Source organism: Bos javanicus, chromosome 19 (assembly GCF_032452875.1).
Source record: "Bos javanicus breed banteng chromosome 19, ARS-OSU_banteng_1.0, whole genome shotgun sequence".
In the NCBI taxonomy this organism is placed as follows: domain Eukaryota; kingdom Metazoa; phylum Chordata; class Mammalia; order Artiodactyla; family Bovidae; genus Bos; species Bos javanicus.
Window position 1 is genome coordinate 42,371,725 of NC_083886.1, and position 143,424 is coordinate 42,515,148.

At 40.5% G+C, this 143,424-nt stretch overlaps 5 protein-coding genes, 1 long non-coding RNA gene and 1 other non-coding gene across 10 annotated transcripts; 1 reads left to right on the forward strand and 6 right to left on the reverse strand.

The window, feature by feature from the left end:
* Positions 1 to 5,181: 5,181 nt before the first annotated feature.
* On the reverse strand, positions 5,182 to 10,793 carry KRT27 (keratin 27). Its single transcript, XM_061389961.1, has 8 exons — positions 10,292 to 10,793; positions 9,715 to 9,797; positions 8,777 to 8,933; positions 8,364 to 8,525; positions 8,155 to 8,280; positions 6,253 to 6,470; positions 6,016 to 6,065; positions 5,182 to 5,470 (listed from the first exon to the last, which is right to left on the reverse strand). The coding sequence occupies exons 1-8, from the start codon at positions 10,733 to 10,735 to the stop codon at positions 5,328 to 5,330; spliced, it is 1,383 nt and encodes a 460-aa protein (XP_061245945.1). The 5' UTR covers positions 10,736 to 10,793; the 3' UTR covers positions 5,182 to 5,327.
* An 8,532-nt stretch (positions 10,794 to 19,325) lies between these two features.
* On the reverse strand, positions 19,326 to 27,336 carry LOC133232386 (keratin, type I cytoskeletal 28). The gene is made up of 8 exons (XM_061391744.1): positions 26,662 to 27,336; positions 26,076 to 26,158; positions 25,108 to 25,264; positions 23,758 to 23,919; positions 23,449 to 23,574; positions 20,422 to 20,639; positions 19,761 to 19,816; positions 19,326 to 19,484 (listed from the first exon to the last, which is right to left on the reverse strand). The coding sequence occupies exons 1-8, from the start codon at positions 27,208 to 27,210 to the stop codon at positions 19,342 to 19,344; spliced, it is 1,494 nt and encodes a 497-aa protein (XP_061247728.1). The 5' UTR covers positions 27,211 to 27,336; the 3' UTR covers positions 19,326 to 19,341.
* Positions 27,337 to 37,668: 10,332 nt separating this feature from the next.
* Positions 37,669 to 42,064, reverse strand: KRT10 (keratin 10). Of its 3 annotated transcripts, none has more exons than XM_061391747.1 (8): positions 41,480 to 42,064; positions 40,599 to 40,681; positions 40,088 to 40,244; positions 39,843 to 40,004; positions 39,628 to 39,753; positions 39,102 to 39,319; positions 38,445 to 38,704; positions 37,669 to 38,041 (listed from the first exon to the last, which is right to left on the reverse strand). In XM_061391747.1, exons 1-8 carry the CDS (start codon positions 42,062 to 42,064, stop codon positions 37,935 to 37,937), a joined length of 1,698 nt encoding a protein of 565 aa, XP_061247731.1. In that variant the 3' UTR covers positions 37,669 to 37,934. The 3 variants fall into 3 exon arrangements, with proteins under 3 accessions (XP_061247731.1, XP_061247733.1, XP_061247730.1); XM_061391749.1 differs by having other exon boundaries at positions 38,465 to 38,749; XM_061391746.1 differs by having other exon boundaries at positions 38,445 to 38,749.
* Positions 38,724 to 76,270, forward strand: LOC133232391 (uncharacterized). 2 transcript variants are annotated; one of them, XR_009731382.1, is made up of 3 exons: positions 38,724 to 38,795; positions 59,563 to 59,670; positions 75,566 to 76,270. It is a non-coding gene; the product is annotated as an uncharacterized LOC133232391 (long non-coding RNA). The 2 variants fall into 2 exon arrangements; XR_009731383.1 differs by lacking the exon at positions 75,566 to 76,270 and adding an exon at positions 60,640 to 64,346.
* A 5,727-nt stretch (positions 76,271 to 81,997) lies between these two features.
* KRT12 (keratin 12) lies at positions 81,998 to 87,832 on the reverse strand. Its single transcript, XM_061391750.1, has 8 exons — positions 87,192 to 87,832; positions 86,392 to 86,474; positions 85,308 to 85,464; positions 84,291 to 84,452; positions 84,073 to 84,198; positions 83,741 to 83,961; positions 82,820 to 82,890; positions 81,998 to 82,381 (listed from the first exon to the last, which is right to left on the reverse strand). The coding sequence occupies exons 1-8, from the start codon at positions 87,774 to 87,776 to the stop codon at positions 82,284 to 82,286; spliced, it is 1,503 nt and encodes a 500-aa protein (XP_061247734.1). The 5' UTR covers positions 87,777 to 87,832; the 3' UTR covers positions 81,998 to 82,283.
* Positions 87,833 to 94,249: 6,417 nt separating this feature from the next.
* On the reverse strand, positions 94,250 to 104,309 carry KRT20 (keratin 20). Its single transcript, XM_061391751.1, has 8 exons — positions 103,760 to 104,309; positions 101,090 to 101,172; positions 99,330 to 99,486; positions 98,831 to 98,992; positions 98,526 to 98,651; positions 96,497 to 96,717; positions 95,532 to 95,563; positions 94,250 to 95,025 (listed from the first exon to the last, which is right to left on the reverse strand). The coding sequence occupies exons 1-8, from the start codon at positions 104,147 to 104,149 to the stop codon at positions 94,928 to 94,930; spliced, it is 1,269 nt and encodes a 422-aa protein (XP_061247735.1). The 5' UTR covers positions 104,150 to 104,309; the 3' UTR covers positions 94,250 to 94,927.
* A 35,718-nt stretch (positions 104,310 to 140,027) lies between these two features.
* Positions 140,028 to 140,153, reverse strand: LOC133233166 (U6atac minor spliceosomal RNA). Its single transcript, XR_009731641.1, has one exon. It is a non-coding gene; the product is annotated as a U6atac minor spliceosomal RNA (small nuclear RNA).
* Between the last annotated feature and the right edge of the window lie 3,271 nt (positions 140,154 to 143,424).

The window sequence follows — 143,424 nt, forward strand, 5'->3', positions numbered from 1 at the left end:
TATTAATGATAAGAAACGTGTATTCAGCTGCATATCGTTATCATTTCTTGAGAATCTATTGGGTATTAGGACATTCATTATATAATACACATAGTGTAGGTAGAATCCAATGAACAGTGTGAGATGGTTGGATAGCATCACCGATTCAATGGACATGAACTTGGTCAAACTTCGGGAGAGAGTGAAGGATTGGAAGGCTCGGCGTGCTGCAGTCCTTTGGGTCATGAAGAGTTGAACACGACTTAGCAACTGAAGAACAACAGTGTAGGTACTCAAAAATAATTGAACACACAAACTTTGTTAGGCAGTTTTAATGTCTGCTTATTTCAGGATAAAGTTATTCCTTACATTATCTTATTCTAATGATTGGATGCTAATTTTTTCCTTGATAAATTTAGCATTTAATTTCAAATATGCTTTGGCATCTTTTGCTGTTGTTTAAAATTAACATTCTACATTTTTCCTAGCCAAGTTTAGAAAAGTGTGTTTCTTGAACACAGATAAAGTTTGTTTTGTCACCAGATTCTTAGTTTTTTTCTGAGAATCAGACTCTGGTGTGCTAATTCCTCTCATAAAATGGCTTCCCTGATTTGTTTGGGAAGGAGACTCTGATGACTGCTTAATCTCAGACTGATTGGAGTTAGGATGATTTAGTAGGTTTTTTTTTTTTTTTTTTAATTCCTTTCCTTGCTGGGAGGTGGAAGCATGACGTTCTCACTAGCATGGTGTTATGTTGTAATTAAGCAAACAGACTCTGAGCCAGACTGCCTGGATTAGCATTCCAGCGACTCCAGTTATTAGCTGTGTGACCTTGGGCAAATTATCTAACCACTCTCTGCTTCAGTGTTCTTATCTGTAAAAAGAGGGTGTTAATATAATCTACGTCATAGTGTTGTTGTGAGAATTAAATGCTTAGAGCAGACTGTGGACTTCCCGGGTGGTGCCAGTGATGAAGAACCCACCTGCCAATGCAGGAGACATAGGAGACTTGGGTTTGATCCTTGGGTTGGGAAGATTCCCTGGAGAAGGGCACAGCAACCCACTCCAGTATTCTTGCCTGGAGAATCCCATGGACATAGGAGCCTCGTGGGCTATGGTCCATAGTGTCACAAAGAGCCAGACACGACTGAAGCAACTGAGCTTCATGCATGTGCAGAATAGACCCTAGCACATAGCAAGTGTTCATTATCATTATTTTGATCTTTTTTCCCCTGGAAGTTGTGTTAAAAAGTCCTGGATATATGTTTGGTTTCATTGCCTGTTGCTTTTGGTATCAAATCTGAGAAACCATTGCCAAGACCACGTCAAGAAGCGTTTCCTTATGTTTTCTTTGAAGAGTTTTATAGTTTCAGGTCTTGATATTTATGTCTTTAATCTGTGTTGAGTTGATTTTGTGAATAGTGTCTGATCAGTTCAGTTCATTCGCTCAGTCATGTCTGACTCTGTGATCCTATGGACTGCAACATGCCAGGCTTCCCTGTCCATCACCAACTCCCGGAGCTTGCTCAAACTCATGTCCATCGAGTTGGTGATGCCATCCAACCATCTCATCCTCTATGAACAGTATGAAAAGTGTACAGTAGGGGTCCAATTTTATTCCTTTTACATGTAGATATTCAGTTTTCCCAATACCATTTGTTGAAAAAACTGTCCTTTCCTGATTATGTATCCTTGGCTCTCTTGTCAAAAATCAGTTGACTGTATACATGTGAGTTTAGTTCTGAGCTCTCTATTCTGTTTCAATGGTTTAAGTCTGTCTTCTCCCCTCCCACCATACTGTTTTTTTCCCCCCAATTGCAGTACAATACACAAAACATAAAATTACCACTTAACCATTTTATGGATATAGTTCAGTGATATTAAATACATTCATTCACAATGTTTGCAACCAACATCCATCTCCAAAACTGTTTTCATATTATAAAACTGAAACTCATACCAATTAAACAATAACTCCCATTCCCTCCTCTTCCCAGCACCTGGCAACCACATCCCTACTAACACTTGTTATTTTCTTTTTTTTTTGACAGTAGTCATTCGCTTGCGTATGAGGTGGTACCTCCTTTCAGTTTTGATTTGCATTCCCTAATGTTTAACTTATATGCAGAGTACATCATGAGAAACGCTGGACTGGAAGAAACACAAGCTGGAATCAAGATTGCTGGGAGAAATATCAATAACCTCAGATATGCAGATGACACCACCCTTATGGAAGAAAGTGAAGAGAAACTAAAAAGCCTCTTGATGAAAGTGAAAGTGGAGAGTGAAAAAGTTGGCTTAAAGCTCAACATTCAGAAAACGAAGATCATGGCATCCGGTCCCATCACTTCATGGGAAATAGATGGGGAAACAGTGGAAACAGTGTCAGACTTTATTTTTTTGGGCTTCAAAATCACTGCAGATGGTGATTGCAGCCATGAAATTAAAAGACGCTTACTCCTTGGAAGGAAAGTTATGACCAACCTAGATAGCATATTGAAAAGCAGAGACATTACTTTGCCAACAAAGGTCCATCTAGTCAAGGCTGTGGTTTTTCCTGTGGTCATGTATGGATGCGAGAGTTGGACTGTGAAGAAGGCTGAGTGCCAAAGAATTGATGCTTTTGAACTGTGGTGTTGGAGAAGACTCTTGAGAGTCCCTTGGACTGCAAGGAGATCCAACCAGTCCATTCTGAAGGAGATCAGTTCTGGGATTTCTCTGGAAGGAATGATGCTAAAGCTGAAACTCCAGTACTTTGGCCACCTCATGCGAAGAGTTGACTCATTGGAAAAGACTCTGATGCTGGGAGGGGTTGGAGGCAGGAGGAGAAGGGGACGCCAGAGGATGAGATGGCTGGATGGCATCACTGACTCAATGGGCGTGAGTCTGAGTGAACTCAGGGAGTTGGTGATGGACAGGGAGGCCTGGCATGCTGAGATTCATGGGGTTGCAAAGAGTGGGACACGACTGAGCGACTGAACTGAACCTAACTGAATGATTAGTAAAGTTGAGTCTCCTTTCATGTGTTTATTGGCTACTTATATATCTACCCTAGTGTTTTAATTATAGTAACTTTGTAATATATTTTGAAATCAGGAAGTGTGATACCTTCAGCTTTGTTCTTTCCCAAAATTGTTTTGGTTATCAAGAGTCTTTTGTGTTTCTCTATGAATTTTAGCATTTTTTTTCTATTTCTGTAAAAAAATACAGTTGGGATTTTGATAGGGATTGTTTGAATTTGTAGAGCATGTTGGTAGTAGAAACATTTTAATAATATTAATTCTTCCAGCCTGTGAACTTGAATGTCTCTTCATTTATTTGCCTCTGCTATAATTACTTTCATCAATATTTTATGGTTTTCAGTGTACAAATATTTTAGCTCTTTGATTAAATTTATTGCTAGATATTTTATTCTTTTTTATGCTATTGTAAATAAGATTGTTTGTTTTTTTTGGATAATTTGTTTGTACATAAAACTATAGCTGATTTTTTAAAAACGTTGAGTTGTATCCTGCAACTTTGCTGAATTCATTAGTTCTAATAGTTTTTTGAGGAAGTTTTTAGGGTTTTCTATATTTAAGATTATGTCATCTGCAAGCTGAGACAATTTTGCTTCTTCCTTTTGGATTTGGATGCCTTTTATTTCTTTTTCATACCTAATTGCTCTGGCTAGGACTTCCAGTATTGTATTGAATAGAAGTGGCAAGAGTAGACATGATCTTAGAAGAAAAGATTTTTGTTCCTGATCTTAGAGGAAAAGCTTTAAGCTCTTTACCATTGAGTTTGATGTTAGCTGTGGGACTGTCATGTATAGCCTTTGCTGTGAAGGAATACATCCTTCTATACCAAATTTTTTGAGTATTTTTAACCTGAAAGTGTTTGAGTTTTGTCATATGCTTTTTCGGCCTCTATTGAGATGATCATATGATTTTTATCCTTCTTTCTGTTAATGTGATGTGTCATATTTATTGATTTGCATGTATTGAACCATCTTGCATCCCAGGGATAAATCTCACTTGATCTTGGTATATGACCTTCTTAATACACTCTTGAATTTGTTTGCTAATATTTTGTTGAAGACTTTTGCACCTATGTTCATCAGAGATATTGATCTATAATTTTATTATCTTGTAGTGTTTTTGTCTTTGGTATCAGGGTAATGCTGGCTTTGTAAAATGAGTTTATAAAATTTCTCTCTTATTTAATTTTTTGGAAGAGTTTAAGAAAGATAGGCATTGATTCTTCTTTAAGTGGTAGAATTCACCAGGAAACCACCTGGTCATGGGCTTTTCTTTGCTGAGAAGTTATGATTACCAATTCAATCTCTTTATTCACTATTGGTCTGTTCAAATTTTATATTTCTTCTTGATTCGGTCTAGGTAAATTATATGTTTCGTGCTGCGATTCATGGGGTCACAAAGAGTCAGACACGACTGAGCGACTGAACTGAACTGAACTGAACAATTTGTTTCTTGTAAATGATCCATTTTGTTGGTATATAAATATTCTAGTATTTTCTTTTTTTATATTTATTTTATTTGTCTGCACTGGGTCTTAGTTGCAGCATGGAAACTCTTAGTTGAAGCATGTGGGATCCTTGAGCAGGGATAGAACCTAGGCCTTCTGCATTGGAAGCACGAAGTATTAGCCACTGGACCACCAGGGAAGTCCCTCTAGTGTTTTCTTATGAGCCTTTGTATTTCAGGCATCTGTTGTAATGTCTCCTTTTTCACTGATACTTTTATTTATTTGAGTCCTCTCTTTTTTTCTTGGTTAGTCTAGTTAAAGATTTGTCAATTTTATCTTTTCAGAAAAACCAACTCAGTTTTGTTGACCTTTTCTAATGTCATTCTAGTCTTTACGTCATTTATTTCTGATTGTCCAATTCCTTATATTTCTACTTCTATGAGCGTGTTGCACTCAGTGATTGGATTTTATTAACTGTTTTACTCTTACTGTTGGTATATGCTCAACAAGTATTTACTGAAGGAAGGAAGGTTTAAAATTTGACAAAGATGTGAAAAAGACACCAACTAGTTTTTTGCTTATTAAACTTAACACCTAACTTGTGAAGACCATTGCCTTAAAGAGAAGAAATTGAAAACAAATTCAGTTTCTGTTGGGGGGGGGTATATTTAAAATGCAAAGACTGACCAGAACCAGTGAAGATGACTTGCAACAGGAAGAACTTTTATTGAAACACCACCACAGAGAAAGTCAAAGAAATGTTACTACTCTAAAAATAAATGTTTTTAAAAGTTCATTGGAAGAAAAGCAGAGAAGTGAGGGCTCTTATTTAGGAACCTAGCTTTGATTTGATATTTTGATTTAGGGGCATCCTTTTGGGCTCAGGAAGGCACCCTCTGTTCACTCTTCACGTTGTTGACTTTGGTGGACTTCTCTTCCACACTGTGAACTCTAGAGGACAGAACTTTGCCACGAGGATCTATTTCTTCAACAATTGTTTTCACCACGGTGGCTTTAGATGGATCTAAAATGACATATATACTGCAGTAATATGGATACAACCAGAGATTATCATACTAAGAAGTAAGTCAAAATAACAAGGACAATGCATATGATATCACTTATGTGTGGAATCTAAAAGATGATACAAATGAACCTCTCTGTGAAATAGAAACAGAATCAGGGATACAGAGAACAGACTGGTGGTCACCTAGGGGGAGGGGTTTGGATGGGTGGATTGGGAGGCTGGGCTTGGCATATGTAAACTTTTAAATGCAGAATGGATAAACAAGTTCCTACTGTATAGCATGGAGAATTATATTCAATAATCTATGATAAACTATAGTGGAAAAGAATATTAAAAAAGAATATGTATATATATATAATTGAATCACTTTGCTGTACAGCAGAACTTAATACAACATTGGAAGTCAACTATACTTCACTTTTAAAAAGGAAAAAAGTAAAATGAGATATGAATTGTTAGAATTTATCAAATTCATAAAGGGGAAATAACTCATTCCTTGAAACATATACAAATGTTGAATGTTCAACCCAGCTTTTGTTTACCTTTTATCTGATGTCCTGGCCCACCATAGCCTTTTGATTTAGCGCAAGAGCTGTAAAAATATAAAGTATGTATTAAATATTTGACACTGTTTTGCAAGAAACTGATTTAAGATGGGAGATAACTGAACTCTTAACACTAAGAGTTTATGTACACATGACCTAGATCATAGATACTTTGGATTTCAAAGAAGTCTTTAATAACCTTAAAATAGTTTTTTCAGTGTAAATAGTACTTACCCATCCTCTCCATCTATCAGGTGGCAGTAGGTCTCGATTTCTTTTTCTAGGTGGACCTTGATGTCCAGGAGCTGTTCGTATTCCAGTTTCTGGCCCTCGGTCTCGGTCCTGACCTGGTGCAGCTGCTCCTCCAGGGCTCCGATCTGAGCCTGGATCTGGGCCAGCTGTGCACAGTAGTTGCCCTCCGTCTCCGTCAAGGAGCACTCCAGGGAGTGTTTCTGAGGATCAGTGAGACATAATTTAGTAGCTGATGTCACTGTTTTAGGATATGGCAAAGCACTTAAGAGATATTGAGAGAGTTATCCTTATATAATAACCGTATTCCTCTTGTTTAATACTAATTGTTGCCCTTATTAGATGTCAAACTATTTTTAATCTATTGGAGAATAGTACAGTTGGTGGTAAATGCTATTCATATCCGCAAGAGTGTTAGAAAAATTGTTTTCTCCTAGGACACAGTCTAAAGATCTGTCCCCTCTCACTTACCCTGTGCTTTGGTACAGTTTGCCACTGTTTCCAGGAATTAAAGTCCCCCTACACTTTGCGAACTCATTTCTAATCATGTGGCAGCTTTGTGTCATGAGGATTATAGCTCTTACATTAAATAAGTAATCCTGGGATTTCCCTGGTGGTGCAGTGGTTAAGAATCTGCCTGACAGTGCAGAGGATGTGCCACAACTACAGAGCCTGCACTCTGGAGCCCATGCTCTGCAACAAGAGAAACCGCTGTAATGAGGAGCCTACACACTGCAGCCAGAAAGTGGTCCCTGCTCGCCATGAATAGAGAAAGCCCATGTGTAGCAATGCAGACTGAAGGCAGCTAAAAATATATTTTTAAAAAACTTTAAAAAAGTAATCTCTGCATAAATTTTCTGGAAGTAAATGATCTCAAGAAAAGAGTGGTCTTCCTAGGCTTTAAATAGTTTGATTCATTGGCTTTATGGGTGCTTGCTGTAATTTTACATGGGATGACAATGAGCGTGTCTTGTTCTTGTACCTGCAAGAATTTTACATATGTTTATAGCCTCTTCTGGAAGTTTACTAGCCATAGTAGAAAAACTATAGACTTGGGAGTTAGAAAATTTGGAGAGAAGTTCTGGTACCTTTGTATCTGACTGTGGGACTCTTGGAAAATTGCTTAACTTCTTTGAACCTGATTCTTCTCTTGGAAATAATAACATGAAATATAAAGTCTGGTCTGCCCAAGCCCCAGGGTTATTGTGGACTCATGTAGGTGAAAGTGCTGGGCAACACTTAATGAAAACGGTTATTATTAATATTATTGTCATGCATGTTGAGCTTTATGGGCAGCCTTCATGCCTCTACTTTGCTTGTTTATGTCACTTAAAAGGGAACCTGTGAGTATTCCAATTAAAATTAAGTGGCCCAAAGGAATGCTAGATAAAGAAACTAGGATGGGTGCAAGTGTGTTTTTGCATTCCCTGAACAGTGATTTTTGATCTTTTGACGTGGGAGAGAAGACTCAGGGTAAAAACTGTTTTCTTCTTTTTTTGTTATTTATTTTTATTTATATATTTGGCTATGCCAAGTCTTAGTTGTAACATGTGGGATCTTTAGGTGCAGCATGTGGGATCTAGTCCCTTGACCAGGGATGGAACCTGGGCTCCCTGCATTGGGAGTGCAGAGTCTTACTTAGCCCCTGTTTCTTTTTGAGTACCTAAAAAATCATTGTATTTTTTAATTCTAACATTTCACAATTATTAGCATCTTGGTATAATTTTCAGGCCAAAGATATTCCACTGTGAAAAATGCAAATGTATCTTACTTCAGGCAGAGTAATGACTGGATAAAAATGAAAATTAACAATAACAGGTGGCGGAAAAACTCTGATTTTTTCCCCCTCAACTTCTAAAGCAACTCTTTGGTGTCATTTTTACTTACTGTTGCTAAAAGAGACTGAAGTTCAATCTCCAGGGTTTGAAGATTACGTTTCATCTCAGTCAGTTCATTCCGAGCTGAAGTGGTGGCGCCAGCATCATCAGAAATCTGCTGCTGCAGCGAAGCGCTCTGAAACGTTATGAGCCTTGTTATGAGCGATGCTTGGATCAGCACCGGGTGCCAAGTCAGCGCATCCCTAGCTTGCTTTTTACCTTTTCGTTGAACCAGGCCTCCGCGTCCCTGCGGTTCTGCTCCGCCAGGGCTTCGTACTCAGCCCGCATGTTGTTCAGCAGAACCGTGAGGTCCACGCCGGGCGCCGCATTCATTTCCACGTTCACATTGCCTCCGGCCGCGCACTGCAGAGCCTTCATCTCCTAAAAGAAACCATGTTGGGATCGGAATATTTCTGAAGGAGCCAGACAGACACGATCCATATATATAGTTAGAAACTTCTGTTAGGTTTCTTTGGAGGGAGATGAACAGAAACATTTCAGACCATCTAAGCCATATGGAGAAATCAACAAATTCTTTCTTGAATTCAAGATATTATATTTGTCATCTGAAATGTATTTTTAAACATTGGGAGGAAGGCAGGCTGTAAAATCAGGGGGGAGAGACCACCTACCTCCTCGTGGTTCTTCTTGAGGTAAGCCAGCTCCTCAGTGAGTGTCTCCAGCTGAATCTCTAAGTCCGTTCTGCACAGAGTCAGTTCGTCCAGGACCCTGCGCAAACTACTGACATCCGCGTCCACGCTCTGATGGAGGGCCTGTTCATTTTCAAACCTTAGAAAAATATTTGAAAGTGTCATCACATCAGTCATCACCTTTTGTGTTAAGTCGCTCAGTTGTGTCCCACTATTTGCCACCCTGTGGACTGTAACCCTCCAGGCTCCTCTGTCCGTGGAATTCTCCAGGCAAGAATACTAGAGTAGGTAGCCATTCCCTTCTTCAGGGGATCTTCCCAATCCAGGGATTGAACCTGGGGTCTCCTGCACTGCAGGCAGATTCTTTACCCTCTGAGCCACCAGGGAAGCCCCATCATCACCTTTTAGGTCATCATAAAACTCAAGCTAAGGGACTTCCCTGCTGGTCTCCTGGTTAAGACTCCGCACTTGCACTGCAGAGGGTCCCATCTCTGGTGGAGGAACTAATTATCTTACATGCCACAAGCCATGGCAAATAAAATAGAATAAACTCAAAGTAGAAAGGATATTTAAAAAGGTTAAGGCAGAAACTGTATAAAACAAAACAAAACACCCTTCAAACTAAGCTTTTGAGTCCAACTGTTAAAATATACTCCAAACTTCAGGTAGATTATTCATAATCATAAAAATAAATAAATTTCTTTGACACAAGAGAATGAGAAAACTCAAAATTCCCTTTTGTATGACTTTGACATTCATTTGTGTCAGTCCCCCAATAAAATATATAATTCAGTGAGTCATTCGAACACGCATTTGGTTTAAAACAAATAAACTCAAAGAATGGAGGTGACCTCAAATAGCCTAAATAAAAGAGGGAAAGGCTTAGGCAACTGTTTTGGTTTCTTTTCAGCCCCACTTACTTTAGTCTGAAATCATCAGCTGTGAGCCTTGCATTGTCATTTTGCAGGACAATATTGGCATTGCTTGTTGTTGCAGAAATTATCTGATCAATGGAGAATTAGTTAAGAATGAGGAAATATTTTTAAAAATTCAGATTTCCTTGAAATAAAGTCAACTATAAAATTATAGCAATATTTTTGGCATCCTGTCTCTAATAAGAAGATGATTCTTGAAAATGGAAAATTTAAGTATAGCCTCTTTTACTCTCTATCTTACCCATTAAAAAAGAAAAAAACTTTCTATGGAAAACTTTCTATGTAAATATATAACTGGAGACATTGGGCAGTTTTTGATATTTTAGTATTTCTGAAAGCATAAACATGTATACCACATACCAGATGATGAGTAAGCCAAGTTTGAAGACCAGAATTTTAATATAATAATTTTAATATTAATATTAAATATTAGTTTTAATATTAATAAACTACCAAAAATTAGCAGCTGAGAGCAAAGCCTTGCTGTGATCACTTAGGCATCTGTGCCTGTGTGGCTAATTACCCTTACAGGTACTAAACCTCATGGCACTGTGTTTCTTACCTGGTTCCTAAGGTCGTCAATCACCGTGAAGTATCTGCTATAATCGTGATCAAGACCACGGCAGGAACCAGGCCCAAATTTCTCATACCAGCCCTTGATCTTCAGCTCCAAGTCGGCGTTGGCCTCCTCCAGGGCACGCACGTTGTCCAGGTAGGAGGCCAGGCGGTCGTTGAGGTTCTGCATGGTCACCTTCTCATTGCCAGAGAGGAGGCCATGTTCATTTCCAGTGAAGGCCGTGCAGGAAGCACTTCCTCCGCCCAGCCCCCCGCTGTAGCTTCCTGCAGAGGAGCTGCCTCCAAAGGCGCAGGTGAAGCTGCTTCCAAAGCCTGGCACACTGCCTGTGCTGCCGACCCCAAAGCCGGCTCCCCCACCGGAGAGCCGCACAGAGCCAGCTCCTCCGCAGGAGCCAAGGCGTCTGGATGCAGAAGAAAAGCGCACGCTCATGGTGTCTAGACTGCCCTGCTTGTTCCTGGAGGTAAGCTCTGATGGCAAATGTCCTACTGAAACAGTTTCGTGTACCTTTATATACACATTATCAGGGTGTTTCTTGGTGAACTCTGCTACCCATAGCAAAAAGTTGTTTGTCAGCTCATCTGAAGTATTCATAATTAGGTATTTTTTTCTTAAATGAATGCCTTTACCCTAATGTGTCCATTTCTGTAGGTGGATAGTTGCCTTGGGGTTATTTGTTATCTCCAAAATGAGAAAGGGAGGAGTATTATCAAGATTATTATAGGGATGCATTTCAAATTTAGCATGAGTAATCCTTCCTGTCTTCCAGGCCTTAGGACTATAAAGTTCCTATAAGAATAAAATAGTGTGACACACAAGTTTCTTTTTCCCTTGCTCAAAGCAATAACTTTGCTTTTTCTCTAGTAAGTGAGCCATCATAGTCATGGTTTTCTATAGATAATCATGATCCTTTTGGATAGATCAAAAATAATTTCAAGAACCAGTGGGTTCATGGTACCAGAGGAAGAAGGCCAGGTACAAATGAAAATTAAGGAATTAAATGGGCTTTTCTTTGAAGACAGATAGTCTTCTCTTGATTCTTATCCCTCCTGAGTTACATCTTTATTGGTTTTCTGTCTAAGCTCTTTTCTAACCAGGTTAAATAACAGTATTGGCATTTTTAGGGCAGTGAAACTGTTCTATATGGTATTATGTTGGTGGATACATGTCATTATACGTGCGTCAAAACCCATAGAATGTACAACACAAAGAACGAACCTTAATGAAATGGACTTCAGTTCAGTTCAGTCGCTCAGTCGTGTCCCACTCTTTGCGACCCCATGAATCGCTGCACGCCAGGCCTCCCTGCCCATCACCAACTCCCGGAGTTCACTGAGACTCACGTCCATCGAGTCAGTGATGCCATCCAGCCATCTCATCCTCTGGCGTCCCCTTTTCCTCCTGCCCCCAACCCCTCCCAGCATCAGAGTCTTTTCCAATGAGTCAACTCTTCACATGAGGTGGCCAAAGTACTGGAGTTTCAGCTTTAGCATCATTCCTTCCAAAGAAATCCCAGGGCTGATCTCCTTCAGAATGGACTGGTTGGATCTCCTTGCAGTCCGAGGGACTCTCAAGAGTCTTCTCCAACACCACAGTTCAAAAGCATCAATTCTTCAGCACTCAGTCTTCTTCACAGTCCAACTCTCACATCCATACATGACCACAGGAAAAACCATAGCATTGACTAGACAGACCTTTGTTGGCAAAGTAATGTCTTTGCTTTTGAATATGCTATCTAGGTTCGTCATAAATTTCCTTCCAAGGAGTGTCTTAATTTCATGGCTGCAGTCACCATCTGTAGTGATTTTGGAGCCCCCAAAAATAAAGTCTGACACTGTTTCCACTGTTTCCCCATCTATTTGCCATGAAGTGATGGGAACAGATGCCATGATCTTCATTTTCTGAGTGTTGAGCTTTAAGCCAACTTTTTCACTCTCCTCTTTCACTTTCATCAAGAGGCTTTATAGCTCCTCTTCACTTTCTGCCATAAGGGTGGTGTCATCTGCATATCTGAGTTTATTGATATTTCTCCCGGCAATCTTGATTCCAGCTTGTGTTTCTTCCAGTCCAGCGTTTCTCATGATGTACCCTGCATATAAGTTAAATAAGCAGGGTGACAATAGACAGCCTTGACGTACTCCTTTTCCTATTTGGAACCAGTCTGTTGTTCCATGTCCAGTTCTAACTGTTGCTTCTTGACCTGCATACAGATTTCTCAAGAGGCAGATCAGGTGGTCTGGTATTCCCATCTCTTTCAGAATTTTCCACAGTTTATTGTGATCCACACAGTCAAAGGCTTTAGCATAGTTAATAATAATGGACTTAGTTAATAATAATATGTCAGTATTGGTCCATCAGTTGTTACCAGTGCTCCTCACTTAATGCAAGATGTTAATAATAGGGGAAGCTGTGGGGGAATGTGGGGGGAGAGATTGGGAGGAGTGGGTATGTGGAGACTAACAGTACTGGTTAACCTCTATGGGCCTCAGTTCCTTCATCTGTAAAATGAAGGGACTAGACTATGACCTGATATTCCTGTTCTATTTCAGGATTTCTTGTATTTTTACGTTTCTTCCTTTCATTATTTCTAGAAAAATTTTCTGCATTCGTTTCTTCCACTTTTCACTTTCTACTCACCCCTAAATTTTAATCTCGTCATTTTACTGAAACTTATCCCACAAAAATTACTAATTACCCTACATCTCAAATCCAGTCATCATTTTTCATATTTCTTCTCCTATACCCTCTTGGACACATTTGATGCTGACCACCTGAGTCTTAACTGAGTCCTAAACGATTGCTTTCAAGAATGTAGCTACATCTCTGCTCCTTTTCTTTCTTCCACTCATAGATTCTGAAAGAATGGTCTAAAATGTGTCATTCTTTACAGTTTTATACTCGCACTTTTTTTTCCCTACCCTCTCTCCCTCAGTGATCTCATCCCTTCTTGCAGCTTTGGCTCTATGTGAATGGTTTCATATTCTCTAATGGCTTCTTCACCATTCTGGACACATTCCTTACTATGCCCATCAGACATTCCTACTTGGACGTTCTATCATGACTTTCAACTCAGTCACCTTGTCATCACACTTTGTTCTTTGGCATCCTTCTCTGTTATTTGTTGGTAGAATTACCCTGAGTCATCTCATGATTATTAAGAAAAATTATAATTGCTCTCATTTTATACCAGCTGTCTCCAGTAATTCACTAGGTACTATTGAATCTACTTCTGCAGTTTCTCTTGAAGAATTTTTCTCTTTTCCTTGTCTTTGTCACTATCATTTTCTTTCAGATCAGTTATTAGAACCTTAATTGGAATTTTGGTTTCAAGTCTTTTTTCTTTCCATCATGGTCAGGAGGCCAAGGTACCAGTCCTGAAGTACCACACCATTCATGTAATTGAAAGAACTTGGGCTGTTGAGTCAGATATGTCAGCATTCACATATCAGTTCTGCCATTTTTTCTAACTGTGGTACTAATGCAAAGTTCATTCTTCTTGAGCCTTCGTTTTTCATTACTAAGATGGAGCCATTACTTGTATTATTCAGAGACTACTGAATGGTAGCTAAATATGTTATGCAACTATGCTTGTCAATGATAGGTAGTCAATGAGTATTTCTTTCCTTCCTCTACTCTCTTTCAGTTTAAATCCATCAACCATAGGCTAGCTGAAGCTTCTTCTCTTGACATTTCAGACTCTTCTTCTACCTGCCTGACTTGTCCATTCTTTTATTTTACTCCTCCTTTCCCTCTCCTCCATTTTATTCTTTGCTCCATGCTGTTTTCTCCATTTGAGATTATTTAAGATCTTGAGAGATCTTGCATTTGCCAAGAACTACTGACATTTCTTTCAATTATATAGATTGAAAATGAAGTTGATAAAAATATAAATTTTCATGAGCTAATAAGTGAATTTTCAGAAAAGCAAGCCACAAAAACATGCTGATCAATCAAGAAATCACTTTAATAAAGCATTAATTTATTGTATTACATAAAATTAGGACATCAAAAATGTTTTTTTGACTTGTAAGTTTCTGCTATTAAACATGTATCATTATTACCTCTACTATATAAGTAATGAAATGTTTTTAAAGAAAACTATTGATGCTTTAGTACTTCTAGCTGAACTTCTTCCTGAATTTGAGCAAGGAATACGACATTTTCATTTTGCATTAGGCCCTGCAAATTATGTAGCCAACTCTGGTTACTGGGGCCTTCTCTAGGGAAGCTGAAAAATCCTAGAGAAAAGAACTCAAGATACAGGTATTTGAGTGTTTCCCATAAAAGAAACTCACCTGACAACCGCCCTGGAATGAAATACACACACGTACACACAGAACTTTCAAATACTTAAGGCTTTCCTCTTGAAAATGAACAGAATTTCAAAGATCACTTTACACTGAAAAACACCACAATGTGAAAGACAAAGATTCAAAGAAAGAAGCAAAAAATAGCACTCTTGAAACAGATAATCAAAGAAGCTGAAGAAAAAATTTAAAAAGAAAATAATTACAATTAATATCCTTAGAAGTAACAAAATACTGCATATTTGAAATATGAATAGAATATCATCAAAGTTGAACTAGAGAGCAAAAGAAAGAGATCTTGGGATTAAAAGCTAACTCCCACAACCAAATGTCAACAGATTGGTTGGAAAATAAACTTTTAAAAATCTCCCCAACAGTAGAACAAAAAGATAAACGAAAAGATTAGAAAATGAAATGCTTGGTCTAAGAAGAACAGTCTTAAGGAGGCCTTCCTGAAACAGAGAAGGGAGAAAGAATGAAGAAACTATTTTATAAAGAACCAAGTTTCTAAATGGAAAGAGACCACCAAGAACTATGAATAATAAATGAAAAAGAATTACGGTCAGGCACGTGCACAGACTATTTCAGAGAACCATGGAAGAAAAACAACATGTATCCAAAGATGAGGAAATCAGAATGGTTCGGGACTTCTAAACAGTCCTGGAAGCCATGATTCCAATGAAGAAAGCCTTCAAAATTCTAACTGAAAATGATATTAAACCTAAAATTCTCTACTTTGACAATTAATCATGAGTGAGGATGGAATAAAAATATTTTCAGACATAATAAGTCAAAAAATTTATCTCTCTTGAACTTTGTCAGGAAGTCATTAGAGGGAAAAATGAACAAAAAACAGGAAAGCTTAGGATCCAGAGAATGGGGTTCCAATACAAGAATGCATTGAACAAATTTCCCTGGTGGTGTGTACAAGGTAAGTATGATATGTCTATAAGCAAGTAATCAGAGTCTCTAACAACCCCAAGAGGCCAGGTTTCCCACTTAAATGGAACTTGCCTTAAATGTAGACAGAGGCAGTGGTGTTCTAAGATACATGGATGATCAAGGAACCCTATCATGTACTTCTATTACATTCCTGTATTAGCCAACTACTTCCTGAAAACAGTGAAATAGAAAGATAAGGTGACCCTGTGTCCTTTTCTGTCGTGTCTTACTTATCAGAAAGCCAGTGGTGAAGAGTGTTGGTAGAATGTGAGCCTATAAAGTGAAATTTAAAAAATAGTTGAGTTTGTTTGATGCAGTGTTCCCACTGTTTTGATAAGAATAAAATGCATATGCATGTATGAGCTACAATATATGAGTTGTGGACTTCCCTGGTGGTCTTGAGGCTGAGACTTATGCTTCCACTGCAGTGGCCATGGGTTCCATCCCTGGTTAGGGAACTGAGATTCCCCCATGTCCTGTGGGGGGGATCAGCAAAAAAAAAAAAAAGAAAGAATTGTGTAATTTCATTGACTGAATGTTCTTGTATTTGGATTTAAAACTGGCATTGCACAATATGAAACTGTAAAATTCATGCCAGTAGCTTAAATTTTTAATTTTTATGTACTTATGATGCCAACAAAGGTTCGTCTAGTCAAGGCTATGGTTTTTCCTGTGCTAATGTATGGATGTGAGAGTTGGACTGTGAAGAAGTCTGAGCGCCAAAGAATTGATGCTTTTGAACTGTGGTGTTGGAGAAGACTCTTGAGAGTCCCTTGGACTGCAAGGAGATCCAGCCTGTCCATTCTGAAGGAGATCAGCCCTGGGACTTCTTTGGAATGAATGATGCTAAAGCTGAAACTCCAGTACTTTGGCCACCTGATGCGAAGAGTTGACTCATTGGAAAAGACTCTGATGCTGGGAGGGGTTGGGGGCAGGAGGAAAAGGGGACGCCAGAGGATGAGATGGCTGGATGGAATCGCTGACTCGATGGACGTGAGTCTGAGTGAACTCCAGGAGTTGGTGATGGACAGGGAGGCCTGGTATGCTGCGATTCATGGGGTCGCAAAGAGTGGGACACGACTGAGCGACTGATCTGATCTGATCTGATGCTGACATTGCTTCTCAGGTTGTGCTAGTGGTAAAGAACCTGCCTGCTAATGCAGGACACTTAAGAGATGCAGGTTCAATCCCTGGGTTGGGAAGATCCCCTGGAGGAGGGCATGCAATCCACTCCAGTATTCTTGCCTGGAAAATCCCATGGACAAGGGAGCCTGGCGGGCTACAGTCCATAGGATCACAAAGAGCCGGACATGACTGAGTGACTTACCACACCTAATGACATTAAATGGCCAAAAAATCCTACTCCAAAACTATGACGTCAAGCGTATGAATGCAGAAGGAAAAAACACTTATTTTAGTGCCTTTAGTGACACTTTTTCTGCTGATTTTTGAACATAGGACCCTACATTTTCATTTTGCACTGAGCCCTGCAAGTTATGCAGCTGGCCCTATACATTGTGCTGTGCATGCTCAGTTGCTTAGTCATGTCTGACTCTTTGTGACCCCATGAACTGTTGCCCGCCAGTCTCCTTTGTCCATGGAATTTTCCAGACAAGAATACTGGAGCGAGTTGCCATTTCCTCCTCCAGAGGAGCTCCCCATCCAGGGATTGAACCTGTGTCTTCTGCATCTCCTGCATTGGCAGGCAGAGTCTTTACCCCTGAGCCATCTGGGAAGCCCATACATTGTAGCACTGGGAAATTATTTCCCCATCAATTTCTACTATTTGCTTCATTTAGTGACCTTTGGCTCAAGGTTTTATAAATATCCTTTTTGCCCCTTCTTTGAACTCCCATATAACTGTTGGGTTGTTTGGTAGAATTGCTGCCCTCATTAAAGCTTCTCATTAGAATCAATCACAAATTTGAGAAATATGAGAGCTGTTCTTCCTTTGCAGAGTTTAAAATTTGTTGGGAATCTCTATCATACACTTTGATCGAGAAAGATAGAAAAATGTATTCATCAACCTCATGAAATTTTAAGTTCTAGAAGAGCTGCACGTGGGTTAAATCTGGCCCACCATATGTTTCTGTACAGTCCATGAGCTAAGAATGGTTTTTTATGTTTAAATGGTTGAAAAAAAGTCCAGAGAGGGACAAATACTTTTTGACATGTCAAAATTATTGGCCATTCAAATTTCAGTGTCTATAACTAAAGTTTTATTAGAAGGTAGTCATGCTTATTTTCTTATCTATTGTTCATGGCTGCTTTCTACTTCAGTGAATGAGTTGAGTAGTCATTGAAAAAGAGAATTTATGGCCTGCAAAGCTTAAAATATTTACTATTTGGGCCAAATATTTTAAAGAAGAAGCTTGCCAACTTCTACTCTAGAAAAGAGTCATTGGCATGAGATTCTTTGCCGTAGATCTTTCAAGATTATCCTGATTATGGGGAATGGTATCCTGATAAGTATCCAGATCTCCAAATGAGTTTAAGATAGGCTCAGAAGGCAATGGCACCCCACTCCAGTACTCTTGCCTGGAAAATCCCGTGGACCGAGGAGCCTGGTAGGCTGCAGTCCGTGGGGTCGCTAAGAGTCGGACACAACTGAGTGACTTCACTTTCACTTTTCACTTTCAGGCACTGGAGAAGGAAATGGCAACCCACTGCAGTGTTCTTGCCTGGAGAATCCCAGGGATGGCAGAGCCTGGTGGGCTGCCATCTATGGGGTCGCACAGAGTCGGACACGACTGAAGTGACTTAGCAGCAGCAGCAGCAGCAGCATAGGTGAAACACCAGGAATGCGCCATCTAGAGGTGGAAGTTTTCAATCACAGGAGAATTTCTAAAATTTTCCAGATTGCTTCAGTTCAGTTTCAGTTTAGTCGCTGGCTTAGTTGTGTTTGCCTCTTTGCGACCCCATGGACTGCAGCACACCAGGCCTCCCTGTCCATTACCAGCTCCTGGAATTTACTCAAACTCATGTCCATTGAGTCGGTGATGCCATCCCACCATCTCATCCTCTGATGTCCCCTTCTCCCGCCTTCAATCTTTCCCAGCCTCAGGGTCTTTTCCAATGAGTCATTTCTTTGCATCAGGTGGCCAAAGTATTGGAGTTTCAGCTTCATTATCAGTCCTTCCAATGCATATTCAGGACTGATTTCCTTCCAGATTGCCTGCTCATGTAAAAATGATTTAAAGACTATGCCTGCTTCCCTAGTACCTCAGCATTAAGAGTCGACCTGCAATGCAGGAGACATGAGTTCGATCCCTGGATCAGGAAGATGCCCTGGAGAAGGAGATGGCAACCCACTCTGGTATTCTTGCCTGGAAAATCCCATGGGCAGAGGAGCCTGGCAGGTTATAGTCCAGTCCATGGGGTCGTAAGAGTTGGACGTGACTTAGTGACTCAACAACAACAACAAAGATTATGCCTAGTGAATGTTTAATATTTAAATGCCATGTGGTATTGACTATTATATAAAGCTAGGGTAAAAGGAAGTTAAAATATATTCCATAAATGTTTCCCTGTGAATTAGACATGGAAAAAATAACTCAATTATTTACTTGTCATGAGTGAATGGACATAAGCGCACATCTACTTTTTTATTTATTTGAAAACAAACACCCAACTTTCTAAAAAAAGGTAACTAAGACAACGGGATTATTTTTTTCTTGGTAAGTAACTAATCTTTAAGGGTAGAAAGTGTTTTTATTATCTCCTTGATATTTAGAATAATGAAGTTTTGCAGGATCTTTCCCCAAATGATTCTTTTCTCAAAAGTGACAACTAGAAGGGAACTCTTTGTTCTGTCTTGCCATTGGTCATTTTAGATGTCTTTTCTTCAATGGACTGAACCCTCGATGAAAGAACTTTACCACGTTGATCTATCTCTTCAACCACGGTCTTTACCAGCGTGGTTCTGGATAAATCTAGAAATAAAACATATGCAATACACATATTCAACTTAAAATATTACATGACAAAGAATTCCACTGTCATAATATAATATGTCTGTTTTTGTTGAGGGAGTTAAGTATTGGTTTATAATAATTGTTTGGGATAGTTGTATCCACTCAACAGGATACTTTAAGCTCAGAGCACGTTAGTTAAAATTACTTAAATATAGACAGGCTGTTGCCATAGTGTATGATTGTCATTAATGTAAAAATATTTGCTGAAATAGAAGGAAAACTAGATTTTATTACCTTTAGATGAATTTCCTGGGCTTCCTGATCCAAAGCCCTTTGATTTAGAGCATGAGCTGTTAAAAAAAGATCCAGCTTATTCTGTAATATTTGTTCATCACTTCATAAATATTCATTGAGTCAAGGGATGAACATAAATGCAAGCAAACTTTGTAGGCCCAAAACAGATTTTCATTTTCTATAGAGGAAAATATTAAAATTTTTAGTTATCTAAATCTAACATTTAGATAACTAAATGTTATTTAAAGAGAGGATATAAAACAATCTTGTTTACATTTGATTTTTTTAAAACACAAGAATTAAAAACTTAAGGAAAAAGTATACATTTTACATATAGATCCTGGGGGGTTGTAAAGAGTACATTTATTTCAGGACAACAGTGATGTTAGGAATGAACTGAAAGGTGGATGCAGCTTGAAACCCACAAGGATTAAAAGGATAACAAATGGAGACTTCTGCAGGGATGACTGGGATCACCCAGGGCAGATGAAGATGCGGCTGTGATGTACAAAGTATGGAAGAGGGGACAGTTGAGGCAAGAGATGGCCTTGCTTTTCTGCAATGGGAAGGAAGTGGAGAGCCTTGGAGGCATGGAAGGGAGTGACTGTCTATGCTTGTGGCTTGAAATGGTAAAACTGAATTTTCTAATGGCATTACTTACTTTCTGTCTCCATCTATCAGGCGGCAGTAGGTCTCGATTTCTTTTTCCAGGTGGACCTTGATGTCCAGGAGCTGCTCATACTCCAGTTTCTGGCCCTCAGTCTCGGTCCTGACCTGGTGCAGCTGCTCCTCCAGGGCCCCGATCTGAGCCTGGATCTGGGCCAGCTGGGCACAGTAGTTGCCCTCCGTCTCCATCAAGGAGCACTCCAGGGAGTGTTTCTGAGGACGTAAAAGATGTCACAATAAGGGATGAAGGAGGACCACTTGGAGGACACGTGGACTAGTGTTTCTCAGCAAAGGGCAGTACTGCTCCCTAGATGAGCTTTGGAAATCTGAGGCACTTGTCACAGTTAAACAGGAGGTGGAGAGAAAGGGGAAGCGAGTGGCGTTTACTGGGTTGGGGGGCCAGGCCCGATGGATGTCCCTGGCACGAGATACCTGACCCATGGATTTCTGATTGTTCCAGCAGACATTCACATATTTGGATATGATTACATGTAACAATCAGTCTTTATATGAAAACACGTTTGGGGGGGTACCATACCTGTGGCGGATTCATTTTGATATTTGGCAAAACTAATACAATTTGTAAAGTTTAAAAATAAAATAAAATTAAAAAAAAAAAGAAATCAATCTTATTTTGAAATCTTTCAATTTTATTTTGAGATCGTATTGGGTTGCCTGTTGTTTTTCAATCTTATTCTGCTACTGTCTCCAAAGATCTACCCCACTGCTGTTCCAATGCTTTTTGTGCTGCTGTTTCTTTTTCTAATTCATCCTTGATTTTCTGTCATCAGTCAAAGGCCTTTTAATAAGCACTTGAGATTGTGTGAATGCCCTCACACGGGTGGGATTTCAAGACAAGAGATATATTTCCTAATCCAGGACAGGTCATTATTTCAATGCTACTCTTGTGAATATTATACCTCCTCATTTCCACTTGCATAGTCTGTAATTTGTCTTGTCATGTAATCTCTACTTTAATTAATATAATTTTCCTCTTTCTATTATCGTATCACATCCGGGTGGTTATTACATCTCTTGATATTAGTTATTACCTCCCTGTACACTCCTATTTCCACTCTTTCATTTTCTCTGTATTCTTGTGTGGACCAACTCCCAATCTTATGTTGTTTAAAATGAAACTTATCCATGAAAAGAAGGTGTCAGCCTCAGTCTGTTTCATTACAGGGTAGTTGGGCCCAAGTGTTTACATATTAAATATATATTATTTTAAAACTTCTATTTTTCCTCTTGATTGCTGTTACGGCATGACACTGGTTTTAAAAGTCTTTTGTGTGTTGTTAAATACATTATCTCTTGACTCCATTTTTAGGATTATAAAGAGGGAGTTGCAAAAGATTCATTATTAAACAGGAGTCTCAGGGAGCTAAGAAGCACTGCCTTTGATAAACAGGCTGACCAGTACATCACATGGGTGGGTCTGGGCTATCCAGGGAAAAGAAGTGGAAGGTGAACAGGTTGGTAATAGGACACTGAGGCGACAAGTGGCAGATATCAGGGAGGTGCGTGCTCAGGTGTTTAAAACTTGAATTTCCCTGATAAAGTGTTCTCATATGATACTCCTTGTCAGGATTGTTAATACTGTCCTAAATCAGACCAGACCATAGGCATCTCTATCTTACATCTTCCTACTGTAAAGGTTGGCTTGTAAATGAGGAGACAGGTAAGGATGAACTTAGAAGTTTGTACATCACAGGAAGCATGTGAAGCATTGAGATATCATATTTAGACAACTCCCAGCATGTTCACAGTTTGTGTTCCAAACTATAGAAATCATCTGACCACAAAGAATCTCAGGAATGGATTCTATTATTTGGTTATGTTGGAAGTTAAGATGGGCTTTTTTTAATGGATTATTTCATGAGGCCAAACTACAGGACTATTGGCTGCACGGAATCTAGCTACTTTCTAATATCATTACTTCTCTGTGAAAGTGCTTAAAATTCTGCTCTGGGAACTCAGGAATTTATTTCCTTCAGCGCAGCTCCAAAATGAGAGGGAGGATTTGTGTTCAGGAACACGGCAGCAGGATAGGTCCTCAGGTTCTAGTTGCAGGAAAGAAGGGAATGGGGAAGAGAGGAGGGTTCCAGGGGCCCAAAGTAGAAGGGAGGAGGGTCTTGGGGACCAGCCAGCAGTGGTGATGAAGGTGAAGGAGGAGAGGGGCACACTTGTTCAGATGGGGTTAGTTGAGTGGTAAAGTTTCTAATCTAAATATGATATGGTAAGAAGGCCCTGGCCTTTTTTAGGGTGTCTACATCAAATCAGTCTTCCTATTGTTTTGAGTATCTTTTCCTTCTCTGCTTACTGTTCTCATTTGTATAATAGTGGCTATTTGTGTCAACCTGGTGTCCTCAGGGGGCATGAAACCTCTGATGAGGACAGGAACCCCTAGACCACCACATGTGCCAAAATTCTCAAAACCAAGCCTTTTGAATGCTGCCAGCAGACACTGGAGAAGAGAAGCCGTTTTCCTCCTGGGCTATGTCCATGGAAATATTTGAAATAATTGGCAGTAAGTGCCAGAGAAGGCTGAATGCCAAGCCTTTTGGGGTGTGTTGGGTTGGGATGTCTCCCCTGGATGCCCTGAGGCTGAAGAGGCTAACAGTCCTCACATGGAATCAGATGTGTCCCCTTCTTTGCCTGGTGGGAAGCACAGTGTGGCCTTTAACAGGATTTCAGCAGTGTTAGGAGATGCTGGTGATACCAGCTCTGCTTTGCCTGACAGCCTGACATAAGCTTGCCACGTGTCAGGTGGACCAATGCTGCTGTTGTTTGCTTTGCATCCAGCTGAAGAAAGGACCGATTTCGGGAAGTGGGCACTGAGCAGGGGCGGGAAGGAAACTTCAGAGACCTCAGGGAGGAAGCAGTGCTGTCTGTCTCTGAGCGTCTCGGCGGGGTCTGTCCTCCTCTCTCCACCAAGTATTTGGAGGTGAAGTTGTAACCGGGGGACTGGGAAGAAGTTCAGTTAGACTTTTTAGCGTCACTGACCTGCGCTCTCACCTACCGTCGCCAGGAGGGACTGCAGCTCTATGTCCAGGGTCTGCACCGTGCGCTTCATTTCTGTAAGCTCGCCCCGGGCAGAGGAGGCCGCGCCCGCGTCGTCAGAGATCTGCTGCTGCAGGCTGGCGCTCTGCAAGGCCCGGCGCCCAGGAGTTAGCGGGTCTGAGCTTGCCAGGGGGTGGGTGGGTGCGTGGGGAGGGGGGCGGGTGGTCAGGGGGGTGAGGGGGTGGGGTGGAGGGATGCAGGGTGACCGGTGTTGGGGTAGGGTGTGGCGAGGGTGGCTACCGGCCGGGCTGGGCTGGGCATCCCTCACCTTTTCGTTGAACCAGGCCTCAGCGTCCCTGCGGTTCTGCTCGGCCAGGTCTTCGTACTCGGCCCGCATGTTGTTCAGCAGAAGCGTGAGGTCCACGCCGGGCGCCGCGTTCATCTCCACGTTCACGTTGCCTCCGGCCACGCACTGCAGAGCCTTCACCTCCTGCGGGGAGACGTTGACTGTGGCCTGAGGGCGGTGTGTGCTCACCTGCGCTCTTGTTCCTTTTTTAGATGGTCTCAGTTTGTGACTTAAATTCGAATTGTCTAAGTTAAGGCACGAATTATTATTTTTTTTAAGTTGACTTATTCGATCAGTAGTCATGCCAATCATCTATTTACTTCGTTATTTGTTAAGACAGCCACAACCAACACCACAACATCCATGTTTTATCCTTTTGAGTGAGAAGTGGGTACAAAAATCAGAGAGTTCTTAAATTCTTTTTTCCTTTATTTAAAAAAAATTTTTTTATTATACTTGATTTACAATGTTGTGTTAGTTTCACCTGTACAGCAAAATGATCCATATATATGTATATCTATTCATTTTCATATTCTTTTCCATTATAGATAATGTTATTACAAGATACTGAATGTAGGGAATTCCCTGGCAGTTCAGTGGTTAGGACCCAGCTTCCATTGCAGAAGGCATGAGTTGGATCCTCCTGGTTGGGAAACTAAGAGCCCACATACCATGGGGTGCAGCAAAAAAAAAAAAAAAAGATATTGAATATAGTTTCCCGTGCGGTGCAGTAGGATCTTGTTGTTTATGTTATGTATAGTAGTTTGCATCAAGCATATAATTCTCAGTTACATGTCAGTGAGAGTGCTTGTTGATGGGACTAGAGCAGTGGAAGAACAAATAAAAGTCCCTGCCCTCTTGGAACTCTCACCTTAAGGACAGTAGCTCTCACTTGAGCACTTGTTATATGCCAGACATTGTTCTAAAGCAGTTTAGGGATATGAATGTCTCTAACTGGTAGGTACTATTATCAGACTTAATTTACAGATTGGGAAATGGAGGCACAGAGAGGTTAAACTATCTGCCCAAGATACTTAATACCTGAAAGGACTGAGATTTGAACATTCCTGGATTTGGACATGGTAGAGAAAAGTAATGTATTAATTTCCTAAGGTTAGGCTGTGACAGCCAGAAAATTGAAGGATACAGATCAAAGTGTTAACCCTGTATTATCTTGGGGGATGAGATTAGAAGGGCAGAGCGAGAGACATGGAATTCTTTGTTTTATATGCCTTGGCACTGTTTGAATTATTATAAGGAACATGAGTTACTATTGTCATTTAGTCTTCACCCCCAAGTATTTAAAATAACTAGAGCTAAATCTTCCCCTACCTCTTCATGATTCTTCTTGAGATAGGTCATCTCCTCACTCAGGGATTCATACTGCAGTTCCTGGTCAGTCCTGCAGAGCGTCAGTTCATCCAGGACTCGCCGTAACCCATTGATGTCAGCCTCTGTGTTTTGGTGAAGGGCGAGCTCATTTTCATACCTTGGGAGACATTCAGTGAATCTCAGCACCAAGTAGACTAGCTCAAGAGACCAAAAAGTAAAACCTGCTTTACTCAACTGCTCAACTGCTTTTAAGTGAAAGTTAGAAATGAAATCAGGTCTCTAAATATTATAAATGTGTACAAAGAAAGTCCTTCTCCACTCCTCTCACACAATTCTGTGCAGAATAATCAGCATGAATATCTGGTCATGCAAATTCCAATAGCATATCCCAATTAAGTATAAATAGACCTTTTCAGAATTTTATTGAAGTTAAAAGTAAAAATTGTAAATTGGTCAATTAAAACAAATATTTACATTTACTTTGTACTTGACACTATTTTAGGCAGGCCTAGAAATACAGTGATATTTTGGCTCAAGAATGTCATAAATATGTAAAAATGTGAGTCTAGCTGATTGTAATCTTAAAACATGCTTTGTATTGCATTTTGTTGTAGCTTTGTCACATGTTACTTCCTTTAATCTCGTAGGTTATAGCTTGCTCTGTGTGTGCGTGCTAAGTCACTTCAGTTGTGTCCGACTCTACCCAACTCTATGGACTTTAGCCCACCAGGCTCCTCTGTCCAATGGGACTCTCCAGGCAAGAATTCCAGAGTGGGTTGTCATGCCCTTCTCCAGTCGGGATCAAACCTGTGTCTCTCATGTCTTCTGCACTGGCGGGCAGGTTCTTTACCACTAGCGCCACCTGGGAAGCCCATAGCTTGTTCTACTTGGGGTGAAATTGAAATTTTATATAACACCTTAAGTGGACTAGAACCATGTTCTAGGTGTGATTATTTTATATATCTTACTTTAGCCGGAAATCGTCAGCAGCCAGTCTGGCATTATCAATCTGCAGAATGACATTAGCATTTGCCGTAGTGGAAGAGATGATCTGGAAGAAATCAGGAGAACACAACCAGTAAGTTTGCTCTAACAACCTATTATTTCAGGAAACAAACAAGCACACAAACAAAAAACATTGCACAATCAACCTTGGTATAAAAAAATCTCACTTCCTTATGTAATAACCAAGAAGGTTTAAAATTTTATTTTTAAAAATTACAAATATGGTTTTACTTTTTTCCATATAACTTTTAGACTGTAGTACTTCTTTATTAATGAATATATCTCAAAATAAGCAATAATGGAACTAGTAACATTTACGTTGCATAGACATTCATGAATCAAAGTGCCTGTTTTTAGCTAATAGGAAGAATTATGTTTCAAAATAGATAATAAATATGATATAAATGATACATAACAGTTCTGAAGCATTTCCTGTTCTACTTCTATGTCATTTGCTAGATCATTCTTAGTTTTAAATTTCTTAAATTTCTTTAAATTAAACTAAAAATTCTTAGTTTATTTTTAATAAACTAATTAATAAATTCTCACCTTATTCTTAAGATCTTCGATTGTTAAGTGATATCTGCTGTAGTCATGATCAAGTCCATGGCAAGATCCAGGACCATGTTTTTCATACCAACTCTTGATTTTTCTCTCTAGTTCAGCATTTGCCTCCTCCAGAGCTCGCACGTTATCCAGGTAGGATGCCAAGCGGTCATTAAGATTCTGCATGGTCACCTTCTCATTCCCAGAGAAGAGTCCCCCTTCACTTCCAGCAAAGCCAACGCAGGTACCACTTCCTGGGATACCACCAGCATGGTCCCCACCAGGAAGACTGCCCAAGCCACCTCCCAAAGCATAGGAAAATCCACATCCAGCACCAGAGTTGCCATACACATTGCTACCTGCAAAGCCTGTGCCTCCACTGGATGGTCTGACAGATTCAGTTCCAGACCGTAGGCAAATATGCCTGGACCCGCTAGAGAATCGGAGAGACATGGCAGTATGAGAAATGGTCACCTTGTCTGTGGAGAGCCGTAACTTCAGAGGAGAACAGAATATTGTGTGCTGATGGCTTCTTTGGGCTTTTATACACATTGGGGGGTGTCTCTATTTGAGTTATACATGCCAAAAGGAAAAAAGGCATCATTCATATTAGCATGAAATTATGTATAATTGGGTGATTTTGGGGGCTAAATTAATGTCTACCATCCTGGGTTGTTGCTTCAGGATATTTGTTATCTTACATATAATAGGGTTCATTCTATATTAAGTTCATTATTTTAACTTATAATTTTGGGTGAGTAATCCTTTACTTTCATCTAGACCCTAAGACTATACCATTATTATTTGACACAGGTTATTATAAAGTTTTAAAAGTTAAGATTGTGATAGGGTACAATCAGCTACAGTAGGGTCTTAATTACCAGAGAGATATATTGATATAAAGAACCATTAGCTATAGAAACACATATTTTATCCCACCACAGCAAGAAACCTTGTGTTGTTTTTAAAAAATATATGATCCTACTAACTTCTCTTGTCTTACTGTGATGTTTACATCTATTTGTTACCTTAAACAATAACCTAAATATTGACTGATTCCTTTATTTAAAATGTATAACTACTACATTTGTTAGTCAATACTAAGTGTAAAAATAAAGACTTGATGCTAAATAAATGCAGAGATTGAAAAATGCATAGTTACAATCTTTGAGAAATGTATGGTCAGGATCAGATAGGGGCTGGATCATGTTTAGCTGTCTGTATTAAAGACTTTGAAATGAATCATAAGTAAAAAGCAGGGGGCAACACAATCAGGTTGAAATGAAAAATAAGGCCAGTTACAAGGCTAGGACAATGGTTCAGGTGGAAAGGATGAAGGTAGTAGGATGGAAAGAAGTTGAAAGGATATGGTCGTTGATTGAATTTGGAGAACAAGGAATAAGAATTAGGGATGGCTCTTAGGTAATTTGGAGAAGGCAATGGCAGCCCACTCCAGCACTCTTGCCTGGAAAATTCCATGGACGGAGGAGCCTGGTGGGCTGCAGTCCATGGGGTCGCTAGGAGTCAGACACAAAAACTGAGCGTCTTCACTTTTGCTTTTCACTTTCATGCATTGGAGAAGGAAATGGCAACCCACTCCAGTGTTCTTGCCTGGGGAATCCCAGGGACGGGGGAGCCTGGTGGGCTGCCGTTTATGGGGTTGCACAGAGTCGGACATGACTGAAGCAACTTAGCAGCATCAGTAGAAGCAGCAGCTTAGGTAATTGCTTTCAGATGCTGGGAATCCTATAATACTGACTGAGATAGGAAACATAGGAGGAGGAAGATACTAGGGTTAGCTTTGGTCCAGCTGAGTTTTAGGAGTTGGTGGAATGTCTCATATGAAGATAGGAAGTGTGAATGTTTAGAATAAGTACCTGGAATGGGGAAAAATGCCTGACTAGCAACAAGTGAAGGGATTGTCAGGAAGAAATGAAGGACCAGCTCTCATTTGTAATGACATTTAAATGCATATTTGGAAGTTATCTTCATGTAGGAGGAGAGAAGGTGATCGGCTGATGGGCATTTGGGGTTTGAAGACAGGCTCAGAAGAAAGAAAAAAATAGCAAAGAAGTTTCTGGTGTTCTTGAGAAAACAGTTGAGGTGATTGACCACAGTTTGTGCATGCTCAGTTGTGTCCCAACTCTTTTATGACCCCATGGACGTAGCCCACCAGGCTCCTCTGTCCTTGGGATTTTCCGGGCAAGAATATTGGAATGGGTTGCCATTTCTTCCTCCAGGGGAATCTTCCTGACCCAGGGATCAAACCCCCATCTCCTGCATCTCCTGCATTGGCAGGTAGATTCTTTACTACTCAGCCACCTGGGAAGCCTGTGATTGACCATATGTAAAGAAGGAAGTAAGACTAGAGGAAGAGATACACTGAACAAAGACAAAGATTGAGTCATTGGGCACTTTTTTGAGGATATAAAGCAGGTGGAGTGGGCAGGAGATTGACAGAGATGAAGGATGGTGGGTTAAAGTTGGACAGTGGAAGCCAGAGTTTAGAATTCTAATTGAGCTATAACCCCAGATCTTGATAAAGTTTAGTGAATAGCTATGGGGCCTGGACCCAACAATCGCTGGAATAAGAGGTTAGAAATGGACTGAAACTGAAGTCTTGGAGTAGGAATTCAACTGGAGTGTTAGATGAGCCATCTATATAGCCAGGAAGTCTCCTATGATGGCAGGAGATGAAGAAAAGTGGATCGTGAACCAGGTGCCGAAGTCCTTGGATGGTGGAAGGGTGTGGTGGTGGTGGTGGTGGGGGGGGGTGTAACTGGATAGCATCAGCCTCAAAAGAAGAATTTTAGCTTAAGAATGAAATGACAGGAAGCTGGATGTGGCATTGGGTATATAGAGAATATGGATTCTGCCTTGAAGTCTATATGTTAGATATGTGGAAGTGGAGTTGGGAGGGGATGAGGAGAGAGGTGGAAGGGAAATGGAGGAGAGGAGAGAGAAAGGAGAGGGTTGGGAGGTAGACGAAATGAATGATCAGTTTCCAATAGAAAAAGTTTCTGGGCGAATTCAGGAGAAAGACACATTAAGTGTAATATTATAAAAAATCTTTTCAGTTGAACCCTTCTGCAAGGAAACCTGCAGAAAAGGTTTAGAGAGTTGTCAAAATGTGGATAAAAAGACTTTCCATCTCTTTGTGTTGACATACTAAAGGAGACTTGGCTCAATACAATGCCCTGTAAATGAAAAGCTGTCAACGAAGGATAGCTTTATTGTTGTGGTTGTGTTATAAGCTGGTGTGGACAGTCTGGGGAGGTCAAGCTGAGATGGAAGCAGAGGTGGGCAAGAAATGACCTGAGAAGCCTCCTCTTGAGGCTTTGGTGGGAGAGTGGGGTGAAGGAAGAAGAGAGGACGGGAGAAGGAGGGACTTGGTTGGGATTGACTGGGTCCAGTTCTGTAGTAGAGAGAAGAATGAAGTTGCTTTGCCTCTAAGACAGTTAGGACGTCTCCTGGAACTCTGTTAGTGCAAGCAGTCTGAAACCTAGTTAGCTGGTACTGAGGCTGGCATCAACATGGCCTTTAAACGCATTTTCTGGGCAAAGTTGTAGGATCTTTTTAGAGCTGCAGAGGGCTTGAGACATCATCAATTTCAGCCTTTTTATTTGACAGATGAGGCAAGTAAGGTCCGGAAATGTTAAACAATTTGCTCAGTGTCACCAGCTACCTGCCAAGTGAGGATGTGGCATATTTTTAGGTGACCTTGAGAGTCTTGTATTGTGAGCATATTTCAGATATAAGTAATATCTCTACTGAATATCTGCTTTATATGTTGCCATCAATAATCTTAAAATGCTGTATGGGTTGTGAAATTAATCTTTTAATCAAGTTATTGAATGATTGAAATAACAAAGAATTAGAATATTAAAATATATAAAGCATTGTGACTCTCTTCAATGCTTGCGTGATCATTGAATTTGAATTCATGTCTCTCAGTCATGTCCAACTCTTTGCAACCTCATGAACTGTAGCCTACCAGGCTCCTCTGTCCATGGAATTCTCCAGAGTACTGGAGTGGGTAGCCATTCCCTTCTCCAGGGGATCTACCTGACCCAGGGATCAAACATGGGTTTCTCACATTGCAGGCAGATTCTTTACCATCTGAGCCACCAGAGAACTGTAAGTAATAATAATTAGACAAATAATTGGTGTAACAGGCTTCCCTGATAGCTCAGTTGGTAAAGAATCCACCCGCAATGCGGGAGACCTAGGTTCAATCCCTGGGTTGGGAAGATCCCCTGGAGAAGGGAAAGGCTACCCACTCCATTAGTCTGGCCTGGAGAATTCCATGGACTGTATAGTCCATGGGGTCGCAAAGAGTCAGACACAACTGAGCGAATTTCACTTTCACTTTGGCATAACAGGTCCACATTCTGTATATGTAGAGAAAATATTTCCAAAGGAACATGTGTGACCAAAAAAGGGAAGATTTTGTTGTTGTTGTTAATGCATAAATTTAAATAAGCAGCTTCTCGGCATCACCTCTGGCGCTCCCACGTCGTTAACTGCCCCTGCCCCTACCCTTCTATTTCCACCAGAGGGCAGTGCTCACCTGCAAATGTATGTTCTTGGGGCTGACTTCAACCTGGATCATACATGCCCTCCGCAGGAAATTATTAAACCCCTGAATCCGCCTGCTAATGCAGGAGACACAAGAGATGCAGGTTTGATCCCTGGGTTGGGAAGATACCCCTGGAGGAGGGCATAGCAACCCACTCCAGTATTCTTGCCTGGAAAATTCCATGGCCAGAGGATCCTGGTAACCTGTAGTCCATGGAGCTGCAAAGAGCTGGACACGACTGAGCACACACACAGCACAACAGCAAGAACCTACCTCAACACTTACGTTTTCAAAGTCTAGAGCATGATGAATATAAAGACAAAATCCCCTTATGTTTATATCAAGCTTTACAAGTTCTGAAGGAATTTCTTGTTAATTATCATATTTGAGCTTTACGATGAATTTGGGAATTAGGGAGAGAGGTGTCCTTCCTCTGATTTAAAGATGAGGAAACTGAATAAAAGGACTGTGTTCAAGGATACAAACTGAGTGAATCAAGCCAGGATGAGCCTTGTAAACAATGCTGCTTTGAACGTGGCACGCACAGATAGCTCTTCAAGACCCTGATTTCAATTCTTTTAGCTGCATACACAGAAGTGGAATTGCTGGTATTTTAAAAAAATATTTTGAGGAAGCATCCTACTGGTTTCTGCAGCAGCTAATCTATCTTACATTTCCACCAACAGGGCACACGTATTCCAATTTCTCCACATTCTTGCCAACATTTGCTACTTTTTTTTTTTTTTTGATAGTAGGTATCCTAATGCATGTGACCTGGTGTCTCACTATAGTTTTGGTTTGAGTTTCCCTAAATGATTTGGAGAAGGCAATGGCAACCCACTCCAGCACTCTTGCCTGGAAAATCCCATGGATGGAGGAACCTGGAAGGCTGCAGTCCCTGGGGTTGCTAGGAGTCAGACACAACTGAGCGACTTCACTTTCACTTTTCACTTTCATGCATTGGAGAGGGATATGGTAACCCACTCCAGTGTTCTTGCCTGGAGAATCCCAGGGACGGCAGAGCCTGGTGGGCTGCTGTCTATGGGGTCGCACAGAGTTGGCCACGACTGAAGCGACTTAGCATTAGCAGCAGCAAATGATTAGTGAGGTCAAACATCTTTTCATGTGTGTATTGGCCATATCCCACTTCTTTTTATCTTTACAACAAGTTATTAATCTGTCAAAATGCATTTTAGTTCCATTCTTCTACTAATCTTTTTTTTTTAATTAAAAAAATATTTTTTTGGCTGTGCCACACAGCATGTGTGGGATCAAAAACTTAGGTTGTGGGATCAAAGCCCACAACCCCTGCATTGAAAGCGTGGAGTCTTAACCACCAGGGAAGTCCTCTGCTTTTAGTCTTCCCTTCAAATTTCTTACTTCACGAAACCTTACTGAGGCTCTATAGATCCACACAAAAAATTTATAGAAACATAATTGGTTTACAGTTCAGTTCAGTTGCTTAGTTGTGTTCATCTCTTTGTGATCTCATGGACGCCAGGCTTCCCTGTCCATCACCAACTCCTGGAGCTTACTCAAACTCATGTCATTGAGTCAGTAATGCCATCCAACCACCTCATCTTCTGTTGTCCCCCTCTCCTCCTGCCTTCAGTCATTCCCAGCATCAGGGTCTTTTCAAATGAGTCAGTTCTTCACACCAGGTATTCTAAGTTGGTTTACAATGTTGTACAATTTCTGCTGTATAGCAAAGTGACTCACTTATACATATATATCCTTTTCATATTCTTTCCCACTGTGGTTTATCACAGGGTATTGGATATCCTGTGCTATGTAATAGGGCTTCCCTGGTAGCTTAGATGGTAAAGCGTCTGCCTACAATGCGGGAGACCTGGGTTTGATCCCTGGGTCGGGAAGATCCCCTGGAGAAGGAAATGGCAACCCACTCAAGTACTCTTGCCTGGAAAATCCCATGGATGGAGAAGTCTGGTAGGCTACGGTCCATGGGGTCCCAAAGAGTTGGACACGACAGAGCGACTTCACTTGTAGCTCAGTGGGAGTCTCGCTGTGCTATGTAATATGACCTTGTTGCTTGTCCATCCTATGTAAATTAGTTTGTGTCTGCTAATCCCAAACTGCCAGTTCTCCACCCCCACTGCCTCTCCCCCTTGGCAGCCACACATCTGTTCTCTATATCTGTAAGCTTGTTTTTGTTTTGTAGGTATGTTCATTTTGTGTCATATTTTATATTCCACATATAAGTGATATCATATGGTATTTGTCTTTCTCTTTCTGACTCTACTTAGTTTGATAATCTGTAGGTCCATCTTTGTTGTTGCAAATGGCATTATTTTATTATTTTTAATGATTGAGTATTATTCCATTGTGTGGAATAGTGCCATAGAGCCACTGTGAACACAGGAGTGCATGTATCTTTTTGAATTATAGTTTTGTCTAGGTATATGCCCAGGAGTGGGGTTGCTGGATCGTACGGCAACTCTATTTTTAGCTTTTTGAGGAAGCTCCATACTGTTTTCCATAGTGGCTGCACCAGTTTCCATTCCAATACATAGTAATAGATCAAAACTTTTAGTGAGAATTCCTCTTCTAAAGGGGTCTTTGGCTTGGTCGTGGTTCAACTAACCTTCGAACCCATTTCTTTATACTTTTCTAGCATTTCTTCTTAGATAACTTATTCCGTATAGGAAAGATTAATTGAAAGCTTAAGTATGTGATTTTTTTTCTTTGCTAAAATCTTGGACAACACTATTTTCAGAATACTACCCAAATTGTTCTCTGAGATAATATCCAATGTTTATACCAATTCACAACAATTTCTTCACACAAACTGATGTTAGGCTGGAAAGACCTTTTAACTCAATGTTAGCATGTGGATGGTGTTTCTGTTTTTTTTTTTTTTTTAATAATTAATTAGTTAGTTTTATTTTTGGCTGCACTAGGTGTTCATTGCTGTGCTTAGGCTTTCTCTAGTTGTGACAATTGGGGGCTATTCTTTGCTGTGGGCAAAGGATTCTTACTGCAGTGTCTTCTCTTGTTTCAGCACATGAACTCTAGGCACGAGGACTTCAGTAGTTGTGGCTCATAGGCTTTGTTGCTCTAAGACGTGTGGGATCTTCCCAGAACAGGGAATGAACCCAAGTCCTCTTCACTGGCAGGAGGATTCTTAACCACTGGACCACCAGAGAAGTCTCAGTGTTTGTATTTTTATCTAGAAACTAAGGAGCAAGATGACAACTCAAAGAATCCTTCTTCTTTTGGCATGTCTTTTTCTGTGGGACAACCTGGTTCAAAAAGTATCCTTCCAAAAAAAAAAAAAATCCTTTGTACCTAGTTTCCAGACAGGTTTTATTTCTTTTGTGATTTGTTTCCCTGTGTCATCCAAGGACACAGCTTGGATAGTTTGCATCATGATCAGGCTGACCACAGCTGTAGCTTTCAGGGCTGGTCAACTATCTCAGATCTTTGGGGTGATCATCTGGTCCTTCCCACTTACTTTCACAAACTTCTTGCTATATTTTATCAGACTTCACATTCCCAGAACTGGATTAATCATAACCCTTTGTGACACTGGAATTTAGTTTTGCAGCCCTAGGACAGCAACCTGACCTGGTCCTCTACCTCTTGGTAGACGATGTTAGTGATCACCTACTCTAATGACTTATTGTGATGCTCTTGTCCATCTTTGGAGAAACTCAGTTATTTAGCCAACAAGCCTATTTCTTTGAAAATGAACATAATACTCTTTCTTCAGTACAGGGGGCATTTTTTAAGGGCTTTATTAACTTCCTTGGTGACTCAGATGGTAAAGAATCAGCCTGCAATGCAGGAGACTTAGGTTCAATTCCCAGGTTGGGAAGATCCCCTAGAGGAGGACATGGCAACCCACTCCACTATTCTTGCCTGGAGAATCCCCATAGACAGAGGAACCTGGTGGGCTACAGTCCATGGTGTTGCAAAGAATCGGGCACGACTGAGCAACTAAGCACACATTTTTATTAACTCATATTATCCCCAAATGAGGAAACAATAATCTCATATGAGGTAATTATTATCCTTACTGTATAGATAAGAAAACTGAGACTTAGGATGGTTCAAATTACTTGTCCAAAATTTACATGATTTGTAAATGCCAGTGCGAGAATATGAAGTCCAGGAATCACTGACTTTGAAATGCATGCCTATAACTACAAATGAGCTCTTTCCCTAATTTCCACTCTTAAGATGCAGTCTAGATGGGAAATGCTAGATGAACCTTATTTAATTAAACTAACTCAAGCTGCTTCCCTATGCTGGCCATAACAAAGTTATTCTCCATGCCCCCCCAAAATATCAAGTCATCATGGACATCAATGTTAGTGTGCAAAGTTCCAAGGCTTTTAGCAGCATAAAGCAGAATCTTTGGAGATGCAAGCTTTTGCTGTTTAGTATGATTCCATGTGAGTCTCAAAATTGGCTCTGATAGTCTCAATGGACACGTCCCTGCTTAAATAGCAGGACTCTGTAACAACTTTATAATCTGTAAGAATGTGTACAGGATTTTTGATTAATAGCTACATGATAAATCTTTGTAGTAAAAATAGTGATCTGCACAGCTAACAATAACTTTTTAAACTATAAAAACGAATGTCCTTGTTAAAATAAAATTGCTTAGATACACTGTCTTTATGAAACTAGAGTTTCAGAGTCCAGTCAAGAGAGTAGTTTTTTTTGTTTGTTTGTTTTACTGGGATATCATATACAGTACTGTATAAGTTTAAGGTGTCCAGTGTAATGACTTGATGTATTAATACATGTGTCGAGAAATAATTACCACAATCAGATTAGTCAACACCCATCAAGAAAGTAGTTTTCCATCAGAGATAAGCTATTTTATAAAGAAAATTAAATATAAATGCTTTAAAGAGATATTAGAAGATGGAAAAAGTAAGAAGACAGGACCACCATGATTCAGACCTTTTAGGAATGAAGGTTTGGGTCACCACCCAGCCAGATAAATAACTTACCAGATGAGATCCTGGCTTGGAGCACATAACTATTTCATAATAATGTATTTGCATTTGTCTCAAATCCATGTTATTGAATATGAAAACCCTTATTCAGAATAATGAGAATGGCCAACTCAGATTAAGAACAATAATCTAGGTCCCAGGGACTTGGTTAATTTTGCTAGATAATAATAAGAAGAGTTATTTTGAATAATAGTACATACACAGTTGTTGTTCAGTTAAAAAGTCATGTCCAACTCTTTGCGACCCCATGGACTACAGCACACCAGGCTTCCCTGTCCTTCACTATCTCCTGGAGTTTGCTCAAATTCATGTCCATTGAGTCAATGATGCCATACAATTGTCTCATCCTCTGTTGCTCCCTTCTCCTCTCAAAGAACCCTTACCCATCCCTGTTTCAGGGCATTGCAAGGCAGCATCTTAGGACTTCAACAGACTGGCTCCCAAGAAGGGTGGCCAGTACACATAGAAAGTCATGTGCACTAAAGCAGAGTCTGTGGTAATGTTTGGTGCCAGGTAAGTCAAGGCGTGTTCACTATAACAAAGTCCATTCATAGTAAAACACAGCCTCAGTGATCAGTTTGGGATACAGAGTGTGGGGTTTACCCAGCAGAAGTCTCAATCAAGTGGCTGGTTTCAGGTCCTTGGGAGAACTGGAGCTCAAATCAGTAAGGATACTAAGAAAGGCTATTTGGTGGACAAGGATAACCTAGGAACCCACCAGGGAACACAAGGTAGTCTTAGGGTCAGAGAGTAAATCCAACCCTTACCTACCCCATATACTCACAGAATAATAATGTCAGTTGGGTTCTTACTGACTGAAGGATGTGATTGCATTGACCTTTTAAGAACCAGGTCTTCAGTACTGGTCACTGTACTAATTGGTCAAAGTAGAGACATACAGGTGTCTTTTGGCTAAATTGGTATCACCATGTCTTGACAGTGCTTCTCCTGTTTGTCTGATAGACACCAAATAATTTTGTCAGGGTGATATGATTTTACTGGCTAGTAAGTGTTGGAAGCTATCTCTTTGGCTGTGTAGCAATGGGGCAGAAGCAATATAGTAATGAGAAGAAAATGTTAATAAGAACAGCTAAATGTGAGAAGGCAAGTGATCAGAAAATGTGACATGTCCAATTAATTTAATCTTTGGGGTATTGAGACTTTTCATAGTTTCTAGGACTTAATTCAAAGCCAGAGAACTGGGAGCTGTCAACATACTTTGTGTCTTAAAGAAAGAGTAACTGGTGACTCATGGACTTTTTCCTCAGCGAGATTATTAACATTGGTCCAACATACCCATAAGATTAAAAAATGGATACAGAGAAATCCTAATCATAATTTGTCTTCAGAATTTCTGGATAAATCAATCTTCAAATGATACTTTACTAATCTTTAATGTTGAAAATTGTCTAATTCAAATAAAGACAATTCTGACCAAATGGATAGTGCATCAGTAAGAAAGTTTATTGAAATTCATTAGTAAATGAGAATAGAAAGTTTTTCTTTTTTTCCAAAAAGTAAAGAATACATTTTGGTAAAGTGAAAAGGAGAAATACAGAAACCACAAAACACCGTTTAGACACCTTATGATCAAGGAGTGGACCTATTTCCATAGGCCATTAAGACTGAAGTGTTTTCTTGGAGATTTTTTTTCATGCATCTATGCATAATGGCCTGTGTGAGGGGAGACTCTTTCCTCTTAATGCGGCTTAATAGTAGTGTTTCTTGGTTTCCGATTCAACCATAGATGAAAGGACTCTACCATCAGGTGCCAACTCCTCAATAATTGTCTTGATCACTCTGGTTTTGTTAGTATCTGTAAAATAATTACAATAAAAACAATAGAATTTAGACTACAGTTTGTTGGGTCCTTACTAAATAACGAGCAAAATAGCTAAATCAAAGATATTTACTACCCAAAATATCTATATCAAAATATCTAAATGCAAAAAAAAAAAAAAAAAAAATACACCAAAGTGAAAAAAGGAAAACTTCTTTACAGTTACTTTAAAAAACACCAAAGCTACAGCATTTTAGACAATATCGTTTTCCCCTCAAGACTGGAGTCAACAACTATAGTCGGTTAAAAAAAGCAAAGATTTTATAAGATTTTAATTTTTAAAATAATTCTAAAATAAAAAGTTACAGAACTTAAAAAAGCAAAACCAAAAAACAGCAACCAAAAAACCCATCAAAAAGTTAAAACTAATTCTGATTACCCCAGCTAGTTTCTGCTGACCTTGGTCCCTTAGACGAGGACTCTCCAACGGATCCTGTAGTGGTGGATTTGTGGCCTCCGCTGGAGCTTCCGCCGCCGTGGCCACCGCCACTGGAGCTTCCGCCGCCGTAGCTGCCGCCGGAACTACCGCCGTGGCCGCCACCGCTGGAGCTTCCGCCGCCGTAGCCGCCGCTGGAGCTTCCGCCGCCGTAGCCGCCGCTGGAGCTTCCGCCGCTGTAGCCGCCGCCGCCGCCGCCGGAACTTCCGCCGTAGCCGCGCCCGCCGCCGTAGGAGCCGCCGCCGGAACTTGGAGAGTAAACGTTACTTCCCGTTAGCTCTAACGTGTGAAGCTGTGAGTCTATTTCCAGGTTATTGTTACCTTATAACCTAGGCAAAACGTGTTTTGAGGAAAATCACCCCTGCCGATTATGAACCCGTTCTTTTAAAACCATTATATATGCACCCAAGCCTAAGAATCTTTCTTGGGTCAAATTCGTTGGGACATTGAGGCTGATTGCATACGCCTTCTTGTGTACTTGGTCTCCTCTCTTTCCACTTTCTCCCATCCTCTGACATCCTTGAGTTTTGGGAAAAGCCTTGCGGCTTGGAACACCAAATAAAAGCAACTGGGATGATTTAAACATTTTCTGTAATTTACCTTCCCTCTCCTTCTAGCAGGCTGCGGTAGGTTTGAATTTCATTCTCCAGTCGGATCTTAATATCCAGGAGTTGTTGGTACTCGGCATTCTGGCACTCAGTCTCAGCTCGAATCTGTTGCAGTTGTTCTTCCAGAGAGGAGATCTGGGACTGAATCTGAGAGAGCTGCACACAATAGCGACCTTCTGTCTCTGCCAAGGAGGCTTCCAGGGATTGTTTCTGAAGAGGAAAGAATATATTGTAACCTAACTACTTCATTGTTCACTTAAGTACAGTGAGGCTTGTTTAATAATTTCATGAGAAGAATAAAGAAAACGAACAGATTTGTGTTTTATGTTTAATAATATTTCAATTTCAGCATATTTCGATCAATGCCAATAATACTTTTCTCCCATTAACAAAAAGCTTCAATTTTATTTCTACTTCTTTACCCTCGACTCTGCATTTTCTTTTGTATTGCCTATTCTTATGTGAGGATGAAACGCATGATAAAGTGATGTTATTTCTCCAGAGAATTATTTACTTACTAGGGCTAGTTGGGACTGTAGCTCAATCTCCAGGCCTTGAATAGTGCGTCTCAACTCAGTAATCTCAGATTTATGGCTCGATACTTGTTCAAGGTTACTGTTGATTTCCGTAGTGAGTTCCTTGCTCTAGAATATTAAAAACAGGGATCTGATGAGAAAAATCTCAACTAATAACCAAACCACCATTGACTTAGCTGCAAAAGAAGATGAACTACCTTTTCATTGAACCAGGCTTCGGCGTCTCTGCGATTTTTCTCGGCAAGTTGTTCATATTGGCTTCTCATGTTATTCAGAAGTTCAGTGAGATCAACACCTGGGGCAGCATTCATTTCCACATTCACATCACCAGTGGATACATTTTGAAGGTCTCTCATTTCCTGTTTGAGGAACAGAAATATTTAATGACTGCTTCATGACCCCGAGTCCCTTTTTGGCTGGGGGAAGTATAACTTCATGTCACCTCTTCGTGGTTCTTCTTCAGGTAGGCCAGCTCCTCGGTCAAGCTCTCGATCTGCATCTCCAGGTCGGTCTTGGTCAAGGTCAGCTCGTCCAGCACCCTGCGCAGGCCATTGATGTCGGCCTCCACGCTCTGGCGCAGGGTTACCTCATTTTCATACCTGAAACAAGATACAAATACTGGGTATAACTTATATCAGGGAGGTATTCCTGGGTAGGGACTGTTTAGAAACCAAGTAAAGAGTTGACTTCATATCTTGGCAACATTTATCATACTCTGATTCACATAGGGATATTAGTGGTTTAATGCAAAGAAACTTAGCATTTACTTTAAAGTGCATCTTCTTATAATATTGCCTAAAACGTAATACTGAGGTTGAAAATTTCTCTTGACAGCTCCAGTATAGTTTAAATTTGAATGAATTCAGGAAAATGTAAATGCTCTTGTGGGCATACATTGTTAAAAACATCTCATATTTATTGTGACAGTATTGTACCACATTTGCTTAGCTTACTTCAGCCTGAAGTCATCGGCTGCCAGCCTGGCATTATCAACCTGAATCAGGATATTGGCATTGTCTGTTGTCAGGTTGAAGATCTGGAAGGAGAGACAAAGAAATAAGATACAGACACAGCTTTTATAGTGGTAAAGATGAACTGCATTTCTGTGGTGTTCTATTACTAAGTCTTGGGGAATTTTTATTTTAAATCTGACATTGCAGTCTTACCTATATACTTAAGATTGAGTCGTTTGTTCTCTTGAAGTTTCCATACTTTTCTATTTCTATATCCTCCCTTTCTGAAAACTAACTGGAGTTATGTAGCTGTGTTCCTGCATTCATGTCCTGCACTTACACCTGTGTAATTTCCGTGTATTTCAGCTAACTTTTGACTGCCTTGTACCTGTATTTGGTTTAACTTGTTTTAAATATATATTCTAAGTGAATATAAACTGTACACAGTGCAATTCAAAAATTCCCTCAAGGCAAGCAATACTCCATTTTCATATTGGAAAATTCATGTTTCTTACAATGTCATTAGTGAGTATTTGTTGTTATCAGTCTGAATAATATTTTCTGATTCATTGAATAATTCTTTCAGTTCCTGTGTTTGTACATTTTCTAATGTATTTTAACTGTGGACACTTACACTCATTAAAACATAAAAAATTCTCAGTAATCCCCCCATCCTGTAAGATACACAACACACATGTTGGATGAAGATTGCAATGACTGTACCCTCACAGCTGTTTACCTTTGAAGAGACTGGATTGCTCATGGAAGCAAGAAAGTAATGTAGTCAAACACAGTGAACATTGTAGTTGATTAAAATATTATCTATCAGAATTACATGCACAAAAAGAGGCTTAAAGTTGCATTTAAAAAATGCCCCTTACCTGATTTTTAAGATCATCAATGGTTTGGTAGTATTTGCTGTAATCACGAGGCTCTCGCTGTCTTGAATTGCCATACTTTTCATACCACTCCTTGATTTTGACTTCTAGCTCATAGTTTGATTCTTCCAGAGCCCGAACTTTGTCCAAGTAGGAAGCCAGGCGATCATTGAGATTCTGCATGGTTATTTTTTCATTTCCAGAGATAAGGCCACCGTCTCCAAATCCACCACCCAAACCACCTCCGAAGCTGCCCCCTCCGAAGCTGCCCCCTCCGAAGCTGCCCCCTCCGAAGCCACCTCCTCCATAGCCCCCTCCAAAGCTGCCTCCATAGCTCCCACCGAAGCTACTTCCATAGCCCCCACCAAAGCCACTGCCTAATCCTCCTCCATAGATACTTGATGAGCCCCCAAAGCAGCCTCCAGCAGAGCTCCCACGGCTAAAAGAGCCACCACTGAACCCCCCTGAGCTATATCCTCCACCAAGAGAGCCTTTGCTGCTCGAAATTCTGAGGGATGATCCTCCTCCTCCTCCACCTCCACTGCGGGAGGAAGAGTATTGCTTGCTTGAGCTGTATCGAACAGACATGGTGATGCTGTTTAGCTCAGGGAGTGCCTGGTACCAAGGACAGTGACAGGCCTTTATATACTGAGAGGGTGTATCCCACATATGTTAGAGTTTTGCTTACTTGCTTGGTTTTCTTTTTGCCAAATTTGCATCTTTGGCTTACGATTGCATAAATTATCTTAAGTAATCACCAGCCCCAATATGTTTGGTTTTGAATTAGCCTTAAGAACGAATAGGTTTGCTATGTTGAAATTGAAAATGGGTGTTGGTCATATGAGCGTTTGTTTCATTAAACTTTTTCACCTTTTTAGGAACCTTGAGCAACTTGAAATCCATTTTTCCTTTTTTCCTCAGCACTAATTTGGTTTGTACAGAATGTTCGCAAAGTTTAGAAAAAGAATTTTAAATCACAAAATCATAGTTAATACTTTTCAAATTCATGTTTTAAACAGTTTTAATTAATTAGAACAGCATAAATTCAGATAGAATCATGCCATGATAGGACTGTAAACTGCAAGCAACCAAAATGAAAATAAAAAACATGTTAAATGATTTGTGTTCAAAAGTTACCACATATAAATAAAGACATAAAAATACAACTTAAGAAATGCATGTGTGTGAATGTTTATAGAAAATCTTTGGAGAATGAAAGTACATTGATATTTTGTCTAGGAAATTGGAAATGTGTAATGGTTTAGGAATCTTCTAATTTAATGGTGCTATTCTTTTTAACATTTAAAGAAATCTAACATCAGGAAGTTATCCTGGATTTTTTTTTTAATTTTTAAATTCATTGTAATGAAGGCTTATATGAAGACCACATTGCAGTAATTCTTAGCACAAGATATGAACTAATCTCCAGTATTTTGTTTACTCTAAGTTTGGCCAATAGAAAAGGAAGTGATTATGAGTAAAAATTTTCTTACAAGAATATACCAGATTAGAAAATGATACTTGCTTCAAAATTATGAACTGGTCTGTGAACTTGTGTTTGAAAGCTAAATTCTCTTTCTCAAAAAAAATTTTTTCCTTGGATTTACTGTGTGTAGAATTTTATATAATTATTTAATAAAGTATTGAATTGGGACTTTTAACACATGATAGCTCATGGGCTTCCCTGATAGCTCAGTTGGTAAAAGAATCTGCCTGCAATGCAGGAGACCCCAGTTTGATTCCTGGGTCGGGAAGATTCCCCTGGAGAAGGGATAGGCTACCAATCCCAGTATTCTTGGGCTTCCCTTGTGACTCAGCTAGTAAAGAATCCGCCTGCAATGCAGGAGACCTGGGTTCGATCCCTGGGTTGGGAAGATGCCCTGTGGAAAGGAACAGCTACCCACTCCAGTATTCTGGCCTGGAGAATTTAATGGACTGTACAGTCCTTGGAGTCACGAAGAGTTGGACACGACTGAGTGACTTGCACTTTCACTTTTCACTTTAACACATGATATAAAATTATTTTTTTATCTATAGGATATGGCATTGCTATTCAAAAATATATTCACATATATATTTCTGTATATATTCACACACAGTTTACAGTTATACAGTGCTATTTGTGATGCTGTCATTTTATTACTCAAACTGCTGAGATAGGGAGGGTATTGTCTCTATTTTATAGAAGAGGAAGTTGAAGCTGAGAGCGGTTATGATTTTGCCTAAAGAGATAAAATAGGTGGATAAATGAAGTTAGAAAATTGGTCTGATGCCTGGCTTTTGGCTCTTCCTGCATTATCAATGTGTGTCTGTATTCTCTGTTCGGGTGGATTTGGTCAGAGAACTGAATGCCTCTTTTTCTTCCCATAAACTTCTCCACATGGGAAGCAACAAAACAAAAAGTACTTGGAAACACGAATATGTTGAAAGGGTAGGGTGTTTGGCACACACTTCCATTACTAATTGCTTTCTCAAATTACACTTAAAGTTGCACACTCCAGTTTATGAAAACTATAGAATTAGCTTCTGCAGGGAAAGGCAATATGGCTGGGAGTGTGAATGAGGTGTTGACTGTGAGAGTGGAGGTTACTACCCAACAATTGAGGCTTCTCCGACTTGTTACCACATGCAAGTGGGGCAGAGTTAAAAGAAAAAATGAAACTCAGCTGTGGGAATTGATTCTTGCTGAAGATAACATGTAGTAAAGGAAGGTTATGATAAGCCAGACTGGAAAAAAAACATTCCAACAAGTTCAGAGACGATGCTGAAGACCTGATATTAATGAAATTAATTTAGAAAGAATAAAGAGATTTTGCCAAATTTTACCTGTAATTATATTTTGGGAGTTGATCTTGCTAGTTTTGCTTTAGTGTTAACCTTTTTTTTTTTTTTTTTAAACTTTACATAATTGTATTAGTTTTGCCAAATATCAAAATGAATCTGCCACAGGTATACATGTGTTCCCCATCCTGAACCCTCCTCCCTCCTCCCTCCCCATACCATCCCTCTGGGTCGTCCCAGTGCACTAGCCCCAAGCATCTAGTATCGTGTATCGAACCTGGACTGGCAACTCGTTTCTTACATGATATTTTACATGTTTCAATGTCATTCTCCCAAATCTTCCCACCCTCTCCCTCTCTCACAGAGTCCATAAGACTGTTCTATACATCAGTGTTTCTTTTGCTGTCTCGTACACTGGGTTATTGTTACCATCTTTCTAAATTCCATATATATGTGTTAGTATACTGTATTTATGTTTTTCCTTCTGGCTTACTTCACTCTGTATAATAGGCTCCAGTTTCATCCACCTCATTAGAACTGATTCAAATGTATTCTTTAAAAAAAAAAAAAAACTCTGGTGGAAAAATATAAGCATCTCAATCTAATTTCAGTTAACAGGTAGTATGAAGAGCTCTGTTGCTATCACATTAAATCACAGAATTTGTAGAAGGCTTCCTAAAAGTAAATGGGAAAAAGTACAAATACAGACACTCTTCTAATACTGACTGCAGCATTTAAGCCAACTTTAATGTTATTATCAAAGACTCCTTATTGACTTGTGTACTCTAGAAATTGGTTTCAACAAATGTGTGGTCATTTGTTGAAACCAGCTTTTGGCATGTGCAAAAATTACAGAGGTGCCATGTGATAATGCTGCAGCTAAATTGGATGGAAAACGTACTATGGTCAGCTCTAGTGTTGGCCCTGTTTACACCTGATTGCCATCATCCACTGTAATTGTAATTTCATTATTCTCAATTTTTGTTGTATCTCTATGTAAGGCACGTTGAGAAATGTTTAAACGATAGGAATGTAAATGAGATTCATCTCCTACCCTTACAGATCTTACCAATTGTTACAATCTAGTCATAGAGACAAAAATGTGCACTATAAGTCCTATGTAAATGGTAAATGAAGTGGGAGGGAGGAGTTAATATTTCCTGAACATTTACTGTGTTCTAGGTAGTTTACTCAAGGCTATGGTTTTTCCTGTCATCATGTATGGATGGGAGAGTTGGACTGTGAAGAAAGCTGAGCGCCAAAGAATTGATGCTTTTGAACTGTGGTGTTGGAGAAGACTCTTGAGAGTTCCTTGGACTGCAAGGAGATCCAACCAGTCCATTCTGAAGGAGATCAGCCCTGGGATTTCTTTGGACGGAATGATGCTAAAGCTGAAACTCCAGTGCTTTGGCCACCTCACTCGAAGAATTGACTCATTGTAAAAGACTCTGTTGCTGGGAGAGATTGGGGGCAGGAGGAGAAGGGGACGACAGAGAATGAGATGGCTGGATGGCATCACTAACTCAATGGACGTGAGTCTGAGTGAACTCCAGGAGTTGGTGATGGACAGTGAGGCCTAGCATGCTGCGATTCATGGGTCACAAAGAGTTGGACACGACTGAGCGACTGAACTGAACTGAACTGAACTGAGGTAGTTTACTCTTCTTTAATCCTCCCCCACATTCTCCAGATGGATATTATTTGTCTCATTTTATAGCTGAAGAAATGAAGCTTTAGAAAGCTTCAGGGATCTGCCAAGAGTAACACAGCTGGTTTCTGCTACAACTTGCCTAAGTGGCTTCAAAGATGATACTGGGTTCATGACACTGAACTGCCTGCCACCTTAAGACTGATGAGCAAGGAGTCTGATTGAATGGGGTCACCTGACTAAGTGGAATTTAAGTTGAGTCTTCGGAAGGATGGGTAGGAGTTTTCCTTATATGCAGCAGCAGAGAGGACTGTTCTGGGCTGGGGAGTGGGGACTGTGAAGTGCCAAGCAGGTGGAGACCAGTTTGGCTGAAACAGATTTGTCCATAGTCATTCATTTCTCTTACAGATTTTATTCAGCATCTGCAGTATTATTCCCTGGGGCTACATAGGTGACTCAGACAGTTCCTGCCCCTCAGTGAGTGTACTTGGAGAGGCAAACAAACATACCCATGAATCAGAATTAGGGTAATCTGGGCTATAGTTGAGGCATGGACAGGGTGTTGAAGGAGTTCAGAGAAGGGAGTCTGACAGTGGCGTGTGTGTGTGTGTGTGTGTGTGTGTGTGTGTGTGTGTTATGTGTGAGGGCACAGTGAAAGAATAGTGAGATCAAGTTTTGAGGAGAAGACCAATTTAGATTAAAACTCGTGAATTTAAAATAATACTGTGAAAATGTCTTTTAACACTTAGAGTCATAGGACTACAGTTCAGGAGAGAGATTAGAGGAGCAGATTTCAGGATAGTGAGGACCCCAAGGGAAGGAATTTAGAGAAATGAGCAGAGGGTCCAAGTCTGAACTTTTTTGGAGACAACCACTTGAGGGGCTGGTGAAAAGCTAGAGAATAGTATTGAGAAGAGTGATGCCTAGGATCTGGGAAAGCAGGGAGAAGGATCATGGAAGTCAAGGGGGAAAAGAACCCAGGTAAAGTGGAGCGGTCTCTAAAGGAAGATCAAGGAGAAAGGGAATTGAAGAAAGATCATTGGTCATTTAGAAGCTGTTGGCACCCTTTCAGAGGGCAGATTGAGTAGAGTAGTGGTGGGACAGTCCACTGTGTATATTGGAGTTGATGGTTTTGCTTTTAGTATTTTATTTATCAGTTTCTTCTCAATTGCTTCTGAGTTTTGAGTCATGATTAGAATGGATGTAGCTCTTATTCTCATTGGGTTAATTTATCTGTGGCTCTTGAAATGTGTTGTTGATTTAGCTTTGTTATCAGCTTGACTCATCTCACTGTTGGGGTTTGGATCACTTTTCTATTTCTTTCTTATTTTGCCTCCAGTAAAGTTCTCTTTTGAATAATTTTTTCTAACTGAAAGTTCTATTTGCACATTTCTTCTCTGATTAATTGAGATGTAATAAATCATTTAGTGGCAGAAAGACAAAACTGATAATCCAAGTTATGTCTCAAGATGGCAAGGTTGATAAGCTAAATGTTTAGAATTTTTAATTTATCATGTAAAGTTTGAGAATAAGGCATTCTTTGCTCGAATGTTCTGTGACTGTGCAAACTGCTGAAATGCGCCTTTGTGATTATGACCTATGGAGTCAACACCAAGTGGAAAGCTGTACAAGTGTTTGATGGATTTGGTACTCTTCTCCCGGATAGCTGAATAATTAGGACAATCAAGATATTGGTAAAGCCCATGTCTTGTCATTGGAAAACCTCTAATACTCAGGGCTCTGAAATCTGGAGAGACTCCCGTATTACACAGTTTTTCTAAAACTTCCAAGGCTACAGTATGATGGAGACTGTCAAAACATGGAAGTAGCATGAGGGCTTTTCAGTGTAGTATAGCGGCGTGGTTAGATGGGTGGGCGCTGGCGTCAGACTGCTTGGGTAACAATGCATCCACTTACTGTGTGACTGTATTTCAGTTTTCTCAGTTCCAATGTGGCATCATACTTGTGATTATCCTATAGAGGTGTAAGTGGGAATTAAATGAATTAATATAAAGCATTTAGAACAGTGCCTGGCGTTTCCTTCTGGAGAAGGAAATGGCAACCCACTCCAGTATTCTTGCTTGGAGACTACCATGGACAGTGGGCGGGCTACAGTCCATAGGATCCCAAAGAGTCGGACAAGACTGAAGCGATTTAGCATGCGTGCATGCTGGCCTTTATAGAATAAGTGCTTTAAAAATGTTTTTCTGTTGCTGTTATTACTGTTACTATGATAAGAACCTAACCCACAGTTGGTCAGTAAAATATGAGTGGATGGAAGCTGGATTAAAGGTTGAAATACAGCTAGTGAGGAGGAGAAAATGGCTTGGGTTGGGGAATGGTCCAGCAGGGTAAAGGTGTTCTATTTGTTCTGTTTGATAACTTTGTGACGAACCATGCTGTTTTTCCCTGAATAACACATGCTCTCATTTTTAACTTTATTCTTTTCTTTATCTCCGACATCCACCAAGTTACCAATTTTGTCACTTTTTCTTTTGTCCCATCTGATATATTTGTTTCTTTTTGTCTAGTCCCACCACAGCTGTCCTAATCCAGAATTTCATCACTTCTGTCATCAATTACATCACCAACTTCTGAAGTGGTTTTCTTGGCTCGGTGCCATGTCACCTAAGATCTGTTCTAGTCATGGCTGCAAGATGACTGTTCTTGAAAAATACTGTCATCATTTCATCCACACGCATAATAAGTACCTAAGGATTTCTCTTATTAGTAGATTGTGTCTTTTTGGTAGCCTTGCCCTATTCTGTCTGTCCAACCTCATTCTTCCCGCAGTGAGTGAAGGTAGTAGAGTGGAAAAATTGTTGCATCTTCTTGTAAAGTAATTATTAAATATGTGGCCTTGGGCAAAACACTCAGCCTTTAAAAATGAGCCTGTGTGTCATTTTACTACCCTATAAAATATGGATAATAATAATAGTAAATACTAAAATATGTATATTTTAGTACTACTAACAATAGGCCTTATTCAAATCAAGTCCAAACTCCTCTCCTTCATGAGGCTTCTCACTATTAGTCTAGCCATGGCTGTCTCTTTCTTTTCATTTCCTGTGTGTACAACCTAGTAGTTTATAGTATGATATAATTATTATTGTTCCCAATGAGATAAGACATGAAAGCTCCTTTAGAGAAGGGAAGGTACCTTTTTCTCTTGCTGCACCTAGTAGATACTTAATGTTTTCTGAATGTTTTCCTATCATCTCGGAGCCTTTTCCCATTTTCTTTTCTTTGCCTTTATTTTGGTCTCAAAACTCTTCTCTCCTATGTTTTCGCAATATACAAGTTTAAAATTTAAATAAAGGCTAGTTGAAGACAACTAATTTGATTTTTCTTTAAAGCCAGTTGTAATAATTTTCAGATATGAGAATGTTGTGTAAGAACAATAAGAAATCTAAGATTCTGCATAGGAATTTTTAGATATCTTAAAATATATGATGATATATACCTTAGATTATGTATGTGCCATGCTTAGTTGCTCAGTCGTGTCTGACTCTTTGAGGACTGTGGCCCGCCAGGCTCCTCTGTCCATGGGAATTTTCAGACAAGAATACTGGAGTGGGTTGCCATTTCCTCCTCCAGGGGTTTATAGAATAAATAAGTATTATTCATATTTAAGTGGATACATGTAATGTGCCTAAATTGAAAAAAAATCTTATGAAATTAATCTCTTAATTTTATTGTTTAGAGATTTTTAAAATACTGAACTGAAAAAAGTCAAGAAACTTGTCAGTTTCATAGCAAATTAAGAAAAGCTCTTGTCAGAATCAATTCATTTTTGTGTGTGCAGTGGGAATGATAAGGAATAGATTTAAATAATTATTTAACTGTAACAATAGCAGTAGAGAAAATTTACCATAACTGTTCAATGATCTTCCTCCACAAGGCTGAAGATTGAAAACAATGGAAGAGTTTATAATGTCTTGAAGTAAATGCATTAATTAAATATGCAGCATTTGCAGTCAATCCTCAGATAGTTAAAGCTTATAGAGCTTTTTAAAACTTTCCTATATTCCAAGGGTCTGTGCTAAACACTTGACCTGAATGTTTCTGTCAGTAAATCCTGACAGCAAGTGAAAGGGGTACCTTTTTTTTAACTGAAAAATTAGTAGCTTGCCCAGAATTCAATAAAGGGATTTGAACACAGACCTAACTTCAGAGCTTTCGCTTTAATACAATGAGCAATGCTTACAGCTCTCCTGAAGTAATGTGGAATTGCATTTTCTAGTCTTGTAACTTAGAAATTAGCAAGAACATAAGGGATTTTACTTTCTTTCTCAGATTGGACAAGCTCTTCTTTTTATTTTATTTATTTAAATTTTATTTTATTTTTAAACTTTACATAATTGTATTAGTTTTGCCAAATGTCGAAATGAATCCGCCACAGGTATACCTGTGTTCCCCATCCTGAACCCTCTTCCCTCCTCCCTCCCCATACCCTCCCTCTGGGTCGTCCCAGTGCACCAGCCCCAAGCATCCAGCATCGTGCATCGAACCTGGACTGGCGACTCGTTTCATACATGATATTATACATGTTTCAATGCCATTCTCCCAAATCTCCCCACCCTCTCCCTCTCCCACAGAGTCCATAAGACTGATCTATACATCAGTGTCTCTTTTGTTGTCTCGTACAAAGGGTTATTGTTACCATCTTTCTAAATTCCATATATATGTGTTAGTATACTGCATTGGTGTTTTTCTTTCTGGCTTACTTCACTCTGTATAATAGGTTCCAGTTTCATCCACCTCATTAGAACTGATTCAAATGTATTCTTTTTAATGGCTGAGTAATACTCCATTGTGTATATGTACCACAGCTTTCTTATCCATTCATCTGCTGATGGGCATCTAGGTTGCTTCCATGTCCTGGCTATTATAAACAGTGCTTAAAAAAAATAATTTATTTATGTCTTTTTGGCTGTGCTGGGTCTTCATCGCTGTGCGAACTTTTCTCTAGTTGTAGCAGCTGGGGGTGCTCTTCTTGCAGTGTGCTGGCTTCTCATTGTGGTGGCCTCTGTTGTGGAGCTCGGGCTCTAGGGTGCACAGGCTCCAGCAGCTGTGGCACATGGGCTCAATAGTTTTGATTCCTGGGCTCTCGAGCACAGGCTGAATAGTTGTGGTACATGGGCTTAGTTTCTCTGCGGCATGTAGAATCTTCTCAGGCCAAGGTTCGAACCCGAATCTCCTGCATTGACAAGTAGATTCCTTACCACTGAGCTACCAGGAAAGCCCAAACAAGCTGTTCTTATCATTGTTACATTTGTGATGAAAAGATGGACTAATATGAAAAGAAAGCTTTTGAAAAGAAAGAGCATTAATATGGCAAGAATTCTTGCTTTTGAAGAGGTCAGACTTGAGGGTCTCATCTACTTAGGCTACACTCTTAACTTTTTGAAGGTGCTTCCTACTTGGTTTTCTAGGGGTTCCTAACTCTGTCAGGATTGTTGTAAGCTCCAGACTAGTCATTAAAGTAACAAACCAGAGCAATTAACCACCATGATTAATCACCATGATTAATAACAGTGTTAATCCTTTCTTAAATGCTGGTTTTTCCACTCAGAGCTAACACCCATTACAGAGATTAACTGCAGGTTAATCAGTTAATCAGTTAAAAAAAATCAGGTTTTTACTCTTTACATGTAAACATAAGGTGCATACCTGAACTAATTTTAATAGTTAACTGTGACAGAAAGGGGTTTCGTTGCTTTGGGACTTTCCAGCTTCAAAAGCTATCAAACTCTTTGATGTCTCTCATAAATATTTTCCATGTTGATCATTTTGGTTAAAATGTGGAGTTTAGATTAGAATTTTCTAACCCTAAAACTTAGGGCTTCTCTGGTAGCTCAGCTGGTAAAGAATCCGCTTGCAATGCATGAGACCCCAGTTTGATTCCTGGGTTGGGAAGATCCCCTGGAGAAGGGAACAGCTACCCACTCCAGTAGTCTGGCCCTGGAGAATTCCATGGACTGTTTAGTCCATGGGGTCACAAAGAGTAGGACATGACTGAGTGACTTTCACTTTTCACTTTCAATCCTAAAGCTTAGATAGAAATAATTGGATATTTATAGAACTGTAAGGTGTTGTATGTTATTTTTTTCCTCCTTGACATCTCAGATATAATTGCTACCATTTAAATAGGATGTTGGAGAAGGCAATGGCACTCCACTCCAGTACTCTTGCCTGGAAAATCCCGTGGACCGAGGAGCCTGGTAGGCTGCAGTCCATGGGGTCGCTAAGAGTCGGACACGACTGAGTGACTTCACTTTCACTTTTCACTTTCATGCATTGGAGAAGGAAATGGCAACCCACTCCAGTGTTCTTGCCTGGAGAATCCCAGGGACAGGGGAGCCTGGTGGGCTGCCGTCTATGGGGTTGCACAGAGTCGGACACGACTGAAGCGACATAGCAGCAGCAGCAGCAAATAGGATGTAGTAGGATTACTTTTTTTTTTTTTTCAACTATCCAAGGATGAGGACTCCACAACCCCTATCAGGATAATTATCATTAGCAGTTTGTCACACTGATATCCAATAAGTTGCTCCAAGTGTAAGAATATTAAGAATAACAAGAACTGTCACCACTTTCAACACTAACATGTGTTTAACATTTACTCAGTGCCAGGCACTCTATGGGCTTTATGTACATTTTCTCATCCAGCTCACTTAACAACTCTATAAGGCAGATACTACTTTAGGTCTTTTTTATCCCCCAGAGGAGAAAACTGAAGGTTTGAGTGGTTATATATTGTACACAGGGGTAATACAGCTAATAAATTCATAATGGAACCAGAGTTGAAACCGCGTCTGCCTCCTCTAGATCTCATACTCTTTAACCATGACCTTTTACTGCCAAATGTCTAATTAAACTTTGCTTTGTGGTTTCAAAGACAGTCCCCAAAATATGAAATACAGTGGTAAAGATGGAACCTGTTCCAGCCTATAAATGAACTAAATGAAATTTTTAAGGTGAGCAGATTTGAAGAATGTTCCTTTTTGTCTAGCTGGTTTTAAAATATTATTTTATAAGATGTTCTGCCAACACTATGATGTTGAGGGTATGGATTTGACTGATTTAGGTGTGGATCAGTCACAATGGTAAATTATTTTATGCCACATGCTATATAGCCTGATAGTCTAGGTTTGATTAAGTATACCCAATAATTTAAGAACTGAGTATTTCATCAAATGGCTAGGGTTTTAGTGGATTATTTATTGTATCACTTACCCAGATTTTCCATTCATTAGCTTATGGTACTTTTCAATCTCATTTACCAGCCAAATATTCACACAGGAGTTGTTCTGTTCAACATTCGGGCTCTCTGCTTGAATCCTGATTTGTTGAACTTGACCCCGCCCACCTTGCTAATGGTTTCGTGCGTTTGTGAACGTTGACAACAGTAGTTATTGATACTTTTGGTTTCTGTCAAACTAGAATTCAAGGATTGCTTCTGCAGGAATGGAAGTAAATGTAAAAAGATGATTCATTAAAAATTTCAGAGTAGAAATACAGAGTGGAACATAATCTAAACTACTACCAGACAAAACTTAAATTGTAATTTAAAATCAGCTGTTCTGAATTTATTTATTCTTTGAATTGTGTCTTTCTCTCTTCTTCTCATCTACTGTTCTTCTCTCGTTTAGCCCCTAAACAGAGTTGTATTTAATTTTTATAGTGCAGACATTGTTCTATGGAGACATGAAATTGTTTGAGAGATCTGTGACCTCTCAGTAACTGTCACATGTGGATAGTGGACTTTGGAAACAACAGTCTTCTTACCAGAGATTACTGGACCTGAAGCTCTAATTCCAGTGGCTGCAGGGTTTGCCACAGCTTACCATCTTGCTCCTGTTGGTACTTGTCTTGTTAGCAGAAGTTGGTACTTGCCCATTCAGTTCTTTACCCTAAAATATTAGAGGAGAATAAAAATATAAACATTGTACCAGCTTTCATGATCTCTGCTTAGTATTGGATGCTTTTTTTGGGCGATGATAGGTTTACTTTTTCATTAAACCAGACATCAGTTTTTTTTTGTGATTTGTTCTACTGAGACCTCAGATTGCCCCCTCCTGTGGTTCAGCAGGGCAGTCAGGTCCATTCCTGGCCCATCTTGATTTCTACATTGACTTCAATATGAGGTAACATTGTCAACCCTCATTTCCTGATCCAAAATAAAGTAATCAATACACCACAGGGGAAACAGTGGAAACAGTGTCAGACTTTATTTTTTGGGCTCCAAAATTACTGCAGATGGTGATTGCAGCCATGAAATTAAAAGACGCTTACTCCTTGGAAGGAAAGTTATGACCAACCTAGATAGCACATTCAAAAGCAGAGACATTACTTTGCCAACAAAGGTCGGTCTAGTCAAGGCTATGGTTTTTCCAGTGGTCATGTATGGATGTGAGAGTTGGACTGTGAAGAAAGCTGAGCGCCAAAGAATTGATGCTTTTGAACTGTGGTGTTGGAGAAGACTCTTGAGAGTCCCTTGGATTGCAAGGAGATCCAACCAGCCCATCCTAAAGGAGATCGGTCCTGGGTGTTCATTGGAAGGACTGATGTTAAAGCTGAAACTCCAATACTTTGGCCACCTCATGCGAAGAGTTGACTCATTGGAAAAGACTCTGAGGCTGGGAGGGATTGGAGGCAGGAGGAGAAGGGGACGGCAGAGGATGAAATGGCTGGATGACATCACTGACTCGATGGACATGAGTTTGGGTAAACCCTGGGAGTTGGTGATGAACAGGGAGGCCTGGTGTGCTGTGATTCATGGGGTCGCAAAGAGTTGGACACGACTGAGCGACTGAACTGAACACTGCAGGTTACTTTTTTTTGCATCTGCAATATGGTAATTTAAAAAGATTGAAAAGATGAAAATGGAGATGTAGATTTTAGAAATCATTTTTAAGGTTTTAAAAAATTTCTAGAAGATTATAAAATAGTGTTCCTAGATTTAGCAAATAAAAATACAGGATGCCTGCACAATTAAATTTGAATTTCAGATAAACAATACTTTTTTTTTAGAATGTGTCCCATATAATAGTTGGAAATGTTTGTACTAAAACTTTATTCATTGTTTACCTGAAATTCCAATTTAGCTGAGTTCCCTGTATTTTATCTGACAACTCTGTTGCAGAAATATTCAAGGGAATTCCCTGGTAGTCCAGTGGTTTGGACTTGACACTTTTCACCGCTGCAGTCCCTTGTCAGGGAACTAAGATCCCACAAGCCACATGGTGCAGCCAAAAAAGTATTGAGGATCAATGTAATAAAAGATAATATTTTTATATTTTAAAAGGATTTTGGTGTGATTCACTTGATCTTTACTCTCACTGCGAGGGGTTTAAGTTTTGCTGGGAGGAGTGGGAAGGGGTGTTATTATTCTTTAATTAGCAAATAGTTGAGACTCAGTAACAGTTCAACAAAGCCATGGATGAACATGCATGAACCTGAATCCAAGTCTTTTTATTCCTAGTCCAGCACTGTTTTTAAAATTTTGAGACTTTTGCAAAATATGAAAAAGTACCAAGGATTAAGATTCAGAAGGATGCAGATATTAATAAGAAATTCCACATTCCCACCACCCATCATTGCTGACCCTGGTTTTTCATATTCGCTTCTGATTGAGTGTCCTGTCCAGCATGATGCATTACCATGCTGCTCTGAGAAAGCATTATATTTATCCATACCCTGTCATGACCCAGGCGCCTACCTATTACTGAGGTCAGAGGGCTAGGTAGGGGGAGGGAGGTGGCAAAAACCTAGTAGACATGTTAACTTTGTAGTCTGCGTTATATTACCTGTGCCTTATGAAATGAGTGTCTCACAGTGACACTACCATTGTATCTTCATGTATGCTGCTGTACTGAGACTTTTGGTTACATTTCATGTAATTCCTGACTCCAGGAAAGGTGCTAGATTCTCTAATTACTGAGAACAGTCCTGGGGATATTCTGCAACTTTGTAAAAATAGGTCTCTGATCTATGATTTGAGGGTCATATGCCATAGGTTACATTTCAAAGAGCTGGAAGTTTTCCGATAGCTACCCTATGGTTGCTATTTATTGTAATTTAAATGTTTTAAAACAAATTGTTATATGTTGGGATGTTTAATAATATGAAAGAATGATATTGTAAATTTGGTAGTAACTGCTTGTTAGAGTGATTATGGGGAAAATATTTTCTTGATAATCAATCCTTTACATGTTTTCTGATTTACTTGAGCTGAAGTCATCCACAGTGAGCCTGAAACCGTTGATCTGAGGCAGCGTGTTGATGTTTTCCAAAGTCATGTTTGTGCTGACTTTTGAGAGAGAAAAAGGAACCATATCATTCAGCAGAATTCATTGGGTGCTATTAGGTCCAGATTATATACCTGATTTCAGTTATCATAAATATATGCCAATCATAAGTATATTTGTATAAATTAGATAAACATCTATGTAGTTTAAATTCATACCTTTCTGGGACTGTTATGGAACTTTTCAGCTAAATGTATTTTCTTTTATAGTTTCTGAAATACACACACAAAAAGGCAAATATTCCTTTTCAAATGAGTGTCAAGCTATTTCATGTTAATTTTTATGCACATTAGATATTTTTCTTTTTGTATTAAATACATCAATTTGTTTGATATGATGGATGTTGGCCAGGGAAAAAAGTGTTTTCTAGGTAAGACAACTTTCCTGAGTTTTAAGGTCCTCCATTAGTGATGTAATGTCTGCTGTAGTCTTGAGATTGACCATTCATGCCTCAGTTTCCAGAATTCTCATACCATCTTTTTCTTTTGAATTCAGTGTCAGCACTGTTATTTTCTAGGTGATGCACCTTATCAAAATAGGAGACTATCAATTTATGCATATTTTCCCTCTAATTACTTGAAATAAGGCAGCAGCATCAGAGCCACCAGCATTTCCAATGCTTCCATTTGTTCCAGCACTGATGCTTTTCCACCCTGTGCCAGTGCCCAACCCAGCCCCAGCCCCATAAACTCCTCCACGCCCTACTTCTCTGAGCCCTCTTTGGGCCACAGCTTCCCCTGAGGCCTTAATAGACCCATAGCCACTTCTAGCACTTCTCTGCTACCAAAACCCAGAGGAATAAGCCATTGAGTGCAAGAGTAGCTGAGGTCAAGGTCAAAGTATAGCCTCAAAATCAGTGACACTATTGTAGAGCTTTTCATGTATGTACCACTGTAACACAACATTTTTAATGATGAGTTTTTTAAATATAGTTTTTTTTAGTCAACTTAATTTTTCTATCCCTTAGTTTAGCAGTTGATGAGCCACATATACTGAAGCGATGCCTCCTCAGGGTGTTGATTATATGTGACAGAAAAGTGTGTGTGAGTGGGAGAAACAGACAAGTCCCTTCTTTACTGGTTTTGCCTTCTGACTGGTGAATGATCATTTTTTTTTTTTTTTTTGAAGCCCTGCATTGCAGTCACTCTTTTAACAGAGAATCTTTGTTTCTTTCTGACCTTATATTCCTGTCATTCTCATGCTCTTGAGCCTAGCTCAGGTTTCTCTGTCTCCTTCCATGTAACTTTTCAAGCCAACTACTAGTCCCTTTTCAGGGGAAACACGTGGAGTAGTGCGTACATTCTGGAGTTAAACAGAGCAGTGATTGGGTCCTGGCATACTGTTTTCCTGCTTGCGTAAATGTTAGTTATCGTCTCCGAGTCTCAGTTTTTTACTCTGTGAAACTTCCAAAAGATGTTAGGAAAATGAATGAAGAACAGCAGTGCCTGGCACTTAGTTGGCACTCAGTAAATTCTTGTTCTCTCACTTCTCCCTCTTACTTCCCCACTTTAGCTCACAGTGATCTCTAACACTCACTTATACCTAATTATACCACACCTTCATTCAAGAAATATTTATGGAATGCTTAGTGTGTGCCAGGGACTCTTTTTAGACAGTTACAGGCCCTTGATTTTTGGAAATTATCATGCATGCTTCTTGATCAAAGTTCCTTATAAGCTCAACATCTGAGCATGCGTTGATTCTAGATACTCATGCACATCTCCAACTTTGAGGAGTTGCCTTTAGACAAAATTGTGGAGTTGTTAAAGTTTGTTGTTGGCATTTCTACTCTTTTCTTTCTTTGCTCCATCTTCTTGAGGCCAGACTCTCTGCCTTTCATCTGAAGCCATGGGCTAGCTTGTGTTTTAACTTTTTTTTTCTGTCTAAAGAAAAGATACAATGCTGTTTATTTCAGTTCAGTCACTCAGTCATGTCTCTTTGCAACCCCATGGATTGCAGCATGCCAGGCTTCCCTGTCCATCACCAACTCTCGGAGCTTGCTCAAACTCATGTCCATCGAGTTGGTAATGCCATCCAACCATCTCATCCTCTGTCACTTCCTTCTCCTTTTGCCTAGATTGAAGCAAAAGGGTCCCAGCATCAGGGTCTTTTCCAGTGAGTCAGTTCTTCATATCATGTGGCCAAAGTATTGAACTTCAGCTTCAGCATCAGTCCTTCCAATGAATATTCAGGACTGATTTCCTTTAGGATTGACTGGTTTGATCTCCTTGCAGTCCAAGGAACTCTCAAAAGTCTCCAGCAGCACAGTTCAAAAAGCATCAGTTCTTCGGTGCTCAACTTTCTTTATGGTCCAACTGTCACACCCATACATGACTACTGGAAAAACCATAGACGGAAACCAAAAAAACCAAAAAACTTTGACTAGACGGACCTTTGTTGGTAAAGTAATATCTCTGGTTTTTAATATGCTGTCTAGGTTTGTCAAAGCTGTTCATTTACCATAATAGAAATATAGCTGTATTCACCATGTGTTGTTCCAGGCACGCTAAGCATTTAGCAGTTTGAACTTTTTCTTCAGTTGTAAAATAAGAGATTGCTCCTTGTAATAGGAATTTCAGTTCTTGGTGAGAAGAAGATAGATTATTTTGGGCAGAAGTCTGTTGAAAAATCACATTTGACCACTTAAAAGGGCAACTTTTAAGAATAAGCATTCTTTTAGGATGCATGTAGACCAAAAAGAAGGCACAAAATTTTTTATTCCTTATTCTGTGCACAGATCTCTTTCTGCTCTTATGCGCATTTCTCAGACTTCTGTCCCTGGAGCCTGCTCTGAATTTCAGGAAGTTGCCTCTTCTTCAAATTCTCTCTCTCTGTCTCTCTCTGACACTTCTGTTTCCTTTCTTATCTCCAGTCTACCTAAGATTCCCAGATGCCCGTATGTGGAAGCTCAGTGCTATGCTGTCCCCTTGTGCCAGGATCTCCACTTCAGTCCACTGCATCCCTTCCCCACAGCATAGGGATTGTTCAGCCTTTTCTATGTCAGCTTCCCGTGGCCCTGAGAACTCATAATTTTGTTACATTTAGGTGCACAGGATGGAGGGGATGAAAATACATGGAAAGACAAGAGTCTCAGCTTTCATCAGGGTTTCAAGAGTAGACACTGATTATTGGGAATTTAGATTATGGACAGTTGTCTTTAAGCATGTATCTATTTCTGTAGCAGAGAGGAGGAACATGTGTTAGGAAAACACTAATATAGCAATTTGAGAACCATAAAATGGGAAAAGAGAAACTAGACATTGTCTGGAGACAAGTAGGTAATAGTAATCTAATCTGACAAACGGGTATTAAGTGCTGACCCTACAAAACCATTTGCCTTCCAGATCCACTTTCCTCCTTTCTCCAGCCTGCTCTCTCCTCCAGGAGATCAGCTGCCCTCTGGCCTTCATTAGGTTTGCCCAATGGGGACCAAATCAGGAAATTGCAGGAAGGTAAGAGAATGAATTTAGGGTGTTTATTCCCCTGGCATCTCCTCCATGTTGACTGTGACTGTCCATGAAAAGCACAGCTCCTCTCAAGGTGGCCCTCTTTATGACTTTCACTTTCTGACTCACTTGCCTTCATCCTTTGGACGTGGGGGTCAAAAGTTACTACTCCCAGTGGTTTCCCTACATCATTTGCCACACTTTGGCAGATAGTCCTTTTACTAAACTCTTCTAAAGTGAAGTTGCTCAGTCATGTCCAACTCTTTGCAACCCCATGGACTGTAGCCTAACAGGCTCTTCTGTCCATGGGATTTTCCAGGCAATAGTACTGGAGTAGATTGCCATTTCCTTCTCCAGGGGATCTTCCCAAACCAGGGATTGAACCCGGGTCTCCCGCATTGTGGACACTTTACCGTCTGAGCCACCAGGGAAGTCCCTAGATTTCCCCTAATTCTAGTGCCCAAGTTGTTTCTACTCAGGCTCTGCTATATGGTAGGACTTGTATAAAGTTTTTGTCCTACAGGAGGTTAATAGGAAAATGAACAATTACAATGCCATGGTTAATAAATGCTTATCCAAGTGTACACTCTTTGAAGGTAGAAACCAAATGTTATGCCTGTCCCTTTCTTGACACTTGGCATTGTGTTAGGTGTAGGCAGGTGCTTGCCAGTGTGGAGGTGGAGGTAGGTATAATGGGTGGGAGAATGGGGACGGAATTGAGCAACTGTTCCAGGAGGCTCCAGGTAGGCTGCCCAGTGCAGCTACTCATTAGAGTCAGAAACAGACTGGTTGCATTAAACAAAGGAATTTACTAGAAGAATATCAATGGCTTCTAGAATCGAAGGAAGGCAGGAGAACAGGTTTGGAGGAACTGAGTGCTCTGTAGGGGTAATTTGCTGAAACCACAACAAAAGTCACACATTCAATACAGGTGGGGCATCATCATGGACAGCCTTTGGCTTTGGTTTCTTTAAGGTGGATTGACACAGGTCTCAGAGGAGAGAAAGCATTTTTGGATACATGTTATATTCACTCCATGGAAACTTTCTGGGCTTCTTCCTTCCAAGCTTCCTCATAGAAGGCCCGCTCACTGCTGCAGGTAAGGTAGGAAGAAAGAAATAGGTTGAGATCTAATCCTCTGTGGCAACTTATGTCTTAGAACTAGAGAAACAGCTCACTTCTCTCCCTGGCCTCCTCACTACCCAAAAGGCAGGGTGATGGGGGCAATAGGGGGCAATAGTTACCTTACGAGAGTCAGCAAGAATTAAATAACAATGGGAGATGAGTTTTTCCTGTGAAGAGCTAAGTGTATGTGCAGAGGTGGGGCCACTTTTGCTGAGTGTGAGAGAGGGTGTGTCCCCATCTTTAGGGAGGAGTAGAAGCAGCAGAACCTACCAAAGTTTCCATCATTGAATACGGACCTTTGTTTTGCTGCTTTCTTCCTCTCCCACGTCCTCCAGTAACCCTCTGCTATGCAGTTGCTCCCCAGTACCCTAGAGCCACATCCCAGTTGAGTTTGTCCTCTCATGGGCTCCATTTCCCTTACTTTTCCTTCTTCCTGAGGCTTTTCAGCCTGTGTGGGAACAGGTGTTGAGAGGATAACCATCTGGTTAGTTTAACTCAGTCTAAGGTGTTACTTACCAACACAGGTGGGTATGGTTGGAGAGACTGTCACCAAAACAATAGTCATAAAAAAATGTACCCTAGTGGCTCAGCCATAAAGAATCTGCCTGCAATGCAGGAGATGCAGGAAATGCAGGTTTGATCCCTGGGTAGGGAAGATCCAATGGAGGAGGAAATGGCAACCCACTCCACTATTCTTGCCTGGAGAGCCCCATGGACAGAGTGGACCAGCGGGCTATGGTTCATGGGGTTGCAAAGAGTCAGACAAGAGAGAAGCAACTAGAGAGAAGCCTGGGTGCCACGACTAAGACCCAGCACAGCCAAACAAAACTATCAAAAAAGTAAGTGGGGGACTTCCCTGGTGGTCCAGTGGTTAAGAATCCACCAGCCAATGCAGAGGACACAAGTCCGATCCCTGGTCCAGGAAGATCTCACATGCCACAGGGCGACTAAGCACATGAGCCACAACTGCTGAAACTTGCGTGCCTAGAGTCCACACTCCATGAGAGAAGCCACTGCACTGAGAGGCCCACAGACCACAACTAGAGAAAAGCTCATGTGCAGCAATGAAGATCCAGTGCAGCCAAAAATAAGTACATAAAATTTAAAAGAAAATGAGTGGGGACATTTTTTTCTAGGCAGAGAGACCAGCATACATAAAGAAGGTATAAACATACATGACATAGTTGAAGAACTGAAAAGTTTGATTTGGCTAGGGCACGAAGTTTGTGTGAATGAGTGCCAAGATATAAGACTGGAAAAATAGGTTGGGGCCAGGTGGGGAAGGACCTTTTTTTTGGGCGAGGGGAGAGACCTTTACTATCATTCTAAGGAATTTGGACTTGGTCCCATAATCAGGGGATGTATCACCAAAGGTTGCTAAGCAGGGGATGAACATAATCTTAAGTTTTAGAAAGATAACGTTGGCAGTGTACTATATGAACTGGAGTTGAAGCTGGAGGCAAGGAGATGAGAAAGGCGAATTTTCAGGGGTCTGTGGAAGAGGGTAACAAACAATGACAACTTCCAAGAAAGTTGCAGTGGGTTGGTAGGAAAGGGAAGTTAGAAGATAGAAATGGTGGCATTTGACTATTAACTAGTTACAGGTTGATGAAAGAGAGGGCTGCTAAGTCACTTCAGTCGTGTCTGACTCTGTGCGACCTCACAGATGGCAGCCCACCAGGCTCCCCCGTCCCTGAGATTCTCCAGGCAAGAACACTGGAGTGGGTTGCCATTTCCTTCTCCAATGCATGAAAGTGAAAAAGTGAAGTCACTCAGTCATGTCCGACTCTTAGCGACCCCATGGACTGCAGCCTACCAGGCTCCTCTCATGGGATTTTCCAGGCAAGAGTCCTGGAGTGGGGTGCCATTGCCTTCGGTCTCCAGTTTTGGACTTTGGGGAGTGCCATTAACTAATATGGAAATGTGAAGGAGAAGCAGATTTTGTAGGAAAGATAATGAATCCAAGATAACAAGGATTAGGGATGGAGCTTTGACCAAGAACTTGGATGGAGGACCAAGAATAAAAGGAACCTCAAGGAATTAACATTTAAGGAAAAACAAGAGAGACTGAAAGATAAAGTGAAAAAGAGAAAACCAATAGACAAGTATCAAGAGGAAAGGAGAATTTCAAGAAGAAGCTATGGTCAACAAAGTCAAAGAATTAGACAGTTCAGAGCTTCAAAGTAGGACAAGGACTTTCAATATGGCTGCTTTGGGTTCTGGAAAGACCATATAAATACTGGTCCTCAAACCTCTCTTTGAATCTGTGCTGTGCAGCAACTTTATGATTCCTAATTCATTCTACAAAGTATGCCATGAACATCTGAAAGAAATGTCCCTTATTGTTAAAATAAACTGGAATTCTAATCTGTACATTAGTGTTGTATAAATATAATCATTGTATAAATACTCTTAAATACTTAAGAGTTCTCTTAAGGCTGCTAACTAAAATACATACAGATGCTCATTCTTTATAGTTTGTGAATTATATTACATGACCATTTGCTCAAACTAAAGGAAATCTTTAATTTCCTGTAAAAGTAAATTGATAGAAAAATTTAGGAGAGAGTTTAAGGGATCATCCATACTGAGGTGATAGTCAAAGCCATGAGAACAACTGCATTTTTAAGGTAGAGAAGAGCAGAAGGTTAAGACTGGAAGTTGAGGAAGTCCTCAAAATTAGGCTTAGCACAGAGCAAAAGTAAGTACCTGATAAAGAGAGTGAATAGGAGTAAACTGAAAGGTTGGAAAAGCCTTAGGGAATCACAGCATGGATTGAAGCTTGGGTGATTCACCTGGTGGAGTTTACAGACCTCCTGGAAATTCTGCAGAAAGATCAAGGGGAATGAGGTCAAGGAAAATGTCCATTATATTGGCCACAAGATCCTTGAAGATCTGAAAGCAAGAATTTTCGGGATAGGTCAGGCCCAGAAGCCAAAACTCTTGTCACTAGGAAAGGAAAGGATGGTGATGGAATGAAGCCACCTTTGTCTTGTGTTGCTAGAGCATGCAGAGAGGGCATGAAAGACCAAAGGATGATGAGGAGGGAAGCAGGGGTGGAGTGAAGACAAGACTGTTGTGTGTAGAATGCACTTGAAAACAGAAGCAAGTAGAATTTTGGAGCTACTTGAGCTTCTGGGAAACAAAACAAGCAAAAAAAAAAAAAAAAAAAGCAGAACACTGATGGAGTCAAGAAGTAAGATAACTCTTAGATACCTGGAAAAAAAGAGTAATCAAATAATAGTGATCCAAGACCAAGTGAAGCCTCAGTGATGCAGGAAACCACCTTTTGGATGGTTAAACTCCATCACAGGGAACTTTTCATAAAGAGAAGATGTGTGGTCAGATCAGATCAGATCAGATCAGTCGCTCAGTCGTGTCCGACTCTTTGCAACCCCATGAATCGCAGCCCGCCAGGCCTCCCTGTCCATCACCAACTCCTGGAGTTCACTGAGACTCACGTTCATCGAGTCAGTGATGCCATCCAGCCATCTCATCCTCTGTTGCCCCCTTCTCCTCTTGCCCCCAACCCCTCCCAGCATCAGAGTCTTTTCCAATGAGTCAACTCTTCACATGAGGTGGCCAAAGTACTGGAGTTTCAGGTTTAGCATCATCCTTCCAAAGAAATCCCAAGGCTGATCTCCTTCAGAATGGACTGGTTGGATCTCCTTGCAGTCCAAGGGACTCTCAAGAGTCTTCTCCAACACCACGGTTCTAAAGCATCAATTCTTTGGCGATCAGCTTTCTTCACAGTCCAACTCTCACATCCATACATGACCACAGGAAAAACCATAGCCTTGACTAGATGAACCTTTGTTGGCAAAGTAATGTCTCTGCTTTTCAATATGCTGTCTAGGTTGGTCATAACTTTCCTTCCAGGGAGTAAGTGTCTTTTAATTTCATGGCCGCAGTCACCATCTACAGTGATTTTGGAGCCCAGAAAAATAAAGTCTGACACTGTTTCCACATTTTTTTTTAATGGTACCACACATCTTTCATGTGTGGTACCATTAAAAAAAATGACTGAAAAAATTCTGTACTTTAGAAGAGTCATTGTGATGAATGGGCATTGAACCTGGAAGGTGCATATTGTTCTCCTTTGTATTTTTAAAATAATAGACTTTATTCTTATATGCCATGAACCTAGGGGCTGCCCTCTGATACTTGAAAGAGGTGGCAACAGCTATAAATATGGATGTGACAGTGAGGTATCCCCATGAACTTGGGGAAAAAGGGAAATATAGTTGACTTTGTAACTGAACTATTATAACCAAAATATAATCTATCTCTGAGAGTCAACACCTGGGTAAGGAGTGTGGTCATTAGGGAATATCAAGAGGAGAATTCAGAGAAAGTGTCTTTGGCTTCATCTTCGGCAGAGAGATGCTGAATTTGGGCACATAGACTATCCAGTCACTAGAGAGGAATTGCCGAGTGTGGGGCAAAGATGTTTCACCTGGACTGAGTAGGATCTGAAGGAAGTCGTCCTCAAACCTCTCTTTGAATCTGTTCTTGTGTAGCAGCTTTATGATTCCTAATTCATCCTACAAAGTATGCCATGAACATCTGAAAGAAATGTCCCTTATTGTTAAAATAAACTGGAATTCTAATCTGTACATTAGTGTTGTATAAATATAATCATTGTCAGTCTGTCTTCAAATGCCAGGTCACCTTGGGTATATTAGTAAAGTCAAGTTTTTGGACATGAAAGCCTGAGAAAGACAGATTCTAGGCTGTAGAAAGTTTTTCAAAGTCATTCTTATTTATGTCATTTATAAACCTTCTTGATAGTTAGTCTCATGGACAGTCTTCTGTCTACCTTGTGTATTTCCATATCCTCCCCCACTAGTTTTAGGAATGCTGTCAGTAGTCATTGCTTTCAACAGTTAGTTGGTAAAGAACATAGAGCTTGTATTCACTCAAGAACTGAATGAAAACATGTAGACTAGAGATGAGAAATACAAAGCATTTTTGTTACCACTCTTCTGTCCTGTATTTGTGCAAACATACTAATTGATAATGACATTCTTTCCTCATGAACCTAGACTGACCATAGAACTCTTCTTAATGACATTAATCCAGAAAATCACAACCAGCAGCCTAGATTGGATCCATGTGAGGTAAAACTGTGCCCTTTCTATTTTAGATGGGTTGTCAGGGATTCTGGCCATCAAAATTACAGAATTCATCAGGAAAGGATGGGAAGAATGGTTAATCCTTTGAGTTCAATGTCATGGAGAAAGCAGATAGGCTCTTTGACCAAAAGTCCCTGAATATTTTGACAAACTAGATAAATTGACAGAAATTATCAGAATGAAATTATTTACACAGTGAATGCACTGCCATGGGGGTGTCAACCAGAAAAGAATTTGCAAGAGACCTTACAGGTCATCAGTTGTTCAGTTGCTCAGGTGTGTCCAGTCTTTGCAGCTCCATGGACTATACATGCCAGAGTCCTCTGTCCTTTACTAATACCCAAAGTTTGCTCAAACTCATGTCCGTTGAGTCGGTGATACTATCTAACCGTCTCATCCTCTGCTGCTCCCTTCTCCTTTTGCCTTCATTCTTTCCCAGTTTTAGTGTCTTTTCCAATGAGTTGGCTCTTTGAATCAAGTGGCCAAAGTATTGGAGTTTCAGCTTCAGCATCAGTCCTTCCAATGAATATTCAGGAATGATTTCCTTTAGGACTGACTGATTTGATCTCCATGCAGTCCAAGGGACTCTCCAGAGTCTTCACCAACACCACAGTTCAAAAGCATCAATTCTTCAAGGCTCAGCCTTCTTTATGGTCCAGCTCTCACATCCATACATGACTACTGGATAAGCCATAGCTTTGACTGTAGAGATGGACCTTTGTTGACAAAGTGATGTCTCTGCTTTTCAATATGCTGTCTAGGTTTGTCATCGCTTTCCTTCCAAGGAGCAAGCGTCTTTTAATTTCGTGGCTGCAGTCACTGTCCATAGTGATTTTGGAACCCAAGAAAATGAAATCTGTCACTGCTTCCACTTTTTCACCTTCTATTTGCCATGAAGTGATGGGACCAGATGCCATGATTTTAAGTTTGTTTAATGTTGAGTTTCAAGTCTGCTTTTTCACTCTCTTCTTTCACCCTTATCAAGAGACTACTTAGTTCCTCTTCACTTTCTGCCTTGAGTGGTATCATCCGCATATCTGAGGTTGTTGATATCTCTCCTAGCAATCTTGATTTCAGTTTGTGATCATCCACCCTAGCATTTTGCATGATGTACTCTGCATATAGGACTTCCCAGTTAGTGCTAGTGGTAAAGAACCCTCCTACAAATCCAGAAGACTTAAGAGACACTGGGTCGATCCCTGGGTCAGAAAGATTCCCCTCGAGGAGGGCATGGCAACCCACTCCAGTATTCTTGCCTGGAGTATCTCTTGGACAGAGAAGCGTGACGGGCTATAATCCATAGGTTTGCCAAGAGTCAGACATGATTGAAACGACTTAGCACGCACGTACTTTGCATGTAAGTTAAATAAGCAGAGTGACAATATACAGCCTTGTACTCCTTTCCCAGTTTGAATCAGTCAGATGTTCTGTGCCTTGTTCTAACTGTTGCTTCTTGACCTGCATACAGGTTTCTCAGGAAACAGATAAGGTGGTCTGGTACTCCCATCTTTTTAAGAGTTTTTCAGTTTGTTGTGATCCACACAGTCAAAGGCTTTAACGTAGTCAATTAAGCAGAAGTAGATTTTTCCTGGAACTCTCTTGCTTTCTCCAGGATCCAACGAATGTTGGCAATTTGACCTCTGGTTCCTCTGCCTCTTCAAAGTCATCCCAGGTTTTAAATCCTAGCTCTTCCTCTTACTGGGAATGTAGTAAGTTAAGCCTTAGTATCTTCATATGAGAAGTCATATCCATTTCATACGTTTGAGACTGCCAATTCAGATAGCACATAAAGAGTGTTTGCAAAATGAGATCCTCACAAATGTTGGCTCCCTTCTTGCTTCTCTTGTTTAAAATATTCAACAATGAGCTACCTTATCAGAACTACCTTATCAGATGTCTCCAGTCTCTACTTGAATATTTCTAGTGAAGGGAAGCTCATTGTTTCACAAGGTATTCAATTTTGATCTGCTCTAATTACTTAAAAGCTTGTCTTTATATTGAATGGGAATATGCCATACAATATAACTTGCTTTGCCACATAGAACTTAGCTTTGTAGTCTTTTTGATATTTGAAGAGGAATACTCAACTCTTTTAAAATATTTTCTTTTCTAAGCTATAGCATCACCAGTCCATTCAATTCTTCCTAAATGACACTTCCATTATCTCTAGGTTGCCATAGCTTGGATCACTTCCAAATTTGCAGGATTTATCTGGCTTTTTTGTTTTTTTTTCTATCTCTAGCATTAGTTCCAGGAAAAAAAAATATATGTATGTATGTATGTATGCTGTGTTTTATTTCATTTCATCAATTCCCAGCATACTATTACTTCTGGAGCTAGAATACAGTACAGAATTTCTTGCTTTAAATCTATAAATTTAGATTTCTATTAAACCTATAGAAATTATTTAAACTTAATAATTAATAACTAATCAGTAGTGACATAATTCTCTTCTTTGTGGTTTCAGGGCTTTCAGAATGGCTCAAGTGCCTTGAACACATTTTAATGGAAGCTCGTTTTACTCACTTTTTGGGTTCACCGCCTTTTCTTGGGTGTGGGACCAAGGCTTGTCCCTTAGATATTTCTGATTGTGGTGTTGACTAACTAGTTGGTTCCTAAGCTGTAATTATCTTCCTCCTTCAATTAAAATTACATTTCTATATTACAACATGGGCTATTGCAAAATCTAATAAGCAACTTTTCCTGACAATACGTGTTTTTATCTCTGGGTTGTTCAATTGTTAAGTGCTGAGGAGGACACTCTTCCTAACAAAGATCAATCAGTGGGCACTTTGCAGTATCGTTATTTTTGGTTTTCCTGTGTCCTCACTTGCTGTTATGTAGTAATTCAAATACATGATTATTTCCAGCTTAGAGAATTTTGAGAGACTCATGAACTAGAGCTCATCACATACTGATGTGACAGCATAATTGGTGCCAGTGAAACATTCAGTCAACATATGCTTTTATTTTAAAATGTGCTGAATGATGGACTTGATTAATAGTTTATGCAAGATATTAATTCCCCAACCAGAGATCAAACCCTGTGTCCTCTGCAGTAGGAGCAGAGTCCTAACCACTGGACCACCAGGGAATTTTCCCTTGATGAATAGTTTTAGTTGAATTTTATCCAATACTTTCCCCTAAATTTTTAAATTATTTTGACAGTGTGTAAACTGAGTATGATGTTTCTAAGCATCACTTCAACCAACATGTATTTGGTGTACCTACATTCCGCCAGACCCTGCCTCAGTGCTGGGTATTTATTTCTAGATGATCAACAATACATGGTCCTGCCTTTGAAGAGGAATCAAACATACACAGTCAGTCAGTGAGTTCAGTCACTCAGTCATGTCTGACTCTTTGCAACCCCGTGAACTGCAGCACACCAGGTCTCTCTGTCCATCACCAACTCCTGGAGTTTCCTCAAACTCATGTCCATTGAGTCGGTGATGCCATCCAACGATCTTATCTTTGGTCCTCCCCTTCTCCTCCAGCCTTCAATCTTTCCCAGCATCAGGGTGTTTTCAAATGAGTCAGTTCTTCGCATCAGGTGGCTAAAGTATTAGAGTTTCAGCTTCAACATCAGTCCTTCCAATGAATATTCAGGACTGATTTCCTTTAGGATGGACTGGTTGGATCTCCTTGCAGTCCAAGGGACTCTCAACAGTCTCTCCAATCAGGAAGCTTCTGTAAGCCTCTTATCCTTCTCCATCAGAGGGCAGAGAGACTGAAAACTACAATATGAAAATTGATTAGAAAACTAACCAATCTGATCACATGGACCACAGCCTTGTCTAACTCAATGAAACTATGAGCCATGCCATGTAGGGCTACCCAAGACAAACCGGTCATGGTGGAGAGTTCTGAAAAAATGTGGTCCATTGGAGAAGGGAATGGCAAACCACTTCATTATTCTTGCCTTGAGACACACACAACTCTTTTAGAAATAAAGTTCAGACCACCATGATCAAAGAACATGGGTTCTTGGAAGAAGATCACTTAGTCTTGTGAGAAAGCATATCAAGGGAGATGCTCTTTGCTCCTGTTCCTGCCAATTCACTTCCAGTTAACACCACATAATGAGATTTTATATACTCATCTAGGCTCTGCTCAAATGCTTCTTTCACCAAAAGAGTGGCCCTAGTCCTCGTGCCCCAGCCTTGTATATTCTCTCCCTCTTCCAAATTTCTCTGGCCCCTCGTCTGTACTTTCTCTCATAACCAAGTCTCCTTATACCTCAAGGTAAGGTTATTTGCATGTATGTCTATGTTTGCTCCCAGCTATTTCCATAATGCCCAATAAATGTTGGTTTGATTGAGAGAAAAGTCTATTCTAGGTAGAACACCTTGATTAACTAAGGGAGAACAAGTTCTATTTTGGTATTGATTGCCAGGAGTGTTAAAATTTTAGACTCAATGTTTTTTTTTTTTTTTTCATGGAAAACCAGTCTTCCATAAGTTTCTTCAAGATAATTGAGTTTCAGTTTGTATCCACAGTTTGTGGATTTCCTATGTACAGATCACACTCTCATGTTTACTAAGAGGTTTCTGAGGTTTTTTCTACAAATGAATGTTAATGGATACATATTTTTTTTTTCTTATAAAGACTTTCTAGAAATCAAGTAACTATTTTGTGAAAACAACTCCTAGTACTCTTTAGACAGATGGGAAAAAGTCCTCAGATTAGTTTGCTTAAAAAGTCATAAATTAAAAGACTGCTCATTGAAACTGAAGGTAACTTTCTACTGAGTCATCAGAAGCAATGTATTGAGCAATATGATCTATATCAATATGTCTTATGAAATTGCCAAGTTAAGAGTTGTATATTTTAGAAAAAAAATTTATGTCTCCACTGAGTGTCAAGTATCTTTAAAGTTTTCTGAAAATATTAATAGAATGCAATTAATTTCTCAGTAAAATGCAAACGACATTAAAAAATTTTTTTAATGTGACTTTTTATTCTGAGACTTTACTTGGGTTCCCAGAGACTATGAGAAGAGCTTTTCTTGTTCTGATAATTATCACTTTAGCTCTGGAGTTTATGGTGGCTGGATTATGATTCCCTCTAGGGGACTGATGCAAACAATTTCTTAATGGTGTTTTGGTCCCTGACAGCATGATTCCTTTAAAGAGAGTGCAATAAGTGGGATTTATATCCATGTGACTCATGCATTTAAAGAAATAAAGTAGCCAAAATTAATAGATTCAAATTAAATATATTCAGAGCATCCTCTTAATGCCACCTATGTAATGGCAACCACTTATTCTCTGTGCACTGATGATTCTATGTTTGCATTTTGTAAGTGTTGTATATTTATTCTGTATTTTGTAATCTGCTACATGTGTGCAAAGCATTGCATTGACACAGGATTTTTCTAAAGGTTATTCTATGCTTGTCAAAAACAACAACAACAACAAAACAAACAGATCCCTAAGATTATGAATGATAATCCCCAGGAGCCCTGAGGTTTTCCTCAGCCTGTTTTCTATGCTCTATATTTACTTGTTGAATGAATGAATAAATAAAGTGATGGATTCAGGAGACATGGAACTTGACCTAGTGGAAAAGCTGCAGTTGAAGGATTTTTAGACCAATGTTGATGGGATAACTTTACTTGAATTATTTAGCTAAAGTTCCATTTGAGATGCAAAAGTTTGTTGAAATAGTGCTTTCCTATTTGGTGATTTTTCTTACCAAAACAAACAAATTAAGTGACCCCAAACATCCTAAATGGAGATAAGTTATAATGATGCTGTAAGATGTCAGGGTATATGTGTATCTAACAAGTGTCTTGTGATGCACATTACCCATTTTTGGGATGAAATTTTGCATGATTTAAGTTTTCAGGGTCCCATTGGTTGGAAAGTGCAGCTAATCAAGAAATCATTGTTTAACCTGTTGCTCAAGCTTTGTATCATGGGAGTTACAATATTATATTTTCCTTTAACTCCTCAGATCATCTCCTATTTGCTGTGTATCCTGGAGGTGACAGATAATGCTGATTAAATGTTCACTGGCTTCTCCCTACTGAGACCTACCTTCCCCTAGAGCTGTTCTGATCTTCCCACTGGTTAACATTCAAGTATCCTTGCTCATTCCAACTCTACAAGCTGTAAAAACACCTGCCAGAGTCACGTAGGAGTGGGAGAGATTCCACTGCAGGCTTCAGTGGGGAACTGAGTCCAAGTCTCCCACCTTCATGTCACCCCTTGGAGGACTTTTCCTTCCCTTCAGCCTCTGACTCATGAAACAGTAAAGCCAAACTTTATTGTTTTGCTTTATCTCTAACACCACCGTCCAATGAACTCTGAATTAGTATGGATCTAAATCTGTGCTTTTTGTTTCAGGATTATCTGTTGATTAGATGCTGATTGTATATGTTTGTTTTTTTAAATAATGATGAAAATTTATCTTAAGCCTACTCAGTCATTTATTAGGTAAAATAGAGAAGTTAGATATCGAAATTGCTCTATTCAGAACCAGCACATAAAACTGTTTAAAATGAGTGTAGGATAAAAATAACTTAAAGTACATTGGAGTTAATTTTACATAATGAAACATGTAATATAAAATGTAATTAAATATTTAAGATTATCATAGTTTTAAAATATGCCCTCAAAATATCGGTTTAACTTATCAAACCCATAAAATGAATGCTGCTTCTGCTGCTGCTAAGTCGCTTCAGTCGTGTCCGACTCTGTGCGACCCCATAGACGGCAGCCCACCAGGCTCCCTCATCCCTGGGATTCTCCAGGCAAGAACACTGGAGTGGGTTGTCATTTCCTTCTCTAGTGCATGAAAGTGAAAAGTGAAAGTGAAGTCAGTCATGTCCGACTTTTAGCAACCCCATGGACTGCAGCCCACCAGGCTCCTCCAGCCATGGGATTTTCCAGGCAAGAGTACTGGAGTGGGGTGCCATCACCTTCTCCGTAAAATGAATGAGGAGGTGTCATATCTTCTAGGAGGAGTTGACCAAGTCTCTCACACTTTTTAAAAATAATCAGTATGTACCATATGTGGAGCAATGTCACTTCTGCCAATGAAAAATGGTGAGGACTTACTTTATTCCATTTATGCCTATTCAGCAAAGAAAAATAATGTATGAAACCTTATCATGCATTTACCTTTAGTTCATAAAAACTGAGATTATTGTCACTAGATTATGTAAAGACTTACCTATAATTGGTGCTAAATACATATTTATCAAATGAATGAATACACAAATGAATACAGGATGCTTTATTTAAACATTTAGTTTAAATTTTTTAAAATTTAAATTTATTTATTTTAATTGGAGGCTAATTAATTTACAATATTGTATTGGTTTTGCCATACATCAACGTGAATCCGCCACGGGTGTACATGTGTTCCCCATCTTGAACCCCCCTCCCACCTCCCTCCCTGTACCATCCCTCTGGGTCATCCCAGTGCACCTACTAAGCATTAAAAAAAATAAATATTATACTTCAACTGGGTGTGTGTGTGTGTGTGTGTGTTCAGTTGCTCAGTTGTGTCCGACCCTTTGCAACCCCATGGACTGTAGTCAGGCTCCTCCATCCATGGAATTTTCCAGCCAAGAATACTGGAGAGGGTTGCCTTTCCCTACTGCAAGACATCTTCTTGACCCAGGGATCCAACCTGCGTCTCTTGTGTCTCCTGCATTGCAGGCAGGTTCTTTACAGCCTTAAGCAATTTTTTAAAATCGCATGATATTTTACAAGTAAATGAAATACTTCAAAATGGATACACTTTCCTCAGCAGAAACTTCATGTATATGTAATTTTAGGAAGTGGTTTACAAGAGGATAACTAAAATGAATATATTCTGACCAGCCAAGTTCACAATACCCTGTATTTACAGTGTTTTTCCTGAGAATTCCAAATGTTGGGCTAATGTGATTATACATGCTATTCTTTTGTCTTTTCCAGAAGGTGAATCATCTCAAGTTGAGTAACTTGTTTTGAGTAAAATAATGACTCACTGAATGAAGCCTGAAATACCATCTAGTTTCTGGTAGATCCCCCTACCTCTCTGTGGACTATTTTATTTATAAATCTCCTTCTAAAGTCTATTTCCATGATTTTGAAAAAAATTGCATTTCTTTAAGAATATATGCATTGTGAAACATAAGCAATAGCATCTTTCAGCAACTGAAAATTCACAGGTAATTTAATTTGAAGGAAGATCAGAGTGTAGAAATGGTTTCTAAAAAGGCTGGTGGTCCTATGTTTGCATTCTATAGAGTTTAAATATTTACTCTGAAATTTGCTATCTATGGCATATATATAAAGCATTGCATTTACTCAGAATTTTCTAAAAGTTATACCATGCATGTTAAAGGAAAAAACAAAAACCCTGAAAATTGTGACAATCCCTTGGAGTCCTAAGGTTTTCCTCAGCCTCTTTTTTATGTCCTGTACATGTAGAACCCTTCCATTCAATCTGAGCAGTGGTGTTAAAATTAGTGTCTTACAATTCTGACATGATTTGCAGCTTACAATACTCTTTCACAGAAATTGGTCTTTTTGATGCTCACAACAGCTTGTGATGTAGGGAGGATAGATATTATTACACCAATATGTCCTGTTAGAAAATTTGACCTTTTTAGCAATCAGCTAAGGAGAAATACTTCAGGTGAAAAAGAAAATTGCACATTTCTTTTTTGAGATTGAAATTGTTTGGGAGTTAGCATGAAGAGAAGGAAAAGAATGAATAAGTCTAGTGGTCTGAAAGCAAATCTGCAAATTAATTTCTTTAGTTACAGAGAGACTTTGTTTCCTCTTTCTATAACAACAGTTACCATTTAGTTAATGCTTATTCTGTGAAATGAGAATTAACTCACTGAAGCCTCGTAATAGTCATAGTACTCTTATCGCCTTGATTTTTACAGACCAAAGGACTGAAGAACAGAAGGGTAAATAAAACCACCGAAAAGTAGCGGAGCTGGAACCCAAACCCAGGCGTCAGCTTCTGCGTCTGTGCTCTTCATGGCTGTGCTGTGGTGGGCGGGTTTAAGCCAGCTCTCCAGCAGAACACATAAGCAGAGCCCAAAGCCCGTAGTGCAGATATTCCCATTATGGCCAATTTCAGGTTGTTGTTTAGTCGCTAATTCATGTCTGACTCTTTTTCGAACCCATGGACTGTAGCCTGCCAGGCTCCTCTGTTCATGGGATTTCCCAGGCAAGAATACTGGAATGGGTTGCCATTTCCTTCTGCAGAGGATCTTCCTGACCCAGGAGCTGAATCCAATGGTTTAATAACCAGCTTGTGAAATTGCTGAATATTTATTGATCAGCACTTAAGAGCAGGTACAACCCTGCCCTAGTACATCGTCGATTATCCTACATGGTGCTTTCAACGCAGCATTGTCATGAAGACAGACTATTTAATTACTACTGTTGTTTAAAAATCAACTTTGAAATATGATTTACATACAATAAAATGTACCCATTTTATGTGTATTGTTTGAAGATTTTTTGACAAATAGATATACCATCTTCATAATCAAGCTACAGAACATTTCCATTAGTCTTAAATGTTCTCTTGTGACCCTTCCTAGTTAACCAGTTAATCTTCACTCCACCACCCATTTCAGCCCTGCCAACCACTGATCTGTTTTTTTTCTTTTTGCCACACAGTATGAAGGATCTTACTTCCCTGACTGACCAGGGATTGAAACCGTGCCCCCTGCAGTGGAAACACAGAGACTTAACCAGTAAATCACCGCCATGGATCCATTCTATGTCACTGTAGATTAGTTATTTTCCCCCCTAGAATTTCATATAAATGGAATCATATGGTATGTATTGTGTCTAGCTTCTTTTGTTCAGTATGACAGTCTTAAAATTCATCTATGGTGTTTTTGTGTCCGTTCCTATCTACGGGTAAGTTGTATTCTATTGTATGTATGTACCATAATTTATGCATTCACCAGGTGATTATTTTTCAACTGTGAATTCTGATCATAAAAAGTCCTTTTATAAATATGTTGCTGAATGTTGCAGCCATAGCTTTTATTAAAAGTAGTGATGGAGAGACAGAGAAGGCAATGGCAACCCACTCCAGTGTCCCTGGAGAATCCCAGGGACGGGGGAGCCTGGTGGGCTGCCATCTATGGGGTCGCACAGAGTCGGACATGACTGAAGCGACTTAGAAGAAGCAGCAGTAGCAGCAGTGATGGAGAGAATATATTTAATAATGGTTTTTAGTTTGATGTTGAATTTATGATAGTAATATTAAGCAATGGTACTTTAATCTTAGATCCAGTACCAAGATTTAAGAAACATTTACTACCTCATTAAAAAGTCTTTTACTTAAGTATATGAATATAGGTTTTTATTTGATGTTTGGATATATTTTTAAAAGACTCTTGAGAGTCCCTTGGACTGCAAGGAGATCCAACCAGTCCATCCTAAAGGAAATCAGTCCTGAATATTCATTGGAGGGACTGATGCTGAAGCTGAAACTCCAATACATTGGCCACCTGATGCGAAAAATTGACTCATTGGAAATGACCCTGATGCTGGGGAAGACTGAAGGCAGGATGAGAAGGGGACAGAGGATGAGATAGTTGGATGGCACCACTGACTCAATAAACATGAGTTTGAGCAAGCTCCAGGAGTTGGTGATGGACAGGGAAGCCTGGCTGTTCAGACTGGCTGTTTGGTTCTCTACCCTGTAAATAATGACTAGCTTTCCTTTTTTACTTTATTATGCCTTATAGAATTTGCCTCCTTACCGGTGGGCTTTTTGGAAACTAATACCACTTATTTAAATAAGAAAGCTTTAATTTATTAAGCTGATACTTTTAAACAGACTTGCTTTTTTCCTTCTCTTCTCTTTCTCTTTCTTAAGCAAACAAATTCCAAACCCATTTTGTAGTATTCAACATATCTCAGTTAGTCAGTTCAGTTGCTCAGTCGTGTCCGACTCTTTGCAACCCCATGGACTGCAGCACAACAGGCTTCCCTGTCCACCAACTCCTGATGCTTGCTCAAACTCATGTTTATTGAGTCAGTGGTGCCATCCAACTATCTCATCCTCTGTCCCCTTCTCATCCTGCCTTCAGTCTTTCCCAGCATCAGGGTCATTTCCAATGAGTCAATTTTTCGCATCAGGTGGCCAATGTATTGGAGTTTCAGCTTCAGCATCAGTCCCTCCAATGAATATTCAGGACTGATTTCCTTTAGGATGGACTGGTTGGATCTCCTTGTAGTCCAAGGGACTCTCAAGAGTCTTTTCCAACACCACAGTTCAAAAGCATCAATTCTTCGGCACTCCGCTTTCTTTATGGTCCAACTCTCACATCCATACATGACTGCTGGAAAAACCATAGCTTTGACTAGATGGACCTTTGTCAGCAAAGTAATGTCTCTACTTTTTAATATGCTGTCTAGGTTTGTCATAGCTTTTCTTCCAAGGAGCGAGCGTCTTTTAATTTCAAGACTGCAGTCACCATCGGCAGTGATTTTGGAGCCCCAGAAAAAAAGTCTGTCACTTTTCCCATCTATTTGCTGTGAAGTGATGGGACTTGATGCCATGATCTTGGCTTTTTGAATGTTGAGTTTTAAGCCAACTTTTTCACTCTCTTCTTTCACCCTCAAGAGGCTCTTCAGTTCCTCTTGCTTTCTGCCATAAGGATGGTATCATCTGCATATCTGAGGTTATTGATATTTCTCCTGGCAATCTTGATTCCAGCTTGTGCTTCATCCAGCCTGGCATTTTGCATGATGTACTCTGCATGTAAGTTAAATAAGCAGGGTGACAATATACAGCCTTGATGTACTTCTTTCCCAATTTGAAACCAGTCCATTCATTGTTCCATGTCTGGTTCTGACTGTTGCTTCTTGACCTGCATACAGATTTCTCAGGAGGCGAGTAAGGTGGTCTGGTATTTCCATCTCTTTAAGAATTTTCCCCAGTTTGTTGTGATCCACACAGTCAAAGGCTTTGGTGTAGTCAATAAAGTAGAAGTAGATGTTTTTCTGGAACTCTCTTGCTTTTTCAATGATCCAGTGGATGTTGGCAATTTGATCTCTGGTTCCTCTGTCTTTTCTAAATCTAGATTGAACATCTGGAAGTTCTCGGTTCACATACTGTTGAAACCTTGCTTGGAGAATTTTGAGCATTACTTTGCTGCTGCTACTAAGTTGTTTCAGTGGTGTCTGACTCTGTGCGACCCCATAGATGGCATTACTTTGCTAGCGTGTGACATATCTTATAAGTGGCTTAAAAGGCAGGATTAATTTTTAAAATCTCATATCCTGAATTTCCAGTAGGTGGCACTCTTACAAAGCCTAAAGACTTCTGTTTTGGCAATCCATGGTTGTTTTCTAGATGATTCTCTTTCTACTCTCACCTGCTTGCAAACCCATTTGTTCTGGATAACTTAAATTCATTTCCCTCTAATTGTCAGGGTTATGCATACTGTTTGTTAAGCATTTAAAAATGTTCAAAAGAAGAAATATTCTTCAAACTCCTTAATTTCCAAGAGATAACCACTGCACCAATTTAGTATGTACAATATTTTCCAGATCTTTCTCTAGCCCCCACACACAATAAGTGCATATAAAAGTTAAAATTTACATTAGTAAAAGTTTAGATTTTAAAATAATGATATGCTTGCCTTTGTTTTCTGATCCTGTACCTGGGCTTTTTCTTATGAGTAGTTTCCCTTTAAGAAAGACCTCTCATTTCCGCAATTCATTAATTGCTGAGTCCAAAAGGACCTTTCCTGTTGGTGCTGAACTAGGGCATGTGGTCCAGTGAATGATGCCTGGACTTTCATGATAAGAATTCTGTGCTAATTGCATTTCTTGGCAGTGAGAGTGGAGTAAGGAGAATTTAAATAATAAGTAACCTAAAGCTTCCTTTGCCAACTGAAGAGTATAGAATATTCTAAGATTTTATCTGAATAGGATTGTGATTTTTGAATTTGCTGGCTGTTCCAGGAGATGTTCACTGTTGGTGTATAGTAGGAAATTTTATGAAATCACTGATTTTTTTTTTTAAAGGTAGATTCCGCCCCCCACCCCCTCCCGACAGTATTACCTTGCTGCTGCTGCTGCTAAGTCGCTTCAGTCGTGTCCGACTCTGTGCGACCCCATAGACGGCCTCCTACCAGGCTCCCCCATCCCTGGGATTCTCCAGGCAAGAGTACTGGAGTGGGGTGCCATTGCCTTCTCCAATAGTATTACCTTAAGGGCAGCTAATTTCCCCCAGAATGAGCAATCCAAGAGACCAAGTCAGACAAAAATGCTTTGTGACCTAACCTTGGAAGGTATACACTGTCACTTCTTCAGCAAAGTGAAGTGAAGTGAAGTCCTCAGTCGTGTCTGACTCTTTGAGACGGACTGTAGCCCACCAGGCTTCTCCATCCATGGGATTCTCCAGGCAAGAATACTGGAGTGGGTTGCCATTTACTTCTCCAGGGGATCTTCCCGACCCAGGGACTGAACCCAGGTCTCCCACATTGCAGGCAGATGCTTTAACCTCTGAGCCACCCTGCTGTATTCATTGTGGGAGGGGACAATGCTCAGGGGCTTATGTACTAGGAGGTAAGGCTCCCTGGGGCCATCTTGGAGGAACCACAAGGAGTAATCAACATAGGTGGTTACCTTATCTGTTTACTTCACTGAGGTATAATTGATACCTAACATTATATTAACAGTTTTAGGTATACAATGTAATGATTTAATATTTGTATATATATTGGGAAATGGTGACTGCAAGGAGTCTAGTTAATATCCATCCACAGATGGTTACTTTAAAGCCATGAGATTAGATGAGATCACCTAGGGAGTAAGAGTAGAGAGAGAAGGTAGCACGATTAGTCAGCACTCAGAGGTCACAAAGAAGAGTCAGAGAAAGCCTCCAGGGAGGTGGTGATGCCTTTGGGAGCCCAGTGGAGAAAGTATTTCCAAAAGAAGAGAAGGCTGAGAAACTAAGATAATAGCTAAGAAATGATCACCAGATTTATACCTATGCAATACCCATTTCTCCTTGGAAGTGAAGTGAAGTGAAGTCGCTCGGTCGTGTCCGACTCTTTGCGACCTCATGGACTGTAGCCTACCAGGCTCCATCCATGGAATTTTCCAGGCAAGAATACTGGAGTGGGTTGCCATTTCCTTCTCCAGAGGATCTTCCCAACCCAGGGATCAAACCCAGGTCTCCTGCATTGCAGGCAGACACTTTACCATCTGAGCCACCAACAAAGGAGTCTCCTTGGAGTCTCACACAATTCAGATGTAGTTGTAAGGAAAACAGGTGTTGTTTAAAACAGTAACTATTTGCAGCCACTTTTGAGTACCAGAAAGTAGCCTCATGTATTATTTGTGGGTGATAGAGCTTGTGCAGGAAAGACCTTGATAATCTCTTTGGGTCTGAACAGTAAGGTTCTCCTAGAGTTAGTTCTGGAAGGTGAGGGCTGGAGAGTTGAGTTGCCATCCATAATAAAGGAAGAAGCATGGAGTATCCGAGACTGCTAACGAATTTAAAAGAAAGTGTGACTTCAGAAAGCTGCACATGAAGCATGTCAGCTGAGAATGACAAAATAACTAAGCTTCTGTGGGCTTTTGCACCCAGGACTGGAATTCCTCCAGGCCTGTACGACCCTCTTATCTCCATTCTGCTCCTCTGACACTCCTTGTTCCCCTGGTTTCTCCATAGGATTTTGGTTACACACAAAAAGCAATCATAGGACAAAAATACTGAGTACTTGCTAGGTTCCAGGGACTGTTCCTACTGTTTTATGTACACTACCTCATTAAATTTTCACAAAGCCACTCCACTGTAAGAATAGGAACCTGAGGCATACAAGAGGTTAAGTTACTTGCTATTAAGTATTAAGGTCAGAATTTGAACTCAGTCTGGCTTCAGAGATTTGGTTCTTAATCAGTAAATTTTGCTCGTGTTTTCCTTTTAGGGTTTTGAATTTGGCAACTCAGACTGAACCAGTCTGAATCACCATCTACTCAGGCTTAGACTTTGGCCATCTTCTGCCCTAGCCAAGAACTTGACATCTGTTATTGACCTGTGGGTCTGACCCACCCCAGTAGAAACCCCACCCTGGACCTTGCTGGTGCCAGATAGGAGAAAGGCCACCAAAGCAATGTGTGTTCATGCCCCTTCATACTTACTTCCTCTGTTCCCTTTCTCTTTTCTCTGCCTGGTTGGTTTCTGTTGCCTCGTCACAAATTTTTCTTCCTCCTTCTAGTGTCCTTTGATCTTCTATCCACCCTGTCTCAGCATATCACCATTCCTGGTAGATGTCTATCTCTGCCCTCAATCTCAATTGTGAGCTTCTCCAGGCAAGGACTATACCTCTGAGTCTCCAGTCTGGCACACTATGAGGGTTCAATAAGAGTTTCTTGACTGAATGAAAGAAGGTGCTGGAAAATGAACAGGGCAAATGTTATACCCTGCAGTGAACAATACATTTTTCTTATTTTTTTGTAACCTTGATGGGCTGATGTAAAAAGAAAAGAACTATAAGAATCTTTTTTGTTGTTGTTAATTATTCTAATAAAGTGCTTCTTTTATTTTTTTGATGTGGACCATTTTTAAAGTCTATTGAATTTGTTACATTATTGCTTCTGTTGTTTATGTTCTGGATTTTTGGCCATGAGACATGAGGGATCTTAGCTCCTGACTGGGGATCAAACCTGCACCCCATGCCTTGGAAGGTAAAGTCCCAACCACTGGACTGCCAGGGAAGTCCCAAGAATCTTCTTGACTTAATCTCCAGCCTCAACATCTTTAGCTCAGTGTTTATCGACTTCATCAGAAGTATTTCACAAACCTCTCTCTACGCCCTTGACTGTATTGTTGGTGTCAAGAAAGTACACGTTTCACATTATTACCTGGAGAAGGCACTGGCGACCCACTCCAGTATTCTTGCCTAGAAAATCCCATGGGCAGAGGAGCCTGGTGGGCTGCAGTCCATGGAGTCACTAAGAGTGGCATCAAGAAGGTACACATTTCACATTATTACCATTCACCTTTTATTAAAATTAACTTTATTAAAACAATACTACTCGATTAAGGTCCTATGATTAAAAATATGTTCTAGGTCAATAGAAAAAAGTTTATTAAAGGACTACCTCAGGTCCAGAAAGATGTAAGGCAATTTTGATTTGTTATCAAGACCCACATTTCCACAATTATTTGTAATTAAATTTTGTTCAAAGGCAAGAAAAAAAAAAAAAACAGACTCAAAGTTAATAGGGAATCCAAAGAAAATGAAACAAACAGAAGCAGAGATTGAACTAATATATCATCTTACTCTAAAAGGAATAATTTCTACTTATAAATTTCTTGTTCCTAAGGAACTAATCATGGGGCAGATCTTGTGAAATTTTACATCAGTTCTTCAATTTCCTTAACTTGGGATGAGACCACCTCACCATTCACCACTTCCTGCACAATTGTCTTGATTTTCCGGGCTTTGTTAGGGTCTAAAGATTAAACATGGAACAAACGGAGCAAAAGTTAGTGCTTCAAATATTCATCTAACATTTGTTGTTTAACTTAGGCTTCTAAATTAGGTATTGACTGATACTCTAAACAAAATGCATTTTATTTAATGAAATGTATTCAGTGTTGTCTTGTGTACAAATGAAAATGATTTTCTTTTTAAACACTTAAAAATTGTTTATGATTCTCATAATACCTCTTTGTAGAGTAGATTTTTTTTTCCTTCCTGAACTTGCTGGAAGTTTTAACCCTGTGCAGACTACTCAGTTTATCTGCAGGAATGCATAAATATTTTTTCTTGGTTCCAAATACAAATATACTTCGAATATACATGCTATATTTAATGAGATCTTACAGTTTTGGTCATTAATAGATGTGATTCTGACTTGTTCTACATGATTCCTAGGGAATCTGCATACCTTTAGAGGAATCAGTTGATGGTGCTTGAGATGTGGAGGCTGTCACATATGAACTTTCCACCAGAGAGTCACTGTAAAGAAAACAAGGGAGTTGATATCACATGATGCTTTCTGGAATGAGAAGGAAGAAGGAATTTGCTGTTTGGGCGTTTAAAATGGCCAATGAGAGAAGGTATTCTAAGTTGCTTGATTAAGAATGATGGAGTGATGCATCCTGAGAGTAATCAGTTGTGCAGCTACCTTTGTTTTCAAACCCTGCCTAAAAAGGGTTCTTGAAGTGAAGCCAACTGACAATTAATGGAAGATGTGGTTTCCCAATTCATGATCCTGAATTCTTACCACCAGTCCAGGCTGCTGTTACTTTTGGAAAGTTCCCTACAGTAGTTTCAAGGTGGTTGCATGGCTGATATTTGATGTGTCATTCTTAGCATTAAAATCAGAACTCTACTGGCTGATTGTTCTAATACACGTCTGCAGTATGCCTCTGTCTGTGGTGCCATTTTTCATCCCAGCATTTTATGAACTTTTATCAAGGAAGATGATGGTGACAACCCTTTGCAAAGTGTAGAGGATTTAATAAAGCTAAGGCATATTAAACATGTCCGACTCATTCGCGCTGGACTCTTTGCGACCCCATGGACTGTAGCACACCAGGCTCCTCTGTCCATGGGATTTCACAAGCAAGAATACTGGAGTAGGTTGCCATGCCCTCATCCAGGGGATCTTTCCCACTCAGGAACAGAACCTGCATTGAAGGTGATTCTTTACCGCGGGGCCACCTAGGAACCCCTATGTCTTTACCAGATGTGTTCTTTTCTGTCAACTAAAGACCCCTTCCCGATTCTGTTGCCCTTAAACTGCATCTGGTGTCCACTGTCGGTCAGCCATTGAGGTTATTGTCAATCCCAGTTATCTGTTTACCCTTGGGCCTCGCCGTCCAGCAGGCGGCGGTAGGTCTCAATTTCCAGCTCCAGGCGGGCCTTGACGTTCAGCAGCCGCTGGTAGTCGGCGCTCTGGCGCTCGGCGTCGGCGCGCACCTGCAGCAGCTGCTCCTCCAGGCTGCCGATGAGCTGCTGCACCTGGGACAGCTGGCCGCAGTAGTCGCCCTCGGTTTCAGCCAGCGAGTCCTCCAGGGATTTCTTCTGCACGTGGGAGAGAAACGGCACAGACGTAACAATGGAGGGCACCGAAATGCGGAAGGCGGCCAATGGCCCGTCTTACTCATTTGGATGCATCTCTGGCACGCTCCCTACCATGGCGAGCTGGGACTGGAGCTCTATCTCCAGGTTTTGAAGCGCGCGCCGCAGGTCGGTGACCTCACTCTTGCTGGACTGAAGCTGCTCCGTGTTGCTGCTAATCTCCTTCCTGAGCTCCCCACTCTGCCGCAACAAAGAGGGGTGAGGGGACGTGAGTCAGCTCAGCTCCCCTTTAATACAAGCGTATCCACGCCTCTTGTTTTTGTTAGCAGTACCTTTTCAATGAACCAGGCCTCCGCATCCTTCCGGTTCTGCTCAGCGATGGTTTCATACTGCGCCCGCATGTCGTTGAGGAGTCTGGTGAGGTCCACTCCAGGGGCAGCGTCCATTTCTACGCTGACCTGGCCTGGGCCGCCGGCCCGGCAGCTTTGGAGCTCCTGGGGACAGCGGGTGAGAGGGACAAAGGGGCCCATTGTGACTTTCGTGGGCCTCTTCATCCACAAAAAATAGGAAACATTACCTTTTACAACTGCGTTGGTTTAAAGACAAACCAGTTAATACAAACTATTCAAACATCTTTTATCTAAACATTAGTAGTTTTCTTCTGATTTTTGAAAGAGCTTGAGATGGGCCCCTAAACTCACTGCGGGTCCTTGGTGCTGTGCCTGATGGATGAGCTGGCCCTGCTTCTTGGGGCTCCATGGCCTTCACAGGATGGGAAGGCCTGGTGGAATTGGTGCCCCCCGGGGCTTTCAACCGCAGCTGCCAAACCGCCAAAAGGAGGGCTGCAGACAGTCCCTGGGTTTGCTCACCAGTTGTACCATAGTCATTGGTTTCCAGTAGAAAGCTCTTTAGGAGTCTTGTGCCAGGGTTATGCTTAATTACTGACATACATTGTGGTGTATCAGAGTTCCATGTGTGTACTACACTGGGTATAACCAGTTTCTCTAGCATATTTAACAGTATGTATTATTGGTAGACTTTTGTTTTTGAACTTGAAAAATACTGTATTTTTGGAACTTCCTTGGTGGTCCCGGGCTTCCAATGTCAGGGGCACAGGTTTGACCAAGGAACTGAAATCCCACATGCCACTTGGTATGACCATAAACCAACCAACCAAACAAAAACATCACAACTATATTTTTAAAATCATGAAATCAGGACAATTAAAATTCTGATTGTCCAATGTATTATGCATATCTCTTCTAACTCCATATTTATACATTTGAAATGATAATTGTTGAATCTGGGAGAAAAAAGCTGCTTAGAGAGCTGTCCTTTCTGGCTCTCACCTCCTCGTGGTTCTTCTTCAGGTAGGCCAGCTCCTCATTCAGGGTCTCAATCTGCGTCTCCAGGTCGGCTCTGGCCAGGGTCAGCTCGTCCAGCACCCTGCGCAGGCCGTTGATGTCAGCCTCCACATTCTGACACAGGGCCAGCTCGTTTTCGTATCTGAAAATCAAGTGCAAAACAGTCTGGGAATCCACACACCCATTTGAATAAGGCCCCTGCCATCTTCAGGGCTTCCTTGCAAATAAATCTGGCGGCAGTGTAATGAATGATCTAACTTTTTATTTTCCTTTTTTAAAAAAATGATAATTTACTTCTTAGTTGGAGAGAAGTGAAAAAATTATACTTTTCTATCAGCAGTGAACCCCAGCAGCACTGCATCCCAGGCTTACAACTTCACTTCTGGCTGGCTGCCCTGGCTATGAACAGTAGCAACCCCTCTCTAGCTGGAGTTTCTGACGGAAGCTTAGAAGTGGTTGAAAATAAAATAATCATTTAGTCATCTTGCTTAACTTTTATTCAAGATTTAATTTAAAACATAGATATTCCTTTAGTAACTTGTAATAGGTTTCAGGATCATCACCAAAGCAACATCTTGTGTGGAAATTCTGTGGAGCAAACAGGACCTTAGGATTTTCCTCCTCATATCTGAGGGGAGGGAGTGGTGTAGAAAGGAGAAAGGGATATAAAAATAAGTACATGGTTAATATTTTAGTTATATGTGTCATCAGGAAAAAGATCATTTTATTTAACTCCCAGGCACAAACATTATTAATTCATTTTGATGCATGGAAGACTGAGGTTTAGGATCCTGGTGGAATTATCTTGGCACTTCATGAGTCAATAACAAATGTCAGATATGGTAATCCACAGCCCTGGGTTTGAGCAACTTGTAATTAAGGACATGTAATGTGACTCTATTGAATCTAGATACTTTCTAGAATGCCCAGTGTAAATTTACCAAAACATGTGTGGAACCTGTGAACCGAAGAAGGCTTGAAATATTTGCCATCAATGAAGGAAGGAAAATAGAAAGTAAGAAGAAATGCTGGGACATGTCAGGTATCATTAGTCGTTTATCCTACTCACTTCATTCTGAAGTCATCGGCAGCCAGTCTTGCATTGTCGATCTGCAAGATGAGCTGGGCATTTTCGATGTTGGCAGAAATGATCTGGCGAAACAAGGAAGCACATAAAGTGAGGTCACCAAATACTAGTGTTTTGCAAATATATCTTTGGCAGGAAAATTTTAGGTGATGTTAAAGTGCTATTTTATGAAGAATATAAAGCAGCTTAACTTTTTAAAAGAGAATATATGTGGAGAATCTTACTTAAAAATTAAGAAACATACCTATCCAACAGAAAAGGTAGTGGGAATAAAGTCATTTTATGGAAAATGATAAAATGAAACTATAGGCTTCCCTGGAAGTTGGTAAAGAATCCACCTGCAATGCTGGAGATCCCAGTTCGATTCCTGGGTTGGGAATATCCCCTGGAGAAGGGATAGGCTACCGACTCCAGTATTCTTGAGCTTCCCTGGTGGCTCAGATGGTAAAGAATCCGCCTGCACTGCAGGAGACCCGGGTTCAATTCCTGGGTTTGGAAGATCCCCTGGAGGAGGGCATGGCAACCCACTCGAGTATTCTTGCCTGGAGAATCTCCATGGACAGAGGAGCCTGGAGGACTATAGCCCATGGGGTTGCAAAGAGTTGGACATGACTGAGTGACTAAGCACAGCCCAAATATCTTGAGATGAGAATTTACTCCAAATACAGTTGAATGGAGAAATATCTAAGTTTTAGGTGATTTATCACTGTAAAATCTTGAAATAGAAAAAAAGAAAGTAAAAAATAATTCCCAAAGCCCCTCGAAAGAAACCATTTTGTTACCTTATTCCTGAGGTCTTCAATCAATGGATAATATTTACTGTAATCATTCTGTGACCCCGGGTCTCCAGTCCCAGAGCCTCGTGTTTCATACCACTCTCGAATTTTGGTTTCTAGATCAGTGTTAGCCTCCTCTAGAGCTCGAACCTTATCCAGATAGGAAGCCAATCTGTCGTTAAGATTTTTCATGGTTTCCTTTTCTGATCCAGAAATAAGGCCTCCATCGATGCCAGGGAGAATCCCTAGAGAGCCCCCTCCTGAGCTTCCTCCAAATCCAATCCCCAGGCCTCCAAAGCCCCCTCCCCCAGCTCCTCCATAACCAGCACCCAATCCTCCTGCAAAGGAACTTCCACAGGCACCACCAAAGCCAGAACTAGAACCAACGCCAGAACTAGAACCAAAGCCAGAACTAGAACCAAACATGGAAGCAGCAGAAAAGCCTCCTCCAGAGTTGCCTCCGAAGCCAAAGGCGCTGCCCCCATAGCCGCTTCCAATGCTCGAGGCAGACATGCCCCTGGCTCTGCCCAGGGTCCCACTCTGGGAGGACAGCCACTGAGGCAGCCCAGAGGTGCGCACAGAGAGGGACATGGTGCTGCTGGAGGGACCTATAGCTCAGGATGGAGCAGTGTCAGCAAGGCAGGAAGGCTAACCTTTTATAGGTCTCTGAATGGGTGTTGCCTTGGAAAGTTCACTCTCTCCATCCAAAGTATAGTGGCCCCCCTTTTTTGGCCAGCTTAACAAGAAAATGATTTATGCATATTGACAATTCACTGGTATAGATATAATTGAATTATTTTTCCCATTACGTATTTGTGATAGAAAGAAGAAATCTGGGTGGAGTGCAGATAGGTTGTCATAAAGAATTTTTCTTCTCCAAATTATTTTGTTGCTTGCATTCTCTGCACTGCACAGTGTCTTATGCATAGTGGGGAAGAAGTGAGTGATTGCTGAGTGGGTAAATTAATGAATACTTCTTCCTAAACCTTAAGCTTCTTAAAGTTCTTCCCTCATATCTCCTATTTGTTTCCTTTTGAAAACTCAGTATGAACCATCTGATCATGATCTAGTCTATCTTCTCACAGAATACAGTTTCAGAAACAGTTGTAAAATTCACTGGGAGAAATGGGGAACAAATGCATTTTCCAGACTGATACTGGAGTTTGAGTTTCCAAGGATTTAAAAGTCCTGTCATTAGGTTGTTGCATTTTTTTTTTTTCTGATTCAATAAGAATACCTCTTAAACATTGAAAATACTCTTTAAAAAAAAAATCTTTTTACTGCACTCCATTGGATCTTAGTTCCTTTTAGTTCCTTGACACTGGAAACATGAAGTCTTAACCACTGGACTGGACCACTAGGGAATTCCCTGAAAAATGCTATTTTTGAGTAGAATATGATACTAGTAATATTTCCAGCAGATCTTCCTTTACATAATATTTGACCTTGGCAAACTCTGTGAAATCAGAAGCCTCGTCTGATACTTCACCACTGCCAACTTTGTTAGTATATAAAACCCAGTTGCTCTTTTTGTTATTGAAATTGTATCAATGCTCATACAGTCAACCCCTGGACCCCCAAATATCCAGATATTGTCTGAATATTATCTGGCTCTGACTCTAACCTCTCTGAAGGTAAAGTTCTTCAGTTCTGTGAGCACTCCTGTGAACAGCTGGATCTACCTGTGCCCACTAGTTGATTTGGGGGCAAATCAGAGGGGTTCCACTTGAAGTCCACGTCCGACCTCTAGAGGGAATGCCCAATGTCAATTCTCACAAATGGAAGGATCTTGTTACCCTCTTTATATTTTCCTAGGGACAGGGACTGATGAACTCAAAGTGAAATACTACTACAACTTCCTTTTACCTTTTTATAGGAGACACATATGCCAAAGGACATATTTTCTCCCAAACTAGACACATCACAAAGAGCAAGCTAGTGGGACGCCTAAATAAAGGATTTTTTAAGCAAGAAATTTGCAGAAATTGCAAGGTCTCCTTCGCAATAGATATAGAAAGGAAGCAGCAGTCCAAAGCAGACTCAGCTTGAAGAGAGGGGCCATCATCCAGCCATTTGTTTCATTTCTTGAGAGAATGGAAACTTATTAAGTTGAAATGTCAGGGGTCCCAGTTTCATACGGAGATTTTTACCAAGAATTCCATTCATCTATGTTACCAGCACTTTGCCTGAGCTTGTCTTTTTTGAATCATTAATAGTTATTGTATACTTACGATGTTCTAGACAGTGGGCAGGTGAACTACAGACATTATTTTTAACCTTCCGTGGCAACCTCTTAAGATGGTAAATTTTACCCCATTTTATAGATGAGCAGTCTGAGGGTGATGATGTTAAGTGGCTTATTTAAGGCCACACAGCCAGGAGATGACCAAGACAGGATCTGGGGCTGCAGATAGACAACACAACCCTGCCTCTAACAGTGAGAACAAAAAGGACAGAGGGTCACTCTGACCGCCAAATTGTGAAGCTAGGTTTCTGCCCTGCCCACCATCAGGAGTTTTAGTTCTTTCCCTTTTCAAAATTGAACTTCATTTCTGTGTTTAGCATGAGACCCAGCGATTTACTCTTTAAGGTTTGCAAGAAATGGCATCACACATGAAATCCTGCAAACTGATAGGCAAATGTGCTTTTACTTACACGTTTTGAAATGTAACCACATCTCCAGAGATCTTATGAAGTACTAGTTAAGTGACAGCCCCCCAAGACAGAGTGATTCCATTTTTTGGCCCTGGAAATGAAAGCAAATATTACTTGCTTACAGAGTCAGAAGGAATGTGCCAAATTCTGAGCTATAATTTCGTGATATCAGATAATATGGAAATATGATTAACTTGAATTTTTGAACTTGGAAACAATTTTGTGCTGAAATGTATACTTTCTAAATCTCATGCCTACATGTAAAATTTAAATAATTTGCTTCAATGTATAACACTGTTTGCACATATACCTTTGTGTTTTTATACATATTATATATTATCCTAGACTGAAAGCTTCTCAGGTGAGGACTATAGCTAATTCATTTTGTATCCTGACTCTTAGCCTGGTGTTTGCTAAACTTCATTCTTGCATACTTAGTTATTGCACTTGAAAGAACTTAATCCTTAATATATTTGAATCTGTCATTTAAAATTTATTTCACTTGAAAAAGACTTTGCTCTAATTTACTGGTATGCTTTGACCAAGATTTATTCTCAATCCAATTGTGAATGGGGAGCAACTTCAGAAGTGGAAAAGAGAAATATTTCTTCTTCAGTGGATTTTTTTTTAAATAGGGGGAGGGAGGGCTAAGGTAAATAATTAGGCCTCTATTTTAGAGATTTTTTTTTTCTTTGGCTACACAGCATAGCATGTGGGGTCAGGGTTTCTTGACCAGGGATCAAACCCACATCCCCTGCACTGGCAATGCAGAGTCTCAACCACTCCCTCAATTCCCATCAGGGAATTTCATATTTTAGAGTTTTTAGAAGTGCAAGTAACTTTTCTGACAGCTGTAAAAATATAGGAAGGTGGAAATGTATAAAATGGGGCTGTTGGCAAAATGAGGCCCAGGGGAAAATGACTACAACCAGGGTGAACTGTTCAAAGGAATTATGTCTCCATTTTCTGGTAGAGTTTAGGGAATATTCAACATAAGAACTATTATTGACATGGCATTTGTAAATCTTTAGACTTTATTAAGTAGAACGTGTGCTCATCTTATGTCAGATTGGTGAGTTTCCTGGTCTCTGACTGCAGAATCTCCTCCTGAGTTCTTTCTCTTAAAGACAGACCTTTCACTTTGTGCAATTCAGGATCACTTGGTCCGTAACAGCTTTTCTTTTTGCTTTGAATAACATTTTATCTGATCAATGAGTGAAAGAATATTGAATTACTGATATAGAATGCTTTGCTTTTGAGATGAGGATGAACAAGATCCTAGTGGTCATGATTGAGGTTGGTTTCTGGACTTCAGAGCTCAGTGGTTCTCAAAAGCAGGGGAGGATTGTACGTGGTAAGAAAGAGAAGCAGGAAGATAAAATAATACCCTGGTAAGGTGAATGTTGGAAGTGAGTCTAGGAGAGAAAAGGGAGATTAAAAAAATAGAGATCACTGAAAGTGAAAGTTGCTCAGTCATGTCCAACACTTTGTGACCCCATGGACTATACTGTCTATGGAATTCTCTTGGCCAGAATACTGGAGTGGGTAGCAGTTCCCTTCTCCAGGGGATCTTCCCAACGCAGGGATAGAACCCAGGTCTCCCACATTGCAGGCGGATTCTTTACTGTCTGAGCCATGAGGGGAGCCCAAGAATACTGGAGTGGGAAGCCTATCCCTTCTTCAGGGGATCTTCCCGATCCAGGATTCGATCTGGGGTCTCCTGCATTGCAGGCAGATTCTTTACCAGCTGAGATACCAGGGAAGCCCAATGCCTTAAGTTGGAATTGTTGTTTGAGGGTGTAATCAGGTACCTAGAGTCGGACACGACTGAGCGACTTCACTTTCACTTTTCACTTTCATGGGTTCGAGAAGGAAATGGCAACCCACTCCAGTGTTCTTGCCTAGAGAATCCCAGGGACGGGGAAGCCTGGTGGGCTGCCGTCTATGGGGTCGCATAGAGTCAGACACGACTCAAGTGACTTAGCAGCAGCAGCAGCAGTAGCAGCAGCAATCAGGTACCTGAGATCACTCCCAAGTGAGAGTGAGAGCAGAGGGTATCCTCAGGTAAAGTTTTGATTTCATATCATTTCATTTTTTTTCTTTTTATATGTTGTAATGACTCTGTGTGGAAATAATTCCCAAAGCCCAGGAAAAAAAAAATATTCTCTCCACCCTAACTTCACTTCTAGGGATTCTCTCTGCATTGGGTAGCTCCATGTCTGCACTGATAATCTCATATAAAGTCACAAAACACATTGATGGTGATTCTAATGTATGATAAAGAAACCTGTATTTACTGACTACGAACCTACTCTGGATCTGTATGTCTGTCAGAAATTGGATTGTCCTGTTCTGGTTCTTAGCTCCTGTAAGAAGTATATAGATAGATACAGAGGTTAATGCTTAACTTTCACACAGTTGCTACTGGCAGAACTGGAGATAGAACCATCTGGTTCCACGAGTATGTATGGTCTCATCTACTTTCTTTGAAAGATTACTTGGAAGAAACGAGTTAGACCAAAAGGCAAGGATTGATCTTCATTTTTTTATGACAGGATTGAGTCAAAAATAATAGTCCCACCTCTTTTTTAACAGAGCATCATTATTGTCATATGACAATGGCCATGTGTAGTGAATTTCAAAAGCATCTCCTGTAAGTTTTTTATTAGTTAGACTCCCAATGTCAGAAATTTGTATGTTAGAGCTTCAGACTCTTCTGGAACATGTCTCAGGATGTGAAAAAGAATTCACTTCTAAATATTCTTAACATCTTTAAAAGCAATTTACTAACTGAGGTGACTTGGAAGGAAATTAAGAAATGAGAAAGAAACCTCTTTACTACTTTGAAAAGTAATAGATTGAGAAGGGATGAGAATAATATCTTTTCTGACAAAGGCTGTGCTGAATCAAATCTTGTGTGTGATATAAGCTGGACATTTGTGATAAGCGGATATTGTAAGTGACTGGCTAGTGAAAAATGACAATTAGTAAATGACAAAACAACTAAGGATAGGCATTCATTTCAAGTGTGACTCAGTAAGTGTTTGTCAACGTAATTAGTTGCTGAAAAAGATATGATGACTTTAGACAAACAGCTGAGTTCAAACTTGCTCTGTTACTTGGTAACTGTGACTTTGGGAAAGTACTTATTTTGTGTCTTCATATATAATTCTCATTTGTCCTTACGTGTAAAATGGGAATAATATGGTAGGTCAAACCAGGTAAAATTGCTATTTCTGAAGGTCAAAGATGATCATATATTGGCAAGTTCATATGATTCAATCCAATTCCCTCTGCCTCACAGGTAGAAGACTTTCATTGTAAAGATTAAATAGGAAAGGCGTATAAAATGCTGGCACACTGTTTAGCTCATAGGACGTGCTCAGTAAATGGTAGATATTACTATCTTAAGTGGATCACATTATTATTTTCAATATAATAATCACTCAAAATCCTATTTATGAACATGAATATTAAAATTTAAATTTGAGCTATCCATTTACTAGAATACAATGATAGAGGGAAAATTAATTTTTTCCTGGAAACATTTGCAAGGCAGTTATTACAAAAATGCAAATTCAATGAGATTTAGAATTTAGAAGTCTCACTAGAATACAATATGTGACCTTCTGTATCTGGTGTCTTTCACTTAGTACCATGTTTTTAAGGTTCATCCCTGTTGTAGATGTGTCAGTGCTTCATTCCTTTTTATTGCAGAATACTGTTGTATTGTGGGGCTTTCTCAGAGGCTCAGTGGTAAAGTACCCTCCTGCCAATGCAAGAGACACAGGAGTCAGAGGATTTCATCCCTGGATCGGGAAGATCCCCCGAAGGAAGGCATGGCAACCCACTTCAGTATTTTTGCCTGGAGAATCCTGTAGACAGAGGAGCCTGGTGGGCTACAATCCATAGGGTCACAAAGAGTCAGACATGACTGACGTGACTGAGCATGCAAGCGTTATTCTATTGCTGAGATACACCACATTTTGTGTATCTGTTCATCAGTTGATGGGAGGCATTTGAGTTGTTTCCATTTTGGGGCTGTTACAAATAATGCTGCTATGAACATTTGTATACAAAAGAACACATTGTATGATTCCGTTCATATGAAATGTCCAGATTAGGCAAATCCATAGAGGGAGGAAGTGGATTAGTGGTTTTCAGAGGTTGAGGGGAATAGAATTGGAGTGACTGCCAAAGGAGCTTCTTTTTGGAGTGATGAAAATGCTCTAAGGTAAGATAGTGGTGATAGCTGCACAACTCTGTGAACATACTAGAGACAGCTGAATTGCATACTTTAAAAGAAGTAATTTTATGGTGTGAATTATACTTCATTAAAACTATTATTAAAAAATAGTGAGAAACATTTAATAACATACAATTACTATGTAAAGAAAGAGAGCACCTGATGATGATTTATGCAGTTTATTATATCATAAGGAGAAGCATTCTGTCTTGAGAAAGGTTTTGCTAATTTTGTTCTTAGTCTATTCCCATTTCAAGCATAATGTACTTCATTCTTATTCTGCTCAGCGTTTATGATTGGAATTTGACTCTCAAATTATTCAGAGCCGAGTTGAGTTTTAAAGACAGCCAAGACAATAAGGGGGGAAGCAAATATAATTTAAAGCTTGCAGAATTATACTGATATTAAAAATTCAGTGAAATTAATCAAGAAATTGACTCAAGAATCCAGGAAACCCTGAAAGGAGATTTTTGCAGTTCAGATTTTGGAAGGTGTTAGAGAGGTTCATTTGTAGTTTGCATAGCCTCCTCTGCTTTGTAAGGTTTAGTAATGATATTAGGTGGTCTATAGCTTGTGATTAATGCATTTTGTGTTAAAGGTGGCAGTAATGATATTTTAAATATCCCAGTGATCATTGGATTTCATTTTTGCAGGCAATTTGCAGCTTCTCTGAGTAAAACATTTATATTCAATTACAGAGACTGGTAAATGGACTCCCCTCTCCCCCCTCTAATCACCAAGAAACATTAATAGTGCTTTCTGATGCCACTTTCTTGAAGGGAGTGAAAGTTATAGCTACATGTCTTTCAAAACCTCAGCAGCATCACTTTCTTCCAGCCCTTCATACACTTTCTTCCACTTCTTTGACTTCAGATGACACAACCTTGCCATCCACTACTTCTTGCACGACTGTCTTAATCTTCCTGGTTTTCTTTATATCTGAATTGAGATTTAAATATGAAATGTTAATTCAGACCCAAGATGCTACTATTTTAGAATACTCAGCTTTAAATTATTATTTTGTATGTATTTCCTTCTTTTAGAAAGGAGTTGAACCCATTCTCTTTCTGAAATGATCTTAAGTCCATTTTCTAAATAAATGCGAAAAATTTTCTACTCTCCCCACTCCCCACAAAAGAAATATGTCATACTGAATTAAGTAAAATGCACATTTTCATCTTGTTTTTCTCTTATAGGATCTTAGGATGTCTCAGGACAGTAATAATAGCCTGGGCTAAGAAAATCACCCCGTCAATGGGAGTGTGAGAAATTTCCCACATGGAGGGTTTCTTTATATGATGTGCCCCATTTTCAGAATCCCTAAGATGATATCTGTTTACTTAAGAGCTGACTTTCCTTTACTTTTCACCAGTGGCAGGTAAGTGGTAAACTACTGAGTGAGAATTCAGTCTTATAGGAAGTGTGTAAGAATTTAGAATACTTACCTTTCTCATCCAGAGTGCTCAACTGATATTCTCTAGTTTTGTTTTTCATTTTTTTAAGAAAAGAAAAAAAAAAGAAAAACAGAAAAATGTGTTATTGCCATTTTGCAAATGAAATGCTCTCCTGCCTGTTCTGCTTAAAAATAAAGTCTGAGTGATGTGTGTTTTACCACTGTTTGTCTCTCCCACCTCCCTTTGCAGTGCTTGCTCCTTCAAGCTGGAGTGTCTTACTTTTTAACTTGAAAAATCCATAGCTTCAGAAATGACTGGTTTAACATACACTAGGGATCTTTAATTACTAGAAGTTTCTGTAATTAAAATAACAAAATTATGAAGGCGGTTTACATCTTGTGTTCCCTTGTTGCCTTTTGTGGGGGTGGTATTTGAAGACAGTTGCTGCTACCGCACTGATGATTCTCAGACTGGTTCCCACAGACCTCTGTGGCCTGTTTTTCAATTCATGATCTTGCAATGAGAACTCTAAAAAGTTATAGTGCTTTCACATGGAACTCTGCTCAGCCTGGATGGGAGGGCAGTTTGGGGGAGAATGGATACATATATATGTATGGCTGAGTCCCTTCGCTGTTCACCTGAAGCGATGACAACATTGTTAATCGGTTATACTCCAATAAAAAATAAAAAGTTTAATAAAAAATTATAGTGCTTTCAATTATGTATTAATCATAAAAATTAACACCAGCATATCTGTATCAGATATGCTTAACCATCTTCTATCTCAGCCCTACAGCATGACCTCAAGTACAAAGGATCAGTATTTTTTTGGGGGGTGTGCATACTAGTTGGTAAATTTTTGTTTTGTTGGTGTTGTTGGTGGGGGTTTGTGTAGTTGTTTTTCAGCTAGGGATTACACTGGTGCTGGGGAAAGAGTTACAGAGTTTAAGGTATGGACATTAAAATAGAATAGCAGATAGACATAGACGCCTATCCTTTGATTCTAAGAGCCTTACTTGACATCTTCTCCTTCCAGAAGACGACGGTAGGTAGCAATTTCCTGCTCAAGCCGGATCTTTATGTCAAGGAGGATATTATATTCATGGATCTGGCGTTCTGTGTCGGTCCGAACCTGCACCAGTTGGCCCTCGAGGGAGTTTAGCCGTGCCTGGATTTTGGCCAAGTGGCTACCATAACGAGCATTGGTCTCCTCTAGTGTACGCTCCAAAGCTTCTTTCTACGAGCACAAGAAAAAGTGGATGTTTCTTATTTGAGGACCTGATTTAAGAGGTGCCTCGATGTTAATTTCTCTTGAGAAGAATTCTTTTATCTAGTCATTGTGGGACTTATGCATATTTCTAGCTTTATCTCTCACTTTTTCCAACTAGGCAGCCTCGGCCAATTAACAGGGATCACTGGCTCCTCAGGTTTTTGTTTGTTTCTTTGAGTTTGCAGTTTGTGGTATATGTATTTTTGTTCTCTGTATTTGCTTCTCCTCACTGTGATTTGTAGTGCCTTTCCATTAGGAAGATCGGACTTGCTAAACCTGTTGATGGTAGGCTTGGTTATATGAGTTTCTTTGGCTAATGAAATGCAAGTGAAACTGACCAATGCATTTATGTGGAGACAGCTTTAAGAGCTATCACATGGTCTAGCTATTGCCCCTTTCCTTCTGGCACAACACTGGCATGTCCCCTTACCCTGGGGTGGAAAAGTCATGGAGCAGAGCTGAAGCCAGCCCATGATGGATGTAGTGTTACAGGGAAGAACAAAATCTGACCACATGTTGGATCTGTTTCTTTTACTTTAACCTTTGCTTCCTGTTGCTTTTTGTTCACTGTCTTATACATAATGGCCTGCCTCAGGGAACCATGCCTCTCTGCCTGAATGTTAAACCAAAGTGCCTTTGCTTAAGGAAACATCCTTATCCTGTCCACCTGTGGTGGTTTAGACACTAAGTAGTGTCCGACTCTTGCAACTCCATGGACTCTAGCCTGCCAGGCTCCTCTGTCCATGGGATTCTCCAGGCAAGAATACTGGAGTGGGTTGCCATTTCCTTCTCCAGAGGATCTTCCCAACCCAGGGATTAAACCCGGGTCTCCTGCATTACTGGAAGATTCTTTACTGATTTCCCTGGTGGCTCAGATGGTAAAGAGTCTGCCTGCAATATGGGAGACCTGAGTTTGTCTCTGGGTTAGGAAGATTCCCTGGAGAAGGAAATGGTAACCCTCTCCAGTGTTCTTGCCTGGAGAATCCCATGGACAGAGGAGCCTAGCAGGCTACAGTCTATGGGGTTGCAAAGAGTTGAACATGACTGAGCAACTTTACTTTCACTTCTTTACTGACTTAACTACAAGGGAAGCCCTGTCCACCCATATGTAAATGACTACAAGAAAGAAGAAATTAACAGCCTTCCCTAGGCTAAACATTCCGGGAGATATTTGTAAGACTTATGACCTTTTTACTTTGTTTCCTCACCTCCTCCCCATCTCTGTTCTATGAAAGAAACTGGCATCCAGACCCCGGATGAGATGGTTATTTTGAGACATTAGTCTGCCATCTTCTCAGTGTGCCAGCTTTCCAAATAAAGTCTTTATTCCTTGTCTCAACACCTGGACTCTGATTTATTGACTTGTGTGGTGAGTAGAGTGAGCTTGAACTGAGTGACAGTCATTGTAAGCCATTGTGATTTGAAGGTTGTTACCGCAACATAACTCATCATGAGCTGACTGATATCCTAGCTTGGAATGTCTTGACCCCTCTTCTCCAATTAAAAATTGCACCTTACTCTTTCCAGTCTACTTCAAATGCCACTTTTCCTGTGACATCCTCCAACTCTCTTTGGCCTCTGCATTCTTGCAGTGTCTTGTCCTTTACTTTGACTTCTTTCTGTCTTTTCATTATCATCAGTTGTTTGATGTGTTTCCCTGACTGCTCTGCAAAGGGAGGGATTATTTCTTATAGGTATTTGCATTTCCAGAGTTCCTGACACAGGTGCTTAGTAAACACACACCCCGTGAGAGCTGAACGTTAGATGTGCTTTACCATGTTGAGAAGGGACTGGAGCTCTAGTTCCAGGACCTGGTAGGTGTGTCTCTGCTCTTTTATTTGATCCTTGGTTCCTTTTAACTCTTCAGTGCTCACTGTGACTTGCTGTTGCAGATCATTAATCTAAAGTTCCAAAATGAAAAAAAAAAAAAAAAGGAATGAAAGAAAGAAAATAAGGAATAAAGGGAGGAAAGAATGGAGGGAGGGGTGGAGGGAGAGAGGAAGGAAGGAAGGAAATGAGTTATCTGTTTTTGGAAGACAGCGTCCTCACGTTTGCTTACCCATTAGAATTATGCTATTACCTGTATCTCAAACTGTTCTTTGGCTTTCTGAAGGTTCTCCTGGGCCATGGCATCATATTTCTGCCTCATTTCATTCATGATGGCACCAAGGTTCAGGCTTGGAGGAGCATCCACCTCTACATTTACATTATTGCCCAGATGAGCGCGTAGGCTCCTCACTTCCTACAGGGGTGAAAATTCTGATTGATTATAGTCTGAAGTACATTCTCAGATGAGGCTATGCAGAAAAGACATAGTAAATCTTAAGGCTTCTTTCCTTGGGGATGAGTAATAGAGAAATAAAACAACTTAGCTAAGGCTTATTATGGTCCAGAGACTGCTCCAAGTCATTCAAACCTGGCAGCAGCCATATTGAAAAGATGTTAAGGCTCATATCAATCTCATTGTCATCTTTTTCACCACCACCACAATCACCACATCTTCCTCTTTTTCCTCCTCCTCCTCACTATTATTAGAGCCATTCTATCATTTCCAATGCTGCTTCTGAATATTTTCTCACCTCCTCATGTTCTTTTTGGAGGAGATGCAGGTCTTTAGTCAGCTCTTCAATTTGAATCTCCAAGTCTGCCTTCGTTAGAGTTAACTCATCAAAGACCCTTTTCAGGCCATGAAGATCAGCCACCACTGTTTGGCAAATCCCCCGCTCAGCTTCATACCTGTGAATTAAGTAGTATGGAAAGATAATTGAGTTCTTCTTAAGCCATTATAGAAGAGATGATCTTAAAATGATAATAAGATCAATCTTTATGTGGTATAAGAAGAGTTCAATTTCAATACATCATTGTGTCTCTATACATTTTAAAATGTTCTGGAGAACCTTGGGCTCAGATCACTTGCTTTATAGTGTCATCTCTGTGATTTGGAGTAACTGGTAAAATAACCGCTCTGAAATTATTTTTAAAATTTCCTGAATTCTGGAAATATATTGTTTTAAAAGTTAAAAAAATTGCTCTAATTACTGTGCTAGCAAAAGACTCACATTATTGATATTAAATAATGGTTAGTAGAAACAGACTCACAGACTTAGAGAATGAATTTATGGTTGCCAGGGGTGAAGATAGGGGGAAGGAATAGTTAGGGAGTTTGGAATCGACATGTACATTGCTGTATTTAAAATGGATATCCAACAAGTTCCTACTTGTTGGTTAGCACAGAGAACTCTGCTGAATGTTATGTGGTAGCCTGGATGGGGGGAGAGTTTGGGGGAGAATGGTTATATGTATATGTATGGCTGAATCCCTTTGCTGTCCACCTGAAACCATCATAACATTGTTAATTGGCTACACTCCAATATAAAATAAAAAGTTAACTAAAAAATGGTTAGTTAGATTTACTTAATGAATGCACATGACCAGTTTATTTTTATTACTTTGTAAAAAGATGCATCTAAAGTGAATTATCTTAAAAATTCATGCATTCTCTTCTATGATCTTATATATTCCCATTTTTATTAAAATAGTAAGCTTAAAGAAGTGATAATGCAATGAGACTCCCAGATGCTGAGTGGAATTAATGAACTTTTACTGCTTTAATTTCCAGATCTGCTTTCTCATTTCTTTCTTTTTGATCCCTTATAGCATTATAATGCTGTGCTTTTAAACCACCAAAGACTCTTCATTGCCAATGTGTTGTACAAATTCAGGATGAGGAAGCCCTAGTGTGGAAGCAGTTAAGAGGAACAGCTCTGATCGCATGTAATGTGATGTGAGAAAGTGAACACAAATTGAACTGCTTTAATCCACCTGGTTCTTTGGTTGGTCAGACCTTACTGTAAAACACTGTCAAACAGGAAGGATTAAGAGCCACCCCTGGAACTTCGGTCATTTACTTGAAGGAACATGGATGACTCAGAGAATCACTAAGTGTAGATAAATGACTCGCTAGATAACAAAAGGGTACAGGCAGAAGGGAAGTTGTAAACTGCCTTCCTATTACTCCAAAGAGCAGAATTAGTTTCAGTAGGTGAAAAGGTAGAACTAAAAAAGAATGTTCTAGCAATCAGAGCTGACCAAGGAGAACGGTAGTAATTACTAGAGGTGTTCATTTACACTCTGGGTGACCGTATCTTAGGACTATGGGAGGAGAAGTCCAGTCCTGATGATAGATCAGAAAGCTTCTAACACCCTTTTAACTCCAAGGTTCTGATACTATTCAGTGGGAGCTCCTTTGCCAACAATGCTGTGGGGAGTCAAGTGTCATGAAGGACCACTGAAAGGCCCTTCTTTTCAGAAAGTGTCAGTATGGTATCAGAGAACCTACTTCAGCCTGAAGTCCTCCATAGCCAGTTTAGCATTATCGATTTGTAGGACACATCGAGCATTCTGCAGTTGAGCATCTTTAATCTGGAAAATACACCAGAAAGAGTGACATTTTCAACTGGACAGAAGTCTAAAATGATTGAGTTGATCCTCAGATACAGCCTCTCTTGAACTGAAGACGATGTTCATCCCAAGGATTGCCACAGGTTCGATGCACGATACTGGATGCTTGGGGCTGGTGCACTGGGATGACCCAGAGGGATGGTATGGGGAGGGAGGAGGGAGGAGGGTTCAGGATGGGGAACACATGTATACCTGTGGCGGATTCATTTTGATATTTGGCAAAACTAATACAATTATGTAAAGTTTAAAAATAAAATAAAAAAGAAAATAGAAAGGAGAAATATTGGGTTGGAGCTTTAACACAATAGATTCATAAAATGCAACTTGAGTCCTGAGGGTTTGGTCAGTTTCCTTATGACTACAAATGAAGAGCTTAGTTCAACTTGAGCCATCAGACCTTACTGAGAGCCTTGTCTTTGTTCCTGCTTAGAACCTTCCTCTTAGCCCCTTTCACTTGGTGAGCTCCTCCCTCCTCTCAGCCTCAACATCATTGCTTCAAGGAAGCCTTCACTGGTTTCCTCAAAACAGAGCTGGATGAACTGCCTGTGCTTTCACAGCCCTACATAGCCCTCCCTTTATCCTTCCATGTGGGACAATGTTGCCTTTGTCCATCTTTGTTTCCCCCTAAATCACATTAGGGCTTTCCTGGTGGCTCAGATGGTAAAGAATCTGCCTGTTATGTGAGAGACCTGAGTTTGATCCCTGGGTTGGGAAGATCCCCTGGAAGAGGGCATGGCAACTGACTTCAGTGTTCTTGGCTGGAGAATCAACATGGACAGAGGAGCCTGGTGGGCTACAGTCCATGGGGTCTCAAAGAGTTGGACATGATTGAGCGACTAAGCACAGCACACAAATCACATTATGTTCACCATCATATTCCCTAGTGCCAGCTGCTGCTGCTGCTAAGTTGCTTCAGTCATGTCCGACTCTGTGCGACCCCATAGACGGCAGCCCACCAGGCTTCCCTGTCCCTGGGATTCTCCAGGCAAGAACACTGGAGTGGGTTGCCATTTCATTCTCCAATGCATGAAAGTAAAAAGTGAAAGTGAAGTTGCTCAGTCGTGTCTGACTCTTATCGACCCCATGGACTGCAGCCTACCAGGGTCCTCCATCAGTGGGATTTTCCAGGCAAGAGTACTGGAGTGGGGTGCTATTGCCTTCTCCGAGTGCCAGCACTTAGTGCCTATTAAATACTCGCTGAATGAATGCACACTTGCTATATGGTGTTAACTTGTGTAGGCACTGGGAATCCCTGATCTTAAGAAGTGGTTACCTAATGGATGAATCCTCTAAGATGCATATAGATCAGAAGTCTGCTTGTAAAAGATGCTACAGAGGCATGTCTCTTTCAGTAGATCTAGTGTAGATCTAGTCCTAGAGAGAGTGGTCTTCTTTCATATACTGGGCCTGCTCAGGTAAACGGAACATTTGGCTGTACCTATGTGTTCAGGATGGCCTGAAATAACTTCATAAACATGAATCATGCGATGGCTAGGGGAGAATGGTTGGCTGATTTTGAATATTTTAGTGAAAGCCTGAGAAAAATGAGCTGTTGGCAGAAGGGCAATTTAAACACCTTTGTCTTCACATCCCCACAGTTCCAGAAATCCCAAAGTAACTTCCTGTAGAATCAGAATCAAATTGCACTGATGTTTAATATAATGCAAGAAAAGAGAGACTTGCTGGCAAGTAAGTGGCCTTTGCTCTAAAGAAAGAGGAATGTTAAGATAGAAATGAAAATGAAAGGAACAATTTTCTTGATTAGATAAGAATTTTAAAACAGAGTAAGTGTTCTGTGTCACATTTGACATCTTCGGTTAGGAGCAAAGTCTTCTTTTATTCCACGCTATTGATAAAATGGAGCACTCCACCTTTCTGGTATGACATGGGAGCAGGTATGATTGCAATAAATTTGAATTGGGGCAATAAAACATTTTATGACTGTTGAAGTGGTTTCTGAACTGCTTGGTGAATGAATGATGATCAGATTATTAAACATTTTAAAAGTATTTAAAAACCCAGATATCATTAAGACCTATGCCCCATCCCCATTACCACCTTGAATCATTTATCATTGAAATTTATGATCCAGTATTCTGACACTTGTGGAGCTTCCCTGGTGGCTCAGACAGTAAAGATTCTGCCTGTAATGCAGGACACTCAGGTTCAATCCCTGGGTTGGGAAGATCCCCTGGAGGAGGGCATATTCATTTGGAGGGCAACCGACTCTAATGTTCTTGCCTTGAGAATCCTATGGACAGAGGAGCCTTGCAGGCTACAGTCCATGGCGTTGCAAAGACTGGGACATAACTGTGTGACTAAGCACGCGTGCACACACACACACACACACACAAAGTCATCCTATTTAGTCAGGTTCTCCAGCAGTAAAATATAAAATATAAGACATAAAAATATGCCATTTTTATAGATGTGGCATTTAAGCCTAATTTGCTTTACAGTGCCCATTTGGACCACCCAACATATATGCCCTTCTTGACATATGATACAGCTGGACAGTGGGGAAGAAAGCAGAAGTGTCCTGCCTCACCTGGTCTCGCAGCTCTTTGATTTGTCCCATATATGCACTGTGGTCCCGACCGGCGCTAGGTGTGTTGGTCTCATACCAGTGCTTGATCTGCTGTTCAAGGTGGGAGTTGGACTGCTCCAGTGACCGCACTCTTTCCAGGTAGCTTGCTAGGCGGTCATTTAGGTTCTGCATGGTCATCTTTTCATTGCCAGCAAACAGGTTTCCTCCAGCAGGGTCACTCCCATAGTTTGCCAAGTGTCTAGACGTCGAGATGCGGGTGCCGTGGCCTCCAGCCCCTCCATACACGCTGGGTGCGACCCCTCTCCTATATATGGAGCTGCTCATGCTGAGCCCAGGGCTTTGGGAGGAGGAACTCAGGCTTCGGTGGAAGCTTCTCTGACTGAAATCCATTGGGGGTTGTAGGAGGAAGCAGCTGTTGTAGCTTCAGGATGGATGGAGCAGAGTCCGTCTCTTGGTCGCGGATGAGCTGACCTTTTATAGAACTCACAGGAGAAACGCCTCCTCCGCTGACATGTCACTTTACAATCGACACCACAATCCACCTTGCCTTGCCTCTTTTCTTTCCCCTTTGTACAGCAATCTGTTTAATACCATTCCAGAAATTACCACTAGAGGCCTTTCTCAGAGGCTTTTTTCAGGAGTGGTTTCTTTTTTCAACAGAGGAAACAAAGGGAAACTGGAAAGTATTGTTTTAGCCCTTGCACCTGCCTTGGCACATTTTCTTTCATCCTAACGTCCACATAAAGCATGTTTGCAATCTCTGCGAGTAATTTATCTGAAAAGAAAGATGTGTGCACCTAATAGTAAGTCACACTAGTGACAAAAAACAATGTTTAAAAATGAAAAAAAAATCTTCTTTTTGCTGAGAGCATTTAAGTTCTCCTTTTTAAAAAATAAATTTCAATTATACAGTATAGCATTATCAACTACAGTCACCATGTTTTAAATTAGGTCTTCAGAACTTACTCATTTTACAACTGAAAGTTTGCATCCGTTTACCAACCTCTTCCATTGACCTCATCCCTCCACCTCTAGCCCCTGGCAACTACTTTTCTACTTTTTTTTTTATGAGTTTGACTTTTTTTTCTTTAAGGTTCCACATGTAAGTGATACCATGCAGCATTTATCTTTCTTAGCTATTTCACTTAGCACAGTGCCCTCAAGGTCTATCCATGATGTTACATCTTCTTATATTCTTCATTATCCATTCATCCACTGATGGCCACTTAGGTTTTTCCACATCTTGGCTGTTGTGAATAATGCTTCAGTTAACACGAGAGGGCAGATATCCCTGAGACAGTGATTTCATTTCCTTTGAATATATACCCAGAAGTGAAATTTCTGGATCAGAGAGTAGTTCTATTTTTAATTTTTTTGAGGAAACTCCATATCGTTTTACACAGATGCTGTACAAATTTACCGGAGAAGGCAATGGCACCCCACTCCAGTACTCTTGCCTGGAAAATCCCACTGATGGAGGACCCTGGTAGGCTGCAGTCCATGGGGTCACTAAGAGTCAGAAACGACTGAGCGATTTCACTTTCACTTTTCACTTTCACGCATTGGAGAAGGAAATGGCAACCCACTCCAGTGTTCTTGCCTGGAGAATCCTAGGGACGGGGGAGCCTGGTGGGCTGCCGTCTATGGGGTCCCACAGAGTCGGACACGACTGAAGCGACTTAGCAGCAGCAGCACAAATTTACATTCCATCAATAGTGCACCAGTGTTCTCTTTTCTCCACATCCTCACCAGCACTTGTTATCCTGTCTTTTTGATGATAACTATTCTAATAAGTGTGAGATGATATCTCATTGTGGTTTTGATTTGCATGAGAACAATGGTATTGATAAGTCACTCTTCTGTTCTATGCTTTTTTGGGGGCTAAGTTTATCCTGTTAAAGGGTCATATCTTAGAAGACAATTAAAATACTTCATACAACCAGAAAATCTCAAATATTTAAAGCAGGAATAAGACACTTATACTTTTGGAGATATAATTTAGGGAAATGAATTAAATGAATGTAGGTGGATATATGCAGGTCAGGAAGCAATAGTTAGAACGGGACGTGAAACAATAGACTAGTTCCAAATAGGAAAAGGAGTACGTCAAGGCTGTATATTGTCACCCTGCTTATTTAACTTCTATGCAGTGTACATCACGAGAAACGCTGGGCTGGAAGAAGCACAAGCTGGAATCAAGATTGCTGGGAGAAATATCAATAACCTCAGATATGCAGATGACACCACCCTTATGGCAGAAAGTGAAGAGGAACTAAAAAGCCTCTTGATGAAAGTCAAAGAGAAGAGTGAAAAAGTTGGCTTAAAGCTCAACATTCAGAAAACTAAGATCATGGCATCTGGTCCCATCACTTCATGGCAAATAGATGGGGAAACAGTGGAAACAGTGTCAGACTTTATTTTTTGGGCTCCAAAATCACTGCAGATGGTGATTGCAGTCATGAAATTAAAAGACACTTACTCTTTGGAAAGAAAGTTATGACTAGCCTAGATAGCATATTAAAAAGCAGAGATATTACTTTGCCAACAAAGGTCCATCTAGCAAGGCTATGGTTTTCCCTGTGGTCATGTATGGATGTGAGAGTTGGACTGTGAAGAAAGCTGAGCACCGAAGAATTGATGCTTTTGAACTGTGGTGTTGAAGAAGACTCTTGAGAGTCCCTTGGACTGCAAGGCGATCCAACCAGTCCATCCTAAAGGAGACCAGTCCTGGGTGTTCATTGGAAGGACTGAACTGAAGCTGAAACTCCAATACTTTGGCCACCTCATGTCAAGAGTTGACTCATTGGAAAAGACCCTGATGCTGGGAGGGATTGAGGGCAGGAGGAGAAGGGGACAACAGAGGATGAGATAGTTGGATGGCATCACCGACTCGATGCACATGAGTTTGGGTGAACTCCAGGAGTTGGTGATGGACAGGGAGGCCTGGTGTGCTGCGATTCATGGGATCTCGAAGAGTCGGACACGACTGAACTGAACTGAGCGACTAAACTGAACTGAGGTGGATAGATGAAATTGAAGTTCCCCCCACCTCCAGTTGTAATGTCCTAAGACTAAATAAAGAGATTAGCTTTCTCTGTCATTGCCTGGCTTTAGGTCTTCTCTAGAAACTTAGAATAGATACTATTCTAAGTATTTTGCACCTGACCTGGTGAATGGGGAAATCTCTCTCCCTGGGTAAGGTCAGCGTGACACAGTGTGACAGACTCTGTTCCAGCCATCCTAAAGCTACAGCTGTTCCCTCCTAAAATCCTCAATGGATTTCACCTGCAGAAGCTTCCGCAGAAGCCAGATCTTTCCCACGTCTCCATACTGACAGCATGAGCAGAACAATTCCATGCACAGGAGGGAGTGTGTGTAGTGCCTTGTGGCTACACCCTGCCTGCACAATTGGACTGGAAGCCACTGCAGGTGTGTTGACCTCCATGCTCATTTGAGCTGGGGGTATGTTCTCCCCAGTGGGGATCCGAGGAACGGAATTTGTTTGCTCCATCTCATTCAAACTCCCTGACCAAAAAAATTCATAGCTCCCCTGAAGCATTTAAATTGTTTCCTTCATCACATTAAATGGAAGCGATTGGGAAAATCACAGAAAATTCTTCATTGATTCAATCCTGATCCTTGAGTTGAACTGAGATTTGCATATGATTAAAGCAAGCAAACAAACAAACAAAAAAACCCTAAGAACAGGCACATACAAAGTCCCTGTACATTCTTTCTGAAGATTTTGGAATTTACTTGTATTAGTGGCTTGCTTTTGTTGTTGTTGTTTTTCTCTGAAACCAATAGTTTTTTTACTTTTGAAGTTGAATTTTTTTTTGCAAATATATAAAATAAGATGATACAATATTATTTCTCTCTTATAAACAGTATACTGCATTTGTTTTTGTTGGAGTATAATTGCTTTACCGTGTTGTGTTAGTTTCTGCTGTGCAGTGAAGTGAGTCAGCCATATGTGTATATATATATACAGATACATATATATACACACCCCACCCCCACCCCCATCCCACCTGTTTAAGGTTATCACAGAGCACCAAGCTGAGCCTCCTATGCTTTATAGCAAGTTCTTACTTTACACATGGTAGTGTTTATACATCAAACATAATCTCTCGGTTTGTCCTGCCCCGCCCCCCTCCATGTCCACATCATGTCATTCTCCTTGTCTGTATCTCTATTCCTGCCCTATAAACAGGTTTATCTGTATCGTTTTTCTAGATTCCACATATATGTGTTAATATATATATATTTTCCTCTGACTTACTTAACTCTGTTATGACAGACTCTAGGTGCATCCACATCTCTACAAATAACCCAATTCCATTCCTTTTTATGACTGAACCCACTCCAGTGTTCTTGCCTGGAGAATCTCAGGGACAGGGAGCCTGGTGGGCTGCCGTCTATGGGGTCGCACAGTCAGATACGACTGAAGCGACTTAGCAGCAGCAATGCTCCATTATATATATATATATATATATATGTACCACGTTTTAATCCATTCATCTGTCATTAGACATTTAGGTTCTTCCTGGAAATGATAAATAGTGCTACAGTGAACACTGGGGTACATGTATCACCTTGAATTATGGTTTTCTCAGGGTATATGCCTAGTAGTGGGATTGCTGGGTCATATATTTTAAAATAATACTATGTATTAGACTTCACTTCAGTTATGAAAGTAAACATTATAAGACCAAGTTAAACCTATTTTATGCACTTTATGGTATATGTATGGACAGTTCTTACTTATATTTTTATCCACTCAAATATGCATCAGTCAACACTCACTGAGAGTTCACCGAAAATGACTGTATACTCTATTTATTATAGAGCTGAAAATGACCCTGTACATGGATGTCCCAGCTAAAATCTGCAATGAGGAACTTTCTATAAACTCACGAACTGGGTTCTTTTTATATATGTGTATTCGCACAAATAATGTGGTTTTTTGTTGTTGTTTCATGAGGGAAAGGGTTGTTTGACTGCAGTCACTGGGACAGTGTACTGTTTAAATTGTACAAGTTTTTCCCTGAGTTAGTTTCAGCTAAGAGTTTTATATACTAGCATATGTGATAAAGGTAGATAGACACATTATTTAAATCAAGTTTTATAATTAGAAAGGAATATAAAGTGCAGTTGTTAAACATGAAAATTTTGTTTTCTTCCTTATGACTGGAACCAACTTAGTTTAAGTGAAAGAGTTAAAATCTCACAAAAATTATTAAAATAATTTTTAATTTTTTGGAGAAATAACTTTGTCTATGTGTTATTCCACAGATTTTTGGCTAGTATTTATAAGTTTTTGAGATTTTACCTTTAAATTAAAATATGATACGGTAGGGTTATTAATATGGGTTCAGTTACCCAACCTACTTGTTTGTTGTAGTAGAAAAAAATCATATTTAGAAGATTTCCACATGTTTGTGTGAGGACAGGAGAATTTGCTGTCTCTATTACACCAAGTTTTATGCTTTATATTGGCAGATTATTATATCTTATAATGCGACCATAGGAAATCAGGCTAGTATTTCACAACAATTAATTTTTCTGAAGTATACCTAAGGACTAGATACAGATCCTATTAACTCTTCTTAATATACAAATCATGAGTTTAGAGCCCTTAATTTTCCAGTCTGTTGCATGACTGTATCTGTAAATAAATGTTTTTAAGGTCCCAACTTTCTCGTAACTAATAGGAAGTAAAGTGCATTTTGCCCTCTGAGATAGACTTTGCTAAGGGCGTTAATGATTAATATTTAATTATGGCTGATAATTTGGCAAGCTGTCATAAGTGCTATAGTTTCCAGAGGACTTTCAATTTTTTTTCCCATTATGGAGAAGCTGATGGGAAACCCCGATGTCTACAAATACCGAAATTTCAGAGTCTGCAATTTCGGAGAGGTGTGTTGGTGGAGGGGGGAAGATGGAGACGTTCCCAGACCTCTCAGCTGGGATGCCTGCTCTCACTGGTTGAGAAGGATGACATATAGGAACTGTGGGTATTTGTAGACATTGTGGTTCTAGACGCCACACAGAGTTAAGTCAGGAAAAAACATGACCTTTGCGCTCGATGTACTTACTGAATTAGTTACAAGTCAAATGTTATGATGTCTTCAATTTTCTTCAAAATAATGAGAGAGAGAAAGAGGTTGGGCATATAGATGATAGATGTTTGGGTATGACTTATTTGTTGAAGCTGGGAAGGGGATGTGTGGGGATTTATTACACTGTTCTAACTACTCTGGCATTTGTTTCAAAATTTCTCTAGTGAAACATTTTGAGATACTGATGTAATAAACTTACATTATTGTATTTTACACAGTTAATCACTCATATTCAAGTTTTTTTTTTTTTTTTAACAAGCCGCAAATGGGCTTTTTGGTTTTGTTTTTAAAAAATCTTTTTATTTTATATTGGAGTATAGCTGATTAAAATGTTGTGATGGTTTCAGGTGGACAACAAAGGGACTGAGCCATACGTATACATGTGTCCCTTCTCCCCCAGAGTGCTCTCCCATCCAGACTGCCACATAACACTGAGCAGAGTTCCCTGGGCTATACAGTAGGACCTGGCTGATTATCTATTTTAAATATAGCAGTGTGTGCATGCCGATCCCAAACTCCCTAACTATCCTTTCCCCCCCGTCCTCCCCATCCTGGAAACCATAAGTTCATTCTCTAAGTCCATGAGTCTCTAAGTCTATTTGTATCATTTCTTTTTTGATTCCACGCATAAGATATGTCACATGATAGTCTTTCTTCTCTGTATGACTTGCTTCACTCAGTATGACAATCTCTAAGTCCGTCCATGTTGCTAAAAAATGGCATTACTTCATTCTTTTCAATGGCTGAGTAATATTCCCCTGTATATATGTACCGTATCTTCTTTATCCATTCCTCTGTCTATGGACGCTTCAGTAGCTTCCGTGTCTTGGCTATTGTAAACAGTGCTGCAATGAACATTGGGGTGCATATATACTTTCAAATCATGTTTTTGTCTAGATATATGCCCAGAAGTGGGATTATTAGATCATGTGGTAGCTCTATTTTCAGTTTTTTAAGAAGCCTCCATACTGTTCTCCGTAGAGGCTGTATCAGTTTACATTTCCACCAACAATGTAGGAGGGTTCCCTCCCCATATCGGGTTTTTTTGATTCGTACTTATTTGGCGATCCTGCCCTGCTGCGCTTCAGTGAGTATTGTCTCACGGTGGGTCAAACCTCCTAGGCACTCAAATGAATAGAAGTCTGATGCCCACTTTGGAGGAGAGAAGCGTTTGCCAATATGGAGAGGCTCTTCTTGCATTGACTGCTGTTTCTGCTAGTCATGTTAAGAAAGTGAAAGAGTTGCTATCCAGGATTCATGTCACGGAGTACGGCAGACAGGATACATCGAATGCCCCTCTCCCAAATGTTTTCATGGAAAACTAAAGTGCATTATACCGTTTCCGCCCTACCCTTCATCCTTTCCCTCTCTCCTCTCTTTCCTCCTTCCCTCCCCTTTCCTTCTTTCCTCCCTACCTCCCTTCCCCCTCATTCCCTCCTTTCCTTTATCTATTTATTTTTCCAAGCCTATTAAAGACATGTTATGAAGGGAAAGATTTTTCAGAGATCAAACAGAAAATGCAAATAAGAACCTTAGGGGAGATGTAAGTGAGGAAGTTGTCTTGCACTCTGTGGGTTTCTGCTCAGTCATAGAGATACTGTTTTCTTGATGATATCTGTAAAAGCACAGGAGAGACAGAGTCCGACACCTGCCTAAAGTGGGAATACTAACAGGGAACATCCATGTAAACCCAGTATCCTGAAGTGGGTACTTGTTTTGTATTTGCCGAAGAGAAATCCCAACAAAATTCCTCCCAAAACAGAGGAATAATTTGTTCCCAGGACAAATTCCAGCTTCTGTCCTTAGACTCACATTTACATTATTGATGGTTTAAAAATAGCACCTTAGAACTTCCCTGGTGGCATGGTGGATAGGAAGCCACGTGCCAATGCAGGGACATGGATTCGATCCCTGGTCTGGGAAGATTCCGCATTCCTTGGAGCAACTAAGCCCTCAAGCCACAACCACTGAGCCTGCGTGCCACGACTTCTGAAACCTGCTCACCTAGAGCCTGTGCTCTGCAACAAGAGAAGCCGCTGCAACGAGGAGCCTGTCCACTGCAGTGAAGAGTAGCCTCTGCTCGCCGCAGCTAGAGAAAGCCCGTGCACAGCAAGAAGACCCAGTGCGACCAAATATAAATAAGTAAATAAAAATGTAACAGCTTAGTTCCTGCTGCTTACATCAGTGGTTCATCATTGTTGAGGTCTACTCTCAAAACACCTATCCACGAATGCACATCTGATTATTTCACTTCCCTGAACAACACTTGGCACTTATGTGGTCAAGTCCAATACACAGCTCTCCAAGACCAAGCCCTTTGCCTACCTTTCTAGAGTCCCCTTCTCACCCCTTCATGCCTCAAACTCTACTCTTCAATAACACACCCCCCAATACTCCTCTATTCGATCATTTTTCACACACTATTCCCTTCCCTTTTTCTGAGTGTCCTTTCTTCCAGCTTTCTTTCTTCATCCCTGTGCTCCCCAATTCCTTTCTTTCCAGGACTGCTTAGGACTCCCCTGGTTTTAACACTGGAAGTCTCGTGTCCCAGAAAACCTCTCACACTTAGGCAAACAAAGATAGCTGGTCACCCGATTCATCTCTCCTGTGCCCTTGTCTCGAGGACAGCCTGTGTACTCTCCTTATTGAATGAATGGGTGTGTGGCATGGGCAACAGGGTAAGAATAATTCCCAGGATTCTGACTTGGTGACTGGGTAGTGATAGTGTTACTGAGTCCGAGCTCACTCTGGCTTCCTGCACGACAGGCCAATGAATCTGAGACAGGGTGTTGAGGCAAGGAATATGACTTTATTCAGAGAGCTGGCAGACCAAGAAGATCACAGACTAATCTCTCAAAATAACCATCTTATCTGGGTCTGGATGCCAGATTCTTTTACAGATCAGAAATGGTGGTGGAGGTGAGAAAACAAAGTGAAAAAGGCCATTAATCTCACAAATATCCCCTAGAATGTTAATTTCTTCCTTCCTGCCATCTACAGGTGGACAGGGTTCTGAACAAAGGCACCTTGGTTTAACAGTTAGAAAGTGAAAGTGTTAATTGCTCAGTCCTGTCACTCTCTTTGAGACCCCTTGGACTGTAACCCTTCAGGCTCCTCTGTCCTTGGAATTCTCCAGGCAAGAATACTTGAGTGGGTTGCCATTCCCTTCTCCAGGGAATCTTTCCAACCCAGGGATTGAATCTGGGTCTCCTGCCCTGCACACAGATTCTTTACCATCTGAGCCACTAGGGAACTTGAGCCAAGCCTCTGTGTTAACAGACCACAAGTGGCTGGGAGAAGCTGCCTTGCAGAAACCTCATTGCTACCTTGAAGTTTTCTCTTTCTCAAGACTACTCTGCTGCATTACCACTTTAGTGAGGATTTCATTCATTGCAATAATGAAAAAAAAAACGTAGTATTTATGGTGCTGGTATAATTTGTGATGGATCTAGGCTACCTTGCCTATATTTAGCTGAATGAATGGTAATAACCAATTAACACTGAACTTTTTTGGACTATATTTTAAGGGAAAAAGTGATCAGTGATTCAGTTTTATGGGCGTTATTTGAACAACCCAAACTTAGTATATTTCAAAGACAAATAAGGACCATGTATTTTTACTACTCCTTGTGTTTATTTTTAAATACAAAGAACTATAAACTCACATCTTGAAGGGACCTTAAGCATAATGTCAGGCATCCTCCTCATTTTACAAACAAGGAAAAGGTGTTCATAGATTAAATGACTTGCGTATAGCAACAATACAAATATTCAAAGTTAAGATTAATCAATATAGTGTTTGCTCTCTAAATTGATTTTCAGTAAGTTTGCCTCACCCAGGAAAGTTGTCTTGTAAACACCATGCTAATGTATAAACAAAACTGTCACCAATTAAACTACTGATTAAAAAGCTAATATAAGGTATATGCCCCACACATTCTAGTTTTCATCCTTGGTCTAAAGATCTAATCTTTTACTGTCTTCCTTCCTTCATTCCTAATAGCACAAAATTGAAACAAGTGCTCTAAAATATGCCTATGATCACTGGCTCCAGAATACTAGAGCGAGGCACAGTAGATACAGATACATCAAACTAGATGAAGAGATATATTATTAATTAGTCTTTCAGAACACAAACAGTAGATGTGTTTTCATTTGGGTGTTATGTCATTAGCTTTTAAAGTGCACACAGTTAAACTAGGGGAAAAAAGTGTACAAAGCAGGATATTGATTGAAAGAGAAGCTCTAGATGTTTGTATTGAAAATTTGTTGAGGATTCAGAATAGAACTTGAAATTGACACTGAGCAGGACCCTGTGGGGCTCCTGGGCACAAAACTCTTTCTGGGTTTTCCATTTTTTCATTACAAGAAATAGGCTTCATTCAGCTTCCAAGGAGCAGGTTCAAACAATTGCTAATTAGGTAAGGGAAAGGATGCAAGACAGGAGAAACAGATAATCGAGAGAAATGGTAGTGCAGCCCTGAGGCAAGGTCCTGGTTCCCCATCAAGGGATACACACAACAGTATCCCTTTGAGCTGTTTGCAGGTACTGAACCCCCTCCAGGTGGGAGAAGTATGTTGCTTACAAGCAGGTAGACCCCAGACCAGTTGGAACCAGAAAGTTGATGATGCTAAGTCCCACTTACCTCACCACTATCCCATCAGAAGAATGTCCACAAGCTGATCATGCCCTCTTTCAACTATGAATGGAAAACATCTCACTACCTCCTTCAGGTTGGGACACACAGTTTTAAGGGCATTTGCCCACTGTGACCCCCTTTGCCTGGCAAAGCAATAAAGTTATTCTTGTCTATTTCACCCCAGACTGTGTCTCTGAGATTTAATTTGGTGTCAGAGTACAGAGGCCAGGTTCAGCTTCAAAATGAGGGGTATGGAAGGGAGACAGAAAAGGGGGTTGGAGAGAGAGAGAGAGAGAGACGTTGAGAGAGAATAATCTTTTCCTAATGTCTAATTTTGGAAGGAGGGGTTATAAATAGGTTTGAGGGAAACTTGGCTATAAAGATCAACATATTCTGAACCAAGTAGTTGGAAAAGCATGAAATGACATTTTGAGAACTAGCTTCTGAAAGTAGAAAAATTAGTGTGTAAATGAGTCAGATCATTTATTCTTCAAGTATTTGTTGAATACTTACTTGGTGATCAGACTCTGCTCTCAAGGAGCTTATGGTCTAGCAGAGGAAATACATGGATTTCAATATTAATGTCAGTGGATAAGAAAGATGAGAAAATGTGGAATGTGACAACGGAACACTGAGACCCAAGAGACCTTAAGGTAAAGAATTGGATGAGTTTGGACAGTCTGCAGGCCCCAAAGTCCAGGTTTCAGATTAATTATAGACTTGGGTTGTCAGCATGGAATAAGGTAATAAATCCTCAGATAATCCTACTTGGTTATCAGTGAGTCAGGAGGAAGCAATCTCATTGTGAGGAACCCTGTTTAACTTGATATAGAGAAATGAAGGTAGCAAGCCACCATTATCACGACAAGATTCAGCAGTGACAATAACCATTGCAGATAGCATAGCTTTCTGCAGTTTTGCATTTTGTTCCTGAGATATGTTTCCTACCCTTCTAACCAGGGGCTTTACACTTTCTGGAGACTTACTAGATGTCAGTGGAGACTTGTTTCATCAATATTTTTTTTCCAAGAATGATATGCTACTACTCAACTCTCCTGATGCAAGTAATATTTTTGACACCTTGTGTTCCACAATAGCCTCTTTGTTTGGTGTTTTCTACCTTTTTAAGCAATGAACAGGCGGAAAAAACCTGGAGCAATTTCTTATGTGTTTGACACATATGTTGAGCGATACTTAATAATTGCTACCCAGAGCAAAATATAACAGAATTTTATGACCTAGTCTTCTGCTGATAGAGTGGACTGACTGGTAGCTACACACAGTTTTTCAAAATAAATGCATCTCTGTGAAATGAGCTGTCAAGAGGACTCCCGGTTTTGAAAGCCTAGAGTAATTAAGGAGCAATGCGTTGCTTCTGAGGAACTGACATTAATGTTGACACATGATATTTCTGGGCAATTTGATCTGTACCAATAATTCACTTTGTTTCCAATAATTCACTTTGTTTCCTACTGCGGAACTCATTCTGTTCCTAAGTCATTTGAGGCTTTATTAAAAATTTACCCAGTAGCTTTTTAAAAGCACTGTATTTATTGTGGTGTGTGTTCAGTTATCATTTATGCTTGTTGAACATAATAAGTATGACATTTGACTAGAGTTCAGTCAGATCTCTAACTCAGATCTTTTTCCACTCCTAGATTACACTGACCTTATGCCCTAACGTCAAAATGGAAAACCGATATAGCAAAATCGATCCCAGAAGCAATGATCAACTAGTTGAAGAGTAAGCATGAGAATCGATTATTCTGGCCTGCCACACATGTTAAAACCATGATCCTTAATCTGTTTTCTCACAATGATTATGATCACTTTGTCTCCATCATTTTGCATCTTAGTATTCCAGGAATTTTATCCAAAATTTTTATGTGGAAACTTGAATGAAATATTATTTTGGTAGAACTATAAGAAAAATTTTAAAAGACTTTGTCCTTTTTATAGTTCTGTCAAAGTGGATTTAACAAGTAGTTCATATATTATTTCAAAGCTTTGATGTTTTAAATTTTAATGCAATATTTATAAACACAGGCCATAATCCTCAAAGTAAAACTGTCATCATTGAAATCTTCCTTTCTGGATAAACCAGCTTTTTTGATGAGGAAGGAATAAAGTTACTAGAAAAAAATGACTTCAAAACTGAAACCAACTCAAAAATATAAAGTCTGTTTTTCAAAGACCATTCCAGTAGAAGTGACTTTGCTGTAAAACAGTTGATTGGTGATTGATTTTGAATTATTCTTCCATTTTTTCCTTATAAGCCTATTTGTCCAACATATCACTCTGGTATGATTCATATTAATAACTGAAATGCAGTATATGTACATACACACATATTTGTATAATACATATATATATATATATGCATACACATGTTCACAACATTCTGGTGTAAAGGAAATGTCAGATTTGCATGTTTCTTGGAGAAAAAAGATTGATGACATTTCTCTATTTTCTTATTTACTGAGAAACATGTACATTTAAAAAAACAGACTCAGAAAAAGAATTAAAATATCTTTGTTTTGGTATGGCTATGAAAAAGCACCATTCAAAACCATCCAACATCACTTTTGCCTCTTTGCTGCACAGGCCATCCTGAACACGCTGCCAGTATTATAGATACCTAGAGTTGAAAGTATAGACTTTGGAGGTCTGGATTTGAATCCTGTCTCTGCTTCTTGTTTGCCATGTGAGGTGAGCAAGGTTCTTAACCTCTCTGAGCCTCACTTTCTTCACAGGAAGGTGGAGGGTGGGGATGACACGCAGCACAGTATTGTCATGAGGCTTAAATGAAATGACCTTTTCCAAGTGCTCAGCCCAACACCTGACATGTGGGAGGCACTCAGTGAATTGTAGCGATCATAGTAGAAGTGCAATAATTATAAACTTGGTGATGGTGGCATGGAAAGGGCCACTAAGGCTTACTATTCAATAAATACTAGACTAATAGCATTGTGAAATTGATGTTGATTGATGTAGCTAATACTAGATAAGCTGAAGGACAGCCTTCTGGATGAAAATGTAATTGAGGAAGCATGTGCTATCTTTGAAATCTACACAGTGACCCAGAAGTACAATGTCATAAGTAAGGAGAACTGTGAATGATTTACTAATACATGGAGCCTCAGTACATCAGATATTCATAGGTTACTTAGATAATAGGTCCTGTGCTGTGCTCTCAGTATAGATAAGGTCCTATCCTTACGTATTCTCCACTCCTGTGTGTGTGTGTGTGTGTGTGTGTGTGTGTGTGTGTGTATGCTGGTGTGGAGGGAACCAGAGAAGCAAGCTTGGTGTGGTGAGACCTTGAGAGATGAACTCAGCTATCAAGTTATTCCCTCCCTGTGGTTTCCAGGGCTGGTCTCATGTTCTCATCCCAGGTACGGTTTATAACCAAATGCAGAGGATGGATAAGTGAAGTTCCAACTAAGCTCCCAGAATGATGCTGTCCAACAGTGAGCCACATGAGTCATTAAAAATTTTCTAGGAGTCACATTTAAAAATGTGAAAAAAGGTGACTTACCTGGAGGTCTAGTGGCTGAGACTCCGTGCTCCTAATGCGGGGCATGTGAATTTGATTCCTGGTAACATGCTGCATGCAGCAACCAAAAAAAAAAAAAAAGTTAAAAAAAACCCAGGTGAAAGTCTTTTTATTATATATTATACTTAAGCCAATATATCTAAAACAGGCAATCAATATAAAAGTCTTAATGAGATATTTTACCTTTTTATTTTGTGGGGGCTGTCTTTAAAATGTGGTGCATACTTCACACAGCATATCTCTGTTTAGATGAGTCACAGGCCTGTGAGGTTAGTGGCTACCTTAGCAGATGGGATGATTCTAGAGCTTCCCTATTCAGAGTGTGGTCCTCAGTCTCATGCCATGGTGCCTCCCAGTCCCTTGAAGAAAAGTGAAAGTGTTAGTTGCTCAGTCACGTCCGACTCTTTGTGATCCCATGTAAACTGCCAGGCTCCTCTGTCCATGGGATTCTCCAGGCAAGAATACTGGAGTGGGTTGCCATTCCCTTCTCTAGCTGATCTTCCCGGCCCAGGGACTGAACCTGAGTCTCTCACACTGCAGGCAGATCCTTTACTGTCTGAGCCACCAGGGAAGCCTCTGGGTCCCCTAACCACCTCCTTAATTCAGGATCTGCATTTAACAAGGTCTTTGTGAACCAATGAAGTTTGAGATGTGCTGCTTGATGACTTGAAAAGTTTGTTACTGGAGATTACACATCTCCTCTAATTATATTTGTGCTGTACGTTCCCCTATCATAGATTAGGTAAATTAGCTTATTATAATCAACCAAAGGTAGGGTTCAGTGTAACTCTGAATCAGTGGCATCCAGTGAGGGCTTGCCTGGTGGCTCAGGTGGTAAAGAATTTGCCTGAAACGTGAGAGGCCCAGGTTCAATCTCTGGGTCAGGATGGTCCCCGGAGAAGGGAATGGCAACCCACTCCGGTATTCTTGCCTGCAGAATTCCACGGACAGAGGAGCTTGGCAGTTCCCACGGGGTCACAAAAAGTCAGACAAGACTGAGCAACTTTCACTTTGTGATATTTCAGCAAAGATGGAAGGAAAGGGAAGCCAAAGATAAGACAAGAATAATTGTTTATTCAATGATATAACGAATGACAGCACTGTTCTCAGCAAACCTCTTCTTTTCTGGTACTTTTTGAGAGGGGGAAAGAAGGGAGGAGACTGAGGGAGTCTGGTTAGCTTCTCAGTTCAAGAGTTTTTCATTATGTCAGTCTCTTCATAGACAGATGGCCTTAGAAAGGCCTGGTGCTTGTTTTAAAGCTCGGCTGTTCCAGTGTTGAAATTCTTAATAATTTTGAACAACTGCCCCACATTTTCATTTTGCGCTGGGCCCTGAAAATTATGTAGCCTGCAATACCTGCAGCAGTAAAAAGGGCAAGTGGATGAGGGAGGTTTTGGGAGGAGCTAATGTTCTCTTTCACTTTCCCATCACCCCAGTCTCTTTATAACCTCAGAAATAACAAAGCGATATCCCAGGACTTAGGGGGATTTGGATTCAATAGTGCATTAGATAATGGTGTTCTAAAGTTGGATGTCAGTGAAGCACTAAATGCTGTAAACGTGTTACAAGACACCATTCACCATGGAACAAAGAGTAAATTTCTGAATCAACATATATAAGCAACCCCACCCTCCCAGCATCCCCACCAGGCTTACTATCATCTACACTGTTTGCACAGAGCTTGGGTACACCTGGGGAGCGCCAGTGAGTCAGCTGGGCCTATTCATATGGGAAGTTTTATATGGATGAGGGTTAACTGTTAACTTGCTTTGGTTTTGTCCAAAGTCTTAACAAAAGGCAAAAGTGTATTGGTAACTCTAGTGCTCAGACCCAAAATCAAATGCTTTGAACCAACTCAAAATTTTGGGATTTACGTTATTTAGTTTTATACTCTTCTACTTGGTACAGTTTGTGATGCCTTAACCTCAGTTTGCTTCCTGCTCTAACACATTGGTTTTTTCCAGGGCACTGGCTGGAAATGCAGATTTGGGGCTGTACCTCAGACCTATTGAATAATAACCTGCCTTTTCAAAAGATCCTTGGGTAATTTGCATGCATATTAAAGTTTGAGAGGGGCTGCAGGCATGTACTCAAAGCTGGCTAGCTTGGTTGGGATTGGGGGCAGGATATCTAACCTTTCACAGGTACGTGGACTCAGTGCCTGAGTCCTCTTGGAGGGTGATGGGGAAGCAGTGTTCTCAAAGTGTGGTCCCCAGATGGGCAGCATCAGCATCACCTGGGAACTTGTTACAAATAGAGATTCTCAGACCCTACCTGATCCTCTGAGTTAGAGACCCTGGGGCCGGGGTCTTAATCCTCTAGGTGATTCTTTTAGGATGACTGCTAGAAAGTTATGGTAGTAGTGACTTAGGAAGATGTTTCAGTTGGTTGTACATTTCAAATTTGAATGCTTTTATTTTGCTAAGCAGAGCCTAATGTTGAATCAGACATTTCATAAAAGCAAAAATTTTAACTTCGAAAGAAGCTGTGATGCTTTAATTCTATTAGTTGAAATTTATTTTGTATTTTTGAGGGAGATTTGAACAAGATACAGAATAATGGTTGAAAAATAAATTGAAACAAATGACCTGGGATTAGTTAGCCCAGAGAAGTGAGTGGGTAGAGGAATAGCAGTTGTCCCCACTTTATTTCTGCAAATAGTGAGTGTCTTGTCCTAAGGGCTCCCCAGGAACAGGAAAAAGTCATTTCTCTCTTGCCTGAAAGTCACGAGCAGGCTGCGTGTCCTTCGTTCAGAATCCCTGGGGACTCTTTTACAACGATAGGTCTGACGCTGTGATAGACAGTGGGGCTCAGAGATGACCAAGACACTCCACGATGCCAAAGAGGCTGCAGACTAGTTGGAAAAGCTAATTAATAAGTCAGTAATTATAAATCAGTGTAAGTGTCAATGAAAAGTTTTGGGATATAGAAGAGAGATTCCCAAGAAAAACTGGCTGGAAAGGAATCACTGGATATTTCCTGGTGGTGGTCACGTGCTAGTGCCGTGCCCGACCAGCCAGGAAACTGGAGAGGACACGGGGGAGGCTCAGTGCCTCCTGAAAATGCAGTGATGAATGACTCATGGGAAAGTCGAACACTAGACATCTGAGAAATAATTCATTTATTCAGCAAGCCAAACAGACACAAATTTCTGTTTATGGAGCTTCTTTCTAGCTAGAATTGTATCTAGAGGGATTGTGCTGTAGCAATCAATTGTATTGATACATCCAATTATATCATTATATCTAGATAAGCACATAGAAATAAATTATAAGATAATGGTATATATTCTGCTAGGAAGGTAGAGACGTGGGGACTGGGGCTGTCTGGTGATATAAGAGCACAGTGTCATCTTCCACAATAGGAATTTGAGTCTTTAATGTCTTAAGTTGCATAATCAAGAAATAGCAGTATAAGCGTATTCCTTAGAAATATGCAGGTTAATACCACAAATGGTTAAGCGATTTTGGAGAGGAAGATTCAGGAGTGGGGAGACCAAGGACTGCTATTGTTTAGCATAAGCCTTGTAGAATATTTGATGTTCCATTCATTCATTCACTTGTTCACAAAATTTATAAGTACTTTAAGTGTGTGTCAGACTGTACTGTAGGTACTGAGAATACAGTAGTGAAAAAAGATCAAAATTTCTGCTCTTATGGAATTTAAATTCAGAGGAGGGAGCCAGAGGTGAAGAGAGCATGTTAGAGGGTGATCCATGCTATGAAGACAAATGAAGGGGTCTGGCCTGGGGCTGTTGGGGGGGTGTACTTGTAAACAGAGCAGTTAAGACTGGTTTCACGGGGAGTGATATCTGAATGGGGTGAGGGACCTTCAGGTGCAAAGGTCTGGAGGTTTGAGTGGGTGGAATAGTGGATGGCCTGGCCCAGAGCTGGTGCTGAAGAATGGAAGGGAGGGTGGTAGGAAAGGAGGTCAGAAGTAAATGCTGATGTAGTGCAGATGGCTCTGTCTTGCAAAGACTTTGGCTTTTACTCTGTAATATGGGAAGTTATTGAACTATGTCTGTAGAGTGATTCCTTGTAATGTTAAAAAGAGATTTATAGAGCATACATTATAAATACTGATTTTTTAAGTTAACAGAATAGACAACATACCGCTTTTCCAAATGTGTATATATATTTTTATAATCATTATTTGAGTGGGGAAAGTAGTATCAGTGATAATACACACACAGACACATGCAGTTTTGAATGTAAAGAACTTAAAAGCGAAAGAACAAGGTAATAATGATTCAGAGTGAGACCCCTAACATCTCCCAAATGGGATAAGAATCTTAGGACTCTGGAAACCCAGGCGGAGTCTAAGCAATCAGAGTTTCTTTTCATTCATCCATCCACCAGTCCATCCATCCTTCCATCTCCCCCTCTGATCACTAGAAATTGTGAAAGCTTAGTGTCATCCAGGTACAAATATGATTAAGCCTGTTCTCTCCTCGAGCATTCACCGTCCAGGCAGAGAGGCTGGCTTAGGGCTTGCAGGTGGATGTACCTGGAAGCACCTGGTGAAAGTGGAAAATAGGTGGGGACTGGAACAGACAACAGAATATTGCCCAACAGATGCCATCTGGCAGACACGGTATTCTCATCACAGCAGAGTGTTACTTAGTACTGAAGCAGTTTTCACATTCCTTAAAAAAAATGCCTTTCAAGCCTATTCATAGCCTTTGCTTTTATTCCATGATCACTAAACACTTTTCTGATATCTAATTTAGTTGGCACATTCATCATAAGACAAAGCTGCAATGGATAATGGAAAAGCACCAACACCACTTCTATTGTAAGTGAATAGGAAACATTACTGAACCAAACTTGGATCCATTTGCCCATAGGCAGTAAAGCCAATCTATGAACAGTGGGTTGTGGTGAAGGAAAGTGACCCTAATTCCCTGATGGCTTTCAGGAAAAGGTTTTTCAAAGACAGAGTAAGGAAGAGGGTTGTGGGGTACATGATCAACTTGTTATTTTTCTGACTGGTTAGTGGTGGTTTCTGACTGGGAATCAAAATTATCAATCTTCTGGTTCCAACCTGTCTGGGGTCTATTGTTTGTGGTCAATATGCTGTTAATTTCTTCCACTCAGTGGGGGTTTCATATCCACAAAATAGCTTAAGTATATGGCTCAGAATATGGCTCTATATTGCTGCTGCTGCTGCTGCTAAGTCGCTTCAGTGGTGTCTGACTCTGTGCGACCCCATGGACTGCAGCCTACCAAGCTTCTCCATCCATGGGATTCTCCAGGCAAGAACACTGGAGTGGGTTGCCATTTCCTTCTCCAATGCATGAAAGTGGAAAGTGAAAGTGAAGTCGCTCAGTCATGTCCGACTCTTAGCGACCCCATGGACTGCAGCCTACCAGGCTCCTCCATCCATGGGATTTTCCGGGCAACAGTACTGGAGTGGGGTGCCATTGCCTTCTCCCGGCTCTAATTAGGAGGAACTAAAAGTTCTAGACTTTAGTGGTTAAAGTATTGTTTGTCTCACTTGATTGTTTTCCTTTGTTCCTGTGTTTTTTTCAGTCTCTGTAACTCAGGAAAGGCTGAGGGGGCTAAAGTTTTTCTACAAATAAGAAACAGACAGACATAGGGGAGTCTGTCCCAGGTAGGCCCCATAGGGTCCTGTTGGGTTACAGGATCTCTTGGTAATGGGATTTATATGAGTTCATCCCCTTAGCACCTATCAACCTTGAGCAAACTGATAAAGTCAAATATCTGAACCTTGAAGTCTGAGGACTGGACCTTTGCCTACAAATGTGTGTTGAATGAGTAAGCCTATAAAGTGCAATGACTTTGGAAAGCTCATTCGGAAATATTCTGTCCTTATCTGCTGTAAATAATACCTACAGCCACAAGTGTATAACACTGACAGCCACATAAGGAAACACAGCACAGTAATAGCCTGCATTGTGTCCCATGAAATATGCTATCTTAAGAAGGGGCTGCTGCTGCTGCTAAGTTGCTTCAGTCGTGTCCGACTCTGTGTGACCCCATAGACGGCAGCCCACCAGGCTCCCCCATCCCTGGGATTCTCCAGGCAAGAATGCTGGAGTGGGTTGCCATTTCCTTCTCCAGTGCATGAAAGTGAAAAGTGAAAGCGAAGTCGTTCAGTTGTGTCCGACTCTAGCAACCCCATGGACTGTGGCCCACCAGGCTCCTCCGTCCATGGGATTTTCTAGGCAAAAGTACTGGACTAAAACATCCCAAACTTCATTATAGGGCTATGAAGGTGTATAGGGCTTAGGTGGTCTGGATACATTGTTAACATAGTAAGTATACAATTGATGGTTAATAAATGAATGAATGATTGAATGAGTATGAGGGAATCTAATTTATCTATTTTAAAGAGGAAGAAGTTTCTGGTATTTTTCTGTTTTTTAAATCTTGGGTGCACTGGGTCTTCCTTGAAGCACTTGGGCTTCCCTTGTGGTGCAAGGGCTTCTTGTATAGGATGTTAGTTCTCTGATCACTGATTGAACCTGCGTCCCCTGCATTGGCGGGCGGGTTTTTAACCGCTGGACTACCAGGGAAGTCCCTCTTTGTAATTTTCTTAGAAATCCTTCCTGTTTTTATGGTGTCTGTGTGTGTGTGTTAGTCGCTCAGTCATGTCCGATTCTTTGAGACCCCACGGACTGTAGTCCACCAGGCTTTTCTGTCTGTGGGATTCTCCAGGCAAGAACACTGGAGTGGGTTGCTACTTCCTTCTCCAGGGTGTCTTCCCAACCCAGGGATTGAACCAGCATCTCGTCTCCTGCATTAGCAGTTCTTTACCACTAGCGCCACCTGGGAACCCTGCTGCTGCTGCTGCTGCTAAGTCGCTTCAGTCGTGTCTGACTCTGTGCGACCCCAGAGACGGCAGCCCACAAGGCTCCCCCGTCCCTGGGATTCTCCAGGCAAGAACACTGGAGTGGGTTGCCATTTCCTTCTCCGATGCAGGAAAGTGAAAAGTGAAAGTGAAGTCGCTCAGTCGTGTCCGACTTCTAGCGACCCCATGGACTGCAGCCTACCAGGCTCCTCCATCCATGGGATTATAGTCACTAGGAGTCTGTTAATGAAAGAAAGGAATGTCTTAAAACTCAGAATGGCACCAGGCCCCTCATCCATAAGATGTATTTTGGGATAATCTTGGCACCAGACGATTCATCCCAGGCCATAAAACGATTGACTTGAGTCTTGTAGAAGGGCAGATTACCATACAAATAGTTTCGTTTACATAGATTAGGGGAACAATGTCTGAGTATAACATACTGGTTTGTCAAGTAGGTTCTGAGCCATTAGGCAGAACCGACTTGAAGACAGAGTCTGGGGTAAATGCACAGTACATTAGCATAGCTTAGGACAAACATTTCCATAAGAAAAACGCATTGGTTAACTCAAGGTTTGAGAATAGTTAACTTCAGGTGAGACCAGGTGTCATTATGGCAACACAGTATTTTAAGAGAAACCTTTTAAATTTGTATAGAGAAGGGAAAAAACATCGCTAGTTTGTTTCCTCCTGCCGCTTAAGAGAAATAAAAAGGTCTCACACTTGCAGCCTGTATTTCCTCTGTTTGGAGACCCCTGGCCTTCCTGCCTGTTAACCCTCTCACTACTATCAATTAAAATGTATTTTGCTATGTTCTGTCTTCTACATAAGGAATTTGATTACGTGTTTCTGTAGGTAAATTAATATAGAAGAATCATTTCATGTCAACTTTGTCCTGGGAGAGAATACAAGACCTGGAGTCAAGAGATGGAAGGTCTTATTCTCTGTGTTACTGCGGCCAAGTTTCTTTACCTTTCAGGAAATAATATCACCGAAGAGAATATGAATCATCTGGACTCTAACGTCGTAAGATTCCATTTTATGACTTTGAAAGAAGTACTGAGTTTATTTACCTCTTGCTCCCTCTGCTGGATAATTGGCTTTCTGTTGTGTTCTTATAATGAACAGTGTAACTAACTGTAGGATTTTCTTTTCTCTTTTTGTACTTAGAAATTTCCAAGCTTATATTGAATTATACCTAGACTCAAGAGAAATCCTTCGACCCAGTGGTCCCCATCCTTAAGATGGACCTTGGAATCCCTTAGAGACTTGATGCTATAGGCCAAGGAAATCTTCAGGCTTTTACTGTATTCAGTGTTGTGTCCTATTCAAATCTAACAACTCCGGGGACTTCCCTGAGGGTCCAGTGGTTAGGGGAACTTCCCTGGTGACTCAGTGGTAAAGAATCCACCTGCAATGCAGGAGACACGAGTTCAATCCCTGGGTTGGGAAGATCCCCTGGAGAAGAAAATGGCAACCCACTCCAATATTCTTGCCTTGGAAATCCTATGGACAGAAGAACAGTCCATGGAGTCACAAAGAGTCGGACACAACTTAGCGACTAAACAACCAGTGGTTAGGACTCCCAAGTTTCCACTTCAGGGGCCCGGGTGTCCAGTCCTTGGCTGGGGCACTAAGATCCTGCAAACTGTGCAGCAAGGCCAACAAAACAAAACAAAACAAATCCAACAGCTCAGAGGCCGTGACTCGTGTGTGTGTGTGTGTGTGTGTGCGTGCGTGTGTGTTTAACCTGGGGACCATTGCCCAGTGGACACTAAAGGAAGTATTGGATCAGCTCAGGATATGAGCACTCTACTTTCTCCAACTTGGTCCTTCAAATAAGTCTACTTGTATAACAGGGAAGGGTTAATTTTAAATTTACACTGGATCTGCTCCCATGACTTTAACCCTATTTTGTTATTATAAACATACATAACAGCCTGCCTCAGGGAGATAACCTGAGCCTCCCACCTGTGAAGGACGGTTAGGGAAATAAAACTAGCATATTCCCCGGCCTGAGGCTTGCCATTCCAGGGGTTATTTGAACAGTCTTTTTACTCTGTTTACTCACCTCCCCCCAATCTCTGATCCATAAAAGAACCTGGCAACCAGGCCCTGACAAGATGGTTATTTTGAGGCACTAGCCTGTCTTCTTCTCGGTCACCTGGCTCCTGAATAAAGTCTCTTCCTTGCCTCAACCCCTCACCTCTCAGATTTACTGGCCTGTCCTGTGGCAAGCATAGTGAGTTTGGATTTGGTGACACTTGGAATTTGCTTTCTAAGGTCCTGCCGAGTTCTAAGACTGCTGTTTGACAGAGAATCAGGCAATGTGAGAACATGATGTTAAAATCTCCTTTTCTCTAAAGCTCCTTTATTAGGATACTTGTGTTAAAAGGAAAAAAAAAGCTAATTAAAAAAATGTCTATGTATCATGTGGAGCAGTTTTCTAAATTACCAAAAACACTTTAAAATTCTAGCCTCTACTTTTCATTGGTTAGAGGAATTCAGAGGATGCGCTAGGGAAAACTGTGAGGCCAGTGGGTTTACGTCCTGCACCCCCAGTCCCATCAAGAAGGGAAGCCTGCCCCCAGCTCCACACCTTCAGGCTTTCCTGTGTCTCTTTGTCAGTGGTTGATGAGCTCATCGTGTTCATGCTGTTTGTGGGTAAACACTGGAATACCTGCAATTTCATAGGGTTTGACTTATTTTGAATAAAACCCCCTTGGTCAATATTTTATCTCAAATAAGGAAATAAGTTCTTTTGCTCATTGGTAATGGAATTGGTGTTCGATGAGCTGTTGAAGAAGGCTGTAGTTTAGTTTTTATTTTTAGTGGGGAGACGGGCTTACAGGAACCTTAATTCCATTTTGGTAGTCATCCTTTGCTACTGCACCTGTCATACAAATTACTGAGATCTCAAGTTGCTAGGAGTACGTCAAGGCTGTATATTGTCACCCTGCTTATTTAACTTACATGCAGAGTACGTCGTGAGAAACACTGGGCTGGAGGAAGCACAAGGTGGAATCAAGAATGCTGGGAAAAATAACAATAACCTCAGATATGCAGATGACACCACCATTATGGCAGAAAGTGAAGAGGAACTAAAGAGCCTCTTGATGAAAGTGAAAGAGGAGAGTGAAAAAGTTGGCTTAAAGCTCAACATTCAGAAAACTAAGATCATGGCCTCTGGTCCCATCACTTCATGGCAAATAGATGGGGAAACAGTGGAAACAGTGGCTGACTTTATTTTTTTGGGCTCCAAAATCACTGCAGATGGTGATTGCAGTCATGAAATTAAAAGATGCTTACTCCTTGGAAGGAAAGTTATGACCAACCTAGACAGCATATTCAAAAGCAGAGACATTACTTTGCCAACAAAGGTCTGTCTAGTCAAGGCTATGGTTTTTCCAGTGGTCATGTATGGATGTGAGAGTTGGACTATAAAGAAAGCTGAAGTGAAGTGAAGTGAAGTCGCTCAGTCGTGTCTGACTCTTTTCGACCCCATGGACTGTAGCCTACCACGCTCCTCTGTCCATGGGATTTTCCAGGCAAGAGTACTGGAGTGGGTTGCCATTTCCTTCTCCAGAGGATCTTCCCAACCCAGGGATTGAACCTCCTGCATTGTAGGCAGACACTTTACCATCTGAGCCATGCCGAAGAATTGATGGTTTTGAACTGTGGTGTTGGAGAAGACTCTTGAGAGTCCCTTGGACTGCAAGGAGATCCAACCAGTCCATCCAAAAGGAGATCAGTCCTGGGTGTTCATTGGAAGGACTGATGCTGAATCTGAAACTCCAGTACTTTGGCCACCTGATGCGAAGAACTGACTCATTTAAAAAGACCCTGATGCTGGGAAAGATTGAGGGCAGGAGGAGAAGGGGAGGACAGAGGATAAGATGGTTGGATGGCATCACTGGCTCAATGGACATGGGTTTGGGTGAACTCCGGGAGTTGGTGATGGACAGGAAGGCCTGGCGTGCTGCCGTTCATGGGCTCGCAAAGAGACGTACACGACTGAGGGACTGAACTGAACTGAACAAGTTTCTATCCTGCCTTGGGCATGAATTGAGAAGGGATTCATTTACCTCCTCAAGAAGCTGTATGGATACAGATTTCAGCTAAACCTGAGAGCCCTGATCACGTAAAAGAATACGGACTTCAGGCCTAAATTGCCTCTGTGGTCAGCAGGGGGCGCTCTTGTCCTTCATATCACATCACGGCTAAAGCAACTCGATTTCCAGTGCATCTAGGGAAACCTGTTCGTGAATCATCATTGCTGCTCTTCCTATTCGGTTCAAGTCGGCATTTTGCAAAGAGCAGCATTACTTCTCGGTGAGCAACAGTTGGTCAGTCATCTCGAAAAGCATTTGGCAAACGTGACAATTTTAAAAGCAAAAAGCAAACTATATCCTTTATCTTGTTTTTAATTTTTTTGCCACAAGCATGAAAGATCTACAGGAAAAGCAAATCCGTTTCCATCTTTTATTTTTTAATTATTTATTATTTTTGGTTTCCATGAGTCTTCGTTGCTGCGTGTGGGCTTTCTCTAGTTGCGGTGAGCGGGGTCTATTTTTTGTTGTGGTGTGTGGACTCGTCATTGGGGTGGCTTCTCTTGTTTCGGAGCACAGGCTCTAGGTGCACGGGCTTCAGTAGTCGCATCATGTAGGCTCAGTAGTTGTGACTCATGGACCCTGGAAAGTGGGCTCAGTAGTTGTGGCCCGCGGGCCTTGATGCTCTGCAGCAAGTGGAATCTTCCCAGACTAAGGATCTTGTCTCCTGCACTGGCAGGCGAGTTCTCATCCACTGTACCACCAGGTAAGCCCATGTTTCCATCTTTTAAATTATTACACTACACCAACTATCCGGTGTTCTTTAAATTGGCCGTGTTTGTGTGCGAAAGAGTCAAAGCCCCTCTCAGTTGTTTAATTGCTAAGTTGTGTCCAACTCTTTGCCACCCCATGGACTGTACAGCCTGCCAGACTCTTCTTTCCATGGTATTTCCCAGGCAAGAATACTGGAGTGGGTTGCTATTTCCTTTTCCAGGGGATCTTCCCAACCCAGGGATTGAACCTGGGTCTCCTGCATTGCAGGCAGATTCTTTACCACTGAGTCATCAGGGAAGCCCCATAGTTAACAAGAAAATAGTCAGATCAGAATATATATATCTGGTTCCAGCCCTATTTGGAATTGAAATCTGGTTCCCCTTACAACGTTCCTGCCAAACACAATTGCTCTCTGCTTTGTTTTCCCCGTCTCAAAGCAGTGACCCCGAAAAGCAGAGAGGATGGTAAAAGTCCATGGAGCTTTTTAAGTAGATAGCACAGCAACTTAGAAACCAGTGCTGCTGGAATTGTGAACTTTTAATCTTTTCATTCATCATGTCATTTAATCCATATTTTAAAAGAAAGAAGCCACAGTATAAAATAACAGGCACTGACTGGCCTGAAATATCCCAGGAAAATCTGGTTTGAGATTTTTCTGGGAGTTGATCCAAAAACGTTTTTCTTTCTGCCTTTTGATCTGTTCAAAGATACACAAGATACTTGGATGCCTTGAAGACATAGATGCCAGTATGGAAATAATCCCTGACAAGTTGTCTTGCAAAGGGAGCCAGCACTTACAATAGGGGATAATTGTAAAGGCAGGAACTGGAAAAAAATATCTTTATGCTGCTTAACTTCAAACCCATTTTTGTGCTTATTTTGTAAATGGATTTTGTCTCCTACAAGCCTGAGTGGGTTTGAGGGGAAGAGAGGTACAACAGTTGCTGCCTGCAGTTCTAATTCCTCTCCCCCTCCTCCTAACTCCCCACCCCCCCAACTCCACTTCTGCTAGCCGAAGGTTACTTGCCCTGTCTATAAGAAACATTTAGCTGAGCATGGGCATGCGAGCTAAGTCGCCTCATTCACGTTCGTCTCTTTTCGACCCTATGGACGGTAGCCCACCAGGCTCCGCTGTCCGTGGGATTCTCCAGGCGAGGATACTGGAGTGGGTTGCCATTCCCTCCTCCAGGGGATCTTCCCAACCCAGAGATCAAACCTGCGTCTCTTGTGGCTCCTGCATTGTAGGCAAATTCTTTGCCACTGAGCTGACTGCAGAGGAGCAGAAATGAGAAGAGACCAAGAGAAGGAGAACCTCTGCAGGTGCTTTTTATATTGAGATGGTTTTACATAAGTATATAAATGTCAGAGGTTACTTGCAGGCACCGAAACAAAGCTTGGGTGGGGGCAGGCAGGATGCAGATATCTGTGGGCCTCAAGTCTCCCCCGCTCTGGGAACCAGACAAGCACAGCAGTGCCTTCCAGACGTCATTTGGATCCTTTAAGTGTAGCACAGACCACCTAGAAGGGGTATTTCTAAAGGGGTATGGGAATAGGCCCTGAATTCTCCCCCGTACATGTTCCTGGTGGGGGAGATGAGGCAGATCTGATTCCAAACACTACCAGGAAGATCCTGGAAGAGAGTATTTGTGTATCAAAGCCTTGAACTCCCAGCCCTGAACTCCACTGCTCCCCCACTTCTTGTGGTGTGTTTCCCTCTCACCCAGCCGTTGAGTGTCTCAATACCTAAAGTGTCATAAGCTGTGGTTTTTAACCCTATGCCTGCTGTAAAAATGACCCTGATGCTGGGGAAAATTGAAGGTAAAAGGAGAAGAGGGCGGCAGAGGATGAGATGGTTGGATAGCATCTCTGATTCAATAGATATGAATGCGGGCAAACTCCAGGAGATGGTGAGGGACAGGGAGACATGGAGTGCAGCAGTCCATGGGGTCGCAAAGAGTGAGACACGACTCAGCAACTGAATAACAACAACAAATGCTGTAAAAGTAGTTAGCGGGCCTGTGCTTGTCCTTGGGGGGCTTATTTCTTCCTTCCGGTTCCTGTGATTGGGGGAGGGACATCTGCTATTAGAAGGTAGCCCACTGTGGCCTCCCTCAGAACCTGATCCTGGTCACTCTATGGCCCAGGGACAGTGTGGCTGGGGTGGAAGACAGCAGACTTGAGTGCTGTCATCTCCCCCTTGGGTCATATTGGCCTCAGGTGCATCTACATGAGAGGTGGGGGCAGAGGAGGAAGATAGATGATACCTTGTCTCCTGTAGAGAGGTCTCTTCTAGAACTTCTAACCACCTAATGTGGTAGAGGGAAGAAGAAAGGACAGAGTGAGAAATGGAATCACCCACATCCCCACAATAAGGTCTCTTACCAGTGTTCCAGCCCTTTGTACATGCGGGAATGGTTAAAGATGCTACCTCCTTCCCCAGAGTTGCTCATCCAACCCTTAGCTCTGTAGCAAATGAAGTTCATAAGCTTTTAGCTGACTGTTGTCTTTGTGTGTATGTTAGATCTTTCTTTGGAGAACAAAAAGGTCAATAAATTTAGATTTTCCATGGCTTCCCCAAATGCTTGGGTTAATGTTTTCTTGGAATGCCCTTATTGGGTCTGTCAGTTGATTATTATTTTTGGAGGACATTAATGACAACTCAGGTGTGATGTCTACAAAGCCCCACATTAAGGCAGCTTGCATGGCAAACCTGCCATTCAGGTAATGATGGCTGCCCTCTGGAAAAACAGGCTGGGGCCTGGTGGGGGAAAGTCACATGGAAATGCCTGGATGCTTGGGAAGGGTGTGAGGCCAATTGTAGGACTTGACTTGATGGAACTGGGCAAAAGTGTCAGGGATGGCTTTATGAAGTTTTTGTTGACTGTGGGAGAAAATTCCAAGAGGGTGGAAAAAGCTTTACTGAAGAGACTTGCTTTCTTTTTGTCTCTTAGCTCAAATCAATTTCCTTATCATGAAACCAGCAAAGGTAGTAATTATAATGACTACCTACCATGATTATGGGTGCCAGGAATGGCAGTTGGGCAAAAGGACTGCTTTGTATATTTTAATTTCCTTCTCTGAAGTTCTGACTTTACTAACTTCCTTGTTTTGTCTTCCTAATAGTGACTGGCTCCATAGTAGTCACATGTTAGGAACGTCATAAATATTTCTTGATTGGTTCTTATTCCAATTCATGCGTGAGTTCTTGAAAACAGAGACAATAACATCAATAACAATGAAAGCAACCAATCCAAGCTGGGTTAGTTTAGTGTGGGACAGGACATCATTTCACAGAGTTGTTGGTTTCCTTAAAACTTCAGACATCATTTAGTTCTCTGAATAAAAAAACGGTCCTTAAAGATTATTTAGGAAGAATTTTGTAAGCGGATATTCATATGTAAATAGTGGCATGCTTGTTATCACCATGTTTGCTAAAGCAATAGACAACGTTGACAAGGCATTTTGCACCCTCATCAATGACTCTGGATAGTGGTGAGCCTTTCAGGTCTTGTGCTAATACATCGAAGCCAGAAATAGTTTGGGACAAGGTGATGGATCTCCTTAAGTTTCCAGACTATTCTGTTTTCTACCCTTGACTAGAACCAAGAAACACCTTCTTTCAAGCCCTCACTTAGTGCTCCTGTAAGCTTCACTCACTTTGAGAAAGACCGTGCTAATGGGATTCTAATGGTGCTGCCTTTCCTGCATGACATCTATTGAGACAGCTTAAAGATAAGACTTTCAGTCTAGGGGATAGACTGACATGGATTGAATGCATATCTATAATCTTATGTCTCCAGGTGCGGTTGATAAATCAGCAGCCTCAGCATCATCTGGGAGCTTGTAAAAATGCAGAATCTCAGGCCCCTAACCAGACCTACTAGAAACCCAGATCTGCATTTGTAATAAGAGTCCATGTTATAGGTATGAATATTAAGATTTAAGAGGCACTGATATATATATATATATATATATATATATATATATATATATATAACTTGGGATTAGATATTGACTCCCAAACTACTACTTCCTAGAGTGTTGGAAATCCTTACAGCATATTTTTGTGATGGGACTCTGATTAAAATATTTCTAACAGATGACTCTTGAACATATTCTGACTATGGCCCAGCCATCATGACCATCTTCTCTTTATCCTTCTCTTTTTTTCTCAATCTCTGAAAATATGGGGAGAGATATTTTTGGTAGAAAGTAGGAGTGAGTATCAGAGAAGGCAATGGCACCCCACTCCAGTACTCTTGCCTGGAAAATCCCATGGACGGAGGAGCCTGGTAGGCTGCAGTCCATGGGGTTGCTAAGAGTCGGACACGACTGAGCAACTTCCCTTTCACTTTTCACTTTCATGCATTGGAGGAAGAAATGGCAACCCACTCCAGTGTTCTTGCCTGGAGAATCCCAGGGACGGGGGAGCCTGGTGGGCTGCCATCTATGGGGTCGCACAGAGTCAGACTGAAGCGACTTAGCAGCAGCAGCAGCAGCAGCATCAGGAGTGAGTATAAGGTCAGACTAAGGAGTGAGATTCTCTGGTTTTGGAACTTAGATAGCATATTCAAAAGCAGAGACATTACTTTGCCAACAAAGGTCTGTCTAGTCAAGGCTATGGTTTTTCTAGTGGTCATGTATGGATGTGAGAGTTGGACTGTGAAGAAGGCTGAGCACCGAAGAATTGATGCTTTTGAACTGTGGTGTTGGAGAAGACTCTTGAGAGTCCCTTGGACTGCAAGGAGATCCAACTAGTCCATTCTGAAGGAGATTAGCCCTGGGTGTTCTTTGGAAGGAATGATGCTGAAGCTGAAACTCCAGTACTTGGCCACCTCATGCAAAGAGTTGACTCATTGGAAAAGACTCTGATGCTGGGAGGGATTGAGGGCAGGAGGAGAAGGGGACGACAGAGGGTGAGATGGCTGTATGGCATCACTGACTCGATGGATGTGAGTTTGAGTGAACCCTGGGAGTTGGTGATAGACAGGGAGGCCTGGCGTGCTGCAATTTATGGGGTCACAAAGAATCGGACACGACTGAGTGTCTGAACTGAACTGAACTGAAGCTCCTCTCTGGTGTTGACTAGTAGGGTTTTAGGCAAGTTAAGAGAATACCTCTAGAGCACAGAGGAATGAATGCTTCAAAATTTGGGCAATAGGAAGGGAGCTCTCAAGTCAAAAACTCTGTTGCTGCCTAGTCCTGGGTATTTCTAACTCCTGTGTATTATTTTAGCACCATGCCCATTCAGATTTCTTATCCCTGGACCTTCACCTTAGATAAAAACCATCAGCAAGAGTTCATCAAAGCATGTTGCCTCTGTCTAGGTTTTACATAGCTCTTTAACAACAATTTTTGACTTTGTGCAACACAGTAGAAAGACTCTTGGGTACAAATCATGGTGTCATCATTTCTAGCTATGTGACCATAGGTCAATTAGGTCACTCCATTTGAGTCCCAGTTTCCTCAACTCTAAAATGAGGATAATAAAACCTTACAGGGTTGTGATAAGAGTTAAATGAGGCTATGGGTGCAAAACTCAGTCAAGAAGAGTTGTTACTGTTAAAATTTTTCAAAAATATATGTGTGTATGTATATCACATATATGAGTGTTGGGCATGCATACTTTAAAAATTAGCATAAAGTGACTTGTAGTTTTTAATCTTGGTGGCTCAGTGGTAAAGAATCTGCCTGCCAGTGCAGGACTTCAATCCCTGGGTCAGAAAGATCCCCTGGAGGAGGAAATGGCAACCCATTCCTCTATTTTTGCCTGGAAAATCCCATGGACAGAGGAACCTGGCAGGTACAGTCTATGGGGTCACAAAAAAGTTGGATACAACTTAGTGACTAAGTTTTTTAGATGGCTTCTAATTTAAATTTCAAAGAGACCTTATGGTGAGCAGGATAGTCCATGTACTGGTGTGACTAACACATACACACATACAAACTTCTTTAGTAAAAATTGTAAGTATGGTTAGGTCATCAGATTGTGAAGTATGTCAGAGACAGTCTTCTTTTCCTTTTTTGCATGACCTCACTGCAAATATATTTTAGAAACCCTGTAATCCTCTTCAGGAAGATGGTGACAAGTAGATGTTGTAATAGAATAAATGAGATGCAGAGTGAGTCACACACAGGAATGATCCCAGGCATCTTGGAAGTTGGAGAACCAATGTTGTTATGATACACAAATAACCAACAAAACACTTCAGGGTACCTATCTATCTATCCAACCAAAAATCTTAAAAGTATTTATTGATTAAAGGCCATATACGAGTATAGTATTTAATTTTGAAAAAAACATGCCTAGAATGAATGGACAATATTCTAGGGTCTTAATGACTTAAACATTATAACAACTTGATGATTGTGATCATCTTAATCTGTACAGGCTTTAATAGTTTCTTGGTGAAGGAGGACTTTGCTTACCTACACTGAAAACAGATCACCTTTCAGTGAAACTCTTGATCTGTGCCATACTTACTGTAATCATAAGTATTGAGAGAGAAGTTGTTAATGTCCCCGGAATGAGGAATGTAAACACAGAGTTGAAACGAACTGAAACTCAAAGATTCGATGGAAAAGAATTTACTTGGGCATCCTGACATGCTCCTTTCTGGGCTGGACTTACACTGCTTGGTCCCCACTTGTGAAGAGACACAGAGGGAAGCTGTGAAGATACTTAAGCATTGGCTTTAGTCTGTTGCATCTTTGAAGAGTGAAGATTTTGGCTTTTTTGGAAACCTCTGGTGCTTCACCTGCGGTTATTGGACCAGGACTTCTGTAGAGATCCATTTCAATGTTAAAATGATTAAAAAGCTTGGTAGAAAGTTGGATGGGATGCTAATAGACTAGTTTCACTTATTTATTTGTATTAAACTTTTTGTTGTGTATTGAATTTCAGGTAGACAGAACACGGACTCAGACATACATATGCATGTATCCATTCTTCCCCAAACTCCCCTTCCATCCAGGCTGCCGCATAACATTGTTAATGGACTAGCCTTAAGTCAGCTATTGTCACTGAGCAAATAATTGACTCTTCTATTTTAAAATACTTTGTTTTGTTTATCCACTGCTGCATGAAAAACTACCCCAACATATACTGGCTTTAAACAACAGCTGTTCTATCTTTTCATAATTCTATGGGTCACAATTTCAGATTTAGCATACTAAAATGGCTTGTCTTTGCTGTATGGTATCTGGGACCTCAGCTGGGTTGGCGTGAATGGCTGAGAACTAGCTGGAATGGCTTGATCTGAGTTATAGGTCTGGAGCTTCAGTTATGGCTGTTGATCGGTTTCTTCAGTTTTCCTTCGTGTGGCCTCTCCAGGAGGCTAGCTTAGACTTATTCAGTGTGATAGTTTTAGGGTAAATGAACTTCTTACATGGTAGCTGGCTTCCTAGAAAGAGCAGTCCAAGGGGTAAGGCTGATGTGTAAGCGTTCATCAAACCACTGCTTCATCATGCTTGCTGATGTTCCGTTGGTGAAATCAAGTCATGGCCCAGGACAAAGTAAATATGGGAGAAATTACAGAAAGGCATGAGTCCCGGGGCAGGGGGTATGTGGGGTAGGGTTATGGTGGTGGTTGTATTGATTCATTGGGGCCGCCAATATCTACTGCATAATCAGAAAAAAATACCATTTGGTATCCATTTTCTAAAGTGAAAGGCTAGATAGGTGTATATGTAACCATAATACAATATTGCTTGATGTCCATAAAATGTAATTTTGGAATTATATTACTTTTTCCCCTGGAGAAATGGTATGGTATATCATCTGGCACAGTATAAGCTTTTAAAAATGTCCATGCTACATATAGTCTATGTAAAATAATTTATTTAAGACCATATGTAGAGAAAATAAAAATACTCAACCTCTAGTACCTATCTTAGGCTTACTTTTTTCTTGCAATTACTGGCATTTTTGCAAATTGTTTCAACTTAAGAGTTAATACCCTAATTATCTTGACTTTTCAATAGTTCATGTTTAGAATTGTTATTTTTAATTTGCTATGAGTTTGGGGTCACAAAGAGTCAGACACGACTTAGCGACTGAACAACAACAGTGAGTATTAAAAATTATGTGATGCTCTCTTCAGTTCTGATATTTCCATATGTCAGAGGTGCTATATGTAGGTGGGAATGAGATTTGAATCCCAGGAGGGCTTGGCTAACCTTTCTACACTTTACCTTCCTCATCTCTTAAACAAGTGGATTCAATTAGTTGATTGCTGTGTTTTCTTCTAAAGCTACTATTTTTTTTATTTGAGCTTATGCATGATGTCTAATTAACTGTTAGAGAAATAAAAAATGTACCTGTGGGAAATACTAAAACAATCTGATATTTCTTTAAGGAAAAATTTACTTAGGTGTTCCCAATACTAAATCTTTTAGTTGCTTGGCTTAGAGATGTTTTGCCTAAGGAGCCTCTTATCTGCATATATTAATATTTTACTTTGCTCTGACAAAAATCTAAGAGGTAAAAGAAATGAAGAGGCTAAAATAACACGGCAAATTTTCATCATAGAATTCATTATAGGAGCTTTGGGAAAATATTTGATTAGGTACCTGGAAAGGAAAGATATATCCATCTGAATGCAGATTTCCAAAGAAGAGCAAGAAGAGATAAGAAAGCCTTCCTAAGTGATCAGTGAAAAGAAATACAGGAAAACAATAGAATGGGAGAGACTAGAGATCTCTTCCAGAAAATTAGAGATACCAAGGGAACATTTCATGCAAAGATGGGCACAATAAATGACAGAAATGGTATGGACCTAACAGAAGCAGAAGATATTAAGAAGAGGTGGCAGGAATACACAGAAGAACTATACAAAAAAGATCTTAATGACCTGGATAACCATGATGGTGTGATCACTCACCTAGAACCAGACATCCTGGAGTGTGAAGTCAAGTGAGCATCACTACGAACAAAGCTAGTGGAGGTGATGGAATTCCAGTTGAGCTATTTCAAATCCTAAAAGCTGACGCTGTGGAAGTGCTGCACTCTATATGCCAGCAAATTTGGAAAACTCAGCAGTGGCCACAGGACTGGAAAAGGTCAGTTTTCATTCCAATCCCAAAGAAAGGGCAATGCCAAAGAATGTTCAAAATACCACACAATTGCACTCATCTCACATGCTAGCAAAGTAATGCTCAAAATTCTCCAAGCTAGGCTTCAACAGTAGGTGATCTGAGAACTTCCAGATGTTCAAGATGGGATGAGAAAATGTAGAGGAATCAGAGATCAAATTGTCAACATCCATTGGATCATAGAAAAAGCAAGAGAATTCCAGGAAAATCATCTACTTCTGATTCATTGACTATGCTAAAGCCTTTGACTGTGTGGATCACAACAAAGTGTGGAAAATTCTTAAAGAGATGGGAATACCAGACCACCTCACCCACCTCCTGAGAAATCTGTATGTAGGTCCAGAAGCAACAGTTAGGACTGGACATGGAACAATGGACTGGCTCCAAATTGGTAAAAAAGTACGTCAAGGATGTATATTGTCACCCTGCTTATTTAACTTATATGCAGAGTACATCATGAGAAATGCCAGGCTGAATGAAGCACAAGCTGGAATCAAGATTGCTGGGAGAAATATTAATAACCTCAGATATGCAGATTATACCACCCTATGGCAGAAAGCAAAGAGGAACTAAAGAGCCTCTTGATGAAAGTAAAGGAGGAGGTTGAAAAGCTGGCTTAAAACTCAACATTTAAAAAATGAAGATCATGGTATCTGGTCCCATCACTTCATGGCAAATAGATGGGGAAACAATGGAAACAGTGAGAGATTTTATTTTCTTGGGCTCCAAAATCACTGCAGATGGTGACTGCAGTGATTAGTGAAATTAAAAGATGCTTGCTTCTTGGAAGAAAATCTATGACCAACCTAGACAGCATATTAACAAGCAGAGATATTATTTTGCCAACAAAGGTCCATCTAGTCAGAGTTATGTTTTTTCCAGTAGTCATGTATGGATGTGAGAGTTGTGCCATAAAGAAAGCTGAGTGCCAAAGAATTGATGCTTTTGAACTGTGGTGTTGGAGAAGACTCTTGAGAGTCCCTTGGACTACAAGGAGATCCAACCAGTCCATCCTAAAGGAAATCACTCCTGAATATTCATTGGAAGGACTGATGCTGAAGTGAAGCTCCAATACTTTGGCCACCTGATGCGAAGAACTGACTCATTGGAAAAGAACCTGATGCTGGGAAAGATTGAAGGCAGGAGGAGAAGGGGACAACAGAGGGTGAGATGGTTGGATGGCATCACCGACTTGATGGACATGAATTTGAGCAAGCTCTGGGAGTTGGTGGTTAGATGCCACGAAGTAGGTGGCAATGCCTTAGCTGTATGCGTGTTGTCAGGCCCGAGAGCCTCTTCCATCCTTGTCAAGGGGAATGCTAACCTTCTCTCCTTTCATACAACAGTTATGACCAACCTAGATAGCATATTGAAAAGCAGAGACATTACTTTGCCAACAAAGGTCCGTCTAGTCAAGGCTATGGTTTTTCCTGTGGTCATGTATGGATGTGAGAGTTGGACTGTGAAGGAAGCTGAGTGCCGAAGAATTGATGCTTTTGAACTGTGGTGCTGGAGAAGACTCTTGAGAGTCCCTTGGACTGCAAGGAGATCAAACCAGTCCATTCTAAAGGAGATCAGCCCTGGGATTTCTTTGGAAGGAATGATGCTAAAGCTGAAACTCCAGTACTTTGGCCACCTCATGCGAAGAGTTGACTCACTGGAAAAGACTCTGATGCTGGGAGGGATTGGGGGCAGGAGGAGAAGGGGATGCCAGAGGATGAGATGGCTGGATGGCATCACTGACTCAATGGATGTGAGTCTGAGTGAACTCTGGGAGTTGGTGATGGCCAGGGAAGCCTTGCGTGCTGCAGTGCATGGGGTTGACCGAGTGACTGAACTGAACAGAACAAGTAATTAATTCTCATGAGAGTATTAAACAATTAGAAATATGGGAAACATACAAACAAATACAAAAGCACTTGACGCTACTAAAGCAACAAGTTCTCAAACTTGGTTGTACATTGTAATTACCTGGGAATCTTTAAAATATATGAATGTCTATATTCTAACCTTCAAAAAACTTGATTGAATTGATCTATAAGTTGTCTGGGCATTAGACTTTTTTAATCTCCACAGTTGATCCTAAGGCGCAGCCAAGTTTGAGAAGCTCTGTGCTAAAGTAACTTTCTCAGGTCCTTTTCTCTTACCTACCTTTTCCCACCATAATTTGTGATTCATCTTCTTGCTCTTTTCTCAGCTCTATGACATTTCTACCAACGTAAAATTGCTACATTCCTTAATAATGAATTTTTATGAAGTTTAGTTTCCAATTCCACACATCATTAACAGGGCAGGTATATAAAAACATTAATGGAAAAATGAGCTTTTAGTCAAGGCATGCATTTGACTGGACTGAAAGATATTAAATGGATCTATCCACTTAACCATGTTATTATGGTACTACTGAAAGATATGTTGACATAAATATTCCAAAGTAATACTTGATACATCTTATACATCTCTGGATTAGCCAAGTATTTCTTTAATTGGATTTTGGGTAATGGAATAGCTGCTATTTACTTGAAGTGTTCCTGTAATGGAAACAATAGAATTTGTTACCAACTCTTTTATGTGGATTGGGTGTGCGTGGGTCAAAACCAAATACAAATGAAACCTTCTCAGTTGGCAACTTGCCTGAACCTACAGGCACTAATAAGTTTGTAATGGGTATTTTGAAATATTTTTGGACTTACTCAGATGTGTGAGAGAGGTTATTCTATGCTGCCTAGAGTCTAAACTTGTGCAACTGTCTCTTTACTCAGGAAAATGGTTTAATTCCTCTCTACTTGTCTGAAAAATTTATATGTTGAAATCTTACCCCCGCCAAAGGTGATGGTTTTAGAAGGTGAGGTCTTTGGGAGGCGTTTAGTTCATGAGGGTGGAGGCTCTGTGAATGGGATTAATGTTGTTAGAAAAGAGACTCCACAGAGTTCCCAAGCCCCTTCCATCATGGGAGGGCACAGGCTATGAACCAGGAAGAGAACCTTCCCCAGAATGTAACCCTGCTGGTGCCTTGACCTTGGACATTCCAGCATCCAGAGCTGTGAGGAATAAATTTCTGTTGTTTTTATAAGCCACTCAATCTGTGGTATTCTGTTACAGCAGCCTGAATAGAGTAAGGCAAGAGCAATTCTTTATCAATAGGCCGACCAAGCACTCCAGTTTGCTTGGGACTAAGGGGTTTCCTGAACAAACCAGGATGAGTTGGTTCACCTTAATTGGTACAGAGAAAATGAATACTTTGGGAGTATTTTAGCTGCTTGATTGAAATTATCCTTTTTTTTTTAATTAAAAAATATTTATTTGTTTGGATGAGTTGGACCTTAGTTGCAGCAGGTGGAATCCTTTTGCGTCATGTGTGATCTTTCACTGGGGTGTGTGGACTCCAGTGGTGGCTTGCAGGGTCAGCAGTTGCAGAGCATGGCTCCAGAGCACGTGGGCTTTAGTAGCTGTGCCATGCGGGCTTAGTTGCTTAGCAGCACATGGGATCTTAGTTCTCTGACAGGGATCGAACCTGTGTCTCCTGCCTTGCAAGGAAGATTCTTAACCACTGGACCACCAGGGAAAAATTATTCTTATGTTTTGATTTATGACTACCAAATCTTATGTAAGTGATAACAGTAAATGTAAGGTTAGTTGATTATTTTATGGGGCTAGTATTAAAACTTTACCTTCAGCCTGTCATGCTGCTCTTAAAATATTTCTTCAAAAGATTTTGCTAGCATTGCTAAATTTCATCTTGAGAAAATAAGTATATTTTATGTCTAATATCTAGATTTAAAAAAAGAGATAATGTCTAAAATAGCAGAGTGAATTGATGCTAGAGAAAAAATCAATTTAAGATATGCCTTGAGACTATAGTACCTTATTAACATGAAGAAGTTCTAGTAGAATGAAATAGAAAAAGAGGACTAATATAGTCTAATATGGATCTTTTCTTGCACCCCCCAAAGCATCAAAATTTGCACAGAGAGGTATTGCACAAAAATTCATTGAAGATATTATAAATTGGTTATTTTTGAAATTCTTGGAAGTAATCACACACTAAAGATAAATTTATAGTTTTACCCCAGGGAAGTAAGGTATTTCATTTAAACCAATGATACATTTTTACAATCATGTGATTATCCTGGATTCCTTTTGCCTAATTTCAAATTGTTAAGGGTTGATTTTCTATTCTTTGGGTATTGAGAATCAGAAAATACCAATTATTGCCTTAAAGGGAAGACTGATCCAGTTTTAACACATCCCAGGTCAGAAAAAAATCAAAAGCAATCCTTTCCAAGGGAGTATTCAGACATAGAGACAAAAAGTATTCAGGGTATTGCCAATGTGTCAGATGAACATGGAACTAAATGTACTTTTAGGTTAACACCTGGATATGGAGTCTACGGGCTCAGATCTAGATCCAACTGCAATAATCCAGTGCGTGTTTGGGGCCATGCCTTTATTGTCTGGGTCTCAGTTTATTTGTCTGTAAAGTGGGAGAGTTTGACTAGCCCGTGCCTGTATAGTGCTGTGCTTAGTCAGTCACGTCTGACTCTTTGTGACCCCATAGACTGTAGCCCATCAGGCTCTTCTGTCCGTGGGGATTCTCCAGGCAAGAATACTAGAGTA

What these genes read in the sequence shown, in the direction of transcription:
- KRT10 (XM_061391746.1), bottom strand. Translation starts at nt 42,064, where the DNA reads ATGTCTGTTCGATACAGCTCAAGCAAGCAATACTCTTCCTCCCGCAGT. An exon ending in TTGATGATCTTAAAAATCAG is followed by an intron (nt 40,682 to 41,479) that starts GTAAGGGGCATT and finishes CTCTCCTTCCAG; the next exon opens with ATCTTCAACCTGACAACAGA. An exon ending in TACAGTCCCAACTAGCCCTA is followed by an intron (nt 39,320 to 39,627) that starts GTAAGTAAATAA and finishes TTTCCTCTTCAG; the next exon opens with AAACAATCCCTGGAAGCCTC.
- KRT20 (XM_061391751.1), bottom strand. Translation starts at nt 104,149, where the DNA reads ATGGATTTCAGTCAGAGAAGCTTCCACCGAAGCCTGAGTTCCTCCTCC. An exon ending in TCAAAGAGCTGCGAGACCAG is followed by an intron (nt 101,173 to 103,759) that starts GTGAGGCAGGAC and finishes TGTATTTTCCAG; the next exon opens with ATTAAAGATGCTCAACTGCA. An exon ending in TCCAAAAAGAACATGAGGAG is followed by an intron (nt 98,993 to 99,329) that starts GTGAGAAAATAT and finishes TCACCCCTGTAG; the next exon opens with GAAGTGAGGAGCCTACGCGC.
- KRT27 (XM_061389961.1), bottom strand. Translation starts at nt 10,735, where the DNA reads ATGAGCGTGCGCTTTTCTTCTGCATCCAGACGCCTTGGCTCCTGCGGA. An exon ending in AGGCCTGGTTCAACGAAAAG is followed by an intron (nt 8,281 to 8,363) that starts GTAAAAAGCAAG and finishes ATAACGTTTCAG; the next exon opens with AGCGCTTCGCTGCAGCAGCA. An exon ending in GCCAGGACATCAGATAAAAG is followed by an intron (nt 5,471 to 6,015) that starts GTAAACAAAAGC and finishes ATGTCATTTTAG; the next exon opens with ATCCATCTAAAGCCACCGTG.
- KRT12 (XM_061391750.1), bottom strand. Translation starts at nt 87,776, where the DNA reads ATGTCCCTCTCTGTGCGCACCTCTGGGCTGCCTCAGTGGCTGTCCTCC. An exon ending in TTGAAGACCTCAGGAATAAG is followed by an intron (nt 86,475 to 87,191) that starts GTAACAAAATGG and finishes TTGTTTCGCCAG; the next exon opens with ATCATTTCTGCCAACATCGA. An exon ending in TCCAGTCCCAGCTCGCCATG is followed by an intron (nt 83,962 to 84,072) that starts GTAGGGAGCGTG and finishes TCCCACGTGCAG; the next exon opens with AAGAAATCCCTGGAGGACTC.
- LOC133232386 (XM_061391744.1), bottom strand. Translation starts at nt 27,210, where the DNA reads ATGTGTATAAAAGCCCAAAGAAGCCATCAGCACACAATATTCTGTTCT. An exon ending in TGCAGTCCCTCCTGGCGACG is followed by an intron (nt 20,640 to 23,448) that starts GTAGGTGAGAGC and finishes TTACGTCCTCAG; the next exon opens with AAACACTCCCTGGAGTGCTC. An exon ending in CTGATAGATGGAGACAGAAA is followed by an intron (nt 19,817 to 20,421) that starts GTAAGTAATGCC and finishes TTTTTTTAACAG; the next exon opens with CTCATGCTCTAAATCAAAGG.